Source organism: Homarus americanus, unplaced genomic scaffold (assembly GCF_018991925.1).
Source record: "Homarus americanus isolate GMGI-L3 unplaced genomic scaffold, GMGI_Hamer_2.0 scaffold34494, whole genome shotgun sequence".
NCBI lineage: Eukaryota > Metazoa > Arthropoda > Malacostraca > Decapoda > Nephropidae > Homarus > Homarus americanus.
In genome coordinates this window covers 1-144,179 of record NW_024734042.1, presented here as the reverse complement: position 1 = coordinate 144,179, position 144,179 = coordinate 1, and the positions used below count along the sequence as shown (strand labels likewise).

The window sequence follows — 144,179 nt, the reverse complement described above, 5'->3', positions numbered from 1 at the left end:
TCACCAGCACGGGAGGGAGGTGCTGTAGTGATCACTGTTATCACCAGCACGGGGAGGGAGGTGCTGTAGTGATCACTATCACCACACGGAGGGAGGTGCTGTAGTGATCAGTTATCACCAGCACGGGAGGTGGTGATCCTGTTATCACCAGCACGAGAGGGAGGTGCTAGTGATCACTGTTATCACCAGCACGGGAGGGAGGTGCTGTAGTGATCACTGTTATCACCAGCACGAGAGGAGGTGCCAGAGGATCACTGTTATCACCAGCTAGAGGGAGGTGCTGTAGGATCACTGTTATCACCAGCACGGGAGGAGGTGCTGAGTGATCACTGTTATCACCAGCACGAGAGGGAGGTGCTGTAGTGATCACTGTTATCACCAGCACGGGAGGGAGGTCTGTAGTGATCACTGTTATCACCAGGGTGATCTCACCAGCAGGGAGGGAGGTGCTGTAGTGATCACTGTTATCACCAGCACGAGAGGAGGTGCTGTAGTGATCACTGTTATCACCGAAGACGGAGGGAGGTGCTGTAGTGATCACTGTTATCACCAGCACGGAGGGAGGTGCTGTAGTGATCACTGTTATCACCAGCACGGAGAGGAGGTGCTGTAGTGATCACTGTTATCACCAGCACGAGAGGGAGGGCAGTGATCACTGTTATCACCAGCACGGGGAGGAGTTGTAGTGATCACTGTTATCACCAGCACGGGAGGGAGGTGCTGTAGTGATCACTGTTATCACCAGCACGAGAGGGGAGGTGCTGTAGTGATCACTGTTATCACCAGCACAGGAGGGAGGTGCTGTAGTGATCACTGTTATCACCAGCACGGGAGGGAGGTGCTGTAGTGATCACTGTTATCACCAGCACGGGAGGGAGCTGTAGGATCACTGTTATCACCAGTACGAGAGGAGGTGCTGTAGTGATCACTGTTATCACCAGCACGGGAGGGGAGGTGCTGTAGTGATCACTGTTATCACCAGCACGAGGGAGGTGCTGTAGTGATCACTGTTATCACCAGCACGAGGGAGGTGCTGTAGTGATCACTGTTATCACCAGACGTGGGGAGGGAGGTGCTGTAGTGATCACTGTTATCACCAGCACGGGAGGGAGGTGCTGTAGTGATCACTGTTATCACCAGCACGAGGGAGGTGCTGTAGTGATCACTGTTATCACCAACACGAGGGGGAGGTGCTGTAGTGATCACTGTTATCACCAGCACGGAGGGAGGTGCGAGTGATTACTGTTATCACCAGCACGAGAGAGAGGTGCTGTAGTGATCACTGTTATCACCAACACGAGAGGGAGGTGCTGTAGTGATCACTGTTATCACCAGCACGGAGGAGGTGCTAGTGATCACTGTTATCATAGCACGGAGGAGGTGCTGTAGATCACTGTTATCACAGCACAAGAGGGAGGTGCTGTAGATCACTGTTATCACCAGCACGAGGGAGGTGGTGCGGTGATCACTGTTATCACCAACACGAGGGGAGGTGCTGTAGTGATCACTGTTATCACCAGCACGAGAGGGGAGGTGCTGTAGTGATCACTGTTATCACCAACACGAGAGGGAGGTGCTGTAGTGATCACTGTTATCACCAGCACGGAGGGAGGTGCTGTAGTGATCACTGTTATCACCAGCACGGAGGGAGAGTTGTGTAGTGATCACTGTTATCACCAGCACGAGAGGGAGGTGCTGTAGTGATCACTGTTATCACCAGCACGAGGGGAGGTGCTGTAGTGATCACTGTTATCACCAGCACGGGAGGGAGGTGCTGTAGTGATCACTGTTATCACCAGCACGAGAGGGAGGTGCTGTAGTGATCACTGTTATCACCAACACGAGAGGGGAGGTGTCAGTGATCACTGTTATCACCAGCACGGGAGGAGGTGCTGTAGTGATCACTGTTATCATCAGCACGGGGAGGGAGGTGCTGTAGTGATCACTGTTATCACCAACACGGGGGGGAGGTGCTGTAGTGATCACTGTTATCACCAGCACGAGGGAGGTGCTGTAGTGATCACTGTTATCACCAGCACGGGGAGGGAGGTGCTGTAGTGATCACTGTTATCACCAGCACGGGGAGGGAGGTGCTGTAGTGATCACTGTTATCACCAGCACGGGAGGGAGGTGCTGTAGTGATCACTGTTATCACCAGCACGGGAGGAGTGCGGTAGTGATCACTGTTATCACCAGCATAAGAGGGAGGTGCTAGTGATCACTGTTATCACCAGCACGGAGGGAGGTGCAGTATCGTATCACCAACACGAGGAGGTGCTGTAGTGATCACTGTTATCACCAGCACGGGAGGGAGGTGCTGTAGTGATCACTGTTATCACCAGCACGAGAGGGAGCCGGTGATCACTGTTATCACCAACACGAGGGAGGTGCTGTAGGATCACTGTTATCACCATCACGAGGGAGGCTAGTGATCACTGTTATCACCAGCACGAGAGGGAGGTGCTGTAATGATCACTGTTATCACCAGCACGAGAGGGAGGTGCTGTAGTGATCACTGTTATCACCAGCACGAGAGGGAGGTGCTGTAGTGATCACTGTTATCACCAGCACGAGAGGGAGGTGCTGTAGTGATCACTGTTATCACCAGCACGAGAGGGAGTAGCTGTAGTGATCACTGTATTGCAACGAGAGGGAGGTGCTGTAGTGATCACTGTTATCACCAGCACGAGGGGGAGGTGCTGTAGTGATCGCCTCCCTCCTTCCCTCTCCCATTACACTCATTTGTTCACCTTGAAGAGTTTGTTTTCTCTCTTATTCTCTCTCTCATTTTCTCATTCATTCTCTATCTCCTTTGTTCTCAACTTACCTACCGGTTGTTGTTTTCTCTCTCTCTCTCTCTCTCTTCCTATCTTTATTTCGCCTCTCCCATCTCCTGAATACATAAATAATTGAATAAAACACAAAACATCTTTATAGAATTCCTTCGTAAACATCTGAAGGTTCCCCCAAGTATATTATTACTTGTCCTTCAGTAAGTTTATAATATGGGGGAGGGGAGTGTGGGGGAGGGAAGGAAGGGGTAGAGGAATGCAGACGCGCGGGAGAGGGAGGGGGAGGGAGAGGAGGGGAGAGAGAGGAGAACGGGAGAAGGAAGAGGAGGAAGGCAAGGATATAAAGGATACAGCTATGAGAGGGAATGGTGGAATGGAGGATGGAACAGGAGTGGAAGAGAAGGGAGGAAGGCGAGGAAGGATTCAAGGGGAGGAGATGAGGGAAAGAAAGGAGGGAAAGGGGAAGGAAGGAGTGAAGGATTTAGCTAGGAGAGGGAAGGGGTGGGAGGGGGGGGTCAGGAGGGGTCAGGACTGGAGCTCCCTGGCGATGAAAAACTAGAGCGGTAGGTGGAGGACGAGGAGGAAAAGGAGGAGGAGGAGGAGGAAGGGGAGGAAGGGGAGGGAGGAGGAGAAGGAGGAGGAGGAGGAAGAGGAGGGGAGGAAGGGGAGGAGGAGGAGAGGAGGAGGAGGGAGGAGGAGGAGGAAGGGGGAGGAAGGGGGGAGGAAGGAGGAGGAGGAGAAGGAGGAGGAAGGGGGAGGAAGGGAGGAGGAGGAGGAAGGGGAGGAGGAGGAAGAGGAGGAGGAGGAGAAGAGGAGAGGAGGAGGGAGGAGGAAGGGGGAGGAATGGGAGGAGGTGGAGGAGGAGGAAGAGGAGGAGGAGGAGAAGGAGGAGGAAGGGGAGGAAGGGGAGGAGGAGGAGAAGGAGGAGGAGAAGGAGAAGGAAGGAGAGGAGAAGGGGGAGGAGGGAGGGACGGAGGAGGAGGAGGAGAGGAAGAGGAAGAGGAGGAGGAGAGAGGAGGATGAACAGAAGAGCAGGACAAGGAGAAGGAATGGAGGAAGAAAACAAGAGTAGGATGAGGATGATATGGAAAAGAAGGAAAAACGAAGAAAAAGAAAAAAGAAATAGAAAAAAGAAGAAGAGAGAGAAGGTGATGACAAACCTTGAAAGCTGTTCAGGTAAAACCCAGGTGAGCCTAGATGTGGTAGAGGTGTGGGGTGAGGGGATGTAGGGGTAGAGAGGGGTGATGGGTAGAGGAGAGGGGTGATAGGGGTAGAGGAGAGGGGTGATAGGGGTAGGGGAGAGGGGTGATAGGGGTAGAGGAGAGGGTGATGGGGTTTAGGTGGGGGATGAGGGGTAAATGGGGAGGATGTCATTTATATCCTGGAAAAGAGGCGCAGTGGACGAGTGACCTTGGAGTGATGGTTTTGGGGTGGGAGGGTGAGGGTGGAGGATGGGGTGAGGGTGGGGAGATGGTGGGTGAGGGTGGGGAGGGGGAGGGTGGGGAGGTGGGGAGGGTGGAGGGTGGGGAGGTGGGAGGTGAGGGGTGGGGAGGTGGGAGGTGGGGAGGGAGGTGAGGGGGGAGGGAGGGTGAGGGGTGGAGAGAGGTGGGTGAGGGGTGTGGAGATGGTGGGTGAGGGGTGGAGGTGGGTGGGTGAGGGTGGGGAGGTGGGATGGTGAGGGTGGGGAGATGGGTGGGGAGGTGGGGAGGTGGGAGGGTGGGGAGGTGGAGGGTGAGGAGATGGGTGGGTGAGGGTGGGGAGGTGAGACAGAGGGTAAGATTGAGGAAGTGGGTGTGTGAAGGTGGTAAATATGTAGGGTGTGTGGTGATGATGAGTGTGTGAGGTGTGTTGAATCTGGGGTTTGTGGTGATGATGAGTACGTGGGTTCATACCCCTACTGGTATGTGTAGTCTCTTCCTGTCTGTCTGTCTGTCTGTCTTTGTCTGTCTGTCTCTGTCTGTCTGTCTGTCAGCTCATTTTATTTTTGTGTGTCCGTGTCTCTTTCACTCTTACATACAAAACCTCTCTTCCACCACCCATTCTCTCTACCTTATCACACACGCTTATTCTCTCTCTCTCCCTCTCTCTCTCCCTCTCTCCTCTCCAACATCACTTTCACCATCATTTTACATATTCTTAAAAATCTCCAACGTGTTAACCTTCTGCCCCAGTTAGACCAAGTGACCTTACACCTGTTCACTGATAACATGAGACTCTGTTAAAAAGAACTTTCACCTGTACCCATCGTGATTCTGTTCACTCTTGTGTTGCAAACTTGAACTCGGAAGCTTTGAGAGAGAGAGAGAGAGAGAGAGAGAGGGAGGAGGACCTTGGGGTGTGGGGTGGCCTGGCAGACGTGGACAAGTGAACAACGACATGCGAGTAACCCCCACCCACCCACCCGCCTCACGCTGCTTTGTTTTGTTTTTTTCTTCTTTTTTCTTTCTTCTTCGTCTTTTCCTTTGTTAATAAAATTCTTTGTTGTTGTACTTGCTGTAGTTGTTGTTTTTGTTGTAATTGTTGTGTTGTTTTATATGTTGTGGTTATTATGGTTGTTGCTGTTGTCTTTGTTGTTATTGTTATTGAAACTATTGTTATGTGTTGTTGTTATTATGATTGCTAGTGTACCTGTTGTTTTTGTTGTTATTGCTGTGATTGTTAGTGTACCTGTTGTTTTTGTTGTTATTGTTGTTATACTTCTTCCTCTTCATTCACAAAGACACAACCAAACAACTTTTCCCCCTCCCAGACTCAAATATACACTTCACTAACCCAATTCACTTATAACAGAGGCTAAACTTGGTCAATTTACTCTACCATCAGTTCAGACTTTCCTTAGATGCTGTGTATTATAGGATATAGGGTTCTCATTAGCCGCTAGATGGCAGGATTAAAAAAAAATATATATATAAGAAAAACTAAAGAATTTACCCCAAAACCTTTAAAATTTAATCAAGTTTTCTGTGGATGTGTGTGATGGGAGTTTTAAAAATTGCATTGGTTTAAGTGAAATAGTTTCTGCGTAATTATGCTGACAATGTTAGATGTGACGTAAGTATGGACAGACGCACAAGGTATTGATAGGGGGAAGATAGGGGAAAGATTATAATTATGTGCTGCTGCTGCTGTTAATTATAGGAGGAAACAGCGTAGACAGCACAGTACAGCACTATAATGGTACTATAACAAGACGGTATTGTATTTCCTCACTACACAGCGGTCAGCACGGGACGGCCTGACACACACACAGAGAGCCTCTCAACGCAGCATATCTCCGTACCACATGTGAGTTTATCAATGCACGAAATCAAAGTGCTCTACAATCCTCACACAACCGCATGCAACACAACAAAGCAGAACATAACGCAGTAAAACACAACACAACACAACACAACACAACACAACACAACAGCAAGCGCCAAGGTGATCAAGGTGCTTTTATACCCCAAGTTGAATCTTACTCACACAGTCTTTCGAAATAAACATTCCGGCAAGCATACCAGTTTTTGCTGTTTTCACCCTCCACCCCACCTCTCCCACCTACCCGCTTCCCCCCACCCCACCTCCTCCATTCCGTTCCCACCGCCTCGTACCCCACCTTCAATTACCACCCCCTCATACCCACCATCTCCCAAAAAAAAATGAAAAAAAATGAATTAGAATCTCGGTTTTGTAAATTTGTCAAGAGAACTATACAATTTATTTTCATACCTGGATGTACTTGAGGTAAGTTAATAAAATGATAAATTATATAATAAATTGGATATTTTGGTTAAGTCCGTTTCTGGTTGATCAGGTAAGAGATGAATGTTGATTGAACAGGTGATCATATACGTGTCAACACTTTCACTGATTTGGAGGGGGGGGGGGTGACGAATAGGGGGGGGTGGGTGACATAGGTGAGGAGGGTAGTGAAGCTGGATGAAGTGAGTGAAGTTGACCTGGCCCACTGCCTCACCTGTCAACGTTAACTGCCTGACAGGTGAGAGCCGAGGTGTTTACGCTGTTCGTCGAGTCTCTAGTTGTCTCGAGGACCGTCACATTATAATACCACTTAGAGGACGAACGACTCTTTGAGTAGGAGAGAGTCACACGTTCCTTAACTTTTGTGGGCAGGAGAAATGGAGGGAAAGTCTGTGGTATCGCTGTGGGTATGTTGTTGTCTTGATGCTGTGTGTGTGTGTGTGTCTCCCCACACAGTCTGTCTGTGTGGTAAAATCAAGGTGTAGAAGGTTGGTTCAATAGTGACTGGCCACAATTGTATTAGGAGTGAAACACACACACACACACACACACACACACACACACACACACACACACACACACACTGCTACCTACCACTATTACAATTTTCCTGTCACTCGCAATCGAGTATGACGATAATCCAGCTTATGATACAATGATACGAGTTATTAAGGATGTCACCTAGTTGATGAGTTCTGAGGTGACTAAAGAGGTCGATACGGGATCGGCAGGGTCGATCACTGATGTTGTATATGTGGGGGCTTACATCTAGTGCGGGAGGGGCGGCGGCAGCGTCTTTTCGGCGTTGGCGCTTGTCTGCCCTGTTATGCAGTCGGGCTAACTGAAAGTATTGACACTTTCTTGTGTGGTGCTCCTCCAAGCGTTACGGTGGAGTAATCGTCCCCAGTGAGAGGTTATTTGGCACTTTTCAGGTTCTCCAAAGACTATCCTTATACCTTTTAGTTGTCCGCCAGCGTTACACACACACACACACACACACACACACACACACACACACACACACACACACACACACACACACACACACACACACACACTACTCTTAACTCAATTAACCATTCACTTTCCTACCAGTCAATTTAATATATTTATAACTGCTTATGTAAGACCTCGTCATTATTGTCTGCGGGTAGTATGTTATCTTCCCCACCATCACCTCCCTCCCTCTTCCTTTACATCCCCTCCTCCATCACCTCCTTCCATTTCTCCTTCCCTTTTCAGCTCCGTGCCCACCTTTCTCTTCCTCCTCCTCCCTTCTCATTAAACCTACTTTCCTCTTCCAATCTCAACTCTTCCTTCCCTTTCATTTTTGTACCTTCCTCTTCCCCATTCCCTCCTCCTCCTCTTCATTCTTTATCCTTCTCTTTTTACTTTTTACCTCCCTCTTATTGATCCTTACCCTCCCTCTTCCCTCTCCTCTCCTTCCGTTTCTCCTTTTTTCCCTCTCCACCCTCCTTCCTCCCCCTCTTCTCCCACTCTCCTCCCTCCCCTCTCCTCCCCACTCCTCTCTGTCTGCCAACACAACAGTTTATTCATTCATCTCTTCCTCTCGTGGACGTCTCCCTTAGTAAACTGGAACCAGCCATGGGAGCCGTCCATACCTGTACCACTTACCAGTCTCCAGTCCACGGTGAAGGTGAGTGAGTGAGTGAGTGAGTACAATGCCCCCCTGAGTGCATTCATTGAGTGATAGTTATCTGATCACCTGAACATTAGCCTCCCCCAAACTTATTTTCCACCTTAACTAAGAGGGGTTAGGTTAGGTTACAGGTAATTAAAGTTGACGTTAGTATGTTTAATCATCAGGTGAAAAAAAAAGATAGTTTGTCTAATCTTCAGGTGATATCAGTTAACATTCTCCATTACCCCTCCCCCCTCTCCCCTGGTCTCTGTTACACGACAACCCATCACAAGTTAACCTTTACCATGCAAGAACCAGACCAGACACTGTCACTACAGCTACACGAGAAAGCTTAAGTATCACTAAAACCAAAATATTGAAGACATTTCTAAAAAATCCTGCCTATAAATGTCACTAGTTTATCTGCTATTGGACATAATCTCACTTTTACTATAGCAGAAGTAGTCTTAACGCATTGAGTTGTATGTTCTAAAAGTTCTTTATGTTGTGTTGTGCTGCGTTGTGTTAGGTTGGGAGAGAACTTTTCCTTACAACTGATCTGTGTTAGTCAAGCAGGTGGCGTAATGTACTTAATGTGTACGTGCAGAGCCGGAGGTAGTGAGGAGGAAAGAGCGACTATCACCAGGTATGTCTGTAGCCTTGGCACACCTGAGGGGCATGACCTAAGACGCTCGTGACCTGTTCTGCTTGACCTGTTGCTTCTGCTGGTGGTGGTGGTGGTGGTGGCTCTGGTCGACGCTGCAGCAGCTATGTCGTGAGTTTGTCTTGCTGTGTACTGTGTCCCTATTGTCGTTGCCCTCCCACACATGGCCACTTGCCCCTCCCACACATGGCCACTTGCCCCTCCTGCACATGGCCACTTAGGTTAGGTTAAGTTATTTTGGGTTGGGTATAGGGTGTTTCATCTTCAGGTGATCCAAGGAATTATAAAAAAAAAACCACGCAAACAATTAATGAAGGAAGACAGTGAGAGGGAAGGAAACGCTCAGAAGGGAGCCTGCAGTGGCTCTTGGAGGGTTACAGCACTGCAGATGAACAGGGCGGTGTGTTGCAACAGCTGCGGGGTTGCAACAACTGGAAGGGGAAACAAGAGTTAACCACGGTGGTCCTCAGGGGATGTTGGCAACACTGTATGATGTAACACTGACACGAGGAACAATGACCATGAAACGTGTGATGGAATCTGGTCTTCTCTCTCTCCTCTCTCACTCTTTGTGTTCGCCTCTCACTCCCCCACCCCCACCCCCTCTCTCTCTCTCTGTGCCTCTCTTATTGTCAGTATGTAAGTCTATCTGTCATTCTCTCTGTTCGTCTGTCTATGTCTCTTCAATCATGTATCTCAGAGCCATAGTTACAGTACATACACCCTCTTGACACAGCCACAAGATATAACACACAAAACCATCCTTAGTCTCACACCTTGGCTCTCTTCTCCTCACCTCGGTAACACAACAGCCAATAACAAGGTGTTCAGAGTACCCCCACTACCTACCCAGTATATCGAGAACTGTACGTGCTCTGCCTCACACCTTACATCACCCTGCACACCCGAGCTGCATCAAGACGTGAGCTGAGAGAAGTCGCTTGTTGAGGTTAATGTGTCGTAAGTTCAATACATCAGAGGGAGGTAAATAGGCAGACGGAGATGTATTATGTGTACTATCAGGGCGTAAACTTATCCATGTAATACCCTCAGGGAAAGTAAACATATGCATATTATGAGGGCTGTCCACAGAAGTACACAGGCGCTACTATCAGGAAGCTCCGTTAACACTTGTTCTTTTGTAAATACTAATCTCACATTGTCCACATGAAACACGTTGTCATCGTCTAGCTCATTGTTGTGTTGGAGGCAGTATCACAAGCCATATATGTCGGGGCTGACGCGCGCCTAGTGTGGTAATCTCTTTTCTCTCTCTTAATTCACCACACAACGATATCTTCTGTCTACTTGAACATCAACAATAGTGAAGATAAAGAGACAGTCACGTGTTATAAGAGTCTACCAGCTTCCCATAGCTTGTAACATGTTAGTCAAGATATTAGCTTTTGAACGTGCTCCTGACCTTATTCCTAGATCATCATCATCATCAAACTTACTCACCTTTCGTTCACTCACAAACTCATTAGCCATTCATAATCATTCTTACCTCACATTCTCATTCATTCATCTACTCACTACCCAGTACTGCCTTAACCCACAGGCTCCTCATAGCCTGAGAGGTGAAAACATTGAACAGTTAGTAGTACCCACCATTAGTACTCACCATTAGTACCCACCATTAGTACTCACCATTAGTACCCACCATTAGTACCCACCATTAGTACTCACCATTAGTACCCACCATTAGTACCCACCATTAGTACTCACCATTAGTACCTACCATTATTTACACTGTTCAGCCTCGCTAGTTTTTCCTGTTATAGGTTCTACAAGTAAACCACTGGCCCCTGTTGACCTCTGCTGTTTGGCGTCTTCCACCCTCCCCTGGTTATGTGATGTTATTGTGGTTGTTTTTGTAGTTGTGGTTGTTGTAGTAGTGGTTGTTGTAATTGTTGTTGTTGGTATTATTATTGTTGTTGTTGTTGTATTTTCTGTGGTTAAAATGTGAGTGTGGTTGTTGTTGATGTTATAGTTGTTGTTGGTGATGTTGTGTGTGTGTGTGTGTGTGTGTGTGTGTGTGTGTGTGTGTGTGTGTGTGTGTGTGTGTGTGTGTGTGTGTGTGTGTCCTGGCAGCATCATCCAACATAAGAACAATGACCTCTCTTACGGAAGATGTAAGTCACATAAGAGACCGATGGTGGTGGTGGTGATGGTGGAGTAGTTAATGGTAGTTATGGTGGCACTGATGGTGGAGGTTAATGTGTGTGATGGTCACTGATGGTGGTGAAGTAGTTAAAGTTGGTGGTGGTAGTAATATATCCAAGCAATGAGTCTGCACATTTCTGTAAACTCAGCTACAAGACAGTAAGAGAGAGAGAGAGAGAAACTCAGCTGTGATCAACCTAAGTCAATCTTCACACCCCACTCTTCACCCCAACCCCCACCTTCACCCCAACCCCACCTTCACCCAACCCCACCCCTACCCCAACCTCCCACCTCACCCCAACCCCACCTGCACCCCATCCTCCACCTTCACCCCAACCCCCACCTCACCCCATCCCCACCTTCACCCCAACCTCCACCTTCACCCCAACCCCACTTCACCCAACTCCCACCTTCACCCAACCCCCACCTGCACCCTCCCACATCCTCCCACCACCCCAACCCCCACCTTCACCCTAACCTCCCACCTTCACCCCAACCCCACCTTCACCCCATCCTCCCACCTCACCCCAACCTCCCACCTCCACCTCCCACCTCACCCAACCCCACCTTCACCCCATCCTCCCACCTTCACCCCAACCCCACCTTCACCCAACCCCCACCTCACTCCAACCCCCACCTCACCTCCAACTCCCACCTTCACCCCAACCCCACCTGCACCCCATCCTCCCACCTTCCCCAACACCCACCTGCACCCCAACCCCACCTGCACCTCACCCACACCCCCCACCTTCACCCCAACCCCAACCTTTAACTATCTTCCTTCCTCCTCTCTCCCCACTTCCTCCAACCTTCCCAACACTCTACCCCACCTCTACACACACTCCATCCTTCCTACCCACATGAGCCTCACACCACCCCACAACCCTAGTAACCCAGATCCATGTTAACAGCTTCCCCCTCCCTTCCCTCCTCTCTCTGTACCCCCACCCAGCCTCAACGCCAGTGCACCATCATCAACCTGACTCTCCTCTCAACCCCACCTCAACCTCCTAATCTCTTCTGCCCTCATAACCCCCCAAACCTCCGCCCAGCCTCACAACCTCATCTGGCACTCACCACTACCTTGACACCTCCGTTGTGGTGTAGGTGGTAGTGTGGTGTGTGTTGGTGGGTGAGGTGGTGGTGTAGGTGGAGGTGGACTGGTGTGTCACCTGTTGACACACGTGATGCTACACTCCCTCCCTCCCTCCTCCTCTCTCTCGCTCTCATCTTCTCCATGGGGCCACCAGGGTGTGTTGTGGTCGATTGTGTCTGTCTCAACAACTGTGGGAGGAGACTGTGGCGGTACACCACCTGCAGGTAGCGAGTGACTAGCGTCTGTCTGGTACTCACAGACAAAAACACCCACAAACAGACACAGAAACGAAATAAAAATACAGTCACACACACACACACACACACACACACACACACAGAGTCATTATGAAATTGATAAGTGATGTGTCGGGAAAATTACGGTCATTAGAAAGAAAAACGTGAGGCAGTGTTGGTCAGATATGTTCCTGTCTGTTTGTCTTAATATATTTCTGGCCAGACAAGGGCACAACAAGGTTTCTGTCAGTTTCAGCTAAGGTAGTTCACCAGCTCAGTGGTATTGACGTACAGCACAAGTCGGTGGGCCGCGGTGTAATTTGTTAAAACCCACGTGTTATGCGGGCGTGATGTACGTTGATTGGTCCACTGTCCATCGTGACTTCCAAGACTTGCCGCTCCTCCGCTGCCATATATATCGCATTAATCTAATCAAACTTAAACCTAACCTAACCAAATCTAACCTAACCTAAAATAGTTAAAAGAAGGATATTAACTTTCATAACGGGCCACAACCAATTAGAGCCCACCAAACCCGCATAGACGTGGATTTTGCCTAACCCGTGGCTCTGGGACGGACACTTACCCTCGGTGACATCGACTTGGCAATGAATATATAAATGCTCCAATCCAACCTAATCTAATATAATCTATTCTATTCCCATCCAATCCAATCTATCTATCTATCTATCTATCTATTCATTCATTCATCCATCTACATCCACATCCATCCATCCATCCATCCATCTATCCATCCATCCTTCCATCCATCCATCCATCCATCCATCCTTCCATCCATCCATCCATCCATCTATCCATCCATCCATCCATCCATCCATCCATCCATCCATCCATCCATCCATCCATCCATCCATCCATCTATCCATTCATTCATCTATCCATTCATTCATCTATCTATCTATCTATCTATCTATCTATCTATTTTACCATTCATCCATTCATTCATCTATCTATCTATCTATCTATCTATCTAGCATCTATCTATCTATCTGTCTATCTATCTATCTACCTGGCCCATCTATCTAGCATTCATCTATCTATCTATCTATAAACCTTAAGTAGGGAGGTGTCGCTTGTAGTCGCCAGATGTCAGTGGATAGTTTGAGCTGTGTGTGTGTGTGTGTGTGTGTGTGTGTGTGTGTTCTCATAAGGTAACAGTTTCTTCTTTTGCCTCAACTGTCTCGTGTCTGGGCGTTCCCGTCATCTCTCTCTCTCTCTCTGGCTGTCTGTCTGTCTGTCTGTCTCTCTCTGACTGTCTATCTGTGTGTGTGTGTGTGTGTGTGTGTATGTATGTTTCGTTCCAAGGTCTTCCCGTTTTCTCCTTTCTCCCTCTCTCTCTCTCTCTCTGTCTGTATCTCTATGACTGTCTGTCTCTCTCTGTGTATCTGTCTGTCTGTCTTTCGTTCCAATGTCTTCCCGTTATCTCCTTCTCTCTGTGTCTGTCTCTGTCGCTCTGTCTATGTCTGTCTGTCTGTCTCTATTTCTTTCCAATGTTTTCCCGTTACCTCTCTGTTTTTCCGTCTCTTTTTACGTCTCTGTCTTTTAAGAGAGAGAGAGAGAGAGAGAGAGAGAGAGAGAGAGAGAGAGAGAGAGAGAGAGAGAGAGAGAGAGAGAGACAGGAAAGAAGTTAGGAGCCAAAATGAGATAACACACAAAACTATATTTGGGAACACAGATTTTAAGATTCTCAGAATAATATCCTCCCCACTAAATTATCAGAAACCAGATTACAGTAATTAATTATCAGAACAGCGTAATTAATTATCAGGAAGTGTAAACATTGATGAGACAAGACTAGATGTGGTGTGTGGGGGCTGGTGTGGGGGGTCTGTGTGTGTGGGGTGGGGGTCTGGGTGTGTGTGGGGGGGTCTGTGTGTGTGGGGGAATTGTGTGTGGGGTGGGGTCTGGGTGTGTGTGGGGTGGGGGCCTGGGTGTGTGGGGGTGGGGGGCTCCAGTGGGGGCCCAGGGGGTGGGGGTCTGTGTGTGTGTGTGGGCCCAGGGGGTGGGGGGGTCTGTGTGTGTGTGGGGGTGGGGGGTCTGTGTGGGGGTGGGTCTGGTGTGAGGGTGGGGGGTCTGGGTGTGTGGGGTGGGGCCTGTGTGGGGTGGGGTCTGGTGTGGGGGGGGTCTGGCGGCTACCTCAATACCCTTGTTTATTTACGATGGTGACTCACGTTTCACGCTCGGCTCACTCCTTCATAGCCTGCCTCCCTCATTCCACTCCCTCCTTCCCTCCCTCACACCCCGCAGCCCTCCTTACCTCACAGCCTGCCTCTCTCCCTCTCTCCACTCCCTCTCTTACTCCTTCCCTCACATCCTTCCTCCCTCCTTCCCTATCTCACACCCTTCTTGCCTCCCTCTCTTACTTCTCTCTCCACCCCTCCATCCATTCTTCTCTTCTTCTCATTTCTTTCTCAACCTTCCTCTATACCTCACTTCGTCCATTTTTCTTTCTTCTTCCTTCCTCCCTCATCATCCACCATCACGCCTTTTCCTCCTCTCTCTCTCTCTCTCTCTCTCTCTCCCAGCCCTTCAACCTTGTATCTAATAGACTTAACCTCACCTGACCCAAGAATCTCTCTCGTAGTGTCAGGATTCTCACTAGTTTCTAAGTTGCCATTTCCTCTTAAGTTTACCCTTTCATATTGACTCGCGCACTTTGTAATTTTATTCTGGCAACTGACAGACGATTCTATTCAGCTTAGGGACGCCGTCAGCAGCCAAAAGGTTAAGGTGTAAGAACGTAGTTAAGTGAAGGAATAAATCTCAAGAATATGTGGTCCAAAAGGCATCAAAATTATACTGAGACTCTACCTTAATTTAACCTGTTTACTTAGGTCATCCAGGAGACACAATTCACTGAGTCTCTCTGTAGATTAAATACGTTCACTTAGCACCAACCGGAAGACAAAATTACGAGGACATTTACCTTAACTTGACCTGTTCCCTTAATACTACCTTGTGATGTAACGAGAACATCTTAAAACATTATAGGCCAAGTTGGTCTGTCACTTGGTCTGTGTCAGCCTCAGGGGACCAGCGGTGACCGTCATATACACTACAGACCGAATTATTCCCTCGCCTCCTGGAGTGAGATGCAGACCACCGTATTTGTGTTGTGTGTACACGTGTGTAAATCCTTTAAGAGAAAATGGAAACTCAGTGATGGGTGAAGGTGAGACTAAACCATCATCTCCACATGAGCATCGTGCGTCAGTATTTTTGTTGGTTTATAACATGAGTCATAGAGGAGGATCTACCTGCTGTAGATGTTGACGGTGACAGAGATTCATTATTAAGACAAGATCTAAGTAGGTGGCTGGGCTATGCTTTCTATCGTACCTACAGAGTGAAATTGTGTCAGTTATGAAGTAGTGTCTCGTATAGCACCAAGTGTGTGTGTGTGTGTGTGTGTGTGTGTGTGTGTGTGTGTGTGTGTGTGTGTGTGTGTGTATGCAGGTACTGTACCAGCCGCCGGTCATGATCCATCAGACTTGCCCCGTTAACTAAACAGATCATCCAGGCGGTATGTATGGTCGAGGATGACTGAGCCTCCCCTACCATGACGTCACCTCCTGTAGGTTCATAACTGTTTATTGTGAATAAGACGACTCGAGTACTGTAGGTAGATTAGATCAAGTTACGATTGGTTGGGTTAGCTTAATCCAGGGTTAAGTTGCGTTACACTAAGATAAGTTAGGAGTGGTTAGGTCAGGTTATCTTTAGTCAAGTTGGGTTATATAAGGTAAGGCTAAGTTTATTATGAAGCTACTGCGTCGAGCACCACACAGAAGCACCAGGAGAAGCAACACAATACGTCATGATGGGTCACAGCCAATCACTGCTCGTCATAACCCTCATACGCGTGAATTCTGTCATATTAAATCTCCCCCAAGGCCTGACGCAGTCGCTCACCAGCACAACCGCAGGAGCAAACCTTCATGTGCTCAAAGCCTACTACACGGCCGCCATTAGATCGCTGGTAGATTACAGTGCTCCAGCACTCATTGGACTGAGAGAAGACCAGATAGCTAAGCTAGAAGCCATCTAAAATAATGCTCTCAGGACCATGCTCGGAGCACCCATGTGGACCAGAATTTGCAATTTGCAAATGGAAACTGAACTACCACCCCTGGCAGTACGAGTCAAGCAGGTGACAGTCGGTCTCCTCGCCAAAATCTGTAGATCAGATAAGCCCACAGCTGCCAAAATTCGAATCAGTGCCTCCCTCCACCTCGACCACAGAGTGCGAGGGGCCACCTGGTCGCACGAGGCAAGCGAGGTCATCTGACACCTGCAAGCAGAAACACTCGTCAAGAACAACCAAGACACACGAGACAATGGTTACGTTGTTCCTCCACCATGGAGCCCTCCACCAGCCACATTCAAAATTACCGACCTAGGTGATAGCAAAGCCAACCTCCAGAAGGAGGACCTCAAAAAAATAACTCTGGAAGCCATAGCCACCGAGACACCGGCTGACGCAGCATCATACTTCACAGACGGCTCGGTGGATCCAAAACATCATGCATCCGGAGCGGCCTTCTACACCCAAGGTCAGACCCTCCGATGGAGACTTTCTAATGATTGCTCCACCCTACAAACAGAGTTGGTAGCAATCTCAAAGGCCCTACAACACGCTGCAACACAACACAACAAGTCCATCATAATTCACACGGACTCGAAATCGGTCATGCAGGCGCTGCAACACAGTCAACCAAGAGACAACGTCCACATCATAACCTCGATCCTCGCACAGCTACAGGAATTCCAAAGACAAAACCGCCCAGTCGTCTTACAGTCATGTAGGGATCGGAGGAAACGACGTGGCAGACGAAGCAGCCAAGGCAGCCACACGTTCTAGTAGCGTACACATTCAAGTTCCAGCAAGCATGCAACAGATCAAGAATCACCTCAGAAAGACTACCAAGCTCCACATCAAAAAGAGCTTCCTGCACGCATTCAACGCTGGTTCCCAATCAGCCAAATGGTACCTGGCGGCTACAAAAGGGGAACCACCTTTCGCGGACAAGAAAACACCAAGACAAACCCAAGTCAGCCTTCATCGACTACGACTAGGGTACAAGTGCTCCTGGCAGATGATCGGAAATGACGTCATGGAATGCACCTACTGTCAGGAGCCAGCAGCCAACCCACTTGAACACTATCTCCTCGACTGCGAAGTCACGCAAAGTCTCCGAAACAGAACTCAAAACTTCCAAGAAGAACACACAACACCAGCGGCCACTCTAACCCGAAAGGCCCAAACAAACCACATTCACCACCTACTCCGGGTCATCACACGATACCCACCACCCAGATAGCTTAGAAAGTATCCTCTCCCAGCAAGTGCGGACCCCAGTTCGGGGGGCGCGCCACTCCGAAACTGACCACGTCCAGGAGTGGGGGTTGGTGGTAAGCGTCCACTGATCGGGGTCCGCTCACACTTGCAACCTGCAGTATCCTTCCATATCTGCAGGTAGGACAACCTCCAATCACAATCCGGTCTGGCTGCTCCAGGAGCTCCAGCCGGAACCACCAAACGGGCCGCCTATAGGCAAAGGCCCGTGTCGGACTACGGTCCGACAATCTCTAACAACAACACAATACAACTGGACGCATTGTAGTGGAATAATAAATAAACAGTACACGAGTAGCACAAACACACTAGACAGTCACCACTCAGTCACCACAAGACAACGCAAGAGCAACGGTCAACACGAGTAACACAACACACTAGACAGTCACTCACTCAGTCACTCACAAGACAACACAAGAGTTACACCATCAACACCAGTAACACAACACACTAGACAGTCACTCAATCACTCACAAGACAACACAAGAGTTACACCATCAACACCAGTAACACAACACACTAGACAGTCACTCACAAGACAACACAAGAGTTACACCATCAACACCAGTAACACAACACACTAGACAGTCACTCACAAGACAACACAAGAGTTACACCATCAACACCAATAACACAACACACTAGACAGTCACTCACAAAACAACACAAGAGTTACACCATCAACACCAGTAACACAACACACTAGACAGTCACTCACAAAACAACACAAGAGTTACACCATCAACACCAGTAACACAACACACTAGACAGTCACTAACAAAACAACACAAGAGTTACACCATCAACACCTCACAAACAGAGGATAAAGTTTATAAAGAAGATCAAGTCTTAACTACTGTAGTATATAATTAATAAAAATAAAGTTTCACACTCTGACAAAAAAATTTACATATCATTCATTTGTATTCGTATTATTATTTACATTACTTACGTTCTAACTTTCTATATCTAAAATTTCAAAACATATTTAATTCTTGAGATAAAACTGAATTCCCCCATCATCACTACTGTACTGTGTCGTGGCCTCAATAACTTTCATACCACGATACAATGTGAGTAGGTCGGGCGGGGTGGGGTGGGGAACTATATTTGTGACCAGATGTAAGAGCGCCAGCGGCTATGTCACGGCCTCTCTGCAGTCATCCCTTTATCAACGCAAATCACATCACGATCAAGGAGGTGAAAGTGCACCTCCAGTGAGTCTCTTTTTGCCCCCCCCCCCCACACCCCTCCTCCTTCCTTGGCTTGAGGCTCTTGTGGTGGTGGTGGTGATAGTAGTTGCGATTGTGGTGGTGGTGGTGATAGTAGTTGCGATGGTAGAGGTGGTGGTGGTTTTAGTCGTGGTGATAGTGGTGGTGGCGATAGTGGTGGTGATAATGGTGGTGGTGGATAAAACATGTAAAACTGTTTAAAATATGTTAAGTAATGTCATGAAATACAGCCTAGACCAACCAAACCTTTTTATTTCTTAAACCTCACTAGAAATCTTGTAGTTTATGCAATTAATGACCACGAGACAACAAGTCACCAGCACTTTACTTATATCACGTAACATGAGGCGTCAGAGAGTCAGTCTGTTTTTGAACTGATTTAACATATCATTTAAATAAGTGACAAGAGAGCAAACGTCTTCATGCTTATTATTGAACTGTAACCTGGCCAACATCATGAAGCTGTGTTACGAGATGAAATGTTGGATTCTCATGGGTCTTGGAGTATAGTTTTATATCAACAATAATCACTGAAGGACACACCATTGCGCTGTAAACATGTTGACTCCTCCACTACTATCAGCGTTAACAGCACCCTGAACAGTCCCTAGCACTGGACCGCTGCCAACCATACCAGGACCATGGTTATGTACAGCTCCACCTCCTTCCACCACATGAGCCTCAGCACCCTCCACCTTGTGCAGTCCACCTAACTCCATGATAGTGATGACAGATTCAGCTAGAATGTCCAACTCAGTATAGTTCTTCCACCAAGTCTTCTAGCCCATCGTCTTCACATCCTTTGTCGTCTAAGACCCATAAATTTCCTGCGCCTGAGCTCAGTAATATTTACACAACCTTCAAGCATTACAAACTTACCTAGGCCTCACCTGCCTGGTCTTCTTGCTTAACTGATACACAACAGAACCTCGAGAGAGTTCATAAAAAGGCATACACAATTATTCCTGTCGCCCTTACACGTCCTATCAAGAGGCGCTCAATAGGCTGGTCCTCTCACTCTCTGATCATCATGGTGACAAAGTTGCTCCACCATCCTCGCCACCACCATTTTCTGACACTTGTTGTTCGACGCCTTAGCAGCATCTAACTCACAAAGCCTCGCACAGAGAACAACCTGAACGGCACTGTGTCGACTGTTGTGAAAATCCTCAGCGAATCGTCTATAAAACATGGAGATTCTCTCCACTTTTCCTTTTTATATTAAATTGCAGTACAAACGTTTGTTCAACCATTGTTCTCCCCATTTATTACAATATGTTCTATACAATATGAACCTTTTTAAGCTTTCGCATATCTTCACCTTTGGCTGCTTTATATTCAATAAACCGTTAATTAATTATCATTATTATTACTATTACAACCCTCATCACGCACGCAGGATATTATTCAACAAAGGTTAGACACTACTACAAAGAATCAATATACAGTACAGCCTTGATAACAGAATGCAGGAAGTGGTTAAGCTTCACCCTCCCTCCCTCCTTCCCTCCCTCGTGAGGTACAGTACACAGGAGCGGCGTCGCGGCCAGCCAGCAGAGGCAGCGAAGCGTCGTGCTGTTCAGTACTGTTTACCGACCAAACTACTGGTGATGATGGACGGACGTCTGGTGATCATGGTACGATGATAATATGGTGAACGATGATGATGTGGTGGAGAGATGGTGAAAGATGATGGTGCGATGGCAAAATGATGAAGGATGATGAGGGTTGGAGGAAGAAAACGAAGGAGTGAAAAAAAAATAACTAAACGATAACCAACAGACAGCAGAATCATCGTTCAGGTGATCACGACCTGACACACCTACACACCTCACACCGTAATAACATCCTTACAGCACGCACTGACCTCACCTTCCTCCAACAATAGTGAACTCTGAAATGATAGGGAAATCGTCTCGTCGCTTTAGCATTCAGTTCCCCAGCCAGGCACCCGCTTCTTACCACGAAAGGGTTAGTCCTCTCTAACAGGTGCACTGCGGAGGTGAAAGGTTAATCACACTTGACATGGGTAAGTTACTAGGTTGAGGAAGAGTGGCGACGAGGGTACAAGTCACTCCGTCACAAGATAGTAATTATCTCTGATCGCTCGACAACACGGATTTATTGTCAAATTTGCGCCTCATCGGGAACTCCTGAAGATTTATCGGTGTGTGATCTGGGTTCCCTCCTCCTGCTGATGCGCCATTATGCTGGTGAACTGTAAAGGGAGTTGGTGGGAACTTGCCTCTGTTGAGCGCTGAGCTGTGTAAGGCACTGGCTGAGTTAGTCTGTGTATCGCTGTGTAAAGTTGTGTATGTATCGCTAAGTATTGCTTAATAGAGCTAACTAATTAAGTATTTTGCTGAGTATATTTGTGTGTATCGCTAGATATATCTGTGTATCGCTGAATATATCTGTGGATCGCTGAATATTTATGTGCATCGTTGAGCATCGCATCCACTTCCACTCTCTTTACACAGTGTTACCTTTAAGTGATATCCGAACTGTAGAGACACACCCGTGTTTTGTCTGGTGCCTAGGGAAGGTTGGGGGGAGGGGGGGGGCACGTACAGTACATACAAGCAAGGAGGCAGACAGGCAAGCAAGAAGGCGCTCAGGCATACTGGGTCAGGAGACGGCGGCGAGTACTGTAAGATCACTCTGTAAACATAACACACACCCACCACACACATTGTCTGTCGCTCTGATTAAAATTTGGTGATGGTGATTATGAGGCATTATTAATATTGTAGCTCCCTTCTATATGACGCTGCAGAGACTTCCAGAGTGGTGGTGTGGGGAGCGGTTTCCTTACATTGTCTGGGACTTGTCTCAACCTGTTTCCTGTCTCTGAATTTCCCGTTATATCGACTATTCTGCTCATTCTAACACGTAGATTACCATTCAGATGTAGCGGATTAACTATATACACTGGGAACAGTTTGATATATTTTCTCGCTAGATTTTGGGAGTTTCTTCGTTCATATTTACTACTGGAGACGTCTTCCCGCTAACAGGTGAGGGGCTTCCCTTCCCTATACAGCCAGCGGTTCACACTATCCCCTTGATGTTTATGATCTTACGGGGTAATTTAACCACTTTCCCCCCCTGTGTTTTTCCTGCGTTAAGGGACTACTAATTGGTGGGTCATGGGAGAATAACACACACACATACACACACACTCGCAACTCCCATACATCGGTTTCATGTGAAAAGGAAAGTTGTTTTGTACATTAGGTGAAGGTGGTTAGAAAGTGACAATAATAATAACAATAATAATAATAATAACAACGTAGTGAGGTTACCAACACTTTTAGCGGCTGGCTGTTGAAATAGTAACACATGTCTTGTAACACCAGCAACACTCCTCAGTTACTTTGTTATTATTTTACGTGGTCCAGCTGTATGTATGTGTATATGTATTATGCATGTAAGTATATAAGTATGTAAGTATAATTATGTATGGAAATGTCTTACCATCAGCTAAATAACTCCTATATGTAGTTTAATCTGGCTCCAAAAACCACACGATAATTTTCATGTAAATTTGAATGATTTTTCGACTTTGGAATCAAATTAAATTTTATGTCGAAATATGTGTGTCAGTGTGTAAGTGTGTAAATGTGTGTGTTAATGTGTATGTCTTTAAGTGTGAAAGTGAGATAGTGTGTAAGTAGTTTATCTTGCAAATTCACATCATAGAAAACTTCAGAATTGCCCTTTGAGAAACTTCACTGAGGTATACAGTATTTCTTACCCTTACTAGACTTCATTAATCTTTCTTTTAATCTATATTTTCTCTATCTATTTCTGTCTACACTTATCTATCTATTATTTCTGTCTACACTTATCTATCATATCTGTCTACACTTATCTATCTATCATTTCTGTCTAAACTTATCTATCATATCTGTCTACACTTATCTATCTATCATTTCTGTCTAAACTTATCTATCATATCTGTCTACACTTATCTATCTATCATTTCTGTCTAAAGTTATCTATCTATCATTTCTGTCTACACTTGTGTATCATTTCTGTCTAAACTTATCTATCATATCAGTATTTATCCACGTGTCTGTCTCTTTGTCAATTTATTCACCTGTCTGTCGTTGTCTAACACAGTGTCCTTAAACACCACATTCCACAGTAATGATTTAAATTTACACCTTCCCCTGCTGCCTCGTACACGCCCACAAACGCCCACACTCGCCCGTCTACACCCACACACACCCACTTTCAACTCAAGGTTCTTTGTCAGGTATAACAATATACTCTTTTTATTCTCCAAATACAGGCTGTCACCTTCGTCCGCGACACACGCCCACACCACGCCCATGCCCCCCACGCTATATACCACCATACACTCACTCCTCGACCACCAAATACACCTACAATATACGCCCACAACTAATCACGACACACACGCCCACAACAGCGCACGCCTCCATCATCTAGTCGTTACACACGCCCATTTACTACACACGCCCACAAACACACGCCAACTTAACACTGAATTCCGCTGCACCAAAAAAAAAAAAAAAGTCGTCTACCTAAAAAGAACAGACCATCTCCATTTTCTTTACATCCTTCCCCAAATAATTAAAGTAACAGAAAACGGGAAGCGGTTGTATTATCATGAATTGGGTTGTACTCATTAATAAGCAAAAATTCGAGATCTTATACACTAAGTTCTTCTTGGGGCTCTCTGATGCGCCAATTAGAACCAGAATTTAGAACTTTTTATGACTACAACTATCATACCTACAACTATTGGTATATTGAATTAGAAGTACCACAATTACGTCTAGAACTACTACTATTTGCTGTTATTACAATTATTATATCTATAACTATTATTATTTAGAACTATAACTACCACTATTAGAACTACTACTACTACTAACCAGTATTACCATTACACACATAACAGCTACTACTACAGTATTATTGCTGAGAACACAACTTTTACCACAACAACCATTACCACAACCATAACATAAGAATGGGGGAAACTGTAGCCTATTGGCCTATACTGGGCAGTCCCGTTTACACCTTTGTTTAGTCCTGACTTCCATTTATACACCTCGATCATATCGCCCCTCACTCTACGTCTCTCGAGTGAGTGCAAATTAAGATGCTTTAACTCAAGATTCCTAATGCCCGGGATTAGTCTTGTCATTATCCTCTGAATTCTTTCTAGGGATTATTCTTCATCCATTCTGTAGTACAGTGACCAGAACTGAACCGCACAATCCAAATGAGGTCTCACAAGCGCAAGATATAGTCTTAGGATGACCTCGCTAGTCTTGTAACTAACACCCCTTTGTATGAACCCAAATACTTTGTTAGCCTTGTTTCAAGCAAATACACATTGTTGACTTGGTTCAAGATTTCTAGTTATCATTACTCCTAAATCGTTCTCAGTCGGATTTCTCTATAACAAAGTTGTTCATCTGATATCTGGTTTCTCTGTTTACATCTCCTAGACTAAGTAATTTACATCTGTCCACATTAAATTTCATCTGCCATTTTTAAGACTATGTGAAAATTTGTTTAGATCATCCTGTAGCTTTGCGGAGTCCTCGTCAGATTTAATTACACGCCCTATTTTAGTGTCATCAGCAAATTGACTTATGTTGCTGTCAACGCCGATATCTATGTCGTGTATGCATATAACAAATAGTAATGGTCCAAGTACTGAGCCTTGGGGTACTCCACTAGTGACGTTACCCCAATCGGATTTAGTGCTGTTAATGCTCACTCGCTGTTTACCGTCCTGTAAGCAAGAACTAACCCATTTGAGATGATCACCAATTCCACGAGCCTCCACTTTTCGTATTAGTCTTTCGTGAGGGACTCTGTCGAAGTCTTTGCTATAGTCCAGGTATACCACATCATAATCGTGTCCGTCATCCACTGATTCGAAAACATTTGAAAGACATGTTAAAAGATTAGTCAGACATGAACGCCCACTTGTGAAGCCATGTTGGGAATTATTGATCAACTTGTGCTTCTCTAGGTGATTTCGAATAGAGTTTGAAATTGTTTCTTCCAACAATTTGCCTGCAACTGTTAACACAACCAATACCACAACCGTAACCACCATTACCACAACTTTAACCATTATTGCTACTACTACAACTACAACAAACCAAAGCTATTACCACAATCACAAGTGTAGAATATTTAGTAGCAATGTATAACACCCTTTCCTCTCTCTCTCTCTCTCTCTCTCTCTCTTCCTTCCTCCTTAACTCCCTTCTCCATCCCCTTTTCAATTCATTCCTCCCTTTCTCTTCCATCCATTTCTCTTTTCCTCTCTCCTTCCTCTTTCACTCCTCTCTTCTCCTCGCCTCCATAGTTCCCTTCCTCCTTATTCCTCCTTCTATTCCTCCTCATTCTTCCTTCTATCCCTCCCCCCTCCTTCCGTTTTGGTCCTCCTTCTATCCCTATTCACCATTCTTCCTTCTATCCCTCCTCCTTATTCCTCCTTCCATTCCTCCTCCCTTCCCCCTTCTCCCTCTCCCCCACAATGGCGCCATATTGTAATCGTTATCTCTCATCGGTTTGTTTTGGTTATTTGTGGGCGAAGTGTTGGGGACGACCTTCCACATGTAACCCGCCCAAACACCCGCCACACCCACCCATCCACACACCACATGCGCCTACTACCGCCACCCAACACCCACTACCCCTACACAACACCCGCCCATTACCCACCACACCCAACACCCACCCACCGCGGCACACACACACCTACGAGGAAATGGAAAGTTTTGTGTCGCAGCAGAGAGAATTTTCCCTGCGTATCGCGTACTATAAGTCACCTCATTATCTAGTTCCGCTACGCTAGGTGAGTTATCTCAGGACATCTATAACAGTCTGACAGTATCAAGTTGGTTATTTGGTAACTGTTAACTGGAGTACGGTGGGTGAGTGGTTAGAGTACTCGCCTTCTATCGTAAGTGTTGTTGGTTCGGACCTTGGGAACTCTCAGTCCATTCAGCTGTAAATGGGAGACTAATTTGACTATTTGGGAAGTGAAGGTGATCGAGTGCAGTGTCGGTCATGATGCCTCCCTACTATATGTACCGGAGGTCTGGGAGAAGTGTGATGTATCTATTGTAGACTGTTCCTAACTGGTAGTCATGCTTATGGGACCAACTTTTACTTTCATCCAACTACCTGACAACATCCAACTATCATCTGACAACATCCAACTATCATCTGACAACATCCAACCGTCACCTGAAAACGCCCAGCCCATCACCTGACAACACCCAGCCTATCACCTGACAACACCCAGCCCATCACCTGACAACACCCAGCCCATCACCTGACAACACCCAGCCCATCACCTGACAACAGCCCATCTGGCCTATCACCTGACAACATCCAACCATCACCTGAAAACGCCCAGCCCATCACCTGACAACACCCAGCCGTCACCTGACAACACCCAGCCCATCGCCCGACAACATCCAACCATCCCTGAAAACGCCCAGCCCATCACCTGACAACCAGCCTATCACCTGACAACACCCAGCCCATCACCTGACAACATCAACCATCACCTGAGGCCCAGCCCATCACCTGAAAAGGCCCAGCCCATCACCTGACAACGCCCAGCCCATCACCGACAACACCCAGCCCATCACCTGACAACATCCAACCATCACCTGAAAACACAGCCCATCACCTGAAAAGGCCCAGCCCATCACCTGACAATCACCTGACAACACCCAGCCCATCACCTGACAACACACCCAGCCCATCACCTGACAACATCCAACCATCACCTGAAAACACAGCCCATCACCTGACAACATCCAACCATCACCTGAAAACACCCAGCCCATCACCTGACAACATCAACCATCACCTGAAAACGCCCAGCCCATCACCTGACAACGCCCAGCCCATCACCTGACAACATCCAACCGTCACCTGACAACACCCAGCCCATCACCTGACAACACCCAGCCTGTCACCTGACAACACCCAGCCTATCACCTGACAACACCCAGCTCATCACCTGACAACACCCAGCCTATCACCTGACAACACCCAGCCCATCACCTGACAACACCCAGCCCATCACCTGACAACACCCAGCCCATCACCTGACAACATCCAACCGTCACCTGCAACATCCAGCCCATCACCTGACAACACCCAGCCTATCACCTGACAACACCCAGCCCATCACCTGACAACACCCAGCTTGTCAACATAACCTCTCAACATCAAGTTACTGTCGAGTCAAATATTTTTAGCCCTAAATTATAAACAGAAATTAAATCACATCTTCCTGGAAATGCAAAAGAAAAAACAAAATCTCTGGTAGTAAAAAGTTTTAAGTAAATACAATTTGTTCTTACTTATAAGCCATTAAACTCTATATCTTCGCTGATAAAACTTAAAAAAAAACAAAAAAACAGTATTCTTCTTGATAAAACTATACAACACAACACAAGGTATGCGATAACTCACACCAGGCCAAGGCTCTACCGACGTTCCACCTCACATTGTTGAGGGATAACACGTGTTTTTACCTGTAATTATACGTGTTTATGAGTGTGCTGTATGACAGGCCTGGAGTAATTATGTGGCTCAGGTGTAGTGGTCCAGCGAGGCGAGGGGTCCAGGGAGGAGAGGGGGTAGGACCACTCTTGCGTCATGGCGTAGGACCGTAGGTGAAAACACGACCAGGAGAGCGTAGTAACTCACTCACGGTTTACGCACACTCTGCTCCTCATTAACTTCGTAAACTAATAAGTACTATAGAAAGTGAAGGTTTTTTAATGTAGAAATAAAATTTTTATTAGGTATTGTAGGAGTATATTTATTTCTTATTCGGGAGAGAGAATAAAGTACACAGTAGGTATGTATCCCCTATATAAACCGGATAAATGCGTATGCCGTTTTTGCCTCGGATTGTCTGTTAGGCCGTATGACATATAGGCTGTTAGAAGTTTTGGTCGTTATAAATTTAGACTGAAAGATGCAAGTATAAAACAATACTTGTATTTAATGTCTTTCGTAAACGAATTATACGTAAATTAAAGGAAAGAATTATATTTACAATAACCACAAGTTTTTTTTAACAATATATTAAAATAAATCACTGTTCAGGTTATACATGGTGAATTATAAGAAAAAATATATACCAGATAAACAAAATAATAAAATAAACATTATTAAGATCAGTCGTTACGTCTTCATTTTTGGTCACCTGTTCCCCTAAGGTGAACAGGTGAACAAAATTGCTCTAAACTTTATTACATGACGCACAACTAGCCAATTATCGACAGTGTACCATTGCCATTTAATAATCCCAACCAATAATCATTCGACATTGCACGGCTATGACCAATCACAGGTGATGTAGGGTATGCGTCCCAAGTCTATACCAATCAAGGGCTAAGCAATACCGAGTCACTCCCGTAATCCTCTGTGATTTGCCATGTGCCACATCATTCCAACCAATGAGATGTGACTTACAGATAAATCACTACCAATGAGAAGTAATGCATTCATAGCTCACAGCCAATCAGAGGTAACTTATCTATAGCTTACGATATGTCATAGGTTACGTATCAATGGCCTCCAACCAATCACAAGTAACGTAACAATATGTCTGAGATATTTCCTATATAACTTCAACCAATTTGAATATTAAATCATTAGGCGAAATCAACTGGGTGTGTGATCCTCATGTGATATAAATAATTGTTAGTGGGATTACATCTGAAAGCATATCATTCATCCCAAGATATGAGCTGATGAAAGCAGTTCTCTATAGTGTTAAATATTTTCATTCATATTTTTTTTCACCAACCGGATGACGTATACTGTACTGTACTGTGCACTAATGTTTACAATGTACTGTATATTATAGTAATGACTGTACTCATTACCAGCGGCGATGTTGTTGAGAGAGAGCCACTTACAATACAAACTTGTTCTTGCTGTATAGACCAGTTGTAGCTGCATGGTTCATACTTAATTAGTGTCTTTGTTACCTGTTGTTGTTGTTGTTGTAGGTGATGTTGTTGTTGTTGTTGTTATTTGTTGTTGTTGTTGTTGTTGTTGTTATTTGTTGTTGTTGTTGTTGTAGTAGGTGATGATGTTGTTGTTGTTGTTATTTGTTGTTGTTGTTGTTGTTGTAGGTGATGATGTTGTTGTTGTTGTAGTAGGTGATGATGTTGTTGTTGTTGTTATTTGTTGTTGTTGTTGTTGTAGTAGGTGATGATGTTGTTGTTGTTGTTGTAGGTGATGATGTTGTTGTTGTTGTAGTAGGTGATGATGTTGTTGTTGTTGTTATTTGTTGTTGTTGTTGTTGTAGTAGGTGATGATGTTGTTGTTGTTGTTATTGTTATTGTTGTTGTTATTGTAAGTGATGATATTGTTGTTGTTGTAGTAGAGTGAATGATGTTGTTGTTGTTGTTATTTGTTGTTGTTATTTGTTGTAGTAGGTGATGATGTTGTTGTTGTTGTTATTTGTTGTTATTTGTTGTTGTTGTAGGTGATGATGTTGTTGTTGTTTGTTGTGAGTGATGATGTTGTTGTTGTTGTTACATTTTGTTGTTGTTGTTGTAGGTGATGATGTTTATTTGTTCGGTAGTAGTAAGGTGATGATGTTGTTGTTGTAGTTGTTTGTTGTTGTTGTTGTTGTAGTAGGTGATGATGTTGTTGTTGTTGTTATTTGTTGTTGTTGTTGTTGTTGTAGGTGATGATGTTGTTGTGTTGTTGTTGGTGATGATGTTGTTGTTGTTGTTATTTGTTGTTGTTGTAGTAGGTGATGATGTTGTTGTTGTTGTTATTTGTTGTTGTTGGTAGTAGGTGATGATGTTGTTGTTGTTATTTGTTGTTGTTGTTGTTGTAGTAGATGTTGTTGTTGTTGTTGTTGTTGTTGTTGTAGTAGGTGATGATGTTGTTGTTGTTGTTATTTGTTGTTGTAGTAGGTGATGATGTTGTTGTTGTTATTTGTTGTTGTTGTTGTAGTAGATGATGTTGTTGTTGTTGTTGTAGTCGTTATATTTTCGGTCATTCAACTAGAGAGGTTATTCACACCGTATTTTTTCCACTCTACTGTTTTTTATGAGTGTTTCAAACGCCTCTGTTATTTGCACCGTTGTGTTAACTAATTATTGTTGTTGTTGTTGTGTTAAGTGCTTCAACTGTCAGGGTTATTTGCACCGTTGTTGTTATTATTGTTAAGTGCCTCAACTAAATGTTTGTATACAGACATATTAATTCAAAACCCCCACCATGTGTCATCCCACCATGTGTGTCACCCACCATGTGTGTCACCCCACCATATGTGTCACCCCACCATGTGTGTCACTCCCACCATGTGTGTCACCCCCAGTGTGGTCCCCATCATGTGTCACCCCCACCATGTGTGTCACCCCACACCATGTGTGTCACCCCCATCATGTGTGTCACCCCTCATCATGTATCACCCACCATGTGTTCACCCCCACCATGTGTCACCCCCATCATGTGTGTCACCATCATGTGTACTCCACCATGTGTGTCACCCCACCATGTGTGTCACCCCACACCTAATGTGTCACCCCCATCATGTGTCACCCCCATCATGTGTCACCCCCACACCATGTGTGTCACCCCCACCATGTGTGTCTCCCCACCATGTGTGTCACCCCCATCATGTGTGTGCACCCCCACCATGTGTGTCACCCCCACACCATGTGTGTCACCCCATCATGTGTGTCACCCCCCATCATGTGTCACCCCCACCATGTGTCACCCCCCACCATGTGTGTCACCCCACCATGTGTGTCACCCCCATCATGTGTGTCACCCCACCATGTGTGTCACCCCTAAACAAAGGGACATTACAAAGGTACTCAAACTATCAACCAGGAGCGAACTCGTAACAATGGTTTAAATTAGACACATTTAGATTGGCGTGAAATAGGCAAACACTGGTTTGGAAACAGAGTAGTGGATGATGGAACAAGTTGCAAACATCATCATTAACTCGAATGCGCTGAATAGCTTCAAATATTGGTTGGATGCTTATATGAGCAATAGGGGTTGGGTGTAAATGGAACTGCCCAGCATGGGTCAATAGGCCCTGCAGTTTCCCCCATTCTTATGTGTGTCACCCCCACCATGTGTGTCACCCCCACCATGTGTGTCACCCCCCACCATGTGTCGCCCCCACCATGTGTGTCACCCCACCATGTGTGTCACCCCCCACCATGTGTGTCACCCCCCACCATGTGTGTCACCCATCATGTGTGTCACCCCCCATCATGTGTTCACCCCCATCATGTGTGTCCTCACCATGTGTGTCACCCCACCATGTGTCACCCCCACCATGTGTGTCACCCCCACCATGTGTGTCACCCCATCATGTGTATCACCCCCATCATGTGTGTCACCCCCATCATGTGTGTCACCCCACCATGTGTGTCACCCCCCACAATATGTGTCACCCCCCACCATGTGTGTCACCCCCCATCATGTGTGTCACCCCCACCATGTGTGTCACCCTCACCATGTGATGACTGTCACTCAACACCAATCGATCGACCATCTCCCTCAGTCGACCAGAGTCTGACCTCCATCTTGCCATCACTAGGTACCTCACACTCGACCTCCATCCTACCACTACTCGGTACCTCACACTCGACCTCCATCCAACCACTACTCAGTACCTCATACTCGACCTCCATCCAACCACTACTCGGTACCTCACCTCGACCTCCATCCTACCACTACTCGTACCTCCTCGACCTCCTCACCACAACTCGGTACCTCACACTCGACCTCCATCCACACCTCGGTACCTCACACTCGACCTCCATCCAACCACTACTCGGTACCTCACACTCGACCTGTGTTTGTATTATCTCATTACACGTGAGAGGAAGTCAGGTGATGCAAGTGGAAGAGGCAACAGAGAGGACCCGGCAAATACCGTCATCCGTCCTGTCTGTCTGTCTGTCTGTCTGTCTGTTGCAACAAAGGAATACCTGGTGGTGTGATAACGGTGAGGAGGGAGTGTAGGGAAGGAATCTGCCTTAATATTTCAATCACACCTGGCTCTCTAGTGCTGGCCTTCTATAATATATACAGTATGATGTATATATATCGGTGTGTGTATATTATAATGTGTACGTTTGTATGTCTTGCCGTGGTAAAGGAAGCATTATGGTGTGGATATATGTTTGTTAGTGTATGATGCTTCATGTTTATGTGTAGCGTAATTCAACAACTCTACTGTAGGTGTAACCATTAATTAGCCATGAGAGGACACCTGTGTGATTATGACATCAGGTGTGTGAGATGTGATGTAACTGTACTCTCTCTCTCTCTCTCTCTCTCTCTCTCTCGTACTATACAGTAAATCCGTCGGCCATAATATCTCTCTCCTCTTTCCCTTGTTTTAGTAATATATTTTTTCTCCATCTATCTCTCTCTCTTATCCTCGTGTCTCTCACTTCCTCATTCTCGTCTCATTTTTATTCACCTTGTTGTCTCTTCCACTTAACTCACTGCCACACTTGACGACTCCCAGGTATCATGTGACTGTAGTGATTTTCAGTTGAATTTTTTTTCAACAACTTTATAAAACAATATTCGTAAAGGTTAGGTTATTTAATATATTACTAAGTATATCATCTTGAAGGAAGAAAGTTATATTAAGGAATTGTTTATATTATTTTCTGGTTATAGAATCCTCCCCGACCTAGGTGAGTCTGTTGTGCCCGCCGCCATGATGGTGTCCCCTGATGACGTCACGAACACATTCGAGACTATGATAAATTTTCTTAAAAATCCTTCACACAATGAAGATTTATCAAGAATATTTTCATTCAAAGAATATGTATTTTTACCCGTTAATAACTGAATTATGACTGAAAATTAAAACAGCAGCTGATTAAATAAAGTAAAATGAATAGATTTTCGGCGTCAAGCACAGTCTTATGTTTTTAAGAGCTGACCTTGTTGATGGGTGGCTCCTGCCTCTCCCTGGCCTTCGTCATCCCTCCCACCATTATAATATACAGTATCTTATTTAATCTTCACGACGCTACACCATGACTACACCTTCATGCTACACCACAGCACTACACCATCATGCTACGCCACAGCACTACACCATCACGTTACACCAGACACACCATCACGCCCCATGACACTACGTCATCATGCTACACCACGACACCCAACCATCACGCTACACTATACCATCATGCTACACCAGACTACACCTCACAGGTACACACAATGAGAGGTATACTTTGAGTATGATTATAGTAGACGTTGTAGCATAGAAAACTATATACTGTATTATTAGATTTTCATGACAGGTTTTTACAAAGTTTCTTTTTGTAAAGACGAATATACACGTGTACAGCTGCTCACACCCACACCCACTCACACGTATCAAAGCCTGAGATTACCATAACTATATCAACCCCAAAACTCTGCACCCACAACCCCACACTCTCCCACACATACTCTAACCCACACTCTTCCCACATACTCACAACCCACACTCTCCCCACATACCCACAACCCATTCACACCTACAAAAGCCAACTGCAACACAATCCAAACCATAGTAGGCAATCTCACCCACATCCCAACGACTACCCACCCACTCTCACACCTCCACCTACGGCCACCCTAGCACCTTATACCCCACATTGCTACCACCATCTTCCGTAGCACTACACGGCTCCCTGACCTTTTCCATACGGCTTTACACACCCCACCCTCCCTACCTTACTCCCATCTGATATTTTTTTACCACCCCTTTCTGGCTAGCCCACGACACGACTGGACGCCCAAGCCACGACTGGACGCCTAAACCACGACTGGACGCCTAAACACAGGACACCCTGCAAATGGACGTCAAACCACGACTGGACGCCTAAGCCACGAATGTCTGCCAATGCCCATGATTTCAGCCCACGGTCAGAGGGCTGAAAGGAGTGGGTGGCGGAACGATAACAATAGGACCCGACCCGTTACTGTTAAGGAGTGGGGTGGGGAGGAGCACCACCCACCGTTACCCACAACACAAACCTCTCCTCGCTGGCCACTCACTCAGAGCAAACATTATGATCTTACCCTAACTCGCATTCTCTCTCTCTCTCAGGTTGCAGGTAATGTTGTTTACAGAACCTTACACAATAGGTCCTGAGGTCACTGTGGTTCTGTTAGGTTCTGTCCACTGTGGTTCTGTTAGGTTCTGTCCACTGTGGTTCTGTTAGGTTCTGTCCTGTGATTTTGTTAGGTTCTGTCTACTGTGGTTTTGTTGGGTTCTGTCCACTGTGGTTTTTTAGGTTCTGTCACTGTGGTTTTGTTAAGTTCTTCACTGTGGTTTTGTTGGGTTCTGTCACTGTGGTTTTGTTAGGTTCTGTCCACTGTGGTTTGTTGGGTTCTGTCCTGTGATTCTGTTAGGTTCTGTCTACTGTGATTCTGTTAGGTTCTGTCTACTGTGGTTCTGTTAGGTTCTGTCCACTGTGGTTCTGTTAGGTTCTGTCCACTGTGATTCTGTTGGGTTCTGTCTACTGTGGTTTTGTTAGGTTCTGTCCACTGTGGTTCTGTTAGGTTCTGTCCACTGTGGTTCTGTTAGGCTCTGCTGTGTGATTCTGTTAGGTTCTGTCTACTGTGGTTCTGTTGGGTTCTGTCCACTGTGATTCTGTTAGGCTCTGTCTACTGTGGTTCTGTTAGGTTCTGTCCACTGTGGTTCTGTTGGTTGCTCACTGTGGATTCTGTTAGGCTCTGTCCACTGTGGGTTTCTGTTAGGTTCTGTCCGCTGTGATTCTGTTAGGTTCTGTCCTGTGATTCTGTTAGGTTCTGCTCCTGTGATCTGTTGGTTCTGTCCACTGTGATTCTGTTAGGTTCTGCTCACTGTGATTCTGTGGTTCTGTCCACTGTGATTCTGTTGGTTCTGCTCCTGTGATTCTGTTGGTTCTGTCCACGTGTTCTGTTAGGTTCTGCTCACTGTGATTCTGTTAGGTTCTGTCCATGTGGTTCTGTTAGGTTCTGCTCCTGGATTCTGTTAGGTTCTGTCCACTGTGGTTCTGTTAGGTTCTGTCCACTGTGGTTCTGTTAGGTTCTGCTCACTGTGGTTCTGTTAGGTTCTGCTCACTGTGGTTCTGTTGGGTTCTGTCACTGTGGTTCTGTTAGGTTCTGTCCTGTGGTTCTGTTAGGTTCTGCTCACTGTGATTCTGTTAGGTTCTGTCCACTGTGGTTCTGTTGGGTTCTGCTCCTCTGTGGTTCTGTTAGGTTCTGTCTACTGTGGTTCTGTTAGGTTCTGCTCCTGTGATTCTGTTAGGTTCTGTCCACTGTGGTTCTGTTAGTTTCCACTGTGGTTTTGCTCACTGTGATTCTGTGTTCTGTCCACTGTGGTTCTGTTAGGTTCTGTCTACTGTGGTTCTGTTGGTTCTCTTCTACGCCGCCTTTATTCTTCTTTGAATTGTTGAAAGAATGTTCCTTTTTACAGAACGTTACGGGTGTTGAGCCTCTCTCTCTCTCTCTCTCTCTCTCTCTCTCTCTCATTAGTACTGTTCCATGTTTTCCCTAAAAGGTCAAGGAAGTTTTCAAATCAGCGCTCAGGTCACCAGCATCCAGGTCACCAGTAAGTCACCAGCAGACCACCAGGGCCTAGGTCACCAGCAGGTCACCAGCATCCAGGTCACTAGCAGATCACCAAGACATAGCTGTAAGGTGACCTGCAGGAAGGCCAGGGAACCAGCTAAACGCTCCACCTTTCACTCAGTAATTACCTTAATGAAAGATGAGGAAGACGGTGGCTCAACACACCTGTATACCCACCTGTGTTCTCTGCCTCCCCCCAGCTCTTTAATGCTCGCTTACGTGCACTTAGACTTATACACTCATACTTGCACTTACATGGTTACACCTCTTATACGCTTCAACCTGCGCTTAAATACATACACTTTTACGCTTAAATCTGCACTTGCATGCTTACACACTTTCTTACATCCTTATACACTTAAATTTACACCTACCAGCGTACATGTACACACTTACACGTTTTACACTTACATTATACGCCCAGGTATCATTATGTGTGTATGTGGTGTGTGTGTGTGTGTGTGTGTGTGTGTGTGTGTGTGTAATAATTATACGTGTGAGACTATTCGTAGGTGATAACTTGGAATCTAATACAATGTAATGACTTGTAATTTATTGTACACGTAATATTATGTACTACATAAGAGGTAAAAAAGAGGTAAGGAAGAAGATGAAGAGATAAAGAAGAATAAAAAACTATTACTACTACCACCAACCCTACCACAACTACTACCACTACCACCATCAATACCTCAACTACTACCAACACTATCACCACCACCATTACAGAGTAGTTGTTTACAAGACCTACTCCTCCAACACTTTCCTCTCTCCCTCAGTCATGCAACCCCACTCACCCTCCACCTCTCCCCTCCCCTATCTCCCTCCTCACCCCCAATACACCCCCCTCTACCTCTCCTTCTCCCCTCACCTCCACACCCCCCCCTCCCCCACTATGCTCTGGGCACTAGGTCAGGCAGAAGGTATGTGCATAAGAAAATAATGACAAGTACCACATAACATAAGTCTGTGTTAAGTGTGTTATGTTAAGTGTGTGTTATGTTAAGTGTGATTTATGTTAAGTGTGTGTTAAGTGTGAGTTAAGCGTGTTATGTTAAGTGTGTGTTGTGTTGTGTTGTGTTGACGCTGTTTTTGTAAGTGTGAGTTAAGTTAAGTGTGTTATGATAAGTGTGTGTTGTGTTGAGTGTGTTTTGTTAAGTGTGAGTTAAGTTAAGTGTGTTATGGTAAGTGTGTGTTGTGTTGAGTGTGTTGTAGTGTGTTGTGTTAAAGTGTGTGGTTAAGTATTAAGTGTTTGGGGTAGGGGTGAGGGTGGAGGTGAAGAGGGGTAGGGTGAGGGTAGGGGTGAGGTGTAAGGGATGAGGGGTGGGGTGAGGTGTGGGGTGAGGGTGAGGGGTGGGGTGGTGGGGGTGGTGGGGTGAGGTGGGGATGGGGGTGGGTGGGGTGAGGAATGAGGAGATGAGAGGTGGGTGGGGGGATGCTCACTCGCCTATGTACACCTGACAGGTAAACACGCCGCGATAGAGAACAAATCTTTCCTTCATGCTACTAATTACTTTATTCTAATACCTGTGTAAGTATAAGTATAGCACAGTGGGTGTATTCCTGTGTATCTTACTAATCTGTGTAAGTATAAGTATAGCACAGTGGGTGTATTCCTGTGTATCTTACTAATCTGTGTAAGTATAAGTATAGCACAGTGGGTGTATTCCTGTGTATCTTACTAATCTGTGTAAGTATAAGTATAGCACAGTGGGTGTATTCCTGTGTATCTTACTAATCTGTGTAAGTATAAGTGTAGATGGGTGTATTCCTGTGTATCTTACTAATCTGTGTAAGTATAAGTGTAGCACAGTGGGTGTATTGTGTATTTATGAGTATTTTGTGTATTTCCGAGTGTATCATTACTCAGTATAGTGAAGGTCTATCATACTGGGTGTGGTCGTGAGTGTTATAGAACCTTAGGCACCTTGACGAGTATAATTCCCAGTGTATAATTACTGTGTGTACTCGTCAATATTTATCCAGTAAGTGCACCTCTGCTGTATCTGGTTTACTGTACCTGTACCTGGTTTTACTGTACCTGTACCTGGTTTACTGTACCTGTACCTGGTTTACTGTACCTGTATCTGGTTTACTGTACCTGTATCTGGTTTACTATACCTGTATCTGGTTTATGTACCTTTACCAGTTTTACTGTACCTGTATCTGGTTTACTGTACCTGTATATGGTTTACTGCACCTGTATCTGGTTTACTGTACCTGTATCTGGTTTACTGTACCTGTATCTGGTTTACTGTACCTGTATCTGGTTTACTGTACCTGTATCTGGTTTATTGCTGTATTGTTAACTGTATGTTTATTACCTGTATCTGGTTTACTGTACCTGTATCTGGTTTACTGTACCTGTATCTGGTTTGTATGTATCTATTGCACCTGTATATGGTTTACTGTACCTGTATCTGGTTTACTGTACCTGTATCTGGGTTTCTGGTTTACTGTACCTGTATCTGGTTTACTGTACCTGTCTGGTTTACTGTACCTGTATATGGTTTTACTGTACCTGTATCTGGTTTTACTGTACCTGTATCTGGTTTACTGTACCTGTATCTGTTTATTGTTACCTGTCTTTGTCCTGTATGTTTACTGTACCTGTATCTGGTTTACTGTACCGATCTGTTTTTGACTTTCTGTATCTGGTTTACTGTACCTGTATCTGGTTTATTGTACCTGTATCTGGTTTACTGTACCTGTATCTGGTTTACTGTACCTGTATCTGGTTTACTGTACCTGTATCTGGTTTACTGTACCTGTATCTGGTTTTACTGTACCTGTATCTGGTTTATTGTACCTGTATCTGGTTTCTGTACCTGTATCTGGTTTTATGTACCTGTATCTGGTTTACTGTCTATCTGGTTTACTGTACCTGTATCTGGTTTATTGTTTATGTAGTTTCTGTACCTGTATGGTTTACTGTACCTGTATCTGGTTTACTGTACCTGTATCTGGTTTACTGTACCTGTATCTGTTCGTTTACTGTACCTGTATCTGGTTTACTGTACCTGTATCCTGGTTTATTGTACCTGTATATATGTTTACTGTACCTGTATCTGGTTTACTGTACCTGTATCTGGTTTATTGTACCTGTATCTGGTTTATTGTACCTGTATATGGTTTACTGTACCTGGTTTATTGTACCTGTATATGGTTTACTGACCTGGTTTACTGTACCTGTACCTGGTTTACTGTACCTGTATATGGTTTACTGTACCTGTATCTGGTTTATTGTACCTGTATGGTTTACGTACCTGGTTTACTGTATCTGTATCTGGTTTACTGTACCTGTATCTGGTTTACTGTACCTGTACCTGGTTTACTATGTTTGTACCTGTACTGGTTTACTGTACCTGATGGTTTGGGTTTACTGTACCTGTATCTGGTTTACTTACCTGTACGGTTTCTGTACCTGTCTGGGACCTATTGGTTTATGACCTGTTTGTCACCGTACTGTGGTTTACTGTACCTGTATCTGGTTTACATGGACCTGTATCTGGTTTACTGCACCTGTAACTGGTTTACTGTACCTGTATCTGGTTTACTGTATCTGGTTTACATGGACCTGTATCTGGTTTACTGCACCTGTAACTGGTTTACTGTACCTGTATCTGGTTTACTGTATCTGTATCTGGTTTATTGTATCTGTATCTGGTTTATTGTACCTGTATCTGGTTTATTGTACCTGTATCTGGTTTATTGTACCTGTATCTGGTTTATTGTACCTGTATCTGGTTTATTGTACCTGTATATGGTTTACTGTACCTGTACCTGGTTTACTGTACCTGTATCTGGTTTACTGTACCTGTACCTGGTTTACTGTACCTGTATCTGGTTTATTGTACCTGTACCTGGTTTATTGTACCTGTACCTGGTTTACTGTACCTGTATCTGGTTTACTGTACCTGTATCTGGTTTATTGTACCTGTATCTGGTTTATTGTACCTGTATATGGTTTACTGTACCTGGTTTATTGTACCTGTATATGGTTTACTGTACCTGGTTTACTGTACCTGTACCTGGTTTACTGTACCTGTATATGGTTTACTGTACCTGTATCTGGTTTATTGTACCTGTATATGGTTTACTGTACCTGGTTTACTGTATCTGTATCTGGTTTTACTTGTATCTGGTTTATTGTACCTGGTTTACTGTACCTGGTATCTGGTTTACTGTACCTGGTTTACTGTACTGTACCTGGTTATCTGTGCCTGGTTACTGTACCTGTGCCTGGTGTATCTGGTTTACAATGTACCTGTATCTGGTTTATTGTACCTGGTTTATTGTACCTGTCTGGTTTACTGTACCTGTATCTGGTTTACTGTACCTGGTTTACTGTACCTGGTTTATTGTACCTGTATCTGGTTTACTGTACCTGGTTTATTGCACCTGTATATGGTTTACTGTACCTGGTTTATTGTACCTGGTTGTATCTGGCTTACTGTACCTGTATCTGGTTTACTGTACTGTACCTGGTATGTATATGGTTTACTGTACCTGTATCTGGTTTACTGTTTACTGTACCTGTACCTGGTTTATTGCACCTGTATATGGTTTACTGGTTTACTGTGTACCTGGTTTACTGTACCTGTATCTGGTTTACTGTACCTGTATTCGGTTTACTGTACCTGTATCTGGTTTACTGTACCTGTATCTGGTTTACTGTACCTGTATATGGTTTACTGTACCTGTATCTGGTTTACTGTACCTGTATCTGGTTTACTGTACCTGTATATGGTTTACTGTACCTGTACCTGGTTTACTGTACCTGTACCTGGTTTACTGTACCTGTATCTGGTTTACTGTACCTGGTTTACTGTACCTGTATCTGGTTTACTGTACCTGTATATGGTTTACTGTACCTGTACCTGGTTTATTGTACCTGTATATGGTTTACTGTACCTGGTTTACTGTACCTGTACCTGGTTTACTGTATCTGTATCTGGTTTACTGTACCTGGTTTACTGTATCTGTATATGGTTTACTGTACCTGTATCTGGTTTATTGTACCTGTATATAGGTCGAGATACCTGTCTGTGATACTAATACCTTATGAAATTTGCTGAACCTGTTATTGTAGCTATGTTTATACCTGCACCTGTACATGTACCTGCACTTGTACATATACCTGCACCTGTAATTGTACCTTTGTTTAATCATCAGGTGAAATAAACTGAGGTGCCTAATCTATACGCAGTCCATCTGAAGAGGACACACACACACAACTTGGGAATGAGAGCAACTATCCGTGATCTGGTTAGGTTAGGTTAGGTTAGGGTAGGTTAGGTTATGTTAGGGTAGGTTAGGTTATGTTAGGGTAGGTTAGATTATGTTAGGGTAGGTTAGGTTAAGTTAGGGTAGGTTAGGTTATGTTAGGGTAGGTTAGGTTATGTTAGGGTAGTCAATATTCAGGTGAAATAAACTAAGGCGAACTAATCTTCAGCTGATCCAACTTCTTATTTAACACCTCAAGTAAAAGTTGAGGTCGTTGACACATTTCTCACTTCAACTAGACAAAAACAAAAACAAAAAAAACATCAAGCCCTACTAAGAACTGGAAGCTGACTGAATTAACCTGAACAAGAAAAAAAAAAAATATCCCTCAGGCATAAAAACCCAAACAAGAACATTGATACTCGTACACACACAACCTTTACCAACTGACATTACAAGACAACATGTTATTATAAATGTTAAAGATGTTTATTGTGTATTAATAAAACATTGTCTCTAGTAAAGTAATTTTTTTTACTGTGTTCCTGTATTTTAAGTTATTCTTGTAAGAGGTTTTGGGGTGTTATATATTGTATAGTCTCTTAGAATATGATAGTATGTGTCAAATGATGTTAGTATTATTATTATTATTGGTAGTAGTAGTAGTAGTAGTAGTAGTATTGTTGTTATATTATTATTATTATTGTTGGTGGTAGTAGTAGTAGTATTGTTGTTATCATTATTATTAGTAGTAGTAGTATTGTTATATTATTATTATTATTATTTCTATCAACTTCATCACCACCATTCTTACATGTCTCAGTGGAAGTGACAAAGAGAGAGACACGATAATAACCACATGAGTGTGTGTGTGTGTGTGTGATAATTGTTGGGAACCTGGAGAAAATAGGACTAGCGCCATCTCTCACTATAGAGTTTTCCCCGCGTCGTGAGCCACAGGAGAAGCACTACATCAACTCTGGGTGAAACGTTTGGTACATACAGATAACAGAGGTTAGGGTAGTGATGTGTAGGGACCTTGAGAGAGCCGTGTTTTTAGAGAGAGAGAGAGAGAGAGAGAGAGAGAGAGAGAGAGAGAGAGAGAGAGAGAGAGAGAGAGAGAGAGAGGCCAGCAGTACATATTGCAACAGTGTGACAATCAATAACAAATGACGCGTTACGGCGATAAATGAAATCTCTGAGAGTCTGAGGTCTGAGAGAGAGAGAGACCAGGTAAACGCGAGAGAAAGTGAGACTTGCTTTCCCTGACGATGATGAAGGGCAATGAAAGGATGAGAAAGTGTTTACGTCTTTCAATAATTGTTTTAAGAAATGAAAAAAAAAGTTGTAAAAGGAAGTGAAAGTTTTGCTTCTGGCGATAACTTAATAAAAAAAATATTTTAGTGAAAGCAGTGAGAGTTTATGCAGATCAACAACAATTACAATAAAAAGATAGTGAAAGCTGTAGTACGACACAGTGAAAGAAACCGGAATTCAATCAACAGCAACCACTATTAATATGATGAAAGAAGTCAAAGAAGTCAAAGTTTTAATCCGTCAACAACTACAAAATACAGAGAATATAAGAAGTCAAGAATCCTATAGAAAAAAAATAGTGAAATAAATCCAAATTTTTTCAACAATCATAAAAAAAATAGTGAAAGAAGTCAAAATTCTATCAACAAGAACTACAAAGCACAGAGAATGAAAGAAGTCAAAAGTTCTATCAGCAGCCACGATAACATAATAATGATTTCCCTGTCATAACGCGGCTGTAAGATTCTTTATTCACATACATACAAGGTCACTTACAGCTCTCTTACCTGCACAAGGGCACACCAGGGGAAACCTATGTGTTCTATGCATCATTAACTGGGACGGACGGACGGACGGACGGAGGGACGGACGGACGGACAGACAGACAGACAGACTTAAGGATAATACATATAGCAAAACAAACGAGTGACGAAAGAAGGAATTAAATAGACACAATAAATGTAAGTGAAGAGATATGAGGAAGAAGGACAAAGGGAAAGTACAGGAGGTAGAAAGAATAGAATGAAGAAGTATAAAATAAAAACACTACTACTACTACTACTACTACTAATAATAATAATAATAATAGTAATACCACAGCACTCCCAACACTCTTTAATTAATAAAAAGTGGCAAAAACACGAAATGAAATGAAAAGAGAAACTCAATAACGAAGACAATGAAGAAAACTGTAATTAAAGGAAAAGTTGATAAAGAAGAGACAATAATTGAAGTAATTATTTGTGTTCGAGTCGTGGCCAGCTGTAGCACGTGAGGGAAGTGTGATGTGCAGGGGTGTCTGTGTCGGCTCTACAGTCCAATGTGTTAAGATATGGTGTAGTGATATTTGTTACATACGTTCATGAGCGGTTAATGTACATGGGTCACATACATGAGTGTTGCGTGTACATGGATGATTCGTGTACATGAACGTCTCTCGTACATGAACGGTTCGCGTACGGCTGTTCACGTATACGAGGGGTGTACGTACAGTCAAAGGAAAAAAATTCGTGTGACACCCCCCTAGCGTTATGCGACAGTGGAGGCTTGAAGCTGGAGTGTGAACATAAGGCCCGGTAACTGTAACCCCACCTTTTCTTTGGCTGTATACATCATAGCGCGAAAGGCTGAGGTTAGAGTAACTTCACCTCGACTGCTTCTCACGCTTATGATTCATGGCCGAGGCGTAGAAACTGTGAAATCCGACAAGCACAAAGAGGTGCCAGAACTTATCCAGAACACCAAATCAACGCCAAAGTTACTCGTCTGGAGAATTCGGTAGCCAAGAAGAACGAGCAGAACCAATCCAAACTTTCAACTAGAAATCTCAGGTCATGTTAGATAAATGCCAACGTGTTAATTTGGTGCCACTACAGGCTCAACTGATCTGTGAACCGGGAATAAAAAGCATTTTGATACATGTTGTTGTGTCTGGTTTTCTTACACGCCCATTAGACCAGTTTTATCTCCACATGTTCGTATTTATTACTACGACGCTATGTTTAGGTGCTGTCACACACACACACACACACACACACACACACACACACACACACACACACACACACACACACACACACACACACTAAGCATCAATGAGTGTGGAAAAGGTTCGGGGTTCGGTTAGGTTAAGTAGTGTGGATGGTTACCTGGTGCTGTTACCTGTCTGAACTTATTAATTTTGGCCACACTATGAGATTTTCGCCCACAGGTGCTCAGCTATCCTTGAACATATATACATGCATACATACAGAAGAGGGCCTGCAGAATCATGCACGGCGCAGACTGCTCCGGCTACAACAACGCTCTCTCCACCCTGGAAATGCCATCCCTCAGTGACCTCCACCACCACGCAATAGCAGGGTTTGGCAGTGGACTACTGCACCACCCTCATCACCTACTGCCACCTACAGTCCCCCGCCCACCTCGCGCAGTCCGCCACTGCAACAAAATTCAGCCCATGAGAGCCCGCACCGATAGATATAAGAACAGCACCATCCTATCTATTGTTAAAATAATAAACAGCTTCTGATTTATGTACTGTACAGCCCTGTAAATGTATTGAATGTATAATATTATGTCTAAATCACACGTAAGTTTGTATATTTTCAACCACCGGCTGCAACTCTATTAATAAACCGTTTATTTTTATTATTTTTTATTCATACATACAGTACATACATACATACATACATACATCCCAAGTGACAGGGGTGAAAAAGAGTTCAGTGGAAGGTCAACAGGTGGATGGAAGTGAGAAGTAGTAGAAGAAATAAGTGACGTGGCTTAATGCAGCAGTCTCCCCGACTACTACACACGGGGTCGCAGTTCCAGTGAGTCCGAATTCTAAGAGACAGACCTGACTGGGACTCATTAAGGAAAGGGTGTATTAGAACTGGGCCATGTCCTTGAGGGTATAGGCTAGGTTGGCCACTCACCCTCACACTGTGCCTTAACTGTGAGATTCGTGCTGCAGAGTGTGTGTATTTTGTTAGTTTATTTTCGTCTCTATCTCCCTCTCCTTTCTTTCTTTATTTCTTTCTATGACGACTCTCTCTCTCTCTCTCTCTCTCTCTCTCTCTCTGTTTTATTTACTGTCTGTCTGTCTCCTCACTCTTTCCTTTTCTTCTGTCTGTCTCTCCATTATTTTGGCTCTCTTTCTTTATCTCCTTTTCTACTTTCTGTGCTTATCTGATCAGGACAAACCCTACTCCACAACCCCCCCTGCCTCCCTCCCCCTACCATCTGTAAATATAAGAGCGTAGGCCTACCTCACTAACAGAGCGTAGGCCTACCTCACTAACCTACCCAAGATATCACACAGGAAAGGCCAATTCTCCAAGATTCACTCATTAATTCTCCCCACCAATTGGAAAAATGAGAAAGAATCTAACTGGTTCACTTGAAGGTGCGGTCTATATACAGTAATCCCCACAGACAGTATTACCAATTAAACGAAGCGACCTGTCCCCTCACACACTCCTGGTAATTAAGAAAGAAAGAAGTTTATTCTCTGAGCTGTTAGGTTGGTATATCAGGAGGGACAGAGGCCAGTACCGGTCCAACACTCCACCAGGCAGGGAGGCACACCCGAGGCTATGACAAGACCACTACGTGCTTGTATATTGTATATACTACTGTTACTCCTCCCTCTACTCCTCTACTGTATTACGGGTCATCGCGGACGTCACAGAGTTTGTCTGTAATGGTGGTGGTAGTGATAGTGTTAGAGTATTATGGTGTGGTGACCTTGACAGTGCACACACACACCACAGCTTGTGATCACAAGCTTCCGGTGCTGGTGCGTCATGCTGCCCGCGGTTATAATCCCCCTCACCCCTCTCCCTGGCGGCTGTCACCACCCTCATCCCTCTCCCTGGCAGCTGTCACCACCCTCATCCCTTTCCCCGGCGGCTGTCACCCTCACCTTCTCCCTGGCGGCTATCACCCTACCCCTCTCCTGGCGGCTGTCACCACCCTCATCCCTCTCTCCCGGGCGGCTATCACCCCTCACCCTTCTCCGGCGGCTGTCACCCCTCACCTCTCTCCGGCGGCTGTCACCCCCTCACCTCTCTCCCCGGCGGCTGTCACCACCCCGGCTGTCACCCTCACTTCTCCCCGGCGGCTGTCACCCCTCACCTCTCCCCGGCGGCTGTCACCCCCACCCTTCTCCCCGGCGGCTGTCACCCCTCATCCCTTTCCCCGGCGCGACTGTCACCCCCTCACCTCTCCCCGGCAGCTGTCACCCCTCATCCCCGGCGGCTGTCACCCCTCATCCCTTTGGCGCCACCCCTCCCCGGCGGCTGTCACCCCCTTCACCTTCTCCCCGGCGGCTGTCACCCCCTCACCCCTCTCCCCGGCGGCTGTCACCCCCTCACCCTTCTCCCCGGCGGCTGTCACCCAACACTTCTCCCGGCGGCTGTCACCCCTCACCTCTCCCCAGCTGTCACCCCTCTCTCCCTCGGCGGCTGTCACCCTCACCCATCTCCCCGGCGGCTGTCACCCCTCACCTCTCTCCCCGGCGGCTGTCACCTCACCCCTCTCCCCGGCGGCTGTCACCCCTCACCCTTCTCCCCGGCGGCTGTCACCCCCTCACCCCTCTCCCCGGCGGCTCACCCCTCTCCACGCACCAGTTGAACCACCGGGTTAGATCCTCATATACCATATTATTTAAACTGTTGATTGTTTGTAACCGAGTCACTTCCTGCCTAGACTGACGACAGCTGACAGACACGGGAAGCTCATGACTGTGTGTGTGTGTGTGTGTGACGTCATGGGGTGGTCGCCACCTGGACCATAACAGTGCCGGATGGTTACTTTCCCTTTTAATATGTGACGAAGTGTTTGTGTTGTTGTTGACGTATGTATCTTTAAGTGTATACATGTCTGTCTGCATTTGTGTGTACACTTGTATTATTTCACACAAAGCCTGTTCATTCGTCTTATTTTTAAGCAACAAGAGCCTCCATCGGGGATTGCCTGTGACAACTATGTGGACGTAGTAGCATTTTACCGACTCCAGCTAGGTAACTAAACCCATCCCAAGCTAACCTGGCCCATAAGCCACGCCCCCTCGTCTATAGCTACAAATAACCGATTGGTTCCGCTGAGCATTTTACCTCCCCCTGACTGTGCGTATATAAGCGTGTATTTGTATCGACCTTTTATGATAAATATTTAAAATTTTCCAACATCCTCTTTGAAGTGCTAATGTCTTGAAATCATTTGCATTTTGATAGTTCAGATATTTAGCATTATTTTAGGTCTGCTTACCAACTGTGAACATATTTAGTTAGAATTTTCTATGAACCAATCAGCTATTGGTATAGAAGAGGGGCGTGACTTATAGGCCAGGTTAGCATGGAAATACTATAATTTGACACAGAACAAACTATTCTCATCATTTTCAAGCATCAAGGATATTATGATTCAAGTATTTTTTTTCTTTTTTTCTTACCTCTACATTCTATAGCTTACAAACGTCAGTAACCGGATGACACAACTACCTGTAACATCGGGACACATCATCACGACAACACGCCCAGAGTCACTCAGGCCATCACACACTTTCATCTCCAGGAAGGTGAGAGGGGGCACATACATCACTTTCATTTTACCCATGTGAGGTAAACAATTGGCTGCTGTCTCACTCACAACTGCGATACAGAGTTACAGTTCACAACTACTGGGGAAAATTGACACACAGCATGACCAGCATTACACGACCACCTTCACTTCCCAGGTAAACGTTAAGTATCCATTTACAGTTGGGTAGACTGGGGGGTACTCCACTAGGCCACTGCACCTCTAATGGTAGCGTAAGTGCAGTTAATACTTGAATTATTGTTCCCCGCCTCAGTAGTAATAATGGGCTACTGTTGGCAAGTACTCTATTGTGTCAGAAGCTGTATACTTCACTTCCATTCACTCGCTCCATAATAAAAACTGATTGTTATTCACTCACTCACTGACGGAGTTGAATACCTTGTAGTTTTACTCCTACTTATTTCTTAACTGAAGCTTTTTCGTATTTTTTACACACTAAAGCTCTCCACGGCGTCATTAAAACTGTATAGACGTAAATAATTAATTCAAACCATATTTTGTATTCTTGTGAGGTAGAAATATTAACGGGTAACACCGAGGGCAGGGGAGCTAGGAGGAGGCAGAGGCTGGGGTGGATAGGTGAAAAGATGAGGTCCGATGACACACACACACAACCGCGAGGACTGGTAACAACAGCCGTGGCCGCCAGCCCTCAGACACCTCGATGGATTCCTTGTAAATTCAGGGGAGGGCGAATCCTAACTAGGATTTTTATTTCAGAAAATAAGGATTGTATCAATAATATAACTGTGTATGATGTAACTGTGTATATAATATATCTGTGTATAATATAGAATCTGTAACTCGAATATAACATAATATAGGCTACTACAACTTATATAATTATACACAAGTTTCACTACACTCATCTCAACAGTCACTTTTACGTAATGTGTTTTTAAATTTAGGTAGTTTGTCTGTTTCAGTAAAAGATGACTCAGGATATTGACAATTTTATTTTTGTTGTGTTAAGAAAATTTCGCCTCAATAAGTCGTGAAGTTTTTGGGTCTTTTAATCTTAAAACGTCTTGGTTCTTCCCTACACTCACAAAAAAAAAGACTTTGTCCATCCTATGATAAAAATTCACGTCTTTGTCCATCCTAGGTAAAGAACACACGACTTTGTCCATCCTATGAAATGAACGTCTTTGTCCTTGTTCATCCTGCAGAAAAGATTGCAGGTAGATTTTTTTTCTCCTCGTTTTACCTGGACGTATTTTGTCTATCCTTTGGTCAAAAACATGTCCACACTTCATTAACGCGAAGGAGACAAGGATGCAGAGGGAGGAGGAAGGAAGGAAGGAGAAACTAAAATCCTTATGGAAAAGTTAAGGTTCCTTTACCTGGTCACGCCTCATGACGGTGATGATGACAGGTGTGTGTGTGTGTGTGTGTGTGTGTGTGTGTGTGTGTGTGTGTCCACTTCCCTGAGTGACCACTTACTGTAACCTCACCACTACCCCTCACTAGAACATCCCACCACCACCACCACCTCTTTCCTTCACCACCACTACCACCTTCCTTCACCACCACCCTCTTCATTCACCACCACCAAATTTCTTCACCACCACTACCACCTTCCTTCAACACCACCACCTCCTTTCTTCACCACCACTACCATCTTCCTTCACCACCACTATCATCTCCCTTCAACAACACCACCGCCCTCTTCCTTCACCACCACCACCACCTCCCCTCACCACCACTCTCTTCCTTCATCAATCGTTTCCTTCACCACCACCTCCTTCCGTCACCAACATCACCACCTTCCTTCACTAGCCAGAGTTGATGAGTGGGTCGCTCAGGTGGATGAGTGGGTGGCCTGGGTGGATGAGTGGGTAGCCTGGGTGGATGAGTGGGTAGCCTGGGTGGATGAGTGGGTAGCCTGGGTGGATGAATGGGGAGCCTGGGTGGATGAATGGGTGGCTCAGGTGGATGAGTGGGTGGCCTGGGTGGATAAATGGGTGGCCCAGGTGGATGAGTGGGTGGCCTGGGTGGATGGGGTGGCTCAGGTGGATGAGTGGGTGGCCTGGGTGGATGAGTGGGTGGCCTGGGTGGGTGGTCTGGGTGGATGAGTGGGTGAGGGAGGGACATGTTCAACACGCCAGACGGTTCAACATGTAGTGAGTATGCTAATAAAGCCACCTGGTCCCTGTAGTAGTTACAGTAAGTTTCTACACCACTGATAGGAAAAAAAAATATTCTGTCAACGAGGTAAAAATGCTGATATATTTCTTGAATTTAATCGCTGTAGGTCAATGTATTCGTGAGTATTACCAGAAATAAGAAGACTGTAGCAAAACCGACTCGGGCACACACACACACACACACACACACACACACACACACACACACACACACACACACACACACACACACACACCTCCACCACTAGCGGACAGGAGGATGATATAAATAATGATTGTTGTCACCCTCAAGCCTTCACTACCTGCCAGGTGCACACTGCTGTTTGGGCTCACCTGCCACGTCTCACAATGCTCGTCTTGTAATAGTCCAGAGATGGAGGTGTATTGTGACTTAAGTGTACGTGTGTTACTCAGTCTGTGTGTATGTAAGCCTGCCTTTTCTTCTTCAGTCTTCCTTCAGTCATCATCAGTCTCACGTGACAGTCCCGACCACCCTCCTGTTTACACCAGGTCATACTCTCAAGTTGGTGCCATTCACAAGCTTGTGGTATGACACTCTCTTGACACACTTATTATACAGTGGGTTTATCATCATCGTTAACATACATTTGTGAGAAGTTTAATGACCACTTGTTGCTTTCTGAACAACTATTAAACTTTAACACTGGATTAGGTTAGGTTATTAATTCTGGTTAGGTTATTAATTCACCAGGGAAGTGTGAAGTCCTTCCCTGTTCTCTACGTTACAGGTGAGGGGATGATGGCGCTAAATATGAGTGATATAAACATTAGGTATATTTGAGGCCGTACAAGACAGAAGTAAGCTTTGGAAATAAATTGACAGAAACTAAACCACCACCAGAGAGTATGTATATGAACACTGATAAAAAACCTAAATAAATAAACCTAAATAAACCAATATACCTCATGACCTATAAATTAATGCCAGATATTACCAAGTGTTCAGGGAATTTTGTCAAGAAAGCCTGTCGACGTTTCCTGAGAGACTAGAAGTATCCCCCGTGTTGAAGGTGTGGGGTAAGAGATACCAACATGCTTCTATGACAGCATGAGTATGAGGAAATACCAATGAGTAGTACCAGGTCGCCTTACCGTTACCAGACGAGCGTTGGGTACCTGTCTATGAACGCGCCAAACCTGTATATACCACAATCTTAAATATTGGTGTTTTACGTTCATTATCTTAAAAAAAAAACTATTTGAACTTTTTTTTCTGCAGAGAATGTGTTAGAGAAACTAGCCATAATGTCGAAATTGGAATAATGTATCACACACTAGACGACAGTACCACAGCGTTCAATAATACAATAAAGGTTTTAACAGAAAAGAAGTGACTCAGATACTACACCACGTCCTTCATGTGACTTTACAACATGTCAGTTTAACACAACCAAGAGAGAAACTTTAATTATCAAGACGGTCTATAATTTGCGGGAATTTAATAGTGTAACGATGTGGTCCAAACTCAGGCAGGATTTATTAGGTAGTTACTTAAGAATAGATACTAGACCCCAAAGGAGTGAGTTATTAAGTGGGGCGACTACCAAGGGTCAGGACCCCTGGTTACGTCCACTGTCTCTGAAGCCAGACACAAATATGCCGCACCCTGTTGACCTGAGTGTCAAGATCAAACTGTTGTGGATCCCCTCTCACATAGGCCTCAAAGAACATGACAGAGTTGATGTCCTCGCCAAACTCACGTCTAACAAAGACAGTGTTGAATACAATCTGGGTCTGTCAAAAAGAACCCTTACAACTGTAATTAGGGAGGAACTTATTGATGAATTTGACACAAGTAGACAAGTGCAAACAGGCACTAGTCGATCCATAGTTTACCATGGTGAGATGTATCAAGTGAAACATGTATATGGAGCAAGAAACGAGATCACTAGATTACGAGATGATGTAACCCGTTTGACTAAAGTTAGGTTATAAGTACCACTGGCAGTATGTTCCTCAAGCAGATGTGAACAAAACTAAATGTAAAGTGTGTGGCCAGACATATGGCCACACACTCGAACACCACGTCTTCGACTGTGTGAAGATAGAACCTTTCAGGGACAGGTCCAAGCACACTGTGTGTGCTTGGCACTTAGTAACTATATCAGTTCCCATGTGTAGAACCAAACACACACTGTGCTTGAATACCTCTCACGCAAATGTGAATAACAAAGTGTGCGGCCAGACATACTGCCTCACACTCCTGTACTCACGCAGTTATGAATAAGTTACCTTCTATGAACAGAACTAAACAAAGAATTGATTTGAAAGACTGTAACATTCAATGCCATAATATCCTGACCACGGGGGTTAGTTATACTGACTCTTTGCAAACTCTACTCTGTAATCCTTTGGAGCTACCGCTCACAGGAGGAGTATGGGGTGCACAATAAACTAGCCGCTGGAAGTGGAAAAATTAAAATTGAATGGCTGAGTGGTAGAGATCGATGAATGGTGAACGATGACTGATGATGGTGAACGATGACTGGTGGAGAACGATGACTGATGATGGTGAACGATGACTGGTGGAGAACGATGACTGGTGCAGAGCGATGACTGGTGGAGAACGATGACTGATGATGGTGAACGATGAGTTGATGATGGTGAACGATGACTGGTGGAGAACGATGGCTGATGGAGAACGATGACTGATGGAGAACGATGACTGATGGTGAATGATGACTGATGATGGTGAACGATGACTGGTGGAGAACGATGACTGGTGGAGAACGATGACTGGTGGAGAACGATGACTGATGGTGAATGATAACTGATGAAGAACGATGACTGATGAAGAACGATGACTGATGATGGTGAACGATGACTGATGATGGTGAGCGATGACTGATGATGGTGAACGATGACTGATGGTGAATGATGATTGGTGGAGAACGATGACTGATGGAAACGATGACTGATGATGGTGAACGATGAGTGATGGAAAACGATGACTGATGATGAACGATGACTGATGATGGTGATCGATGACTGATAAAGAACGATGACTGATGGTGAACGATGACTGATGGTGAACGATGACTGATGATGAACGATGACTGATGAAGGTGAACGATGAACCTTCCTCTTGGCTCCAATTTCCATCACAGACGAATTAAAAAATAACACAACTGTATAAGAACCAATAACTAAGAAAATGACATACAGTATAGAGTATAAGAATGAACAAACTACAAAGGAAGAATATATAGAGGGAATACGTAGAGATAAAGTGTAGGAATGATAACGATAAAAAAGTGAAAGAGAAAGGAAGAGATAATGGAGACGAGGAGGAGCCAGAGTGAAAGTAAATGATATAAACACGACTCTTAACACTGAAGGCTAAAGGTTAACTGAGAGTGAGGGGGTGAGGTGGGTGGTAGGTAGGTAGGTAGGTAGGTAGTAGTGGCAGTGGGTCGTGATGGTAGTGGTGGGCGGTGGTAGTGGTAGTAGCGATTGGAGGTGGTAATAGTGGACGAATTGAATATCAATTTTACTGCAGACAACAGCAAATTTATTGTTCACCCCATACTCATCCTGCGAGCGGTAGCGCATAAAAGGATTCCAGAGTAGAGGTCACAAAGGATGCGTATAACAGTCCCTAGTGGTCAGGATATTGTAGCATTGAATGTTATAGAGTATTTCCTGTACATTGTTTAGTTGTGTCCAAAGGAGTTGAACTATCTACTGGGTGTAAAATGTGGGTAAAGTAATTGGGACATTACACACACACACACAGTAAGCTTGGACGTGTCCCTAAAGGTTCTATTTTCTTGGTCTAGGTCACGTAGTGTTGGAGTGTGTGGCCATATGTACTGGGGGTGTCGAGGCTGGGGGTGGTGCTGGAGGTGTCGAGGCTGGGGATGGTGCTGGAGGTGTCGAGGCTGGGGGTGGTGCTGGGGGTGTCGAGGCTGGGGTGGTGCTGGGGGTGAGGCTGGGGGTGGTGCTGGGGTGTCGAGGCTGGGGGTGGTGCTGGAGGTGTCAGAGGCTGGGGTGGTGCTGGGGTGTCGAGGCTGGGGGTGGTGCTGGGTGTCGAGGCTGGGGATGGTGCTGGAGGTGTCGAGGCTGGGGATGGTGCTGGAGGTGTCGAGGCTGGGGGTGGTGCTGGGGGTGTCGAGGCTGGAGATGGTGCTGGAGGTGTCGAGGCTGGGGGATGGTGCTGGAGGTGTCGAGGGCTGGGGATGGTGCTGGAGGTGTGAGGCTGGGGATGGTGCTGGAGGTGTCGAGGCTGGGAGGCTGGGGTGGTGCTGGAGGTGGGCTGGGGATGGTGCTAGGGGTGTCGAGGCTGGGGATGGTGCTGGAGGTGTCGAGGCTGGGGATGGTGTCGGGCTGGGGATGGTGCTGGAGGTGTGAGGCTGGGTGCTGGGTGTCGAGGCTGGGGATGGTGCTGGAGGTGTCGAGGCTGGGGTGGTGCTGGAGGTGTCGTGGGGATGGTGCTGGAGGTGTCGAGGCTGGGGATGGTGCTGGAGGTGTCGAGGCTGGGGATGGTGCTGGGGTGTCGAGGCTGGGGTGGTGCTGGGGTGTCGAGGCTGGGGATGGTGCTGGGGTGTCGAGGCTGTGGTGCTGAGGCTGGGGGGTGCTGGGGGTGTCGAGGCTGGGGATGGTGCTGGAGGTGTCGAGGCTGGGGGGTGGTGCTGGGGTGTCGAGGCTGGGGATGGTGCTAGGGTGTCGAGGCTGGGGATGGTGCTGGAGGTGTCAGGCTGGGGATGGTGCTGAGGTGTCAGGCTGGGGATGGTGCTGAGGTGTCAGGCTGGTGGTGCTGGAGGAGGCTGTCGAGGCTGGAGATGGCTGCTGTGTCGAGGCTGGGGATGCTGCTGGAGGTGTCGAGGCTGGGGATGGTGCTGGAGGTGTCGAGGCTGGTGGTGCTAAGGCTGGAGATGGTGCTAGGGGTGTCGAGGCTGGGGATGGTGCTAGGGTGTCGAGGCTGGGGATGGTGCTGGGGGTGTGAGGCTGGGGATGGTGCTGGAGGTGTTGAGGCTGGGGTGGTGCTGGAGGTGTCGAGGCTGGGGTGGTGCTGGAGGTGTCGAGGCTGGGGATGGTGCTAGGGTGTGGGCTGGGATGGTGCTGGAGGTGTGAGGCTGGGGATGGTGCTGGGGGTGTCGAGGCTGGGGATGGTGCTGGAGGTGTTGAGGCTGGGGATGGTGCTGGAGGTGTCGAGGCTGGGGATGGTGCTGGAGGTGTCGAGGCTGGGGGTGGTGCTGGAGGTGTCGAGGCTGGGGATGGTGGGGGGTGTCAGAGGCTGGGGTGGTGCTGGAGGCTGGGGATGGTGCTGGTGAGGTGGGGATGGTGCTGGGGTGTCGAGGCTGGGGATGGTGCTGGAGGTGTTGAGGCTGGGGATGGTGCTGGGATGGTGAGGGTGTCGAGGCTGGGGGTGGTGCTGGAGGAGGCTGGGGATGGTGCTGGGGTGTCGGGCTGGGATGGTGCTCGAGGCTGGGGATGGTGCTGGAGGTGTTGAGGCTGGGGATGGTGCTGGGGGTGTCGAGGCTGGGGATGGTGCTAGGGGTGTCGAGGCTGGGGTGGTGCTGGAGGTGGGCTGGGAATGGTGCTGGGGTGTCGAGGCTGGGGATGGTGCTAGGGGTGTCGAGGCTGGGGATGGTGCTAGGGGTGGCAGATGAGGACAGGTTGTGGTAGTATCGGAGAAAAAGTCAGATATGATATGATGATGCTGTTGTGGTACTGGTGACGTGGTGTGGTAGAGAGTGTTGTGGTGTGGTAGTGTGGTAGAGAGTGTTGTGATGGTAGTGTGGTAGAGAGTGTTGTGATGGTAGTGTGGTAGAGAGTGTTGTGGTGGTAGTGTGGTAGAGAGTGTTGTGATGGTAGTGTGGTAGAGAGTGTTGTGGTGGTAGTGTTGTGATGGTAGTGTGGTAGAGAGTGTTGTGGTGGTAGTGTGGTAGAGAGTGTTGTGGTGGTAGTGTGGTAGAGAGTGTTGTGGTGGTAGTGTGGTAGAGAGTGTTGTGATGGTTACGGACAATTACGAGAGAGAGAGAGAGAGAGAGAGAGAGAGAGAGAGAGAGAGAGTTTCGTGTCTCTCTCTCTAGTATGTACAGTATGTCTACCTCTGCCTCCAGTGATCTGTGTTGCACTGCACGATGACAATAACTACCAGAACACACCGAGAAATTGCAAGTCACACGTGGTAGAAGTAGTAAACATTATCTGGCTGAGCTGACAGTCATAAGCTTAAGTAACTGTTTACCCATTGAGTACGATGTCAATCCCTGAGTACCATGAATTGCCCTTAACACCATGAGCACTATGACTAAAATCCTTGAGTATAATGAATTAATCCCTTGAGTACAATATTAGTACAATAAATTAACCTCATTTATTAATCTTAATTATTCCAATAAGATTACCCTTGAGTACGAGTTAGTAATCCTCTGAGTACGATGACTATTCTCTCAAGTATTACAATAATCTCCTATGAATACTACAATAATTTAAACCCAGTGAGTCAGATGACTTAATCCCTAGATCACAGTTACTTAATCCCTGAGTAAGATTTCTTAACCCTTTGAATACAATGACCCCTGAGTAAGATTTATTAACCCTTTGAATACAATGACCCCCTGCGTATGGTGACATTATACTCGAAGGGTTAAGAACAGGTAGAGTACGCCACTGAACACTGGTAACTTGAGTTCACTTAATGTTCACAAATCCGGTGTCAGAACTATGGATGAACACTATGTATCCGTCACCCTTAACCATCTCTTAAATTACGTATAACAAAAGAGGTAATCCTAACCTAACCTAAATATCTTGGAATACAGGTAAAACGTATATACCAAGTAAATCTATCTTAATCTCACCTAAATTAACGTAACAAGACTAGATTATTTTTTTATAATTAGGTTAGGTTATATTAAGTCAAGTTAGGTTAAGTTAGGTTAAGTTGATTCGTTTTAATTCAAAGAAAGGCATGATACCACAGCAACTATGACGGTAACCCCTGTCTATGATGATGATGATGATGACGATGATGATGACGATGATGATGGTGATGAAGATGATGACGACAATGATGGTGATGATGATGATGACGACGACGACAATGATGATGATGACGATGATGACAATGATGAAGATGATGATGACAATGATGGTGATGATGATGAAGATGATGATGACAATGATGGTGATGATGATGATGACAATGATGAAGACAATGGTGGTGATGATGATGAAGATGATGACGACGACGGTGATGGTGATGAAGATGACGACGACAATGATGGTGATGATGATGAAGATGATGACAATGATGGTGATGGTGATGACGACGACGACAATGATGGTGATGATGATGATGACAGAATATTCATAGCATGACAATATTATATGAAATACCATATGAATCGATTAAACAAACGTAAACAATCATATATTGTCTATAATGACCCACTTAGGTGTTTTAATGACAATCAACCAGTCAACAGGAGTCATTATGGTCTTAATACACCCTGTTGTTTATTACAGTACAGAGGACAAGACTAGAACAAGTCTCTAGTTATTATAATATATTTACGTGTAATTACCTGTATCACATGACTCCTAATGGTCTAGTGTTATCTTAAGGCCATCTGTATATTTGTTCAGAGGTTCAAACAGCCTGGATGTAGGTCTGTTTACATCTTGTCTATCAGCCATTACACTGTTTACTAATTATATGTTTAAACCATTATGTGCGTGTATGTGTAAATGTCTCTGCCATGTGTACATTACAGGTTAACACTGTTTGGTGCCGTCACAGTGTGTGTTGTCTGTGTGTAGTGTAGTGGGGTAACAGCCTCAGACACTGTGGGGAGGGAAGCAACATACAGTACTACACTAAACAACATTCTTTCCTAGCCACCAGGCACGGTATTTTCCCCAGGATACACACAGTACGGCGTGTGGGTAGAACAAATCTCTCTCTACAACACAGTCAGTTTTCTTCCTAGGATGTACGTAGCATACACTAATGAAGTGAAACATCTGAAGTAATCTGTGAGACTGTTATACTATACAACCTATCTACCTCAGGTGTTTGCCTCCTAAGATACACACATGATAATTATAGATAAAAGCATTTTTGTCTCACACACACACACACACACACACATACACACACACACACACTAGCAGTAAACACAACCTCGTGAACTCGGTCCAGCTGCCCTCTGTCATATTACAACTCCCAGTGGTCTACAGGTGTGCTGACATCATTTAAAGTTTTTCTAGAATTTTATCAGTGGAGAGGTTAGTGAAATTTGTCCTAGTAACTGAGGAGACCATCGGTGATTTTCTAATCCCTGTACATCTTAGTGCACGTTTGTTTACAACTATACTCAAACATTTATAATTCAGATACACTCACCTAGGTCTGCAGTCACTACATCCTAACACCCCCAGTATACACATCAGCTGAGCCCCTGACATAGTGATATAATTCACCATCAACTAAAATGACCCAAGCTCGGGTCACCTCGGCTCTGTGGGTCATGAAAAGAGGCCTCACTGAATACCTTAAAGTTCATTACCATCTAAATCTGTACTCACCTTACGGTCCGTGTCCCAGGAATCTTGCGTACCAGAAATATCCAAACTATCCTGCGTATATGACACACTTAATCCTCATCTGAGCACTTAACACGGGAGTATACACGACTAATATCACTTAATATCTTATTTCACCCGTCATTTGCACTTAAAGCTTCACAAAACCGAGCGAAAACCAGTGTTTATAGAGGGAGTGAGGGAGCGCACTAGCTCACTACGTCAGGCGCGTTGAGATTACCAGTGTTGGCTGTGTGTTTCACCCCGACCCTCACCACCTCACTAAGGTTCTTATTTTAGCGACGGTGTTTCTTACCTACAACTTGTATTTTATAATCATCTCGTGGAAGTAAAACGAAAATTTATAAGTTTCTAGTACTTTTTAGCCAATTAACAAATATAGATTTACAAAAAACAATAATTTAAGCTTTGTATGAATTAAATATCTTTCTAAGCGAGTTACGTTTAGTTTGACGTACAGGAACTGCCAAAACCTATGTAACTAATAAAAGACTAAACCAATCGCAACTCTTGATAACAGTGACGTTTCATCTCAACCAATGACAGCCCGTTTATATGGAAGACGTCATAAAGACGCACCAATAACAGCGCTGGGAAGAAATGATGTCACGGAGTCGGCCCAATCGCACAGTCAGGATCTTGTGACGTCAAAGTTTGTCGACCTGGTAGGGGGTTGGTTGGCGTGCGGGACTCAGGTGCGTCGTGAGCGGCCGTAGGATGAGGGTGGTTACGCTGCTCCATCTAGCTGAGAGAACCTGAATCTGCTCAGCTTTACTTCCTGATCTGCGGCGGTCAACACTACCATACTGAGCCAAAACATTCACAAATAAAGGTAAGGTGATGATGGTTCTCGCAGCAGTAAGGAGGAGGATAACGGAGGGAGGAAGGTGAGGTGGTGTGTGTGTGTGTGTGTCACGGGCGGCCCTCACCTGCTGCCACTCACTAGTGTTAAAGCAAAGCGTAAAACCATGAAGAAAAAACCCGGTGCTGTGAGTGACACTGTGGGGCGGTGTTTAATAGTTTTGATTGACTAAAAGTATAAAGTAGTTTGGGTTATTTTGTGCATTAAATACCAGGGGAGAGATGACTTTCTATTTTTCCCTTAAGTGAACATAATTAATTAAGGAACTCATGTGGGTCTTTAGTGTAATTTAAGAAACAATAGATTTTACTTGAGTTCCTTTCCTCCATAACTAAGAACTTGATGAACTGTTGTGTCAAAAATATCTTGAACTTTTCCTTCATTTTGTCAGTATAATTAATATATATGTCGACGATTCCATATATGTCGACGATTCCATATATGTCGACGATTCCATGTATGTCGACGATTCCATGTATGTCGACGATTCCATGTATGTCGACGATTCCATGTATGTCGACGATTCCATGTATGTTGACGATTCCATATATGTCGACGATTCCATATATGTCGACGATTCCATATATGTCGACGATTCCATATATGTCGACGATTCCATATATGTCGACGATTCCATGTATGTCGACGATTCCATATATGTCGACGATTCCATATATGTCGACGATTCCATAATGTCGACGATTCCACATTTTTCAAGTCGTTAAAATGAAGTTACGTTGTCTTAAAGTAGCCATAAAAGATTAATGTGTGGTTGAGTGGTAATATTGACCATGAAAAATTAGTACGTACAGGTTAACGGAAGGCAATAATGGGAGGGTGAAACGATCATCCGACAACACCTGCTAAAGTTAACAGTTAGTTCATTCTTACCCGCTAGTATTGGTGTCAACAGACGCGGTGTGTTGTGAAGGGAAATACTGCCTTTAGATGTAATATCATAGATTAATTGTTCACTTATGCCTGTGAGAAGCTTTGGTAAGTAAGTTTCTCCTGTTAAAAACTTAATTAATTGGACTTTAAAACCAGAATACTCACAGGAGAAACTGATATGATATGATTTTAATTTTATAATAGTTGTAGTCTTGAACACAGTTTTCTATGATTTCCAAGAAGAATAACTCAACAGCACATTGCTTTTTGTATCTATTAATGACTGGGACAGGAATGATTCTATCTCAGAAAGTTCAAATCGATACCATTATTATTACATATCACGTGTACGAACAAAACTTTCTAATGTACAAACACAACAAGTCAATATGATCGGTTTTTATCTTCTAAAAATTAATCCCACAATTATTTCCCTTGAAGCTACCTGGGAGGGGTTAAGTTAAGGTGTTTAATCATTAGGTTAAGTTAGCTAAAAGACTAATGTTATTATTTACTCCAAAAAAGTAAAAAATATAATTATTTCTCGGTGGTGGGGGTAGGTGAGGGAGAAGTGGTGGAGGGGTAGGTGAGGGAGAAGTAGTGGAGGGGTAGGTGAGGGAGAAGTGGTGGAGGGGTAGGTGAGGGAGAAGTGGTGGAGGGGTGGAGGGGTAGGTGAGGGAGAAGTGGTGGAGGGGTGAGGGAGAAGTGGTGGAGGGGTAGGTGAGGGAGAAGTGGTGGAGGGGTAGGTGAGGGAGGTGGAGGGGTAGGTGGGAGAAGTGGGGAGGGGTAGGTGGGGAGTGGTGGGAGGGGTAGGGTGAGGGAGAAGTGGTGGAGGGGTAGGTGAGGGAGAAGTGGGAGGTAGGTGAGGGAGAAGTGGGGGAGGGAGAAGTGGTGGAGGGGTAGGTGAGGGAGAAGTGGTGGAGGGGTAGGTGAGGGAGAAGTGGTGGAGGGGTAGGTGAGGGAGAAGTAGTGGAGGGGTAGGTGAGGGAGACGTAGTGGAGGGGTAGGTGAGGGAGAAGTGGTGGAGGGGTAGGTGAGGGAGAAGTGGTGGAGGGGTAGGTGAGGGAGAAGTGGTGGGGGTAGATGAGGGAGAAGTGAGTGTGTGGTGGTGGGGACAGATGATGGCGTGTGTGTTAGGTTGGTGCCTGGTGAGGGGTGACTGTGGTGGTATCAGACTTAAACATAATAATGAGAGTGTTATCTAACGTCTATATTATTACTGCTAAAGTTTATTTGTCCTTATAAGTGTTTAGTGATTCAAATTGAGTACAATGAATTATCGCAGTGAGAAAGATATTATTCCTTTGAGTACGACGTCTTAACCCCTTGAGTACGACGTCTTAACCTCTTGAGTACATTATTTTAACCCCTTGAGAACATTGTTTTAGCCACTTAATTATGATAAGTTAACCCGTTGATTACGAAATTTAAACTTCCTTGAGTATGATGATGATATGTGAAGGGGTTAATACGATATCATCGACAAGAGAGATATGAAGTTACCTTCAAAAGTTTTTTATTTGTATTTTTACAGCTCAGTAAACATCATTCTTCTTCACTCATATAAGATATATAGTCGTGTCAGTCGTAAACTTTGGTACAGTTGGTGTAAATCGTCCATTTGATCTACTTGCTGAGTCAGGTAAACTCAGTGTAGTCTCTACTGTACTGTACAGTATCTCAAAAAAGTATCTACCAGGATGGGTCGGATGACTTCCGAAAGGCTACTTGCAACTTGTGATGACCCGGGAGGGTTGGTAAGCGTGGCTCTGTGCCATACTGATCCTACTGGGGGTCTAATATTCAGGTGTTCCTTTAGGCTTGGCTATTCTTTATTAAATAAATCTAGAAAATCTTCTAAAGTCAAATCTATTGTGATGATTTTATAGACGTGTTGTTTGTTTCTTTCTTTGTATAGTAAAGTTATTTAGCTGATCATTAGAATAAACTACAATATACAAAATAAAAGACCCGGACACTGGCTGTATTGAAAGGCTTTAAACAAAAACAGTTAATAACCCATCACTCCCGATAAACACGCATCAGTTAGGTCAGTGAATGAGGCTACTGTGGTGATAAAACGTTGTCAACAAGAACTAGGAACACAATATTTCCTTAAGCCTCTGGGTGATACAAAATTAGCGTGACGACAGGTCGGTCTAACATAACCGATAGTTCATGTACATAAATAGCGGTGGTCAACGCTTGGAACTTTGAGGTAGGCCAGAATTACTACTTGGTAATATAAGACTCGTTTTCTGTGCCAAGAACTGTGACCAATATAGGACTTGTACAGTTAGGTTGTCGTGGCCTGTGGGAGTCAGATGTCCTCGTCATAAAATAAAGATTAACTCATAAAACTGTAATATAATTTTGACATAAAATATTGTATGGCTTAAGAGTAAGGGTTGACCCGAGTGAGTTAGGTGATAAAATACGAATAGTTTTTGTCTGATTTGTAATATCTTGATATGATTAGACGGAAGGAAAAGAGAAATTTGGAAAAAAAATGAGAGGTTAAAAAGAGAGACAAAGACCAGCATAACGAAAGGCGGATAGAGTCAGATGAAGAGACATAAGGAGGAGGAAGTGGGTGCCAAAACATCCCGCTATAATAACAGTGTTAATACAAACTGGAAGGAGACGTGGACCTTCACACGATAAAATGCATATGTCCCACGGGTGAATTGTTATGAACTTATGGCAACACTGTCGGGATGTGCTTGGTGATGCACGATAATTACCGGCATTGACTCAACTTGCTTGGTAAGAAGACGGACCTGAGGCCGTTACGACAGTTTTACAGTCCCGACGACACACGAACACACAAATGAAAGCCCGCATGCTGACGTAACAAAAAACAAACAAACTTATAAAGGTAAAATAATGTACAGTATATAATGACAAAAGTTGGAAACTCGTATAAAAATATAGTCAAATGGCATCTGAGTTTGAATATCCATCTATGGGTTATATACAATCACAGGGATATCTCACCACTTGTACTTTTAAATGGCGAGCTACACCGGCCTACGTGAGCACCTAACAGAGCTTATGGCTTATTTTTTCTGTCAATGCTCCACCTTGCACAACTTACGATAACTAACATTTACTGTTTATGAGTTACGTTTTTTTTTTGCGAAATCGGTTATTTCGCAAAATTACCAGCATGCATATTGGTATGTTTGCAAAATAACTTACAAACTGACAACCTAAACTAACCTTATGATTAGGTTAAATGAAAGGTTAGGTTAGGATGGCTCGTATTTGTAAGTTATTTTGGAAAATTAACAATATGCATGCTGGTAATTTTGCGAAATAACCGATTTCGCATAAAAAACGTAACATATATACCCCGGAAAAACACTGTGTAGAGCTGGCAGCTAGAGTGTTTTATCCTACAACCTCCATCACTTCACAACATCCTGCTACAAACCTCTTTAGTCTCCGTCAAGGGGATGCCTCGGCGCAATAGTCACGACAACAACACCCGCTCATCTCTCCTTACGTTGAAGAAAAACCACGTAAAAATTACCTCACCCAGCTTATATCACCTTAAGATTAACCACCCTAGCACTAACCTAACCCCCTAGGTAGTGTTGGAGTATTACGTTAGATGTTACCATAGAGATATTAAAGAAAAGTCCTAACAGCTTCGTCTAACACCAAGGTCTCTAAGTATATCCAAATCACTTTCTACACCAGACAACCACTTGTAAAAAAATAAAAATAAAAACAAATTCTCGTCGTCCTTGAAGGGGTCATCGTCAGCAGGAACTTAACACTAGTTGGGATGACGGATATTGACACAGGTCTTACTGATAGCTGTTCCAAGATCCACCTCCATCTCTACAGTGCGCTACAGTACAAGTCAGAAGCTTCTCTTTAGACAACACCTACTGAAATGGCCACTTGTGTTCTACGTGGAGTACAAGGGAGGGTAGTGGGGGGTCGTGAGGTACAAGGGAGGGTAGTGGGGGGTCGTGAGGTACAGGGTCGTGGAGGTACAAGGGAGGTAGTGGGGGTCGTGTGAGGGTAGTCAGAGGTACGGGAGGTACGTGGAGGGTGGTAGGGGGAGTCGTGAGGGTACAAGGAGGGTAGTAGGTGAGGTAGTGGAGGTCGTGAGGTACAAGGGAGGGTAGTAGTGGAGGGTCGTGAGGTACAAGGGAGGGTAGTGGAGGGTCGTCAAGGGAGGGTAGTGGGGAGAGGTACAAGGGAGGGTAGTGGGGAGTCGTCGTGGGGGTAGGGGAGGGTAGTGGAGAGGTACAAGGAGGTAGTGGAGGGTCGTGAGGTACAAGGAGGGTAGGGGGTGAGGTACAAGGGAGGTGGTGGGAGTCAAGGAGGGTGAGGTACAAGGGAGGGTGGTGGGGTCGTAGGAGGGGTACAAGGGAGGAGAGGTAGTGGAGGGGTGGGAGTGGGGGTGAGGTACAAGGGAGGGTAGTGGGGGTCGTGAGGTACAAGGAGGGTAGTGGAGGGTCGTGAGGTACAAGGGAGGGTAGTGGGGAGTCGTGAGGTACAAGGAGGGTAAGGTACAAGGAGGGTAGTGGGGGGTCGTGAGGTACACTGAGAAGGGGACGGAATAAGCGAAAAAGGGAGGGATGGAGGGAGTGAATAAGGAAGAGAGGGAATAATTGAGGGATGGAGGAAAGGAATAGGTGAGGGATGGAAGGAGTGAGTGAATAAGGTAGGGAAGAAGGAAGGCAGTGAGTGAATGTAGTAGGGAGGGAGTGAGAGTGAATACGTGAGGGATGGAGGAAGGTCACCCCCAGCTGCCTGCTTACACCTGTCTCTCTTCAACAGGTGATCAATATGATGAACAGCGAATTTGTGCTGGAGCTGATCAGCGTCTTCCACACTGGACCCGTGAGTGTCTCCTGTACTACACGTCGCCTCTGTGTGTGACCATTCATCATGTTTGTAAAGCTTATATGTAGTCAACATTAAACTGTCAGTCTGCCTGTACTACCAAACCAGTCTGTCTGTATCATCTATTATTTGTCTACTTCAAACAGCACAAGTTTATCTGCCTGTTTGTTTTTGCCCTCCCTCAGGTCGAGCCGGGGTCATGTGTACAGAAGCTGTTTGCATCATTGTCTGTGTTTGAGTGTGACCGCCTTGCCCTCCCTCAGGTCGAGCCGGGGTCATGTGTACAGAAGCTGGTCGGCAATGTGCCTACTGGGGTCATCCTCAAGGATGTCTCTCTCGAGATTCACGGAGGAGAGCTCATGGCTATCCTCGGCTCCAAGGGTAAGTTTTAGAGTATTACTTGACCCGAGGTTCACCTCATCATCATCCGTATTGCAGAGTGTAAACGAACTGTTGTGGGTTAAGTACTGTGCATGTTTTTGTATAAATATTGTGATGAATTTGTTCTCTAGATTATTGCTACATATTCCTGTAGATTGTTCTATATTTATTTTATTTGATATTTTGTTTATATACAATTCGATTATTCCTCTTTCATTGGATTGTTTATTTTACACTTGTAGATGGTGTAGTGATCATATCCTTCATGGTCACTGTATCAGTTAACCTCCAGGTGATGGTAGTGTAAGTGACGTTGTCATCTCTCATGGTGGTCAGCATGCTCGCCTAGCAAGACAGTGGTCCCGGGTTCGATATCCGGGCAGGGTGCAACTATGGTCAAACTTCTTTAAGCCATTTGCCTCTGTCTACCCAGAGGTGTTTGGGATGGTAGAAATTACCCAATTAGTGGATCATGTTCCGGGTAATGATTAATCCTTACAGTTGGCGAGTTATTGTTGACACTGGGTCATGCAACTCGTTAACATAGGGTGTGGCTGTTGTGTTGGTAACAGCTTCTACACCTTATTCAAATTCATTCCTAGGTGACTTTAGGGCCGGCTAGTATCTGACATATACCGAGTTATTTCCACTACCTTCAACTGTTACGTAACTCCACCACGCCCTCCACTCCACCACGCCCTCCACTCTCCACCACCACTCCCTCCACTAACTCCACCACGCCCTCCACTAACTCCACCACGGGTAACTCCACCACGTGGGTACCACTCCCTTCATTAACTCCACCACGGCGTAACTCTCCACACTCCACCACATACTCACGAGTTCCGCCTCCACTCCACCACGCACTGCACCACGCACTCCACTAACTCACACCTCTAACTGTAACTCCCTCCACCACGCCCTCCACTAACTCCACCACTCCACCACGCCCTCCACTAACTCCACCACGCCCTCCACTAACTCCACCACTCCCACCACTAACCACTCCACCCTCCATCACGCCCTCCACTAACTCCACCACTCCACCACGCCCTCCACTAACTCCACCACCACGCCCTCCCTCCACTAACTCCGCCACGCCCTCCACTAACTCTACCACCCCTCCACTCACACCTCGCCACGCCTCCACGCCCTCCACTAACCTACGCCACGCCCTCCACTAACTACCACTCCCTCCACTAACTCCACCACGCCCTCCACTAACTCTACCACCCTCCACTAACTCCCTCCACTCCACCCTCACTCCACCACCCTCCACTAACTCCTCCACGCCCTCCACCACGCCCTCCACTAACTACTCCACTAACTCCACCACACCCTCCACTCACCCTCCACCACGCCCCTCTACCACTCCTCCACTAACTCTACCACACCTCCACCAACTCCACCACGCCCTCCACTAACTCCACTCCACCACGCCCTCCACTAACTCCACCACGCCCTCCACTAACTCCACCACGCCCTCCACTAACTCCACCACGCCTCCACTCTCCACCCCTCCACCACTCTCCACCACCCACCGCCCTCCACTAACTCCACCACGCCCCACCACGCCCTCCACTAACTCCACCACGCCCTCCACTAACCCACCACGCCCTCCACTAACCCCCACACCCTCCACTCCACTCCACCACGCCCTCCACCACCCCCTCCACCCTCCACCACGCCCTCCACTAACTCCACCACGCCCTCCACCAACTCCACCACTCCGCCTCCACTAACTCCACCACGCCCTCCACTAACTCTACCACCTCCACCACGCCCTCCACCACCTCCACTAACTCCACCCCTCCACTAACTCCACCACGCCCCTACCACGCCCTCCACTCCTCCACCACGCCTCCACTAACTCCACCACGCCCTCCACCACCCCTCCACACACTCCCCAACCCTCCACCTCCACCACTCCCCACTCCCTCCACTCCACCACGCCTCCACCACTCCCTCCACCACCCTCCACCACGCCCTCCCACTCCACCACTCCCTCCACTAACTCTACCACTCCCTCCACTAACTCCACCACTCCCTCCACTAACTCCACCACGCCCTCCATTAACTCCACCACGCCCTCCACTAACTCTACCACTCCCTCCACCACTCCCTCCACCACTCCCTCCACCACGCCCTCCAATACGTTGATCTGTGTTGTCAGGTAGCGGGAAGCGGGCGCTTCTGGAGGTGATCTCCCGTCGTGCCCAGGGACCTACACGTGGTCAGATCCTGCTCAACCACGTGCCCATGTCGCTCAGGCTCTTCCAGGACTCTTGCGGCTACGTCACCCACAAGACCCAGCTGCTGGAGGGAGTCACGGCCAAGCAGACCCTTGACTACTCCGCCAAGCTCTCCCTCAGCTCTAAGGTCAGTCCCAGCTCACCTCAGTTTCACCTCAGATCTAAATTCAGTCTCAGCTTCACCTCCGTTCTTAGGTCAGGTCAGTATCAACTCACCTTAGGTCAGTACGGAAAGTAATGTCTCGTCCGTTACAATAATGTATGTCTCGAGTTGGCACACTACCTGTTCACTCTCAGACAGCACAAGAAAACGTATCGAGTGAAGATAAGACACCTCACCTTATTTCACCTGGAGATTAAACTCCCCCCAGCTTATTCCATCTGAAGATTAACCACCCTAACGCTTGCTGAAGAAGGGTAGACTAAGTTTGTTTAGGTTAGCAGTAAAATCTTTAATTTTCTGGTAAAATAAGCTGGGGTGTTTAATCGTCATGTGATCAAAGAAAATTCATTGTCTTTTATTTCCACCAACGCCTGTGATCCGGTTGATTAGTTCCAACTTCTCTTTCTCTTCGTCTCCTTTCTTTTAAGGGTAATTATTCGGGAAAACTACCTACTCGATTTCGAAACGAAAATATATTTTCCTGGAGAATTTTCTTCGAATCTGACCTTCATTTCCTTAGGAAAATCATAATTTTCGAAGAAATGAACAAAAAACCCGAAGAGTTTTCACCAATAAGTGACGATTATTCCAATGAAATGAAGGAGAGAATTGAAGGAAACATACCAAAATATACCAGAAAATATGATTTCGTGTCGACATTTTAGGGACCTGTGGGGGAATCCTGTGTTTGGAATGGGAAGGAAAATATTACGTTAATTTTAGTCGACAATTACTAACCTAACCTAACCTGCGTTAGGCCTACAGTAGCTCCGTGCTTCCTAGCCCAGGGGCGGACCCCAGTGAATGTATTTTATGACTTACTTAATGTAGGATCGTTGGGAAGACGGTACAAATCGGCGGCTTTGTGATGGGGAGCGAAATGGACATCGGTAGAAAATAGTTCTACCTGGACGAGTGGGTAGTGATACCGAATAATAACCCTTCGGATCTGCATTAATGCTCTACTTTACTGTTTTTATCTCCTCTGTGTTATCGTGTCTGCAGTTATCATCTGCCATTCCCATGTATCCTTTCCTTATTACGTGTTATTTCCATTTACTCCATCCTCCTTGACTATCATCTTTCCCTCCTCCATCTTTGCAGATTGGAAGTTCGATGAGGTCAGGACGCGTGCGGCAGGTGCTGGCCGACCTGGCGCTGACGCAGGTAGCCAACCGCCCTGTGGAGCAGCTCACGCCCTCTGAGTACCGCAGGCTGGTCATCGGTGTACAGCTCATCAAGGATCCCCGTGAGTGGCTCATAGATCACGTAGGTTGATCATTTATCCCTCATCATCCCGTCACCAGTTTCCTTGTGGGTGACAGCCGCTGGACTTGTATTTGTGTTGTATGTACAGTCACCCAAAAAAGTCCTGTCGCGAACCATGAACCCCGAGATTCAGACTCTTGAATCCGAAGCATTTATGGACAGAATAATGTATCAGTGTCTACTGCTTCGGGTTCACGAGTCTGAATCTCGGGGTTCGTTGTTCGCGACAGGACTTTTTTGGGTGACTGTACATGATGGTTGCAGTTGGTGCTGCTCAAGGTGATTTCAGGGACGAATCCAGGAATATCAAGGGGGGTAGGGGGCAGGTCCAAGAAGTTGTGGATAGGGGAACGGAGCGAGCACAATGAGCCCACTCAGCTGGGCTTTGGCGCTGTAAGCTCCCCCCGGATTTTTTCGTAAATCTGACCAATATCATGGGCATTTTGACGCCATGTGCACTTGATATTAGGAGATATTCTGAGGCCAATAGTTATTACTTTTTACTATACAAAAACGCCTGAGTACAATACTGTATTAAACAAAAGGTATTGGCAGTTTGTTCACAATGTCCCCAAATCAATAGCAAAACAAGTAGTTATTACCACCGTTTAACCATATAATAAACGAACTGATTCAATAAGAGATCTTTTTAACCACTTGTCACTCACCAAGTATTGGTTCATAACAGTGGTGGTGCTGCTGGATGAGCCGGCGTGGGGGCTGGACCCTCTCAATACCTACTTCGTCATCTCCATCCTCAGTAATCACGCCAAGAAGTACAACCGCATCATCATCATCACTATGGAGAAGCCCAGGTTAGACCCCCGAGTGTTGGTATATCTTGCTATCCTTCTCTCTTGTACACTTTTACCTCGTCTCTCACCTATACTTCCCAGACTGCTTCAGAACTTAACTATACTCTCCATATCCAAGTAATTCTTATATCCCAATTTACACTCATATAAACATCCACGTATTGGTCTATTTTCCCCATTTATCCATTATGTGTGTATGTGTGTGTTTACTTTATTTATATTCTCTCACGTACATGTTTGTGTGTGTGTGTAGGTCGGACATCTTGCCGTTCCTGGACCGTGTGAGTTACCTGTGTCTGGGAGATGTGGTTTACACGGGGTCCACGAGGCACATGATCGATTACTTCAGAACCATCGGCTTCCCCTGCCCGGAGCTGGAGAACCCCCTCATGTACTACCGTGAGTACTATTGTGTGCTTCTTGTCTGTGTGTGAACCGTACTAAGTGTTCTACCTTGAGTACTACTGATTCCTTCTTGTGTGAGTGTACAGTATTATTGTACGTGCTCTTACTTTACTACCTTGAGTACTACTGTGTACATTACGTGTGTGAGAGTACCACTGAAGGTATATTTGTGCAATTTATATGCGACTGTACTACTATGAGTACTCCAAGCGTTCTGTTGTGAGTAATGTCAGTGTAATTTACGCATGTCTGCTTTTGTGAGTGTATTCAGAGTTGGTGTATAATGTATGAACACAAATGTATCTTGAGTACTGCTGCTGTATCCTAAGCACTGGTGTTGTTGTGGCACTGGCAGGCGTGAGATGATCAACAGGCAAACGTTTGAGGGAGGTCGGGTACTGTATGTGTTATCCTGTCCTGTGCTTCTCACAGGTATCGGTCACCTGAAACCGTTTAATTAAATTCTTACTATTCTAGCAGTTAGTGGAGTGTAATTACGATAACAAAGGAGAGATTCATGCACTACAAAATAATTTAACAATTGGAGTTTAATAACAATACCAAACATTCTTGAGTTATTTTAAAGAGCGTGTCAATGTGTTCCTCTCCGGCAGTGTGTTTGTCCACGGTGGATCGCCGCTCCAGAGAACGCTTTATAGACTCCAATAACCAGATCGCCGCCCTGGTGGAGAAGTTCAAGGTGGAGGGTGGACCTTACCGTAAATATTCGGGTGGACCGCCGGACCTGGACCAGTTGGAGCACAAGGTGCCTCTCTCCGCCTACGGCAGACCGGGAATTTTCTCTACCATGCTGGCCCTCTTGTTGTGAGTAGTTTATATTGTAGACTGTAGTGTTAATTTGTGGCCAAGATGGGCTTGTTAACTCACACCAGAAAGCATATGACACCTTCTTGTACCCTGGTAACTTAGCTCACTGGCCGCTCGTACAACACTAAAGAAGTGTACTGGAGCGTGAAGCAGAAGTTCAGGGCGTTTGATGAGCACAAGGATGTTAGGGAGATCTATGAAACTGTAGAAGAAATTTATGTCAAGAACTGGTTTATTTCTTTCCAAATTCATGCTCTAGTTTATGTTGTAGTTTGGTCAGGATCTTCCTCGAGTGCTACCCCAGCCAGGTATTTGCTAACTTATATTCATCCTCAAGTCCCCCATCTTTGCTTGGTCAGTGGTTAAATCTGTGTTTCCTCGGGTCACTGTACAGATCTCTGCTTAGGTCTTTTGTGAGTCAGGTTCCTCCTCACGTCCCCTTGTTTAGCTGCGTCTTCTCTACGCTCCCTTGCCCTATGGTCCCTTCTAAGGTCACCTCTTCTCTAGGTTCTTTCATCATTAACAATCTGGCTCAGTTTTAACCATCCACAGGTTTAAAATATCTTTAATTTCAGAACTCTGTTTAGTTTAGTCCAATTATAAGGTGTTGCTCAGCTTATGTTTAGCGAGGGTCTGTTATGTCGTTCTGGATCATTGTTTGACTCCATCCCTGTCTGTCTTTAGTTCCTGTTACTCCACGTGTTGGCTCAAGAGTCACATGAACTGTCTGTATAATTTAGACTTTTTTCTCTTAGCAACATTACTTGCATCATCAGTAAGACTCAACTGTGTCATCCTGCAGGCGAGCGTTCACCATGATGTCCCCCTGCAGCTACGTGGGACTCCAGCAGCTCTTCTTCAGGCTGTTCCTCCTGCCAGCCTTCTTCTTCCTCCTCTGGAACTTTTACTGGCAACTCGAGGTACGAGACTCAACTGTATTACATCCTTCACCGTCCTGTGCTAACTGTAAACATGTTATCACTCAGTACATTGGTTGTGTGTTTACGCTTTAACGTAGACTCAGAAGATCTAATATTCAAGTATAAAAGACGTGACTTTCTCGCTTTATCTCTGAGCCTTTGTTTGCATAGATGTAGCTCCTGTCTTCCCCTTCCACCCTCGCCCTTCACCACTCACCCCCGCTCCTCATCCACCCATCCCCGCCCCTCACCAACTCATCCCCGCTCCTCATCCACCCATCCCCGCTCCTCATCCAACCATCCCCGCTCCTCATCCACCCATCCCCGCCCCTCACCCACTCATCACCCACACTCCCCCCAAACCTTCACCCTCACCCACACTCCCTCCCACCTTCACCCACACTCCCTCCCACCTTCACCCCCTCCCACTTTCACCCACATCCTCCCATCTTCACCCTTCACCCATATTCCCTCTCACTTCACTCATCCACCCTCTTACTAAACACACTTTAATCCCCCGTTCCAGCCGTATCAGAGGTCGTTCCAGAGTCGTGGTGGTCTGCTGTTCAATTGCTTGGCGGGAACAGCTTTCCTCGCTACCGCAGCTACCTCCAAAACATGTCCGTACACCTATATTATGATTTCGTTTTCTTGTCTAAACCATATTCATTTATACTGTAAATACTACTAATGACAAACATGAGCGTATTAGTGTGTTAAGAATCTCATTTGACTTACTAATGACAAATATGATCGTATTTGTGTGTTAAGAGTCTCATTTGACTGTTTGCATCTGAGCGACTGAGAGCAATAACATGTTGACGCTATAATGTATTACTTCACATAACAAATAATATCTTTAAATATAGCGACCATAAGGTGAAAATATGCAAAAGACATAATTGGTACATAATATATAATATAATGTCAAAGGGGAGAGGGTAGCGCAACAAGGACTTTGAGCACAGTTACAGTACAAACGGGAGACTATCAGGGAGTGAACACAAGTTACCTACGAGTTGTTGACAATCTTTATAATGGTTGGAATTGGGATGTTCTTGTAGTGATCAGTATATGGTAGTATGGGCTGGATGCGGTATGTCTGTGTGCGTGTCTGTATGTATGTGTGTGTTCGTATATGTGTAGACAGATATTAAAATATACATTGCAGTTACTTGATAAGACAATTACACAATGGTAATGACCGCCGGGCCCTCAAGGTCACCTGGTCAAGCCCACACAACACGATTTAATTTTGTTACCTGCGACAATACCAAGACCAATGGCATGTGTTGTTAATTCTCAGACTGAAGAGGAATGATATGCGCCTCTGTAAAATAAAAAAAAAAAAATCACCAAGATATCGCCAAGCATAATAATATTTACACTTTATATAAATCTGTTGTTTCTACTGGTAAACAAGACTGTCTTGATATTAGTGCACGTAACAAAATTCATTCCGCACTGTGATGTTAAAACTTGGAGGGAACATTAGTTATTATATGCTGCTGGTGTGACTGTGCCGCAACACCTATGGTCATTCAGTCCATATTCTAGGTTGGTATATTCAGTATAAATCAGCAGTTAATAATAAGACTAATTAGACTATACACATGTTGATAATGAAGTGTTACCCCTGACAGTCGCTCAGCACAGGACACGTTACTACCACGAGGCGCGGGAGGGGCTGTACCGCGGACCGCTCTTCATCTTGACCTATTGCCTCTACACCCTCCCTGTGTCCTACCTCAGTGTCATGCTCGCCTCGGCCATCGTCTACTTGTGAGTCCCGGGTACACACGAGAGAGAAGAGAGACACTGTTTTCTACTTATAAGTTTTAATTAATCAGTATATTCTAATCCTGTGTAACACCCAAAATATCGCCCTAAAAGTACTTTATTCACTTTTCTCTTCAACGAAAATAAAATCTCTGCTTCACTCCCGGCAGTGGACTGTCTCTGGGTGACTCAGGGGTGGATGGCCCTGACTGGCTGGGGTGGGCGGTGTTTGGGTCGGTGTTGTGGGCCGTATGGGCGTTCGTGGAACAGCAGACCATCGCCCTCATGATGATCGTCAAGTCCTCGTACTCTGCAGGTGCCACCTCCGTCGCCCTCACCACCTTCTACCTACTCGTGGCTTCTGCCTCCCTCAGGTCAGTGACACGTCACTTATGGACAGGAGTGATTCAGGCCTCTTGGTGCCAGTGACATGCCACCGTCAATTGGGATTAGCGTTAATGTACCATGCTAAGTTACCAGGTCAATTAGAATGTGACACTGCTGGTCAGAACGAGTTAGTTGAAGGGTGCACAGTCGTGCGGTCAAGAGGCAGTACTAGTAAAGTGTTCTCAGTTAGTGCCAGGGTCAGTGATATGACGTCACTGGACGTAATTATGTGGTTTTATACTACACACTCCTGTAACCTGCCTCATACATTTCTTCGTCACAGGTCGCTGGTACACCTACCTGACTGGCTCTACTACTTGGGTCACGTGATCGTGTTCAGGTACGCCTCAGCGGTGTTGCACGAGCAAGCTTTCCTGGACAAGCTTCCCCAACTACCAGTGAACGCCAGCGCTGACTGCCCGGACAACAACGCCGAGTATGGCTGCCGCTACAGGAACGGCACCTACTACCTCCTCGAGCGTTACCACTTCTCTGAGAACGGCCTCGATCTCGGTCGCCAAGATCTTGATCTTTGGTTCAACTTTGCTCTTTCTTTTGCATTTTTCGGGGGAATGTTTGTATTGAACCTGGTGCTGTACCTGGTGCCGCTCCCTTCCTTCATTAAGTCAAAGTTCAGAGACTGACGACGTGTATGACAAACTCAGCGATGACCCAAAAATATATTAGTTGTATTTACTCATGTGCATATTATATTGTTTAGTTGCATTTATTTAGTACTAATAAGTTATTTATTCTTTAGTAATTATGAACTTGTGTATAGATTCTTCTATCTGTGACCATGTCAGGCACTGTAAAGGTGTTCTTACTGTAAGATAAAATTTTCGTTGGTGTCCAGAGTCACAAGTTGTCGTGAGGTGAATTATTCCTCGTAACTTACTATGTTATAATGCACCTAACTGGCTGAATTAAGCTAATGAGAAATGTAACGTGAAAAAATAAGATCAATAACACTAAGTGACTGTAACTTAACCAGGTATGTTCATCGTCGGCTCCAGATATGTGCTACGTGAATTACTGTACCTGTGTGTACGTTATTTTGGTTCATTAGCTCGAGTCAAATTATTTACATGAGTACATCTTCAATCACGTGGAATATTTATTCTACGAACCTTTGTGAGTTAATCTACAGTATCCAGGTACCGCTAATTGTATCTCCCATAAACTGTCATTGAATATTTAATAATTTATCTGAAAGATTTGTTGGGAGTTTTTCTATAATTTTTGGAGAACTTTTGTAATGAGGAAAATAGTTAAAGGACGTTGTGTTACATAAGCAGTGTTACCAACTAGTAGAAGTTGTGTTACATACCCAGTGCTACCAACGAGGAGAGAAAAGGTTGTCTTTGTGAAGCTGTGTGTTTAGTTTTATCCTTTATCATTAATAATAAAATATAAAACAAATTTGTGACCAATTCTTCATCCATTATGATAAATGAACATTGATGCTAAGAGATGATTACTATGATGGTGACCCTCAACCCCGGCGTGACCCTGCCAGTCTTCCCTCCTCTCACTGGCAAGCTTCTCCTTTTGTTATACATATATTTGTTTGGTGACATTTCGACAAAAACTCATCTAATCAGAAGACTTAAGCTCTTGTAATAAGAACCCCCCCCCAAAAATAAAGGAAAATGTAGCGGGCGTATTGGCTCATACCAGCCAGCCCTCTTTATACTCATCCCATATCGTTAATAATAATAATAATAGCATTAATTAAAAAAAAAACTCGATACGACTCCAACTACACATCCAGCTAGCTAATGTTAGCCAATCAATGGTGTTCAGATCAGAACGTATAGCAAAGGTGGTTTAGACAAAAGTCAAGTCCCTGATGAACTGCAATCCTTAGTTGTTTATATAATAAAATGTAGTCGCTGTAATTTGGCGGCTGCTGGTCAAAGCAAACACCACCTGAGGGTCAGAAATGCCGAACACAGCGGCCCGAGGTATATACAGTATACACAATTACGTACTGTGCAGTGATTTGTGTCTCATACCTTTAGTGAGAATCATTATAATTTCAGCGGTAACTATACGCATTCAGTGTGTGATAGTCACAATTGCACGGTTAGTATGTTCACCACTTAATTATTCATATTATGCTCCACCGTCCACAGAACATGTGTGAAACTAATGAGTTACCCCTAAAGAGAGACTTGTTTACTCTAGCGAGAGGTGCTATCCAATTTTTCTTTCTGCCTGAAGTGTCCTTCTGTAATGTAAATTTAAAGTTATGCTATAACCTGTATGAGTAGCCACAAGTCAGATATGCCTAGCGTGAGCTGAAGCATTCAAGGTGTATTGAGTGTATGTTAAAAGCTTCATCTATCTTTGAGTGCAGTGTAAATAGTGTTAAGACGATGTGTTTTGAGGGCCAAGCAAGCAGCTGATCTACGCTGGCGGTTCCTTCGTGTGAAGCTATGAGTCGACTGCTCAAAACTGAAATTGTATTTCCTTAATTTGCAGACCTCAGAGAATCCGATGAGTGTATTAATATTATTGTCAGTTTTGTATTTTAAATTCTCATGTGTGTGTATGTTCTGGTAAGGTGTCAGGTATTCAACTTCATTTTTAATAAATTATCTTTAGTGTATGTTTGGGGTATCATTCTCCAACAGTAGTTACCTTTGTTTCATCCCCATACCTTGGTACCAGTAAACACAAATGAATCCACGTGCACCAGACCTCGCCATCCTACCACCCGCGTAAGAGGTTATTGGCTATCTGTATAAGAAGTAAAATAACTAAGAAATAGATAACAGACGAAATATAAATACTTTGAGAAGTTTAATTAGAAACCATAGGAACGAGTAATAAGAATAAAACAAAAAATAAGAAACAAAGAAGCAATTTTCAGCCCCTACAAAATGGTTAACAGTAGTGGGAAGGACCCTACAAAATAATGAATAGCAATACCCCTCCCCCCCTACAAGTACACCATGTCTAAGTAAGGCAGTGTATCATAGCCATCATACTAACACCCGTCGTAGCTGTGTGTCAGTAAGGGATCTAAGCGGCACATAATATTCATTTTGGTTTGGCTAGTATCTTTATTTTCACTGAATAGCGTAATGATCAAACAGATGCCGCAGTTACTGACCGTAGTGTGACTGGGTATAAGTGGTTGCATGAAGAAGGTTCGGTCATGTCAAGTCACAAAGGTGTATCACGGGTAAAGATTCGGAAAAGGTCTACCATGTTCGGAAAGAGAAAATGCGAAAGTGGAACGATTTTAACCTGACAGTGGGTAGCTGGTGGGATTCAGCGTGGTACTAAAAATCTGTTTCTCGTATTTGTTGAAACGAGAGACAGACAAATAATGTTGAATATTATTCCGTAATGGGTACTTCTAGGTACCCATACTATTACTGACTGTTGGAAGGGGTGCCTGGACATGGAGAACCACGGTACCAGCATCAGTAGTTAACCACAGTCATAAATTTGTTGACCCGGTTTTTGGTGTTCACACACAAAATATATGACAGTGGCGAGATATCAGAGCACGTATAATCACGTTTTGGTCGCCATGGTCAACACTTTGTTGGGTACCTTGCTGAATCCTTCTTCAAGAGACGTTTCCGTCAAGGAGACAGATTTCACCACTTCTACGAAGATCAAAACACTTTATCCACCTCAATTTGTGACTAATATGGAGGGGGGGGGGTCGGGGGGGCTAGGATGATAGATAGGTTAGGTTAGGTTAGGTTAGGTTCACGCTCGTTTCCATTTTCGTGTTTAGTAACATGCAAATAGTATCTCTAGGAATTCTGGTTCAATTCCATAATTATTTCTACTGCTAACCATGTTCTCCAACTTTACCGAGGAAGTGCGCTACCGCCTTACTACCAGCACCCCATATACGGCTTTCTAATACAACTAATGATGTAATTCATGATGGGAGAAGATGAATCTACAATGAAAAGTATTGTGAGTATGTACCATAATAACCGTTTTCTTTCAACTCAACCCTTTTGAGAGAGCCGAACAGAGACTGAAGGATAACTAAACGAAACAGGAACGCCAGACTACCATCAATTGATATATATTGGATAGCTCTAATAGTTATAACTATCCAGTTCCTCAAGTGAGATCCATTGTCCATGGTCCAATGTTAGGCCGGGTGGAAGATACAGTGCTCGGGGACAACTGTCACGGGATGTAACTTCAGACTTCTTTGAAATAAATGTACAGTATATATATATGAGGTACCTTCAAGAGAGCTCAGGCTCTCAACTGGCTCAGCCACGTCAATATTGTTATTACTATCAACTCTGTATCTGTATTTTTCTTGCTAAATAAACTGTTTCAATATCACTATTAATATCAAGTGATCATATTATCTGTGGTGGTGATCTACCACTCAAGAGTTAAGCAGGAACTAGAGGGGTACTGCTGACACTCACTCACTGGCCATAAAGTGTTCATAAAAAAAATCCCCCCAATATAAATCGGTCATACCGTTTAACGCACTAATGAGGTAATCAATTGATACGTATAAACAAACCTACACAATTTCCTGGGTTTTTTTTTTACGTGATTCTACCAGCTAACTTGAGTGAGAGGAACGACGTACGGACGGATGGAGAGACAGGAACCAGTACCTTCTGTGCGCTAAAGACATGAAAAATACCTTGGAAAATTTGTATTTTTTCTCAAAGTGAAATGTAATTAGCTTTCAGTTTTAAATGTCAGTGCTTAACATTTCCGCAACTGTGCAAATTAAAACGATCGTTAAGAAGCGACCTTTGTGTAATTATAATTATAATTTTTTCTCTCTCATGCTTCCTACTGGAGGGAGTGAGTCATCTTTGTTGGTGTGTAGTGTTGTGGATATCTACTACTACTACTACTACTACTACTACTACTACTACTACTTTTTTTATAACGTGGCCTCCAGCCTACTACTACCACTACTACAGTTTCTGTTATGATTATCCCTATGATCGGATCTAAATATAGACAAATATATATATATATATATATATATATATATATATATATATATATATATATATATATATATATATATATACACACAAGGAAGAATTCAATTTACAAGCAGTAATACTAACGGTGGACACCGTCCCCCACGCCATGCGATATACAATATAATGATAAAAGTAGAAAATATCAGGTAAAATCAAACACAGTAACCGTGTTTACCAACACACTTGTTCAATATTGTGTCAATTTCAGCTTCGTGGGTCAAAAAGTGCCTAAGATATCACCCGGACAACCAACCAAGACTCATGACAACTAGGTGGAGTAACGGTAGCACCTGGAGACGGCCTGTGAGAGTGAGGAGGGTACAATAAGTAATTAAGTTGCTCGTGGCTCACAAAGCGAAATCAATCAAACAAAAATGTTAGTTCAGGTCACTAAATTAAATGACGAGACGCAGATCTATCACTAGCATGTCTACGGACTTGGCGCACCCACATTCAACCACATTAAATGACGGGAGGGCGGGGAGGAGTCACTTGTGTGAGGGACACCTCTCATGCCACTATGACTGTCGCCGCCACCATGAACACTGCCGCCACCGTGACTGCTGCCGTGGCCATCGTCGCCATAGGCATGACCGCCGGTGCCACCGACATAACCGCCGCCACTACGGGCATGACCGCTGATCCCACCAACTCGTCTCCTTGTCTAAAAATTTGCGGCGTGCTAGTAAGTGATCCACCAAGTTACTTAGGTCATATCGAGTGTTGATGTAAAGTGACCACCGTGTGTGTGTGAGAGAGATAGCGTGATAATTATGGTCTTCATATGATATTTCTCCCCAACAGAACTACCCACACCTGGACGTAGACAACACCACAATTCCTTACACCATGAGGGGCTCCATCATCAAGGTCCTGGATATAGTAACAACTAAACTTAACATGTGGTAAGACTTAGTTTATGATCAGTTTACTTCACATGACTCACCAAGTAAAAAGTTTATGTTTGTATTTAACGAACTTTTAAAATTAAAAACTAAACATTATTGGAATCATTTTCATGATCAAATTATTTTTTATATCATCTTTACTGACCAAAGAGATACACTTCCTCGTAGTTTGTTACTGCAGTGTGGTACTGGAATGTGGTACTGCAGTTGGCGAGTTGTCCGGTCTTGGACTATTCCTTGACATTGGGTCATGCAACTAGTTAACTTGGGCCGGCCATCCTCGTTACACGAGGGGCAACCATTATTATTATTTAGTTTGTGGTACTGTAGTGTGTAGTACTGTAGTGTGTGGTACTGAAGTGTGTGGTACTGAAGTGTGTAGTACTGTAGTGTGAGTTACTGTAGTGTGTAGTACTGTAGTGTGTGGTACTGTAGTGTGTAGTACTGTAGTGTATGGTACTGTAGTGTGTAGTACTGTAGAGTTGTCTTACTGTAGTGTGTAGTACTGTAGTGTGTGGTACTGTAGTGTGTGGTACTGAAGTGTGTGGTACTGAAGCGTGTAGTACTGTAGTGTGTGGTACTGTAGTGTGTAGTATTGTAGAGCTGTCTTACTGTGGTGGGTGGTACTGTAGTGTGTGGTACTGTAGTGTGTAATACTGTAGTGTGTGGTACTGTAGAGTTGTCTTACCGTGGTGTGTGGTACTGTAGTGTGTAATACTGTAGTGTGTGGTACTGTGGAGTTGTCTTACCGTGGTGTGTGGTACTGTAGTGTGTAATACTGTAGTGTGTGGTACTATGAGTTGTCTTACCGTGGTGTGTGGTACTGTAGTGTGTGGTACTGTGGAGTTGTCTTACCGAGGGTGTGTGGTACTGTAGTGTGTGGTGTGGGTTGTCTTACCGTGGTGTGTGGTACTGTGGTGTGTAGTACTGAAGTGTGTGGTACTGTAGTGTGTGGTACTGTAGATCTGTCTTACTGTGGTGTGTGGTACTGTGTGAGTTGTCTTACCGTGGTGTGTGGTACTGTAGTGTGTGGTACTGTAGTGTGTGGTACTGTAGTGTGTGGTACTGTAGAGAGCTGTCTTACTGTAGTGTGTGGTACTGTAGTGTGTGGTACTGTAGTGTTGTCTGTACTGTGGTGTGTGGTACTGTGGTGTGTAGTACTGTAGTGTGTGTGGTACTGTAGTGTGTGTACTGTAGAGTTGTCTTACCGTGGTGTGTGGTACTGTAGTGTGTAGTACTGTAGTGTGTGTGGCTGTGGTGTGTGGTACTGTAATGTGGTACTGTAATGTGTGGTACTGTGGTGTGTGTGGTACTGTAGTGTGTGGTACTGTAGAGCTGTCTTACTGTGGTGTGGCACTGTAGTGTGTGGTACTGTGGTGTGTGCTGTGGTGTGTGGTACTGTGGTGTGTGCTGTGGTGTGTGGTACTGTGGTGTGTGGTACTGTAGTGTGTGGTACTGTGGTGTGTGGTGCTGTAGATCTGTCTTACTGTGGTGTGTGGTACTGTAGTGTGTAGTACTGTGGTGTGTGGTACTGTGGTGTGTGGTACTGTGGTGTGTGGTACTGTAGTGTGTGGTACTGCAGAATTGTCTTACTGTGGTGTGTGGTGCTATAGTGTGTAATACTGTAGTGTGTGGTACTGTAGTGTGTGGTACTGTAGATTTGTCTTACCGTGGTGTGTGGTACTGTAGTGTGTAGTACTGTGGTGTGTGGTACTGTGGTGTGTGGTACTGTAGTGTGTAGTACTGTAGTGTGTGGTACTGTAGTGTGTGGTACTGTAGAGCTGTCTAACTGTGGTGTGTGGTACTGTAGTGTATGGTACTATTGCCGTTATCCCTAATGAACTTCAACCGTAACTCCTGGTCGAATCAAGACGCTTCTCAAGAAAGCCGCTCTTCAAATTATAAACGAAAAACAAATTGAACAGCGATGTGTCACTGTTAGTGTTTGCCTCTATGATAAATATTGTGACAGAAAATATTAATACGGCCGGAATAAATGTCTGACTCTGCTCAGTGGTGTAGTTGCCGCCTGAATCTGACTTGTAGTTACTCACTGTCGAATTTGTTTCTCGTTGAAAATACAGCCTTCAGCATTACATCTCAGAACGCATACCAGCTCGCTCCTTGTTGCCACCTAACAAAACCTTTGACGAACTCTGTAAATTAATCTTAACTACCAATGTCTTGGAAATTTATGTTACTGTTGTATCCAAAATTTTGTACCACATAAAATACCTGCTCTAGAAAAACACTATTTCACTCACTTGTTTTAGCACACTCTGAGGTACGAGTTCCACTGTTTTATTCCTTACACCCACTAGCAGTCAACTTTGACTAAAACTTGGGATGCAGATTCCCTACGAGACAAGAGTCTATGTAATTAAGTTTGGCGTTCTTTTGCCCTGTGTATAGGACTGCCGTCCCTTGTAGGGGGGGGGGGGCGTAAATAAAGATCTAAAACCTAAAAAATAAAAATAAACATAAACATTAACTATTCTCGGAGTACTTGTAAATATAAGTAACCCGTAGAGTCCCGATCTGAATGTCTTTAAGACCCTCTTGTGGGTAGGAATTGCTGTTTTTACACACACTGCCATGACACATTGTAAACCTGGAAGAACGCTAATCATTATAATCAGGTGTGTTTAAAAGTGGCGAGAATTTATAAGAATATTACAGTTTTTAGAGAGATATATGCAGTTTCTCATTATCTACTACAGCTACGAGTGGGTTCTTCCAGACTTACTCAGCTCAGGATATAAACTACCAAACGGGTCTTGGGATGGAGCGATGGGCTTGCTCACCCGCCAGGTGAGTCTCGTGCTGTGCTGCGCTGTGCTCAGGTAAACAATGTTAAGTATTTTATGTAAATATCCTATAGTTTTCTCACCATATAGATCCAGTAAGATTATGTCTTCCAATTTCAGAACATGTAGGGAGTATTTGATAACCGTGGACCATAGGGGTACAATTTGTCATAACATGCATCATAGAAACGCTATTATGAACCACAAGATTTCATGCATTAGTACAGTAGAAAATGTGCCGTGAATCATTTAGAATAAAATAATTGAATACGAGAGATAATTTAAAAATACTACTAATTACAGACGTACTTAAAAATGAAAACCTAAACAAAAAATTCAGAGAGAGAGAGAAATGCTTGGGGTCCGCACTAGCTCACCGCTGTCCGTCAATTGAGGCAGATAAGAAAAAATAAATAAATAGGAACACCACGCCCACTCTCACTTAAATATGCTTCTGTTATACTTCCATCAACCCGTATCTTATATTTCTTCACTATTTTATCTTATTTTTTTTGTACTATGGGAGATAAAACATAGATCGTATTGTTTAACTTAAACATGTCCACTTAACAGAAGTGTGAAATGATAGGCACTGCAGTTCCTGTGAATCATGTGCGGTTTCAAGCTGCCGACTTCAGCACACCTCTCTACATGGAATACATCGTGATAGCTCATCAACGTCCAGTGATTGCGGCGGACCTCGCTGGTTTCGTGAGACCTTTTACCACTTTCGTAAGAGTTGTTTTATGTTGTGAAGATATGGATTATTATTATTGAATTAAAAAACGAAATATAATTTTGACTATCGGTAACTAGTTATGAGCCTTTATTTCCATACCATGTTGCAGATATGGCTCTTCATCCTCCTAACAATGATTGCAGTCGGCGTGGTGATATTCTTTATTGAGTGGGAAGAGAGCCTCCTCTATCCACAACAAAGGTAAAGAAACTGATATTGAAATTTATAGATTTTTTTGGGCGAGATAACTGTAGATATAAATCATAAGATATTAATACAGAGTACAATAATGTACTTTCCCAGTACGGTAGTATAGAAAGCTTAAATCTTCTCATGTTTCTTTCCTTGTGGTTGTCAGGGAGCTAAACCATTGGGCCACGATGAGTTTAAAAAGCTACTCCACCGTAACTACTAACTTGTAACTCAAGTACAGTACGTGTTAAAAATGAGATGTGAAGTAGCAATAAAATCAATTGAAGACGAGTGTAAATACTGTACTGTACAGTACATGTTATATGCGACAGATGAAGGTCCTAGGAGAATGGCTGGAAGTAAAGGAAGAATATAATATGTGTTTGCATTTGGTCTTGATTCTGATGACTTACAAAATATCAGGAAAAGTCTTAAAATGTGTAAAAAAATCACTATTTGTTAAACGAATTTGGCTTTATTTACATACCAAAGTATTCACATGGATAGGGCTTATTTCCCAGTGTTTGAAAACGATGTTCAACTTGCAGTGACGAGATATTACAGCCATTTGCATCATTAACATCTAATTTTTTATGAATTGAAATACTAAAATATTTCTTAATGACCAAATTTCACTACATTTCAAATGACCTACACTTAACATTTTTCAATTATGATAAAAATAACGTCATTAACAATAAGATGATAAACACCTTGATTCAGCTTGAAATACTTTAAACCGGAGAGAGAAAACAAAATAGTGCAACATCTCATACTGTATGGCAGTAGAGTAAAAACTTGTACTTTACAGTGATAGTGAGAGTGATGGCGGAAAGTCGTATGGGAGTGTGGGTCCCCTCACCGTGGCCTGGACCTCCTGCCTCTGGACGTTGGGCGCTGCTATTGCTCACTGTGAGTGTTGTGTGTCCTTAGTACAGTACACGGGAGGTTACTGTTACTACATGGTATATGGGTGGTCAAGGTGAGTGTTGTGTGTCCTTAGTACAGTACACGGGAGGTTACTGTTACTACACGGTATACGGGTGGTCAAGGTGAGTGTTGTGTGTCCTTAGTACAGTACACGGGAGGTTACTGTTACTACACGGTATATGGGTGGTCAAGGTGAGTGTTGTGTGTCCTTAGTACAGTACACGGGAGGTTACTGTTACTACACGGTATATGGGTGGTCAAGGTGAGTGTTGTGTGTCCTTAGTACAGTACACGGGAGGTTACTGTTACTACATGGTATATGGGTGGTCAAGGTGAGTGTTGTGTGTCCTTAGTACAGTACACGGGAGGTTACTGTTACTACACGGTATATGGGTGGTCAAGGTGAGTGTTGTGTGTCCTTAGTACAGTACACGGGAGGTTACTGTTACTACACGGTATATGGGTGGTCAAGGTGAGTGTTGTGTGTCCTTAGTACAGTACACGGGAGGTTACTGTTACTACACGGTATATGGGTGGTCAAGGTGAGTGTTGTGTGTCCTTAGTACAGTACACGGGAGGTTACTGTTACTACACGGTATATGGGTGGTCAAGGTGAGTGTTGTGTGTCCTTAGTACAGTACACGGGAGGTTACTGTTACTACACGGTATATGGGTGGTCAAGGTGAGTGTTGTGTGTCCTTAGTACAGTACACGGGAGGTTACTGTTACTACATGGTATATGGGTGGTCAAGGTGAGTGTTATGTGTCCTTGAGTACAGTACACAGGGAGGTTACTGTTACCATATTATACAGGTGGTCAAGGTGAGTGTTGTGTCCTTAGTACAGTACACGGGGAGGTTACTATTACTACATGGTATATGGGTGGTCAAGGTGAGTGTTGTGTGTCCTTAGTACAGTACACGGGAGGTTACTGTTACTACATGGTATATGGGTGGTCAAGGTGAGTGTTGTGTGTCCTTAGTACAGTACACGGGAGGTTACTGTTACTACATGGTATATGGGTGGTCAAGGTGAGTGTTGTGTGTCCTTAGTACAGTACACGGGAGGTTACTGTTGCTACACGGTATACGGGTGGTCAAGGTGAGTGTTGTGTGTCCTTAGTACAGTACACGGGAGGTTACTGTTACTACATGGTATATGGGTGGTCAAGGTGAGTGTTGTGTGTCCTTAGTACAGTACACGGGAGGTTACTGTTACTACCACTGGTATATGGTGGTCAAGGTAAAGGTGTTGTGTCCTTAGTACAGTACGGGAGTTACTACTACACACGGTATATAAAATTGAATCAAGGTGTGTTGTGTGTCCTTAGTACAGTACAGGAGGTTACTGTTACCATGGTATATGGGTGGTCAAGGTAGCGTTGTGTCCTTAGTACAGTACGGGGAGGTTACTGTTGTTACTACATGATGCAGGTGGTTAAGGTGAGTGTTGTATTGTCCTTAGGCACATTGCACAGGAGGTTACTGTTACTACACAGTATATAGATTGGTCAAGGTGAGTGTTGTGTCCTTAGTACAGTACACGGAGTTCTGTTACTATGTGGTATACGAATTGGTCAAGGTGAGTGTTGTGTGTCCTTAGTACATTACACAGGAGGTTACTATTACTACATGGTATATGGGTGGTCAGGTGTGTGTTGTGTGTCCTTAGTACAGTGCAGGAGGTTACTGTTACCATGGTATATGGGTGGTCAAATTAAGCGTTGTGTCCTTAGTACAGTGATACACAGGAGGTTACTGTTACTACCACATGGCCCTATACGGGTGGTCAGGTAGTGTTGTGTGTCCTTGGTACAGTACACGGGAGGTTACTGTTACTACACGGTATATGGGTGGTGGAGTGAGTGTTGTGCTGTGTCCTTGGATAGTACACAGGAGGTTACTGCTACTACATATGGTATATATCTCAGGTGGGTAAGGTGAGTGTTGTGTGTCCTTAGTACAGTACACGGAGTTACTATTACTACACGGTATATGGGTGGTCAAGGCTGGTGTGTGTGTCCTTGGTACAGTACGGGAGGTTACTGTTACTACATGGTATATGGGTGGTCAGGTGGTGTTGTGTGTCCTTAGTACAGTACAGAGGAGGTTGCCCTTTTCCATGGTATATGGTGGTCAAGGTAGTGTTGTGTGTCCTTAAGTACAGTACACAGGAGGTTACTGTTACTACGGTATATATGGGTGAGTCAAGGTGAGTGTTGTGTGTCCTTAGTACAGTACACGGGAGGTTACTGTTACTACACGGTATACGGGTGGTCAAGGTGAGTGTTGTGTGTCCTTAGTACAGTACACGGGAGGTTACTGTTACTACATGGTATACGGGTGGTCAAGGTGAGTGTTGTGTGTCCTTAGTACAGTACACGGGAGGTTACTGTTGCTACACGGTATATGGGTGGTCAAGGTGAGTGTTGTGTGTCCTTAGTACAGTACACGGGAGGTTACTGTTACTACATGGTATATGGGTGGTCAAGGTGAGTGTTGTGTGTCCTTAGTACAGTACACGGGAGGTTACTGTTACTACATGGTATATGGGTGGTCAAGGTGAGTGTTGTGTGTCCTTAGTACAGTACACGTGTGAGTGTTAGGTGTCCTTAGTACAGCACGGAGGTTACTGTTACTACACGGTATACGGGTGGTCAAGGTGAGTGTTAGGTGGGTCCTAGTACAGCACACACGGGAGGTTACTGTTACTACACGTATGCGGGTGGCTGGGTCAAGGTGAGTGTTGTGTGTCCTTAGTACAGCACACGGGAGGCTACTGTTACTACATGGTATATGGGTGGTCAAGGTGAGTGTTGTGTGTCCTTAGTACAGTACAGGAGGTTACTGTTACTACACGGTATACAAGGTGAGTGTTACCTTATGTTACTGTTACTACATGGTATACGGGTGGTCAAGGTGAGTGTTGTGTGTCCTTAGTACAGTACACGGGAGGTTACTGTTACTACATGGTATATGGGTGGTCAAGGTAAGTGTTGTGTCCTTAGTACAGTACACGGGAGGTTACTGTTACTACATGGTATACGGGTGGTCAAGGTGAGTGTTGTGTGTCCTTAGTACAGTACACGGGAGGTTACTGTTACTACGGTATATGGGTGGTCAAGGTGAGTGTTGTGTGTCCTTAGTACAGTACACGGGAGGTTACTGTTACTACACGGTATATGGGTGGTCAAGGTGAGTGTTGTGTGTCCTTAGTACAGTACACGGGAGGTTACTGTTACTACACGGTATATGGGTGGTCAAGGTGAGTGTTGTGTGTCCTTAGTACAGTACACGGGAGGTTACTGTTACTACACGGTATATGGGTGGTCAAGGTGAGTGTTGTGTGTCCTTAGTACAGTACACGGGAGGTTACTGTTACTACACGGTATATGGGTGGTCAAGGTGAGTGTTGTGTGTCCTTAGTACAGTACACGGGAGGTTACTGTTACTACACGGTATATGCATTCAGGAGAAAGATTTTCCGGGGTAAATAAAAGTGTCAAAGGAATGATGATGATAAAGGTCACATAACTGCTGGAAAATGAACAAAATGATAAAATAAATTTATCAGAGAAGATGTCACAAAAATATGGGACTATAAAAAAGGAAATCTCGTAAGATCTTGTTGGAGACAGAAACTAAGTGAAAGATAGGCAGAGTTTGTAGGAGAACTGTACCGTGGTAATGATAGCTTGATGATAAGAAATAAAGTTGGAGTTACCAACTATGGAAGCAAAAATTGAGACACATGAGAGCAAAATGTGGTTGATTGGTTTCCAGTAAATATTTCAAAATAAATGGGCAAGAATGAGACCTTCCAGTCCTTTAATAAACTCAGTGTTTGTGTTCTTAACTATAACACCAAGAGCCCTAGAGTGACCCAGTTAAATTTAGGGCAATTACTTTGATAAGCATTATGTACACTCTTATTATTTGTAATATTAAATATAATAAACAATAGAATAAACAATGAATTATACAAATATCAAAAAGATTTGTGAGGATGACACTAAATGACACTTTAATAGCTTCAATGCACAGAGACTTCGTACTGTACCTTTAGCTAAGTGGGGTGCATCCAACCTGGTGTCCTGCAGTACTACTAAAACAAAATAATTAATATTCACTAAGAGGCACGATACTGCACAATTCACCATAAATGTTGACATCATCATCATCATCATCACCTCATAAATCAAAGACATTGAACTTTTGGGCATCACGCTTTACAAACTTTGCTTTTATGCAGTTTGTACTCATGTACAGAACCAGGCATTACTTTACCTATTAACAGTTGCCAACAATCATGTTAAGTAATGTGTGCACCCAGATGGGATACTTGTGTCATCTAAGGTCTGGGAGTGGTGATGAGGCACTTCCCAGCGATTCAGTGCAGAAGAATATCTATCATAACAGCCATGATAAATGACTTTACTAAAATAGGTCCAGCATTGTATATTCTATGACACTTCCACAGTCAGTGGTCTAACGAGCTAAACTAGTACCCGCGGGGCATCTGGGAGGGCCCATAACTTTTCCGTTAATATTTCATTTCGCTGACCCTCTGCCGACCAAAACTCATTTATACCAGGACTAATATTGTGTGAAACTCCTTGCAACAAATTATTTATCCTATGTCATACAGCGTACACCAGTTTAAAATATCCTACTTCGAATATATTCAAACTTTGACAAGGGGACGCCTCGACATCATCACTTGTTTGATCTTTATCTGCTGTTTTATGCAGGAAGATTTTAATCTTACTCTGTGTTATTATCTGTTATTGACATAATTATGTAATTTATGATAACTGTCATCTAACTGATATTGTCACTGGTTGCTGAACATACTATACTGAGTGTTTAAGGTCGAGTGTTTTAAGTAATGTGTCAGAAAGTTATCACAAGTTTCACTATAATCTTATTGGTATAACTTCTATCTCTCAACAGCGTCAACTTGGTCGCCACAGAGGGACTCTGTCCGGGTTCTTTCTGGCCTGTGGCTGTTGATGTCAGTCATCTTGGGCATAGTTTACCGCTGTAACCTGAAGGCGATGCTCATCATGCCCAAGATAACTTATCCCTTCAACAGCCTCGAGGAGTTGATGCAGACGGACATACCTGTGTATATACCTGAAGGCAACTTGATTCATCAGTTTGTAATAGTATGTACTGTATATCTTCAGTATCTACCTGACCAAAGGCGACAGAAACCAAAAAGAGGAAGAATAGGGATGAGTAATGCAAGAAGAGTAACGAACACAACTAGTGGAGCAGGGTGAAAAAATAATCATCGTGTTTGTGGTAAAAGCACCAAAATTGGCATAGATCATGTTTAATATGTTTACTAAATGGTTTCAGATATAGTTCCAAGCTAAATATCCCCAGAAAGCCCGCGAATGGGTCAAATCTTCTTATAATTTTTGATAATTCATGGACTTTAAACAACTGGAATATAAACCAGTATTATTTTATATTATGCTTGGACCTGTAGGAGATACAATATTATCAAACACGCTCTTCTGGTTTGATATTGTTTCCGGTGCAAATCTGCAGGAACAATTGTGTTGGGTAGTGTTGTGGCCATAACAATCGAGTAGTGTAATAAAAATCCTTACGGTTTACCATAGATAATTAAGGCTACTTTATACATCAACAAAAGGTTAGAACAGTAGTATGAGGCTATGAGACGTAACTTAAAAACTCGTAGACCGTTTTAGTCCAGTGAATTAGTACATAGACTACTCACGATTAGTATTTTTATCGAAAGTGTATCTTAATCTTCAAGAATTTAGAAGTGTGTCGGTGGTGAAAATATTAAAGAAACAACGGTAAAGTAGGACCTAGTCTTTTTACCTTGCGTATATATATAAGGGTTGCAGTTCTTTCACTAATAACTACTGTATTTTTTTTTTTGACAACCAAATCCTTTTTTATAACTTCCTTAATATCATCGCAGTCCCTTTATCCATCTTGATATTACGACAGAAAATGAAAACACAGACTTATTAAGTTCCATTTTTTGTTCAGAATTCAACCCTTGATCCAAGTATTGACGTCCTGACTCCCTTCTCCCTCACCTCACAAGCACATCAGTTTCACATACTCCTCCAGCTTTTTTTCAGTCGGATCAATTAAAATATTTAATCATTATGTATAAAGTGAACGACACAAGTTTGAGATAATTTGTGAGAAAATAACTTAACATGTAATAAGGTATTCATAAACTGAGTCACTTATTTTATGTGTTCAGATACTTTAAAACGTTTATATATTGATTTACCGAATGAAGCCAAACTACATAATATTATATCCTTGTTATGGTAAGACTGTCTTGAGTATCGTATTGGTTAACAAAATGTTCGTATCATCACAAATAGAATGATAGAGAAGGAGAGAGTTAGATGTGATAAGTTAACAAGTCACCGCTGGAGAGAGACAGGTGAGGGGAAGTTTGGCTGGACCAGAGACTAACAGTAGGTTGACAGTGTTTACTGATGGAGAGAGAGGCAGCAAATATACTTCACTAAAATACCGAGAACATAAGTAGAAAGGTGAGAGAGAGAGAGAGAGAGAGAGAGAGAGAGAGAGAGAGAGAGAGACATGAGGAAAATAACTAGAAAATATGGAGAACAGTATAGCTAGATAGATACTTTGAGAGAGGAATATGAAAAGGAAGAGAACGAGAAAGAAAGAAAAAGAAAAAACTTATAGGAAGAGTAGAGAGGAGAGAGAGAGAGCGAGAATGAGAAATAAATAGACAGTCAAATGGATAATATATTTCTCTCCGTGTACAGTTCGCTCCTCCAGGTTCACTGCTCCACAAGATCAACGACCGACTCATCACTCACTTCGATGAGCCCCGAGCAGTACGGGACACCTCTGGCGGGATACAAGCAGCCATCACCACTAACTCAATCATGGCTCATATTCTGCATACGTTATTCTCAATGGTAAGATTATGTTTGTATTAAAAAAAAAAACTAACCAATCAACTTATGCACAATGAACTGATATGAAGCAGAGACTATCAACGCCTACTGTACTTGCATACTGTGTTTGTTAGTTGAGGACATGATTATGGGTAGGTCTGTGTGTGAAGTTTTTATAATTTTCTTAAACATGGTTGCGCCTTGAACCCACTCCACACAAAATGAGAAAAAACCGTTAAAATAACATATATCCTGTAGGTAGACAGGCAGAGAAACTAATTTAAATCTTATCCAAATACATTTTTCTAAGAAATTTGATTAAAATGTAGAAAACCAGACCAAGAATAGTAGATATGTTCATAACAGATATTCCTTGACGGTAATGTTGTACTCACCACTTTTAGTAAGATTCACTTAACTACACAAAAGGTAATTTCATTAACACTCTTTAAGAAAAATTAAAAAGGATTTACATAAGGTTCTTGTGGGGGTGTTGTCACGCGTGTACACTTGTTTAATCTCTCCCACAAAGTAGTAAGTCTTCTTAAAAAAACGTCTTAATTTAGACCAGGCGTGGCCAGACATTCATGTGACTACTCTGATTTTATTAAATTATATTCTTGTTTGATTTATTCTTGTTTAAGTTCTGTTGCCTGCCATAATTTTAATATTTTTTTTTTCTGATTTGGAAATTATATTGGAAACAGGAAAAAGGTTATGAATAAGCCATGGGTTAGAGGTAGCTCCTACCTCGTTCTAGTTAACGACCAGTCAACATGAGGTAGTTCTTAACACTACCAAAATACATTTCTATCTCTTCTGTAAACTTTCTAAATTTGTTATTATCATTTTCTACATAATGGTGATATTGTTACATCAATATTTGTAGGATGTTTTTGTAACTGTTATGTATGTTACAGACAAATTCATGTCCCATGTATATTGCGTCTGAGCCTGTCTTCACGGCAGTCTCCACGGGCTTCGCTTATGCCAAGGGATCACCTCTCAGAGAAACGTTCGACCCCATGTAAGTTTAAGTTGCTTTTGGAAAATTTATTATGCAAAGTGATAAGGCAGCACTTACACGGGTAAGATATGGGTTGTTGGTGTAATAATGTTATTACTGCGCTTCAACATCAAAGGTCTTTCAAAACCAAGGATGGCGTTTTTCTTGAAGTTTACAAAACGGGGAGCGTGTACCTCCAGTAACTCAAACGCCAGACGACCGCAAAGACGGTGTAAGGATAAGGTGTAGGTTCGACTACCGCGTGAACGAGTGGGGGCATCACGTTGACTCATTGATATGGAAGAGACACCAATGTCCTTAATGATGGAGAGGAAAAGCGTAACGTTCCCTTAAAACTGTTGTGGGATGCGGAGGACACCTGGACTTAACTGATGAATACAACGATAATCAATAGATATGATAACTTGGACGTACTTGAGATCTGGTGCGTTAATGCCCCACAAAGAGCTGTTTTAACTCACACTTACAGCTATCCCATACACACACACCATTTGTGATTATTCACAATTCACTGACAGGAACAACTAAGGTAGAACCAATGATCTTAAGCATTAGTTAATGCCAAATGGACGATTAAAAGAACTTGTTCAATATGTCAAGAACATAACAGTAGTATTATGAGTAATTACCTTGTGCTGGTGGTAGAGGAAGCTCTGGCGCCGTACAGGCTCACCTTCTGGCACCGTCTTGACACTTTTATGACACCGCAGGACACTTGACAACACCCTGCTGTACCTCATGACACACTTTACACCTTGCGATAGTTCAAGACACTTTGCAACACTTGACGACTTTAATGACTCTTTACGACACTTTGCTAGACATTAAAACATTAACGTCGCTTTATTGACACTTTGCATCACTGGCACTTTGAGAGACTTCACAGCCCCATACGACACTTTTTGACACCATATGACACTGTTGTACCGTATGTTGCTTGGACACTTTATAACTAATCGATAACTTTGACACTTTATGGCACTTTTTGGCACTATGAAACTGTGGTAATTATTGACGACTGACCCGCCGGCGATTTAGTATGGTAAATGATTATAAAAACGCTGCACTTCACTGTGTTCTATAGAGGACAGGGTCATAGTTTCTTCAATTTTTGTAACCCAACCCAACCCAACCCAACCCAAGCTTAATATAAAACCACCGCATTACCGTCGAGACGACTAGGTAGTACTCACTGATGACAATAGAGTAAGAAAATAAATAACTCGTCGGCAGGTTAGTCGTCAATATTAACCCTCTTACATTATACGACACTTGTTAGACTTAATAGCACTTTATCAGACCAAATGGCACTTAAAACCACTTACAAAAACTTTTGGATATTACATGAATATTTGTGACATAACGTGACACTTTATGGCACTCTAAAACCTTATGCCACTTTACGACACTTTATGCCACTCTTATGACATGTATAGGTGTTTTTGGCGTCCACAATTACTTTGTGACACTTATAAGTTTTCGCATCACTTATAAAACTTCATAAAACAAACACTTTACAACATGGCTAAAGGTGTAGATAACGGCTACCACCAAAGTTGTTTGATGACTTTCTTTATTTACTCTATCCCGCTTCACAATTCTGCTCCCGGCGCCATTTTTGTTGTTTACCTCGCTGAATCCCTCTTCAAGAAACGTTTCCTATAAATGATGGTAAACGCTTCCATGTATTCCTCCTCGCCATTGCTGATTTATATCAACCTCAATATTAAGGTACGTTGTTTAACAAATAAATTAACTCTTTAATACATAGAATCTGACCTAACATACCCAACCTAGGGGTATGTTAGGTCAGGTTCTATGTATTGTCGTTTCCATATTTGTGTTTAATATCATGATATTAGTGTGTAGAAAAAAATTCAACCAATTCGGACAATTCCTTCTGGTGGTAGCCGTTATCTACACCTTTACACGAACATGTTATTATACGTGTGATCACCACAATATTTATGAAAACTTTGTAGTACTTCAAAGCACATTTTGAAACTTAAATTAATACCACTTTGAAATATTTATAATAACGTTACGACACTTATAAACACTTTGTGACACATGCAAACACTTCATGACATTTACAAACACTTTACTACACTGACGAACACTTGACTGCTTTGTAGACCTTGCCAATTTTAGTCTCTTCACCGGCTATTTGTTTGTCTATAAGCTACGCGCACGTCTTTCCGGCACTAAGGCAATGACAACACTGCGTATGTCGTCTTGTAAATGCAAAGGCCTTTGTTGACATTCTCTATAAATCCCAAACCGCGAAACGATGCAGATTCAAGACTTGGGTGAACCGGCCAAACCTCGTCTCAGTGCTATAACGGACTGAGTTTGGTCGTGTTTTACTCATTCGTTTCTCCACACATGTAGCTTTAGAGATCTTTGTATTTATCTGCTGTAATTATAAAGTATAGGGCAACGTATTACACAAGATTATATGCCTTTTTATTAGTTCGTATAATCGCTCGTTTTTGGATGAATGAGTCTGATGTATCGAAATGCTGTTCCGGAACCCTTAAAACCCCTACGTCATCGATGTCTCACAGTGATGTCAGTCAACTGTAAACAAAAAATATCCAGAATTATTTCTATTGTTTATCCCGCTTCATTTGCACTTAAATAACAAAAAACAAATGAGAAACAAACAGAAATAAGATACAACTGTATTAAACCTAACAAATTACGATAGAACACATTTTTAATTATTTTCTTATTCCGAAAGTCAACGGTTTCGAAGACGTGTGTGCTGTCTCACGAACAACCCAGACCACGACTAAACCAAAGCTACCAACAGTCTCCACGCTTCTGTCTGGTATATTGTGTGGTTTAATATTTTAGACAGACTACAGACAAACCAAAGAAAGTTAATTACCTTAAACTTAACCATGAAAGGTGTTAAAAAGCAAGATGTTAGGCGTTTCTTAGGTTACCTGCGTAATTAAGCAAACTATTAACTACAGTATGGTAGTTTGCAGCAGTAGTTTCCCTTGTGGTTGTCAGTAGTAGCAATATTATATTGTCGTTATCATAATCATTAGTTATTATTAATATTATTTACGTTACTGTTAATCCAATATCACTACTGTACAATTATCAATATTAATATTAATATTAATATTATTATTATTAATATTTTTATTATCATTTCTACTGATTCTCATTATTATGAACATTCTCAACAGCAATTATAATCACCAATGCCATTATTATTATTATCATCACCATCCATGTTATTACTATCAATATTATCATCGTCATCATCAGTGCAATCATCATCATCAATGCAATCATCATCATCATCATCATTATCATTATTATTATAATCAGACTCGTACTCAAGAAGTTTGGACAGTCACCGCGATAAACCTGCACCCAGACACTGCGGCACCAAAAACGTGGTCGAAACCTCCCCCACATCCTCATTCCTCCCAGTCTATTCTCTCTTCTCACTTAAATATTGTATACTGGAGTAAGTAAAGTGTATTTATCTTAGGGTTACCTTCCGTTAGATTAGGTAAAGTATGTTTATCTGACCGCAAGTAATTTAAGTACAGTACAGTCTTGGCGGTGCCCTTGCATTAAAACAATGATAAATAAAACTTGCACAGAAGAGTGATGTGTACAGGAGAAGCCAGTACAGTAACCTTATGAAGCACTGAGTGTAAGACGAGTACTTAGTGAATTGACACGTTGTTTTTGTATTACAGACTAAGAAGACTTGTGGAATTTGGCATCGTCCAACATGCATATGATAATGCAGTACGGAACGGAACAGTTTGTTTTAAGCCTGAGTCCTTCACCAGACCCAACAACAGCCTTCGGCCACTGGAACTGGGAGACTTCTACGGTGTCTTCGCTGTTTATGCCGGAGGTGAGGAACCGCTGAGCCCTGTCGCTAAGGTCATCCTATATTTATCTCTTTATTGAATTCATTTTATGAAATAAGAGAACTGAGTATGAGGAAGATGACAAAGGTCTTCTATAATCGGGTAGATGTAGTGCTATAATGATGGGTTGGTTACTCTTGTACTCTTGATGTAATTGGGCTCCATTTAGTACAGGTATTATGACAATCTGATTATTTACCAGACACAAATATGTCAGGTTGTGGACAGTATGGTTGCCGGCGATGGATCTTACCTTCTCCTCCATAATGAAATACATTGTTATTGTGAACTGTCTTCACTTATATTATGGTGTTCCTGCTCCATTAAGTCAAGTGTATTGTAATTGATTTAACTGTTATGTTAGAACAAGGAGTTATGTTACTGCCCTTCATTGTAACGTTTTGTTTAAGGATTTATTCCTTTAGAATAATGGTGTTATGTTGTGTCTATGAGTACATTTTCATTCTCAGCAGATCTCAAGTTTTTGTTATCTCGTCATTATCGTTTGTACGAGTATTGTAAATAGTTTAACCTAATCATATTAAGTTGTTTTACTCTTTGGTTTTGCTTTACCTGTATTTGAGATTAATTAACATTTAGATAAGTTTCATGATAAATAGTTATTTTAGTTATGAACCCAAAAGAAGGAAGAGTTAATGAAACACCAAAATACTGACTAAAAAAATTCAAACAAGTCAATGCAATATAAACCAACTAATGAATGTGATGATGAACAAACAAATCAGTTATATGATATCCTTCAAGATGCTATACTGTAGGTGATAAAGCGCATAGACACGTCTTCGTTTCCAGGATCTTTTGTATGTCTGTTCCATGTAAGCGACGAGGATGAGGTCATCTACTACTGAAGTTCAATGATGCAGGCGGCTGATATTTTCTTCTTTTCCTGTAGTCATCTTATGTTAAAAAGTCCCTTTTCCTAATACTGGATGTTCAACCTGCTGGCTAGACTGGCATTGGCGTGGGTAAGGAAAGCAGCCAAGATAATGGAGGGTTAGCGCCATATTTTTCTCCCTTTTGGATAGAGAAATATTCTGACTGGGTGCCACTATGAAGGACTACACTTCTCAGTTCTTAATGGAATTATCTGACAGTAGTGATAACTGTGCTGGACAGCCAAAGCCACTGAGGATCCCCATAGGTCTTCCATGTTGACAAGGGAAAACACCTTAGTAAGATTGACTAAAGCCTTGTAAGGTAATACTACTGTTTGATATTCTGTCTGGCGATCATCATAGATTACGTCAGTGGTGCAACAATATGGTGTAAAGTCGCATTGCAACTGTGGGAGGAAATTCATCATGGGTGGAAATAAAAATTCTGTCACGTTCATTGATTTACGATTTTGTATCAAACTGATGGTATTAGATTCCTCGTCATAAGATGGATCGGTTGTCGAGGTGCGCCAAACCCGGGTGCTGAGAGACCTGTTGAGTAATCTGGACATCCACGTCACAGTTTCGGTTGAGAGGAGGAATGTAATGCGTTTTCCAGCAGTGAAGGATGCCTTTTTGGCCTTTACTGTCAAATGAGCCAAGGGGGGTCCACGCTGTTGGTAGTTGGGCCACAGATACTATAACTTTGGTGATATTGAAGAGTTCGTGCACCTGATGTTGATCCACTGTGTGTGTGTGTGTGTTAATAATATCCTAAAATAATAGGTGATATTGGATCTATAGTTATCCTTAAGGCTCCACAATAAATGATCAGGCAGACTTAATGTTTGTGTGTTGTCGTGTATGTAAATTATGTACTGGTTATTTCCGTAAGATAAATTTTCTCCCTTTCTTTTCAGGATTATGATCTATATTATTAGTGTTTTATATATTTGTCCCATACCGCTTCTAGATGTTCTAAATTACTTAATATCATCACCTTTAATTCTGAGTATAATTAGTTTTACCTCTTTCGTCACATTTCCAGTGTTCTAATATTCCAAATTGCTGCTGTTATTAAAATTATATACTGCACGTACTGCACTAGTAAACAACAATATTTTTGTCACTGCCTTTACGATATCATTAAGATATTTAAGCTATGAAGCTGGACAATATTTCATAACTAAGAAGTGATCATCTCCACCAGGAATGTTGTTGGCGTCTGTGGTGCTGCTGGTGGAAGTGACTCTCAAGGGTCGCCAGAGACTCCAAGGTAATCGTGGTGTCTAAGGTCATACAGTACTACAACACTGACCTGAGGGTCGGTGGTGGTGGTGGTGCTGCTGCTGGAAACATTAAAGGTTATCTGCATTAACGCCTCAAGTTAACACCCAACATGAGGTAAAATACTTTCATGTTGTAAGTGAATTGGAGTGAAGCAACACATCTTCTTGGAGTATTTTTGTAGTTCATAATTAACGAGGTAGAATGCTGTTCTTTAAGAACCTTAAGTAATGTTTCACAACATAGTGTCATGAACCTTACAAGAGTGATGGCATTATGTAAGTTATAAGGATGATTCACACATTTTAGATTCTCATATGATGTTAACAGCAGAAGCTTTTCAGTGTTGTATTAGAAAGCGATGTGTCTTTAATTTTTATTAATCGGGATATCACTAAAATTCTGCATGACAAAAACTGAGTGGAATTAGAATTTAAAATCCGAATGAAACTATTAGTCAGAACATCAAATCTAAAAAAAATACCAATTTAAATTACATTTCTGAATATAATTACCTAAAATTAATTCAAATTTCCTGGAAGTGTGAATAACATTATTTTTGTTATTATATATTCATAATTCTGAGGGAGAACTGAAAGGTGAATTATAATCGACTGACTTCGTATCTCAGCAGTGTTAGTGAATCTGGACCCAGGACTTTTAAACTTTTATTACAAATTATATACAGTATACCACATCACTCTACGAACGTGGCAGAGAGTATTTTTTGTGTTTACCCAGAACCGTTATCTCGTCCATTCTGATTATAATGAATTTGAGTTCTGAATTAACTTATAATGAATATATCTTAGCGAGAATCACTATTTTAACACACCTGTCACTAATGACTACCTGTCTCTGTACTCAATCACGTGAAATAAAAAAATCAACTAACTCTCGTGTTTCTATCCTTACCTTTTCTGATAATCAACTTACTATGTTATGATTGGTCGTAATTATGATCAATTGCTTCAACCTATATATAATCACCTTGTGTTTGGTAATGCTACTTAAAATTATCAAGAAAAGAGAGAATAAAAATGTGTAGTTCTATATGTACTAATACACTAACTGTTATATATCTTGATACATATTCATCTGAAATACCAAATCAAACCTCAGAGAAAGAACTGACAAGAATGTGTGAGTGAGTGTTCGGGGGTGGTGGGTGTGTTAATGGTGAAGGCAGTACAGTATTAGAGAGTGAGACGAGTAGCTCCAGCTAAACTTAACCATTATGGATTGAGAGTCCCAGTCGTTGTAGCAAGAATTAGGTTAGGTTAGGTTAGGACTGTTCCATATTACCGACAACGTGAGAGTGACCCGCTACACGCATCATAACGGGCTTTTCAGTAAGCTTCAAAGCCCCTATTATTTCCCTCAACAAGATCATAAAACGAAGCAGTCAATTAATAGCTCAAGTCACTCAGACACTTATTTCAGTTCACCATGACCCCCTAAATATGTTCAAAATTCTGATCTACAACATCGAGAGATAAAATACATCAGTAATGTGATATCAGTTTTATAATGATGATCCCTTCATTGGTTGGATCAGTGCAGAATTTTACTATATTGGATCTTTTGTGTAAGTCCCTTGATTCATTCCTTCGATTTTTCCGATGCTTTTAATTAGGAATGTTCGTATTCAATAGGAAACATTACCAAACACTTAATAAATATATTGCATATCTTGAAACTTATTAAATGGAAAATCAAACTCAGATGACTTGCTCTAAGATTATTATGTACTGTATAGGAGTTTTCTCAAGTAAAGTATAGTTTTATTTCATGTCGAGTGTCAAAATAAGGTGATGATCAGTGATCAAGTGTAGACGACCTTTGATACTGTCAGTAGCAACATCACAGACGCCAACATCATCTGTGGTGACGGTCACTGCTGTATTTGGGTGACTTCTGAGTTTAGAATGACCTCCGAGTCCAGGGTGACCTTTGAGTCAAGGTCGATCTTTCAGTTCAGGCCGACCTTTGATTCTCTGGTGACCCTTGAGAGCCACTTCCACCAGCAGCACCACAGACGCCAACACCATTCCTGGTGGAGATGATCACTTCTTAGTTATGAAATATTGTCCAGCGTCACATATTAATGATATCCTAAAGGCTGCTCCGCTTCTGTCGACGTGTAACTTCAGCTGAAAGTTATTTATCATCATCAATTTAATCTTTACATGAGGTTATTTGCAGGGTTCATCGACAGGCAGATTCTATCATAACATACTGTAGGACAGTTTACATTCTATGTTGACGAAAACCTTAGCAAGAGTACAGCCTATACTCGAGCAAGATACCGTATTAAAGTTCTTTTAGTAATAGATTTTCTGCAACTGAATTAAAAAATAATTTTTATTTAAAATAACATGCGAGTATATTGATAATTTTAGATATTTTGTTTTGAGTATCGCTACAGAGAGGACTTACAACTTCAAGGGTCGAGTTACAGTCAACTGGGAGATACAATACCGTATATACTTTTGAGTAACCAGGGCCAGATGACTCGAGGCCTTCGTAGTGTGGTGGTGCAGGTGAATGCTAATAATTGAAAGTGGCAGAAAAGCAAAAGAAGCACGAATGTTAGCTAGAGGAACGAGATAATCTTGCCAAATAAGTATGGATGAAAGGATTATGGAATCATTTGGTAGAAGTTAATTGAGAAGGTCCAGGCAAAAAAAAATGATAGGCCTGCGGGATTAAAAATCGGGGAAATTGAGAAAGACAGCCCGGGGACGTTCCGACTGGACTGCCGTGGTCTTTCGTCCTCAGATATGACGATGGCACCTTGATTGACTTCCTAGTTAGGTGTGGCAGAAACTTTTATCAAGTGGTTCACGACACATGACGACGGGATATAAATATAAATGGAATAAATTCTCAGAAGTTGTGTTTTTGTTGCATGGTGACCCAACTTAGAGTAATGTATGTACAACGGCTTAAATTTCAACTTTTTCTCAACGTCAAAAAATTATAGCAATATCAGCGTTATTCAATATACTGGCGTCCCACAGGGCTGCTCCCTTACATTTTGCCTCTCAACATCTACCTTCGACCTCTGCTGTGATCAAAACTCCTTACAACTCCTTAGTTGCCAGTTTTTATTTTGTTATTTCATGACATTCATACACTGAAGACTATAATTATATGGATCGTACTTTGATATTTAACCTTTATTATCACATCAAGTGAAGTTCTCGTTGTCATTTTATATACTGAACTACAGTTTGTTTATTCCCCTTCTTGATGTTTGGTTCCTCACCTCCGGCATAAACAGCGAATACACCATAGAAGTCCTCCAGTTCCAGTGGCCGGAGGCTGTTGTTGGTTCTGGTGAACGACTCAGGCTTCAAACAAATTGTTCCGTTCCGTATTGCAGAGAGAAATACATGTTGGAGGATGCCAAATTCCACAAGTCTTCTTAGACTGTAATACAAAAACAACATATTAGTTTACTTTTGTTTGTACTCGTCTTAGACTCAGTACTTCACCAGGTTACAGTGGACTGGCTTCTCCTGTACACCCCTCCCCCTTCACTATAAGTTTGAGTCATCTCGTACCAAGACTGTAAAAGAGTTATACAAGAATCATTATCAATTATTTACTGTATTTTTTCCATAGGTGACAGGTATTTTTTGTTCATTTTTTTATTTTTTTTTGTATCAATGTGAACTACCACTATAGTGTGTTTTTTGTCCGCTGAGAAAAGATGCCCCGCCCCCTTCTCAAGAATTACAGCTGATTGGCAGTTTCAAATCCTTCCGATTTCGTCCTGAAGTAATGATGTATTTCTAAATGAGTCTATTCATAATCGTTGGGATGACCGCTTCTGACGAGAAAGATATTTAGCTAAATTATATAAAGATGCATACAGTACATTCATTATTTCAAACATAAGTACATAGGAAGTTTATCAGAAGTATTATACATGAATAAACTTTTATACTCTGGTACAAAAACTAACATTTTAAAAGATTAGAATTACATTGAAATGTTCAATGTAATGTACTGTATGTATCTTTATATAATTTAGCTAAATATCTTTCTCGTCAGAAACGGTCATCCCAACGATTATAAATAAACTGTTACGAGTTGGGATTTAGAAACTGGTTTAGAATATAGTTAAAAGTCTACCCAGATCCCAACAGGCAACAACAAAAAAAACTAAACAAACAAAGACAATCGGACTATAAAAGGGTAGACAAAGGATGCGAGTTTTTGTTGTGTATAATAAAGTACAATAAATTCCTTAACAAAATATCCAGCTTTCTATAGTTTACCCTTAACCATACTTAACTTAAACATACGCAACTTTGGCTTAACAGTATATACATATTTATACAACATACAACAATCTGAAGCAAGTGGAGGTGGGAGGTAATATAGGGTTACAATACTCAAGTGCGGTGCTGAAGTGTCTGACGAGTAGGGCTGAGTATTGAAGAAGATGGTAGGTAGTCACTGTGCCGTAGGTTTCCAGGATAGGTAATCCAAGTGTGGTCACTTCCCAGAGTGAACTGAACTCTCCTCTATCAGGAGCTGATGAGGAAGAGTTGGAGGAGGTGACGCAACAACCAGGATATGGAGAAAGGAAACCCGGAGTGGTGACTAAGACTAGTCATACTCGGGTTTCGTCCCTAGATGGCCTTGCTCGGTAGTGCTGGGTAGTTAGATCATGACACAATAGATGGCGTGGTTCGTAATAAAACTCATTTAGAAATACATCATTACTTCAGGACGAAATCGGACAGGTTTGAAACCACCAATCATCTATAATCCTTGAGAAGGGGGCGGGGCATCTTTTCTCAGATGAGAAAAATCGCTCTATCGGAGACTGTCTTCCACTCCCAACAGAGTGGGAACGTACAGTTAATCTCTGTAACTCACCCCGGCGCAAAATTTCGCCCTTCTTCTTATCGACTCTGCTATTTATAATTATTATTTTTTCACTTTCTCCTAAATACTTTCCTCTTCGTCATAAGCGTCATAACATTCCCTGTTTACTGCAAGTGTGGCTGTTCCGTCTCCCAGTCTCTTTCCTGCACATCCCTTTTACCTCACTTATAAACACACACACACACACACACACACACACATACACACACACACACACACTCTGAAAATATATATTAAACTTTTTTAGAACAGTTTAAACTTACATGGGGTCTACCGCGTGTTTGAGAGGCGAGCCCTTGGGGTATGCGAAGCCAGAAGAGACCCCGGTGAAGACAGGCTCAGACGCAATATACATGGGGCAGGAATTTGTCTGTAACATACGAGTATATCAACATGGAAGGCATAAAGAAACATCTGCAAATATTGTTGTAAGAATTTAGAAATTGTGTAAAACGTAATTATCGAAAAGTTGGAATGATAACAATAAACAAAATTATATTTTGGTCTTTTTAATGTATTTCTTTAATATGACGTTCAGCAAAACATCGAATCTGAAAAGTGTTGTAAAATAGAATCAATCATACTTGTCTTAACTACTGCCAGGGTCAATATTTACATGTACTCAAGATGTCCGCGAGATCTACTATAAGGGCTCATAATATCAAGTGAAGGTTCTTGACCTTTATAGTTCTATGCCACATGTTTGTTTACTGTGCAGTCTACGTTGATTTCTTTATTATATAAACAAGTCTTACCAGTGAGAATATATCGTGAAATATTTGAGCCATTACAAAATTAGTGGTGATGGCAGCATACTTCCCATCAATGGTATCTTGTATTGCGCGAGGTGGATCATAGTGGACTATGAGCCGCTCGTTGACTCGGTGGAGCAAGGTGCCGGGTGGAGCGACCTGTACACGAGGAGATGCATGATAAGCAAGAAAACATCTGACCTTTCGCGAGATAATCTTCGTTCAATATTTTCAAAGCATTTTGAATCCAATAATATACTTTAGCCTTAGCTTGTTGCGGTTGACTACTGATGTCTGCAGCAATGATTTCAGGCACAGAAGTATCTAATGTTTCCATTCACTTACACAGCAGGTATTATGGCAAAGAATCTGAAGGTGTTAGATTTGGATTTTCAATGTGAAAGTCATCTGGTTCTCTCTTAACTTTATGATTCTGTTGGGTTGGGTTAGGTTAGGTTCGGGAATATAGACATGATTGAGCCATGGAAGGAACATCTGTCTGTCGTTGGTGAGGAGATATAATCAAGATTATCCAAAGTACCCACTGTGAAGAGTCCCTTTGGCGTAGTCATTTGCTTTAGTGTTGTTACTACAGACTGTTGACAGGTGCACTTAACAAAACAATTCCTCATTAGTAGATGGTGTTTCTTCGGAGTCCTGCTTCCTCTTCCACTTTATTTCCGACTCTTATTTTGATTGGTTAAATTTCTGACGGCAGGAACAATGCAAAGAAACTTCATTTACCGTAACGTATTCTGGCGTACCTTACCCAACTGAGTCATCATCCACTAGTAAGACATACATTTTCTTAAAATGAACCACATTTTCCAGAGTTTTTGTTCACAGGGTAGGTAGTCAAACTATTACGTCTCTGAGGACATGATAACTCTGATGATTCTAATGTTTCTTGACAAATAACACAACTGATCCAACCCATAACCAATAAATTATCAAACTGTTGTTGTCTATCATGGAGATTACCAAGAGGAGACAGAGCACAAGTTTATACATATAATACTTGAAGGTTTAGGTTTAATTTCTAGTGGACACTGATAATAATAAATCCAATTTGCTCTCAAAAAGAATAAAATTGCAACGTCGTATCCTAACATTGCATCATACGCATACCTTGTCAACCGTCAGTGAGACAAGACGTGCCCCGAAGGCGCTCCCGGTTTTAGCAGCCAGGCCGAGTCTGTTTGGCCCTGCCCCCTCTCCCTGCTATATCCCAACGCCCTATCAGCCTTACTACACCGGGATCTATTCAGCAAAACATTCTAGTGATTAGTGAACGATTGATTACCGAGCAGTGTTCCTATAGTGCACTTAAGGAAAAGCACTAAAGCACAGCAGTGTAATACTGAGTGTGACTGGACCCGACCTAACTTGACCGGGACTTTCTCAGCAAAACATTCAAGTCCTCAGTGCAATAAGTGATTATCATCCAGTGCCCCGATAGTGCACCCCAAGGAAAAGTCAGACAGTGGGCACTTTATCGGTCACCTTTAAAGTGCCAGTGACAAGGACCACCGCGGTGTTTACATATATCGTGAAAACTGTGTCGGCGACCCCAAGCACCAGGGACAAAGACCCACGGTCTTTACGACTGACAAATATTAACAGATGTCTACCAGTGTCAGTGGCCCTCAAAGTGCCGTCAGTGACAAACCCTTCCGTCCGCCCACAACAGATATCAACAGATGGCCGCCAATCACTTACTCCCGACACACTCTGTACCATCTAAAGCGTGGGAACGGTTATCCTGATGGCAGTGTTATAGCGCGACTCAAGTCACTGAACATATTCCACGCCCGTAGCCATAAACAAGGCCGTCATACACATAAGCCCATTAGGACCGTATCCTCCGCTAGGAAACCGGAGAAACCCACCCCTGACAGACCGTACCATTACACTGAAGTTCCACGGATATGGTATGATCTCCCGTCTCTACTGCTATCCAACGTCACTTCCCGAGCGAACAAGTTTGACGAGCTGGCAACTACAGTCAGGTCAGCCGCCGCGAGCGTCGTTGCCATATGTGAGGCTTGGCAAATTGTGCCTGAAACGTGTCATATTGAGGGATATCAACTCTTTCATCACCTTCGTTCACATAGATGCGGAGGGGGCGTTGCCCTCTTCTGTCAAGATGACCTACGCCCGTCACGCCTAGATGTTCAAGTCCCAGCAGATGTGGAAGCATTATGGGTACGTGTTGTGCCACATTCCCACCCGCGCCACACTGCTTCCATCATAATCTGTGTGGCATACCATTCGCCTCGCTCACCCACCAGAGACACTCTTATCAATCATCTCATTATCACCTCAGACCACCTCAGAGTTAGGTACCCATGTGCCAAGTTAGTATTATGTGGGGATTATAATGAAATTGACACCACTGATATCCAGGACCAGCTATCACTATCACAAGTTGTGACCTTCCCCACACACACGGTCAAAATACCCTTGACCTTATCTTAACTGACTTAGCGGACCAGTACCAACCACCTCAACCATTGCCTCCTAACGGGTTTAGCACACACTTATCAGTGCTCTGGTCCCCAGCTGCCACTCCCACTCAAGTACAGAGACCCTACATCAAGACCTACAGGCCGATTACTGACTCTGCAGTGCGCCTCTTCGGGTAGTGGATAGTTCACCATAACTGGACTGAGGTACTTAGCGTGGATGACGTGGAAACCAAATGGATAAATTATACCAACACCACCACGGAAGCTCACCACCACTTCTTCCCCGAGAAGTCCGTCAGATCTCACCCAGCTGACTTGCCCTGGATCACACCTCGGATCAAAAGACTTATGCAACAGAGAGACAGAGCCTTTCATCTCAATGACCACATCCGCTACAGGTCCCTTCGCAACCGAGTCATCCGCGAAATACGCACTGCAAAGAAGTCCCACTACCCAACCAAATTACAACACCTGAAGCAGACCAACATCAGTCAATGGTATGGTAAGCTTAAAGAACTCTGTGGACTAAACAATAAGACACACCCCCTCCCCTTCCTTAGCCATCTCACTAATGTTGACGCAGCTGAACAAACAAATAACCATTTCGCTACTATATGCCAGACGCTCCCCCGGCTTGACACAACCACTCTCCCTGCTTACCTACCAGCCCCCCTTCCCACTGACCTAGTAGAAGAATTTGAAGTAGCAAAACGCCTGGACAAACTAAAATTAAAACGCTCTACCACCCCCATTGACTTACCAATGAAACTCTTCAAGGAGTTCTCCCCGGAGCTTGCTAAACCCCTATGCTCCATCATCAATGCTTCTCTCAGTCAAGCCAGATGCCCAGCTGACTGGAAGACCTCTTATGTATCACCAGTGCCCAAGTCAACCAGCCCACTATCCTTAAATCAGCTACGACCTATTGCAATCACCCCAATACCCAGCCTAATCTGTGAAAGTTTTGTGTTCGACTGGGCTTATGCTGATATTGCAGGAGTCGTAGACCCTCAGCAATTTGGCAACATGAAAACTTCCTCCACCACTCACTGTCTTGTCAGCTTTCTCGATTACATATACCGCCATCTCGAGAAACGAAAAACGTCTGTAGCTGCCGCCTTCATTGATTTCACTAAAGCATTCGACCTAGTCGACCACAATATAATCATCAACAAAGCTATTGACCTCCGGGCTTCGGAGAAGTCTTATACCATGGCTTACAGACTTCCTCAGTGACCGACCAAGCTGTACGCTTCCGAGGGGCTGTCTCCACCTTTCAGTCACTCACCTGTGGCGTCCCCCAAGGCATCAAGATGGGACCACTCTGCTTCCTTATGCTCATCAATGATGCCCTAAGAGAAACCCCTGCTCGCTGGAAATATGTCGACGACTCCACCATTGGGATCAGCGTCAACAATTCTACTCCCAACTATACCGCCCTTCAGGATTTATTGAACAGTCTCCAAAACTGGGCCACCAACAACCATGTCACCATCAACCATACCAAGACCATGGTTATGCACATCAACCTCTCCTCCGACATTGTCCCACCTCCTTCCATTACTTTAGGTCCGAACACACTCCAGGTTGTAGATTCCACGAAGATTCCACGAAGCTCCTCGGCGTCACCATAGACAACAAACTAAATTGGAAACCACACGTCAGTGAAGATGTCAAATCCTCCAGTTTCCGTCTCCACCTCCTCTGCCGACTCAAGTCCCTCGGAGTTCCTGCACCCGAGTGTCTACTCAACATTCATACTTCCTAAGCTCACCTATGCCTCCCCCACCGGGTCTTCCTCCCTAAATGCCACACAACGTAAACACATAGAAAAGGTGCAAAGGAGGGCATGCAAGACTATTCTCTCCCCTTCCTACTCCACATATCAAGAAGCGCTCAACACACTGACCCTTTCGACTCTCACTGACCATCACCACGACCTCATCTGCAAATTTGGTAAGAATCCTCACACCATTCCCACACCACCTGAGATCCCTAGCTCGAGAATCATGTTCACGCACACAAATCGCATCCAGCCCATACGTGCACGAACTGATCGCTATAAGAACAGCCCAGTCCCAACCATTGTAAAAATTATCAATAACTTGTAATAAACCAGTGTATTCACTCCCAGTAAATACTACTTCTTGCACTGTCATTATGTTGAAATGCACTGTAGTTTGAGCTTTTCCCCATCTAGTTATTATATATCTTATTTGTATCACTTATGTTACTTGTATATTATTTATAATTCGAAACCCATTCCCCAAATATGTAACTGTATATGTTCAGCCTTCTGGCTGCCAAGCTCTTTCAATAAACCGTTAATTATTATTATTATTATTATTATTATACCTAGGACCTTCATACACGAATATTGCACTACAATTAGTGTACTTAAATACTCTCTTCATGATATAATCTATTAGCCCAGTGTTAGTTTATGTGATACTTGGAGACATTAAAATGCAGTAACATTATCGTCAGTGTGAGCGGCAGTTTCAGATATACAGGTAGCTTTATTTTTTATCGTTAGTGTTTTGAGCCCCATACCAATAGGATTTATTTTTCAGTTGTGTAATAATTTAAATGCCAAACCATCACACTAATTACTTAACTTTATATTCTCTACTCGTCATTGTCTTCCTCCCTGTATATTTGCTTCGTCTCTCTCTCTCTCTCACCTTTCTACTTATGTTCTCGGTATTTTAGTGAAGTATATTTGCTGCCTCTCTCTCCATCAGTAAACACTGTCAACCTACTGTTTGTCTCTGGTCCAGCCAAACTTCCCCTCACCTGTCTCTCTCCAGCGGTGACTTGCTAACTTATCACATCTAACTCTCTCCTTCTCTATCATTCTATTTATGATGATACGAAGATTTTGTTAATAAATATGATACTCAAGACAGTTGTACCGCAATCTCAAAATTAATCGTATTACACGTGCCTCGGTTGTCTGAAACTTCCACATTACTACTATTCTGATTCACTTTATCTATCCAAAGCAGAGTAGGGAGAGAAGAAAAGGGTTCATTGGATTAGGTACATATAAAGATCTACATACTATTACAAATTCATGAGCCAGCGTCCCTTCAGGTATATAAACTGGTATGTCCGTCTCCATCAACTCCTCGAGGCTGTTGAAGGGGACTTGAATCTTGGGCATGATGAGCATCGCCTTCAGGTTACAGCGGTAAACTAGGCTCAAGATGACTGATGTCAACAGCCACAGGCCAGAAAGAAGTCGGACAGAGTCCCTCTGTGGCGACCAAGTTGACGCTGTTGATAGATAGAAGTTATACCAATAAGATTATAGTGAAACTTGTGATAACCTTTTCACACTTTACTTAAAACAGTCGACCTTAAACACTTAAGTGTCAGCATCGATTAGGTAACTGTTATTATGTATTACACTTGCAAGTAACAATACAGTAACGCTGTGATAATATGAGTCAAAACTTTCAATATATAAAAAGTGCAAGTAGAGCTCAGACAAGTGTCGATGTCGAGACGTCGCCTTACCGAAGACTGAAGATATTTGAAGCACAATGTTTTGAACTATTGAGGTTATTATAGCATAGAAAAACATTTAAGTCCGCGAGCTTCACTTAGTGTTAGTCTAAGATATAAAATGTACACGAATAAATCATGCTCTCATAATCAGGCCACTTGCTATGGAAATATCACAGAAAATATAATGCTGGAAATTTTCTGTACTAAGGACACACAACACTCACCTTGACCACCCGTATACCATGTAGTAACAGTAACCTCCCGTGTACTGTACTAAGGACACACAACACTCACCTTGACCACCCGTATACCATGTAGTAACAGTAACCTCCCGTGTACTGTACTAAGGACACACAACACTCACCTTGACCACCCGTATACCATGTAGTAACAGTAACCTCCCGTGTACTGTACTAAGGACACACAACACTCACCTTGACCACCCATATACCGTGTAGTAACAGTAACCTCCCGTGTACTGTACTAAGGACACACAACACTCACCTTGACCACCCATATACCGTGTAGTAACAGTAACCTCCCGTGTACTGTACTAAGGACACATCACCCTGACCACCCTGTATACCATGTGTAACAGTAACCTCCCGTGTACTGTACTAAGGACACACAACACTCACCTTGACCACCCATATACCATGTAGTAACAGTAACCTCCCGTGTACTGTACTAAGGACACACAACACTCACCTTGACCACCCATATACCATGTAGTAACAGTAACCTCCTGTGTACTGTACTAAGGACACACAACACTCACCTTGACCACCCATATACCATGTAGTAACAGTAACCTCCCGTGTACCAAAGGACACACAACACTCACCTTGACCACCCATATACCGTGTAGCAACAGTAACCTCCCGTGTACTGTACTAAGGACACACAACACTCACCTTGACCACCTATCCATGTAGTAACAGTAACTCCCGTGTACTGTACTTCATGACACATAACACTCACCTTGACCACCCGTATACCGTGTAGCAACAGTAACCTCCCCCGTGTAATTGTGTACTGCTGACACACAACACTCACCTTGAGAAACAGCAGCGCCCAACGTCCAGAGGCAGGAGGTCCAGTGGCCACGGTGAGAGGACCCACACCCCACATGACTTAAATATCTCTGTCATATATGTTCTTACATTACCGCTATACAGAATGACACATTATTTTGAAATCTCTCTCTCTCATACACGCGGTGCCAAAGTTTTCCTGATAATTGACGATGCTTACAATTATATTAATGTATCTTTATTGTATCAATGTCATCATAATTGTATAACCAGTTTAAAATTATCAAGAGTAAGTCATGTGTTCTAGATGGTGAACTTACTAACACTTGTTTAATTGTTTTCACATTTGGAATACAATGTTCAGAACAGTATGTGATTTAATAGCATTATTCTTTAACAGTGTAATATTTCCAACAGAATTATAATGAGAGCCTCAGGCACTACACAGATGAAAAAGCGGGTTACTCTCCATTGATTTATTTCTGGACAAAAAAATCTAAGAAAATATACCACATACTTCAACTATCTACTGACTTAAAGTTATTACTCTCTAGTGAATTAATATTTGTTGTTCGCTTATGTGTTTTACAAATCTGGTGATCACTGAAAAATTACGCCCTCGTAAATTATCTAAAGTTATGCGTAACAATATTTCAAAGATTTGTGAAATGTGAATGTGAGAATCGTACATATGTGGGAGTGCACGGTATCTTTGTATGCATCAGATTTAGCTTCTTCATGATATCGAAATAAAGAAATCTAAAAGCCTTTTTCAGATGCCTCGTCAAGAGAGTTACAAGTCTCAAAAGGCTCTGCTATGACACTCTCAGAAATATTTTACTATCTAAAATAATTGCAGTTAATTTCTTTCAAGTTATCAGCTTGTGTTTACCTTTGTTGTTGACGGAGGAGGAAGCTCTCTCCCGACTCAATGAAGAAAATCCCAACCACGACCGCAACGATTGATGCAAGGATGAGGAGCCATATCTGTAAATATTATATACAGCATTAATATATATATATATATATATATATATATATATATATATATATATATATATATATATATATATATATATATATATATATATATATATATATATATATGAGAGAGAGAGTTCTATCTCGTCAATTTAAATGTTAAGTCCATTGACCTGGCAATAATGCAGTTTAATTCACTAACAAATGAAAATTGAGGATGAAGTTTAAGAAAAGTTGCATGATGATTTAAGGAGAACAAAAGGCGCCGTAAAGTTTAAGGAATGTCTAACTATAATCGGTCATTTTAATGTAAATTTAGGGAAGAGGAAAGTTGTACCACAAGTACTGTAGGAACACATGGGTTAGATGCTAGAAATAACAGAGGAGAAAGATTAATTGACTTTGTAACGCAAGCAATATGTAATGAGGGCGAACTAAGTAGAAATAATAGGAAGAATTTATTAGTTGTATGATAAAGTGAGGAAAGTTTGTTAGTGTGGCCGATTAGTTATTTAACCGTTAATATATATTCTTAGGGGCTATTTATTAGTTAACTGAATGGAATGGACACATTAATAAATCATTATATCGAAGTTACTAGACAATGACTCCTGGACACAAACATGAAATGGATACACTTCCCACAGCAAGTAACTAACCCTAATGGATCGCTCTGACAATTACTCGCTGTGACCTGAGGGAGGCCCAGCAGATGCTGCTGGACTATGTCTCATATGGGAGACTCGGTGCTCGGGAGGGAAGTGTCGCTCCGGACATTGACTTGTGTTGACTTGTGACGAGTGTGATTCCGTGTGCCTCTGAGTTCTGTCTCTCCCTGTGTGTTTGACAGAAGGAGCTGTCGGCCCCTTATATTGGCGGTGTCAGGCCGGCAGATGTCGTCACTAATTAACACTAATTGCGTTAATATGGTCATGATGCCGGTTTGACTAATCACGCGGCGGTGAGAACTTCTTCATTGTGACCGTGACCTCTGCTGGGTCAGGTCTTAACCTCAGTTTAATTACGAAGGGTGGGTCAACTTATATGGGTGTACACCTGCACTTCCGGTCACTGCTATATGTGTTGCTTTTCTCTTGGCTGTAAGCTAGGGTCTGATAAACAATCATTACAAATATGATAATCGCAAATACATGGTTTCACCATCACCCTCGGTACCTTTATACAGGCTTATCACCCCAGAATAGTTTATACAATATTATCAGGAAGCAATTAGATTGCACTTTAATTCAGAAAAGATTCATAAAGTTCGGTAACCTAAATCAAGACCTATCCAGAGCCAGAGTGTGGATCAGACCATGTTCCAGTGATGAGTTTAGTGAAGCTTACACTTCAAAATATATATAAAAAGTAAAACAATGGATACGATCAATTGGAATTTGAGGAAACAAATAACAGAGTTAGTGGCAAAAAATTAAATTGAAACCCAAAACAGATTATAATAATTATCATTACTGCTAAAGGAAGGACTTGGACAAAAAACTGAAGCACAGTGAAACAATTTAAAATAAAAGTTATCAAAGGAGGAACCAGGCTAAAAGTGATAGTATCAAAAATGGAATTATAGTGAAAACTGATAAGACGAAGTAAGGCTTACAAAGAATTTCACAAAGAAATCAAAGATGGTGTTGACAAACTAAATGATTTTGTAAGCATGAAATTCTTGGTGATATAATATGATAATAGAAGAAATTATTGGAGGGAAATGTACAGAACGATCAAAGAAACAAACCAGATTGTTTTTACTAAAGCTGACGAAAAGATCCCGTTCGGGGCAGAAGAAAGAGATGAACAGAGTGCAGAGGAACTATACAGTGATAATGGTAGAGTACATGTAAGAGACGAAAAGGAAAGGAATTTCAAAATACAAGTTCAGGAAACAATAATTGAGGCTCCTGTGAACAAAATGAAAATTGAAAAGACTTGTTGGGTTGATCAACTTCCAGCAGAATTTATAAAACAAATAGTCAGGAATGAAATTAAATGTTGAAATAAATTATAGAACTCCTTAGACTCCAAGAAGAGAAATTAAAGAATATCACTATCAGAAAAGACGATGTTCTTAAGAGGATAAATAAACTAAAGAAGACAAAATTCCCAGGGCCGGACGAAATTTTTCCTCGAGTCTTGAAAGAGTGTAGGGAACAGATTAGCGGACCCCTCGTAAATTTATTTACAAAATCATTAGACACCGGAGTTGTGCCAGACTTGTGGAAACAGGCAAATGTAGTACCCATATTCAAAAAGGGAGACAGAGCATCAGCGTCAAATCACCGGCCGATCAGTTTGACGTCAGTAGTGGGGAAATTTCTTGAATCAATTATAGCAGATAGCATCCGATCGCATCTAGAGAAAAGTAAATTAATCTACGACTCTCAACATGTGTTTACAAAGGGAAAATCTTGTCAAACAAATCTGCTCACTTTTTTTAGGAAAGTCTTTGAGGTAGTAGATAATGACGAAAATTACGATGTTATTTACTTAGACTTTAGCAAAGCATTTGACAGAGTACCGCATCAGAGATTTCTGAGAAAAATTAAGGCTCATGGTATCGAGGGGAAAGTTTTAAATTGGATAAAATCATGGCTCACCGATAGAACGCAGAGGGTTAGCGTAGATGGTGTTAAATCTGATTGGGGCCGTGTAACCAGTGGGGTTCTCCAGGGGTCAGTACTAGGCCCACTCTTGTTCATAATCTACATAAACGATCTAGATGCTGGGATCAGCAGTGACATAAGCAAGTTTGCGAATGACACCAAAATAGGGCGGCAAATTAATTCAGGGCAGGATGCAAATGCATTACAGGAGGATCTAAATAAACTGCAGGGGTGGTCTGAAAAATGGCAAATGAAATTCAACACCAGCAAGTGCAGCGTACTTAATATTGGAAGAACAAATACTTATAAATTATACATTATAAGTTATAATGTATACAGCCTTAACAACATCAACCTAGAGAAATCGACTTGTGAAAGAGACCTCGGGGTACTTGTAAGCCAGGACCTACGGCCTAGAAAACAGTGCGTTAATGTTCGAAATAAGGCGAACAGAGTATTGGGTTTTATATCTAGAAGTATAAGTAACAAGAGTGCAGAGGTCTTATTGCAACTATATCTTGCGCTAGTCAGGCCGCACCTCGATTATGCGGTTCAGTTCTGGTGCCCTTACTGCAGACTCCTTATTTTCTTATGTTCTTATGTTCTTATGTACATATAAGTTAATTAAATCATTCGTAAGTTTCTCAGGAAAGCGCCAGATACATTATTAATAACTACATAGGATATTGATGAATAATGTTCAGCAAACGGACTTACGTTTTACGGGTCCAAAGCAATACCTGTACTTGTTCCCTGTACGGCGAGAGAGTGTATTCTGAATCCCATAGCGAACAGAGCTAGCCAGCCTCAGGGCGCCACCTGTCTCTCATTTAACACCTCAGCGAATTTCGTTGTAAACACACTCTCTCTCTCTCTCTCTCTCTAGTTCATCCTACTGTGGCGGTAAAAAATATCTTCAACCTCAAATACCCTAAATAATTATAAGTAGAATAAAAACTTGAAGACAGTAAACAGGAAACGTGGGAAGATGTAAGAGTTTTCGCAAAAATTCACAGCTTCAGGAGGTACAGTATGAGTGAGCTGCCAGAGATCTAGATACAGGTACCGGGAGAGATGACCACAGACAAGCAACAACTTCCTAATGGTCACATAAAGTCTGGAAGGACTACGATGCAGTACTCACCATAGACTTGTGACAAAGTCGTTAATGATGGAAGGACCTAATTTATATAACCAAAAATACGGTTAACATTATTTTTTTACAGTATTTCCAATAATTACTGTTTCAATATTGTTAATATCAACAATTGTTTTACACGAAACAAAATACATTAATAAATAAAATATCACTAAATGTGTAAGACTAAAAAGTCATAGAGAGGTTACCTGATACAGTGTGAATCGCATTGCCCATCATTATATCAAAATTTACCAATGTATTTTCAATTATATTTAAATTTACAATCCTTGACGCACAGTTTGATGAGTTAAGTTATTGTCAACACACTGAAAAATAGATTATGTTGAGGAACCTCCTCTGCCAGACAGGCCAGTAAGGTCGTCCACAGCAACTTTAGTGGACAAAGATGTGTCATCAAAATTCGCTCATTTTAATCTTTTGTAAGACGTGTTTATAGTAAGTATCAGAATTATAGAGTAGATCGTGGAACTTTTTGTGTTCCTGTTTCTTTGTGGTTATCTGTATATTGTCACTAAAAATCACGGGTAATAACGTATTTTCTTCCTTGCTGTTGATACAGTGATAACATAAACCCGTGAATATCACCTAAAACAACAAAGGCTAAACTTACAAAACCTGTAAATGGCTTCGCAAAGCCAGCGAGGTCCGCCTCAAGCACTGGACTTTCAAATGCAATCACATAAGACTCTATATACATTGGTATACTGAAGTCGACGACTTCAAATCGCAGATGATTCATGGGAAATGGAGCGCCGACCATCTCACATTCCTGAAAAATACGTATTATCTTTATTACCATGTTGAGTTTGTAAAAGTGAAACAAAATTCTGCCCTCAATACCTTTATCCTTTTTGGAGGTATTTACCCCGTGATGTTGGTCAGGGCTTCACCTTCCACCCCCACCACCCCAGGCCAGGCTCACAACCTCCCACACCCTCATCTACTAACCTCCTGCTCACTCACTGTTACGTGATATAATACATTACATCAGTCCTTAGAGTTAAAATATCCCTCCTAGGCCGTCACGTCCACCATACAAGAAATATGTACAGGATCTCCCAGCCTTCCTGTCTCCATCGCAGTCCCCTCGAGACCACAACATGGCTACAGCCAACCAAGACAACCAGAATGATCCCAAAATGGCTACAGCCAACCAAGACAAAGAAAGATCCCCTGGTCCTTCATGCTGGAATAAGTCTTCATAGTGTAGCTCGTATGTACACTGCATGTCTACAAGTATATCTTTTGGAACAGGTGGAGAGACCAACATGGGAGCCACGCCCTCGCCTGTACGGTCTCTGAATGTTGGTGTGTGAGATATAAGTGAGTTAAAGGTAACGTCAAAACAAGTCTGACTATTGCGAGCTGCCTAAGATCCATAGATCCAACAGTATGCACTCTGACTGAATCAAAATATTCACCCGGAAGGTTGGTAAACAGTAGAAGTAGAAACACGCGTCTGCTTCCACCTTGGTGCCTACATATATCTCCCTCAGTGGAGCTGGAATGAGTAGGGTAGCAAGTGTGAGAGAAGACCAGAGGTAACCCGAGCTACGAATAGGGTCAGAGACTCTGGGAGCATGGGGCACCAATGTACTGTAGTTTATAAATGAACTGGATTATTGAAACCAACTCAGAGCATTAACTTACTTGTTCCAGAGCGTTAGCATAGTGAACCAGGGATGGCATGCTTGCTGTACACTTGACTCTCGACACTCATCAGAGCAGCTCGAATGAATCTTCTAATAATGATATTTAAACCTATAGGAAATTAAAATTAAGAGAAAATTACATCATCTACTCTGATTTAAGAGAAATTGGTCGAGTTCTCCTTGAATAATCTAGGTTCTTCTCTCTGAGGTGAGGTGATTTTTAATCAAAACCAAATACAGGTATCAATCAGGGAGGTACTACCGCCTGGGAAGATATTGGAAGCATAATGTGTTGTCTAATGGTAGACCCTGCTGCCATATGGCATCACAAAAATTGTGACCAAGTCCCAGGTTGCTCATCTGACTTTCTGCCTCATTTACACACAATTGCAGGGTCTCAATTGTTTCTCTTACTTTGACAACACAACATACATATATTGTTTCTTACTATTGATTTTTTCTTTTTTGTATTTCTTTATTATTATTATTATTATTATTATTATTATTATTATTATTATTATTATTATTATTATTATTATTATTATTATTATTATTATTATTATTATTATTATTATTATTATTATTATTATTATTATTATTATTATTATTATTATTATTATTATTATCAGTGTTTTTATTCTTATTCTTATTGTTATTTTTATTACATTTTCGCCCTCAGTCCCCAATGTGAGTCAGTGACTTGTGCCCCGGTGGGGTAAACCCTGTAAGAAAATCGTATATATATATATATATATATATATATATATATATATATATATATATATATATATATATATATATATATATATATATATATATATATATATATATATATATATATATATATATATATATATATATATATATATATATATATATATATATATATATATATATATATATATATATATATTGCTCTAAATAGGGACAATCATACATTAAGTTCAAAAAGTAATTGAAGTGTTGGCAAATTAGGGTAACGTTTTCTTTTTATCGCTACACTGTAATGGAAATTAATGTACTTTAGTTAAAATTTACTCTGCTTCACTTAGGACGTCGTTTGTCATTATGAGACAACCAAGTTGGTTATATAAGCTCAGGTTAATAATAATAATATCAATAATATATTTAGTCACAATGAATGTGCAGTACATAGAGTATGTTACAGGGAATCAGTTTAACCAGGTATTTCACATAATCCATAATATGCGGAGGTTCAAAATCAACCATATTGACATTTCAAAAAAGCTAGAAACATTTTCTTCTCGAATTCATATCAGAGATAAATATAAAATGGTTTCCTGTGATGTGTCACCATTGTTTGCTAGAGCATAAAACAGCAGTGATATACTTACGTGACAGGAAACTAAACCCATCGCGCCCAGCCACGTGCCATTAGCCAGTTTATATCCCGGACTTGGTAAGTCTGAGAACACAAACTCGTAGCTGTTATAAAAAAAGAGATACAAATAATAGCAATAGACCAGACTACAGTAAGACAATCCTACAGTACCACATACAACAGTAAGACAATCCTACAGTACCACATACTACAGTAAGACAATCCTACAGTACCACATACAACAGTAAGACAACTCTTCGGTACCACATACAACAGTAAGGCAACTTTACAGCACTACACACTACAGTACCACACACTACAGTACCACACACTACAGTAAGACAACTCTACAGTACCACACCTTACAGTAAAACAACTCTACAGTACCACACTACAGTAAGACAACACTACAGTACCACATACAACAGTAAGACAATCCTACAGTACCACATACAACAGTAAGACAATCCTACAGTACCACATACAACAGTAAGACAATCCTACAGTACCACATACAACAGTAAGACAACTCTACAGTACCACATACAACAGTAAGACAATCCTACAGTACCACATACAACAGTAAGACAATCCTACAGTACCACATACAACAGTAAGACAACTCTTCGGTACCACATACAACAGTAAGACAATCCTACAGTACCACATACAACAGTAAGACAATCCTACAGTACCACATACAACAGTAAGACAACTCTTCGGTACCACATACAACAGTAAGGCAACTTTACAGCACTACACACTACAGTACCACACACTACAGTACCACACACTACAGTAAGACAACTCTACAGTACAACACCTTACAGTAAAACAACTCTACAGTACCACACTACAGTAAGACAACACTACAGTACCACACACTACATTAAGACAACACTACAGTACCACACACTACAGTAAGACAACACTACAGTACCACACAGTACAGTACCACAACACTACAGTACCACACACTACAGTAAGACAACTCTACAGTACCACACACTACAGTAAGACAACTCTACAGTACCACACAGTACAGTACCACACACTACAGTACCACACACTACAGTACCACAACACTACAGTACCACACAGTACAGTAAGACAACACTATAGTACCACACACTACAGTACCACACACTACAGTAAGACAACTCTACAGTACCACACACTACAGTACCACACAGTACAGTAAGACAACTCTACAGTACTACACACTACAGTACCACACACTACAGTACCACACACTACAGTAAGACAACTCTACAGTACCACACACTACAGTAAGACAACACTACAGTAGAACAACTCTACAGTACCACACACTACAGTAAGACAACGCTACAGTACCACCTTACAGTAAGACAACGCTACAGTACCACACACTACAGTAAGACAACACAGTACCACACCACAGTAAGACAACTCTACAGCACCACACACTAGTACACACTACAGTGAGAACAACTCTACAGTACCACACACTACAGTAAGACAACACTACAGTACACACTACAGTAAGACAACGCTACAGTACCACACACTACAGTAAACAACGCTACAGTACCACACACTACAGTACCACACACTACAGTAGAACAACTCTACAGTACCACACACTACAGTAAACAACACTACAGTACCACACACAACAGTAAGACAAAACTACAGTACCACACACACTACAGTACCACACACTACAGTAGACAACACTACAGTACCACACTACAGTAAGACAACACTACAGTACCACACACTACAGTACCACACTACAGTAAAGACAACACTACAGTACCACACTACAGTAAGACAACGCTACAGTACACACCTTGAACAACCAACTCTACAGTACCACACACTACAGTAGAACAACTCTACAGAAACACATACTACAGTAGAACAACTCTACAGTACCACACCTTACAGTAAGACAACACTACAGTACCACACCTTACAGTAAGACAACACTACAGTACCACACACTACAGTAAGACAACTCTACAGCACCACACACTACAGTACCACACACTACAGTACAACAACTCTACAGAAACATACTACAGTAGAACAACTCTACAGTACCACACTACAGTAAGACAACGCTACAGTACCACACATACAGTAAACAACACTACAGTACCACACACAACAGTAGACAACACTACAGTACCACACACTACAGTACCACACACTACAGTAGAACAACTCTACAGAAACACATACTACAGTAGAACAACTCTACAGTACCACACACTACAGTAAGACAACGCTACAGTACCACACCTTACAGTAAGACAACACTACAGTACCACACACTACAGTACCACACACTACAGTAAGACAACACTACAGTACCACACACTACAGTACCACACACTACAGTAAGACAACGCTACAGTACCACACCTTACAGTAAGACAACACTACAGTACCACACACTACAGTACCACACACTACAGTAAGACAACACTACAGTACCACACACTACAGTAAGACAACACTACAGTACCACACTACAGTACCACACACTACAGTAAGACAACACTACAGTGCCACACTACAGTACCACACACTACAGTAAACAACACTACAGTACCACACACACTACAGTACCACACACACAGTAAGACAACACTACAGTACTACACACAACAGTAAGACAACACTACAGTACCACACACTACAGTAAGACAACACTACAGTACCACACACTACAGTAAAACACTACAGTACCAAACACACAGTACCACACACTACAGTAAGACAACACTACAGTACCACACACTACAGTACCACACACTACAGTAAGACAACACTACAGTACCACACACTACAGTACCACACACTACAGTAAGACAACACTACAGTACCACACACTGCAGTACTACACACAACAGTAAGACAACACTACAGTACCACACACACTACAGTACCACACACTACAGTAAGACAACACTACAGTACCACACACTACAGTACCACACTACAGTAAGACAACACTACAGTACCACTACAGTACCACACACTACAGTAAGACAACACTACAGTACCACACTACAGTAAGACAACACTACAGTACCACACACTACAGTAAGACAACACTACAGTACTACACACTACAGTACCACACACTACAGTAAGACAACACTACAGTACCACACACTACAGTAAGACAACACTACAGTACCACACACTACAGTAAGACAACACTACAGTACCACACACTACAGTAAGACAACACTAAGTACCACACACACACTACAGTAAGACAACACTACAGTACCACACACTACAGTACCACACACTACAGTAAGACAACACTACAGTACCACACACTACAGTACCACACACTACAGTAAGACAACACTACAGTACCACACACTACAGTACCACACACTACAGTACCACACTACAGTAAGACAACACTACAGTACCACACACTACAGTAAGACAACACTACAGTACCACACTACAGTAAGACAACACTACAGTACCACACACTACAGTACCACACACTACAGTACTACGTACCACTACAGTAAGACAACACTACAGTACTACACACTACAGTACCACACACTACAGTAAGACAACACTACAGTACACACACTACAGTACTACACTGTTACCACACTACAGTACCACACACTACAGTAAGACAACACTACATGCCACACTACAGTAAGACAACACTACAGTACCACACACTACAGTAAACATCACTACAGTACCACACACTACAGTAGGACAACACTACAGTACCACACTACAGTACCACACACTACAGTAAAGACAACACTGTACCACACTACAGTAAGACAACACTACAGTACCACACTACAGTCAAGACACACTACAGTACCACACACCTGTGAACATCACTACAGTACCACACACTACAGTACCACACTACAGTAAGACAACACTACAGTACCACACACTACAGTACCACACTACAGTAAGACAACACTACAGAACACACTACAGTAAGACATCACTACAGTACCACACACTACAGTAAGACAACACTACAGTACCACACACTACAGTAAGACAACACTACAGTACCACACACACTACAGTAGACAACACTGGTACCACACACTACAGTAAGACAACACTACAGTACCACACACTACAGTAAGACAACACTACAGTACCACACACTACAGTAAGACAGTACCACACACTACAGTAAGACATCACTACAGTACCACACACACTACAGTAAGACAACACTACAGTACCACACACTTCAGTAAGACAACACTACAGTACCACACACTACAGTAGACAACACTACAGTACCACACACTACAGTACACACTACAGTATGACAACACTACAGTACCACACACTACAGTAACACAACACTACAGTACCACACACACTACAGTAAGACAACACTACAGTACCACACACTACAGTACCACACACTACAGTACCACACACTACAGTAAGACAACACTACAGTACTACACACTTCAATAAGACAACACTACAGTACCACACACTACAGTAAGACAACACTACAGTACCACACACTACAGTAAGACAGCACTACAGTACCACACACTACAGTACCACACACACTACAGTACCACACACTACAGTAAGACAACACTACAGTACTACACACTACAGTAAGACAACACACTACAGTACTACACACACTACAGTAAGACAACACTACAGTACACACACACTTCAGTAAGACAACACTACAGTACCACACACACTACAGTAAGACAACACTACAGTACCACACACTACAGTACCACACACTACAGTCACACACACTACAGTAAGACAACACTACAGTACGACACACTACAGTACCACACACTACAGTACCACACACTACAGTACCACACACCACAGTACCACTCACAACAGTAAGACAACACTACAGTACCACACACTACAGTACCACACACTACAGTACCACACACTACAGTAAGACAACACTACAGTACGACACACTACAGTACCACACACTACAGTAAGACAACACTACAGTACCACACACCACAGTACCACTCACAACAGTAAGACAACACTACAGTACACCACACTACAGTAAGACAACACTACAGTACGACACACTACAGTACCACACACTACAGTACCACACACTACATTACCACACACTACAGTACTACACACTACAGTAAGACAACACTACAGTACCACACACTACAGTAAGACAACACTACAGTACCACACACTAAGTACCACACACTACAGTAAGACAACACTACAGTACCACACACTACAGTAAGACAACACTACAGTACCACACACTACAGTAAGACAACACTACAGTACCACACTACAGTAAGACAACACTACAGTACCACACACACTACAGTAAACAACACTACAGTAAGACAACACTACAGTACCACACACTAGTAAAGACAACACTACAGTACCACACACTACAGTACACACACTACAGTACCACACACTACAGTAAGACAACACTACAGTACCACACACTACAGTAAGACAACACTACAGTACTACACACAGTACCACACACACTACAGTAAGACAACTCTACAGTACCACACACTACAGTAAGACAACACTACAGTACCACACACTACAGTAAGACAACACTACAGTACCACACTACAGTACCACACACACTACAGTAAGACAACACTACAGTACACACACTACAGTAAGACAACACTACAGTACCACACACTACAGTACCACACACTACAGTAAAACAACACTACAGTACCACACACTACAGTACCACACACACTACAGTAAGACAACACTACAGTACCACTCACAACACTAAGACAACACTACAGTACCACACACTACAGTAAGACAACACTACAGTACCACACACTACAGTAAGACAACACTACAGTACCACACACACTACAGTAAGACAACACTACAGTACCACACACTACAGTAAGACAGCACTACAGTACCACTCACAACAGTAAGACAACACTACAGTACCACACACTACAGTAAGACAACACTACAGTACCACACACACTACATTTCCACACACAAGAATAAGATAACACTACGGTACCAAACACTACAGTAAGACAACACTACAGTACCACACACTACAGTAAGACAACACTACAGTAAGACCACCTCTACAGTAACACATCACTACAGTACCACAACACTATAGTACCACACACTACAGTAAGACAACACTACGGTACCACACACTTCAGTACCACACTGTACAGTAAGACAACACTACAGTACCACACACTACAGTAAGACAACACTACAGTAAGACAACACTACAGTAACACATCACTACATTACCACAACACTATAGTACCACCCACTACAGTAAGACAACACTACAGTACCATACATTGTAGTACCACACACTACAGTACCACTCAGTACAGTAAGACAGCACTACAGTACCACACACTACAGTACCACACACTATAGTACTGCACACTACAGTACTACACACTACAGTACCACAACACTACAGTACCACACACTACAGTAAGACAATACTACAGTACTACACACTTCAATACCAATACACTACAGTGCCACACATTTTAATAAGACAAAACTACAGAACCACACACTACAGTACCACACACTACAGTACCACACACTACAGTAAGACAACACTGCAGTACTACACACAACATAACCACACACTACAGTATCACAACACTACAGTACCACACACTACAGTAAGACAACACTACAGTACCACACACTACAGTACCACACACTACAGTACCACACACTACAGTACAACCTACAGTACCACACACTACAGTACAACACACACTACAGTACCACACACTACAGTACCACACACTACAGTACCACACACTACAGTAAGACAACACTACAGTACCACACACTACAGTAAGACAACACTACAGTACCACACACTACAGCACCACACACTACAGTACCACACAATACAGTACCACACACTACAGTACCACACACTACAGTACCACACACTTCAATAAAGAAAATGCATTAAATATGTCACTACAGTTGGGTTTTTCTTCTGTCACTTGTTTCTCGTTTTATTGGACACAGGAAGCCGTTGACTCTGGTCGTTTTGCCTTCAGTGAACCAAGAAGATGTTAGTGGTATAAAGTTTTCTTTCTCAGATTAATGATACTAAGGGGTTCCTATACTCGGATCCGTAAGATGAATCCAAGATGGCTAAATCCAATATGGCTGCCCTGACGTCCGGCCAATATAGGGAATCGAATATAACTTTTGATTGGAGTATATTAGAACCATTGATGCTCGGTGGCTCAACTCCGTCCTTCGTGAAGATGGTCCTATCGAGTTGTCAAGTTATTATGTTATGCTGGAAAGAAATATAGGATCTCCAAATTTGTCCAATATCACCCAGTCTTTATGTTTGGCCCTCTGATTGATGACCCACCTCACATCCAGACACTGTCCTCACAAATTGTAAGAAAAGACTTTTGTATAAACATAAAATTAATGAAAACTTTGTTACATTAATTACGTAATAGAGCCCAGTCATCAAATCTTTATGTTGCTCTTCATGGACAACGTCTAGTAGGTAGTAGGCAGCTATCAAACAGGGAGGTACTACCGCCTGGAAAGATATTGGAAGCATAATGCATTGTCTAATGGTAGACCCTGCTGCCATATGGCATCACGAAAATTGTGACCAAGTCTCAGGTTGCTGGTCTGACTTTCTGCCTCATTTACACACAATTGTAGGGTCTCAATTGGTTTTACTTACTTACTGACAACACAACTTACATACGAGTATATCGTTTCTTACTATTGATCTTTTTTTTTCATTGTTGTATGTCTCTATGGTTCTTTATTATTATTATTACTTGTATTATTATTATTATTATTATTATTATTATTATTATTATTATTATTATTATTATTATTATTATTATTATTATTAATATTATTATTATTATTATTATTATTATTATTATTATTATTATTATTATTATTATTATTATTATTATTATTATTATTATTATTATTATTATTATTATATTATTATTATTATTATTATTATTATTATTATTGTTATTATTATTATTATTATTATTATTATTATTATTATTATTATTATTATTATTATTATTATTATTATTATTATTATTATTATTATTTGTATTATTATTATTATTTTTATTTGTGTGCCTCCAGTCCCCAATGTGGGTCAGTGACCTGTGCCAGGGTGGTCTAATCCCCATTAAAAAATAAATGTCTTTGTCGGCCCGTCACACTGGAGTTTGACATCGATCATGAGCAGCGAGTCATGGGTTCGATCAATATGTGTGTTTCGGATGGTGTCAGCAGAAGCTCGGCTACTTCGCTGCGGGCACACTGGCAATATACAAAATACATCACCTGGCACGTGCTGAAGGTGGACCATCGTCTGCCCGAAGATGCCAAGGTTGACCTTCTTCCTAGTGATAACATTTGCCGTCACAATAAGGGGTCATGGAACTCAGTTTCCACCGACCAGTTCGGTGAGCAGAATGACATTAAAAGGGGGAAGCTACCTGGAGGGCCCAAAGTCTTATCGCTGTCGGCTGATTAGGTGGCTATCTGGGTTGAGACCAACTACCTCTATGCTCACCCTGCCCATGGACTCAATGTCCTCAACTGAAGACAGTGCAAAGACGGAGGGGAAGAACAAATAGGAGAGTCAAGGGAGGAAGAAGCTTACCAGAGAAGACAGAAGGCGGATACAAGATGAGTTGGCAAAGCACTCCCATCATCACAAAAAATGTTAGTTCCAACCTTAGCAACATTGTAAATGGTAAGGTTGCGAGTACTGACGTTAATGTCCACGACGCTGTGCATATTAGCGAAGAAGTGGCTGAAGCTTTTCGTTCCTCAATGACAGATGGAATCCATCAAGCGACAAGTCCGTGTAAAACATGGGTGCCATCTGTTTACGTCTCCTGGTTGTTGGGCAGCAGCGTCAACTTCATCTCTCCCCACCTCCCACGTACTCCAGCACGAACTATGCACAGTCCCACCGTCCCTCATTGACGAGTATGGTTGTCTGCGGAAAGGAAACAAGGCGGTGCTGGTCGATAGGTTGGTGGGACATCAGCTTGTGGATCCTGATGTGTTGATCGTCGATGCACAGCACTGCTGTATTATGTAAGCTGGCCGTGTGAGGGATTTGCCCCTGGCCTTGCCCCAAGCATGAAGACCCGCTTCAGCTTTTACCCTTCTGAGGTTCAATTTGTCTTCGACCGGTATGACGATCAGTCTGCGAAAGACCATGAGCAGATGCGTGGTTCCGGCGAAGACTCTATCGAGTACAATGTCACCATATCAAGCCCGCTACCGAATCGTGACAGCATCATGCAAAACAAGGTGAACACGAAAGCCTTAGCTCATGTACTGTGTACATTCAGCCATGGGCAAAATGTCACGATGGTGGGAAGAGAAAAGCCCGTCTTCACTCACGACGAAGCATATGTAACTATGGTCAGCTATTTGCTGCAAGCAGTTGATAGCGCGAAAAAGACCATCCAAATGCTGAATGACGACATCGATATCTTTATGCTGCTCGTATACTGGTGTTGGAAGATCCAGTTGCAGACCAATGTGCAGTTGGAGCGGTGAGACTGACACGATCTGGATATCAGTGCAAGCAGACCTGGACCAAAGTGCCTTCAGATTTTGGGCATACTTGCACTATCTGGATGTGATAACGTGTCCTATTCATTCAGCTGTGGAAAGGTTAGTGCCCTGAAGACCCTGGTGTCAGGAGACATCCCTGGCCTGTATACTGCTCTTGGAGAGGAGGGTGCCACTCCTAAGGAAATAATGAAAAAGGAGCAGGAATTCTTCGCTGCACTGCATGGTGTAGCTGATAGCACATGCATGAATACAGCCAGGTATGAGATTGATTCGAGGAAATCAAAGGGTAAACGTCCATCGATAAAGTCACTTCCTCCAACAGACACCAACGTGTCGTATCAAATTCAAATTCAAATTCAGAACATTTATTGACAACGTGTCGTATCTGTAGGTAGTAGGTATTAGGCAGCTATCATACAGGGAGGTACTACCGCCTGGGAAGATATTGGAAGCATAATGTGTTGTCTATGGTAGACCCTGCTGTCATATGGCATTACGAAAATTGTGACCAAGTCCCAGGTTGCTGATCTGACTTTCTGCCTCATTTACACACAATTGCAGGGTCTCAATTGTTTCTCTTACTATTGACAACACAACATATATACTGTATATTGTTTCTCACTATTTTTTTTTTCAATTTGTATTTCTTTATTATTATTATTATTATTATTATTATTATTATTATTATTATTATTAGTAGTAGTAGTAGTGGTAGTATTAGTAGTATTAGTAGTAGTATTAGTAGTATTATTAGTATTATTAGTATTATTAGTATTATTAATATCAGTATTAGTATTAGTATTAGTATTAGTATTATTATTACATTTTCGCCCCCTAGGCCCCGATGTGGGTCAGTGACCTGTGCCTGGGTGGGCTAATCCCCGTAAAAAAAAAAAAAAAAATGCGCTGCGCACTCATCTCCAGGTGATGCCGTGGAAGGCGGCGAATAAGCAGAACCCACCAACTGTTGATATCACCAATTATGATTGGGAGATTGTGGACAACGTTCTGTCACCGTGTACAGCACCCGGACCTATTTCTCCAACCGAACTCATTAATGTTATCAGCTGCCAATGCGAAGCTGAGGGGAAAGCATGCAGTAGCCATAATATGCAACTGTCAATCGGTTGGATTATCCTGCGCGTATTATTGTCTGTGTTGGCGGAACTCATTGCGGTAACCCTCGAATTAAGCAGATCGTTGCAATGATTTGCCCATGGATGAGAAATTGTCATCTCGCGGATCCGAGTTTACGAACCCCAAAGCATCATTATTCTGAAGATTTTTTTTTATACGTCTAACAATTTCTAGGTAACCATAAATACAAATGGACTACTAAGTTCCAATAATGAAATACAAAATCTAATATATCATACTTGGCATTACAACAATAATGAACTTTACTGTATAAACATAGAATCAGCGTGTGGTGAGTTAAGTGCAGTAAACAGAACAAACTCTTACCACGTGTTGAGTTTGGTTGTTATTATATCCAGCACCTCTATCATGGGCCCGTCGACCGTGTAGGGGGTCGTGGTGTAGTCAATAAACATGTGCCCCAAGTACTGTTGAGGATAACAAGATGAACGCGTTAATACCTAAACCAAGACATTCTTTGCATGATTAAAGTCAAATATGACTTCTTAATGTCTCATGAGAGTTTCATAGAGGTATAATGTGGCTCACTTTACTGCCATAATTATATCATCATAGCCTAATATATGTTGAACACAAATGCTTTTGCTTTTAATTTAAAAATGAAAAATAAAAAAAAATATTCATCTCTAAAACACGAGACGTTGGTAATATATCTGTCTTAACATGAGACTTCAATCAATCAGAGTACCGTCCTCATAACTCAGGGTTGGCGACCACAGTCCTCCACTCTAGACGTTCTCGGGCTGTTTTCACCAATCCTCCAAGGTTTTGTATCTCTCTGGGAACCCAGTTTTTAATTTCATTCGTTCACCTCAGTCTCTGCCTCCCTCTGGCCCTCGTACCCTCAACTTTGCTCATTAATTTTTGTCATTATCCCATCATCCCTTATTATATGACCAAAGTTCTCATTTTTATTTTTCTGTACATTTCAAGTACTTCTCTTGATTGTTTGCTAATCTTAGAATTTTTTCATTTGCTTTCCTGTCAGTGTAGCTTATTCTTTGCATCCTCCTATAACAGCGGTTCCCAATTAAGGCTAAACTACTCCTAAGGGGGTAATTTGACGTTTTCAGGGGTCACGACAGCCCATGAGATATAACCATATTTTTCCTGTTTCTTGATTCCATACACTGCCACTGGTCATTCATGTGTCAGACACGTCCTGGACACGGTAGATACCTCCCAAAGCGGGGGTAATGAGTAGTGTTATCAGACTTGTCTTGGGGTAATGGCTGACCTATACTACCACATATCAAAGGTCTCCAACATCTTTCTGGTGTCTGCTGAAAGTATCCGCTCTTCTGACCCATACGTCAATCCTAGCCTTTCAGCAGCCTCTTTTTCTCGATTTGAAGCTAATGTCCCTTTTCATTAGGTCTTTTAAATTATTAAATGTTGTTATCGCTTGCCCTATTTTTGTTTTTATTTCTTCCATAACAAATGCGGTAATGTTACTTCCTAGATACACAAAATTTTCCACCTGTTTAAGTTTCATATTTCCAATTTGGAAACAACCATTATTTTTTCCTTTACAACATTAACTCTTTAACCATGTTTTTTCACGTTTTTCCACTCATCTATTAAAAAAATTTTGTAACGCCTCTTCATTATCTGTGGTAAGAGCAGTCTCGTCTACATAGGGTTCATTTTTAAACTATTTTTCGTGTTTAATGTCAAAGGCTTTGTTTTGCTCAGAGAGTACTTGCTAGCTCTCGATGACACACTGCCCACAAGTACGGGAGGCAATGTGGTTGGACCTTTTGGTGATGATCCAACAGTAACGCCCGAGAATAGTTTATTTTGTCTTTCCATGATTTTTCAAGGGCAAGAGACTTTAGATACTTTTATTCAGAGGACAATCGAATGACTGGGAGACATTGTTGTTAACACACACGCGATGAGCTGTGTTCATGAGCTGACGTACACGTGAAGAGCTGTAATCATGAGCTGACACACGCGCGATGAGCTATGAACGTAAGCTGACACACTCGAACTGAGCTGGTGTTGTAGTAGTAGTAGTAGCAGCGTAAAGTGTGACTTTATTATGTAACTAACTGGGGTGTCCGGCATCGCCCAGTTTGTTTTTGAAGACGTAAAGTTAACCTCCTAGAATTACAAGGTTGGAGGGCCGACCACTGGAGTCAATCCCACACAATTTCACTTTCGTCTAGTCAAACCGTCTGCTGGATTTTTTGGGTACTTGCGTAGTGCAATCTTACATCTGGCAACTCCTTGAGGATTTCAGCCATCCGATTTCGTACAAAGATTTTATTAGATTTGTTATTAGCGACCCATTGTAAGGCGCCTTCTCTATCTGTCTCGATACGGATCCCAATAACCGTGACATGACTTAGGGTAGTTTTCAGATAACTAGCTAGCCTGCTACCAATAACAATTGCCAATAATAATTAATTAGGGTCAAGACTTTGACTGAATAGGTGCCAATATAGAAGTGACGATCATTGGGGCTCTCATTTTATCAACTAAGTACTCGACAGCACCATAGGCTCTCGGGCTGGTGTCACAGAAGACACGAAGGTTACAGTCAACCTGTTCTCTACAGCCGTTTAACTTCCATACCTCCCACTTGTCTAATATCGGGCGGTGGTCACTTAACAACACTTTATTACACTACAGTAGCCAGGCGGTGGTCACTTAACAACACTTTATTACACTACAGTAGCCAGGCGGTGGTCACTTAACAACACTTTATTACACTACAGTAGCCAGGCGGTGGTCACTTAACAACACTTTATTACACTACAGTAGCCAGGCGGTGGTCACTTAACAACACTTAATTACACTACAGTAGCCAGGCGGTGGTCACTTAACAACACTTTATTGCACTACAGTAACCAGGCGGTGGTCACTTAACAACACTTTATTACACTACAGTAGCCAGGCGGTGGTCACTTAACAACACTTTATTGCACTACAGTAGCCAGGCGGTGGTCACTTAACAACACTTAATTACACTACAGTAGCCAGGCGGTGGTCACTTAACAACACTTTATTGCACTACAGTAACCAGGCGGTGGTCACTTAACAACACTTTATTACACTACAGTAGCCAGGCGGTGGTCACTTTACATCAACACTCTACAAAACAACAACAACGTGTGAAACACTTACTATCATGGCGCAAACTTTGAGACAAAGAGACGAGTTGGCTGCTCTAGCGGTCATTCCTGTAGCGGCGGCAGTCATTCCTGTAGCGGCGGCAGTCATTCCTGTAGCGGCTGCTGTCATTCCTGTAGCGGCGGCAGTCATTCCTGTAGCGGCGTCGGTCATGCCCGTATCGGCGTCGGTCATGCCCGTAGCGGCGTCGGTCATGCCTATGGCGACGATGGCCACGGCAGCAGTCACGGCAGTGTTCATGGTGGCGACGGCAGTCAGAGTGGCAGGAGAAGCGTCCCTCACACAGTGACTCCTCCCCGCCCTCCCGTCATTGAAGGTCTGCGTCTCATGATTTAATTTAGTGACCTGATTAATTTCATTTCGTGATCCACGAGGAGATTAATTAATTTTAAATGTAATTTTTCCATTTTTTTCATTTGCATCACACACCCACACATTAAATACAATATATATATATATATATATATATATATATATATATATATATATATATATATATATATATATATATATATATATATATATATATATATATATATATATATATATATATATATATATATTGCTTAAAGGTGGTAAATAATACACTTTCTATGCTGTATACCTGATACCTGACGGACTTGCTGGTGGAACGGTTCGTGACCAGGGTTTGGGTGTTATTGGTCTTAGCTACTAGTTCACATTATTAAGTGTTATTTGTAATAAACGTAATTTCACTTAAATTCTGAATGTTTTAATTGTACCTTATACTACTTCTCTCAATATTCTATGGTTGATTCAAGTTGATATGAGTCTGCACACGCGATACCGTTACCAGATAATGGATTATATTATCAAACAAATAAGATTTTATTAAGTTCATGGCCGTTTCTAGAAATACTGAGTATCACTTGTATTTGTATTCTCATCATAACTGCCTCATGGTAATGAGAGGACACAATATTATTTTACTCTATAAATTGTCTGAAATGATTCCACTACCAGCAACCCAGAGTATGAGCTGGGTGGCGAGTACGTGGTGTTATCGTTTTGCATCATAAATTGCACATTTGATAATAATAATAATAATAATAATAATAATAATAATAATAATAATAATAATAATAATAATAATAATAATAATAATAATAATAATAATAATAACAGCAGCAGCAGCAGCTATGCTATGTGGTTTGTTGATTTCAAACTGAGCAGCTGCCAACTCAACTATTTTTGTTCACTTCACATCAACCAGGAAGTCCTGGTTGTTTTAATTGATAATTAATCCCTTCACTACGAGTCTTCTTATCTATTTTATTTTGGCTACCGCCAGACGATTTTATTCAGCCATGGAAGTTCCATCTAAAAGCCAGGGAGTAAGACAAAACTTCGCTGCTTCTACAAGATATAGATTCAAACATATCCATAACCCATTTGTAAATAAATGTGCCCTTTTGCAAAGAAAGACCTTACTTACAACATAATTTCACCCCTTCTCATCCGATTGAAAATTTAATATTTTTACCTAGCTATCACTAGACGATTACACTTAGCTAAGGAGACCCCGTCGGTATTGTCAAAGCTTATTTTTATTTAAAATCTCCCAATTGATATCCTGTGAACTTTCCTTCCTCAACCCTAGCACCCCGTCTCTCCTCCACAGAAAAACACCTACCCGACCTCTCCCCTCTCCCTCCCTGTCACTAGTTAATGCTTCGAATTCATATTTCAGAGTTCAGGGTTTACACGTCAAAGGCAGAGAGAGAGAGAGAGAGAGAGAGAGAGAGAGAGAGAGAGAGAGAGAGAGAGAGAGAGAGAAAATTAGTTTCTTTAGGAGTATTGAAGAATATGGAAGAGACAATGGAGGCAGCAAGATTTAATGTTCGAAAGGTTAAAGTAAAAATTTTAAACTAAAACAGTGAAGCTTGAACATGAGAATTTAGAAATAGGGACAAGGAACAGTAAATTCAGGCATATAAGAGAATAGAATTGAAACAGGTTGAAGCAGAGACACAAACAGGTGTAAGGCAGGATAGTCAAGAAATAGATGCTAGATTTGTACAGCTGTCGGAATTTGTGGAGGAAAGGGCAGAGTATTAGGCACTCCTGGTCCTCACGTGATTTCAAGGAGAGGCGAGGGTAACCTATGCTTGTTTAAGTATAACAAAGTCGGCTTATTATGAGGCTATACAACAGGTTGTTTTGCACAACTTCTGTCACGTTAACCTAAGATTGTTTTTGGGAGTGAACCTGATTGTTGTATCTAAGGTGTGGAGAGCGCTGCCATGTGAAGGTATCGGTGGAGGTGTGTAATAATAACTTGCTTTTTGCTGTAGTTTTCGTAGTGTTTTCGTGATATAAGTATAAGATCGGTAGATCACATGTAATCGCCTGACTTAGAATTTTCGTTATATTAGAAATTGTATTTACAATTTTTCAGAACTTTTTTTTTAACTAGCTAGCTGACATTTGTGCTACCCCTATGTTACTCAGAATTCCATTGCTACTCGGATATCTGGGATATCTGATGTATCAAAAATCATTTCTCATTGAGAATCCGAGTTTTATTTAAAATCAATGGCATGTTCAGAAATCCAATGCCAGTTAGAATTTTTAGTGTAAAAGGAATTTTCATCTTATTCATAAATTAACATTAACTGAAACATTTAATTGCATGAGTAACTATTTACATTATGAGAAAGAAAGGGGTAAGAAGCCAATCTGTTTAATGTGTAAATATTATACAAGAACAATAAAATAAGTTCGAAAGCAGTATTACTTTGAGGTGCTGAAGGAGCTTAACACCGCCACCTAAAATGTTTTGTGATTTGACAGAAAAAAAATACTTAAAGCCTTCAAAGCGTTTTATTTTGCTCATAAATGTTAAACACAAATAAATCTATCTAAGATAATTTACTAATATACTTCATAACTTTTCCAGTAACAAAAAAGGATTTTATTTCTTCACTTAATGTGATGATCGCACATGCCCTTTGATGTTTCCAGCAGTAACGCCACTGACCGACCCCAAGTCAGTGTTGTAGTTCAGGCCGACCTTTGAGTGCCTGGTGACCCTTGAGAGCCACTTCCACCAGCAGCACCACAGACGCCAACAACATTCCTGGTGGAAATGATCACTTCTTAGTTATGAAATATTGTCCAGCGTCACATCTTAATGATATCCTAACGGCTGCTCCTCTTCTGTCTACGTGTAACTTCAGTTGAAAGTTTATTTATCATCATTAATTTAATCTTTACATGAGGTTATTTACAGGGTTCATCGACAGGCAGATTCTATCATAACATACTGTAGGACAGTTTACATTCTATGTTGACGAAAACCTTAGTTATAGTGTACTATAATAAATGTACCGTAAATTTTACGGTGGAATACCGGTAGCCCAGTTGCCAGTGCTCCACCGTAAAATTTACAGTGCCTAAATTACGGCGTCCGTAAATGTCATAGCAGACGACGACCATGTAACTGTAAAAAGAGGAACTAATAGAAAATCACCGTCAAACAAAATACAGTGGCCAACTGTAGATTTTTTTATAGTGAACCACTGTAATATTCGCGGGAATTTTTTACAGTGTACATCGTATACTCGAGCAAGATACTTTTAATAATATTTGTTTAAAAAATAAATATAAAATTTATGCTTAGAAAGACCTGCGATGATATTAAGAATATAAAATCATTCAACATATTTATGGCTTCAGACAGAAATATAAGACAAAAATAATACAGACACTACTTCTGTTCTGCAAAAAAGAGAAAAAATACAAATAAGAGTAACATCTGTGGATAACATACGTGTTTACAGCATAACACAAACCATTATTACATATACGCGATCATTTTAATAGTGGAACTTTATGGATCACTGGATCAAGGATAGTCTAAAATATTGTTAACACCAATAATGATATATTTCCTCTTTGTCATATCTTGGTCATGGTTTTAACACATTCTACATTTAGTTTAACATTATTTAAGTGGAAGTAGTACATCATTCCATAGACAAATGCCAGTATTGTAAACAAGAAAATACTCTTATCAAAGCTATCTACTCTTGAGACATCACAGGATAACTCACTACTTTCTCATGTTCTATAACCGAGGTGATTATGAATAATCCAAGTCTTAGCTCTTCTACTATGTACTCAACAGAAGAGCATTCAGCATTTAATTTACTATGTTGTTTTGCCTAACCTACAAAATACCTTCGTCCTCTGTTGTGATCAAAACTCCTCATCTCCTCCAACATATATTAAACAACATTTACGAATCCTTAGTTGCCGTTTTTAGAAACTTAACGTGAATGACCTTAGCGGTAAGTCTCGGGGTTCCTTACCTCCGGCATAAACAGCGAAGACGCCATAAAAGTCCTCCAGTTCCAGTGGCCGGAGGCTGTTTTTGGGTCTGGTGAAGGACTCAGGTGTAAAACAAACGGTTCCATTACGTACTGCAGAAAGATACAAATGTTCGATGATGCCAAATTCCAGAAGTCTTCTGAGACTGTAAATAAAAGAAACATATATATTATTTTTATCTCGTTTGTACTCGTCTTAAGTGCCTGGCAGGGAGGTAGAAAACACGTGGTTTAATAGATATAAAGCTTAGAAACCAATCACTTGCCCATCATTCTTATTAAGTTCTTTAATACCTTTTATCACATGATAAACTTAGACTTACATTGGGTCCAGCACGTGTTTGAGAGGCGAGCCCTTGGGAAATGCGAAGCCAGAAGATATTCCAGTGTAGATAGGCTCAGACGCAATATACATGGGACAGGAATTTGCCTGTAACATATATCAACATGTAAGACGCAAATACAAATCTTCACATATTATTGTAACAATATCAAAATAAACTATAAAGTGATCATCGAGAATTTGGAATGTTAACAGCAGATACAAAATATATAATTTGATCTTCTTAAGTGTTATGTGCAGTTACAACAGTTATCTTGTGTTGTTCTTAGGGTGGTAACTCTCACGCATTAAGTGCAATCTCTGCTATTTTTCCCTTTTTTCTCTTTTGGTTGTAGTGTGGTGGATTAATGCAATACTACACGCAAATCGTTGAGATCTGACAGAGAGTGTGAAATTTGGCATGAAGTTATCTTTTGCCACGTGGAAATATTTCCAGGGTGAGGACACGCTGGGACTTCACTCTGGCGGCCATTCTGAGCAAATTTAAAATGGCCGCCTCGATCCCACAGCCCAAATCATAAAATACCATATCTCAGGTTAGTTTCATATTGTTTTGAGGATACCTGATCAATCTAACTGTTTCGAGGTCAAGTTTACATGATAAGTTAAGGTCAAGGTCAATATTTACCCTAAAACACCACACCGGCTTTTGCAGACAGGCTCAATATATGAATTAATGAGTGGTGTAATAAAATGTGACACAAGTACTTTCATTACTACCCTTGGCACTAAATTGGTCATGGGTGAATGTGTGACCAACTCGTTAAGATATATTCATGTGATCGGATCTGCCATGTACTATGATTTCGTCAAGACACGCTTCAATTATGCCTCAAAGGCCATCACTGAAACTATCCATCGTAATGGACTGTACACGTTCAAAAACGTACCTGACAAACAAAGATGCAAAAGTTCAAGCACTCAAACACAACTCAGCCTTGGTCACTCAGTTCTTAATTCTGCCATCACAACCAGATGCATATGTTGATGAGTTTTTCATGTATGAAAATAAAAGCACCCACGCCATTAGCTGTTGCTGGTCGTTTGCAAATTGGTATGAAGTCCGATCCCCTGAAATGTTTGGAAAAGGTGAACGAAAAACCAGCTGGAGATGCAACAGTTGTCCATTTTATCCAACCCACCCAACCCATGAGCACGATCAGTGGATATACGGAGAAGCACTTGGTGACATTTGCAAGATCTCAAGCCTCTGGTTGTGTTGATCGTATGGACTGGATACGGCATATCTAACCTGAGAGAAGACTGAAAGACCAAGCTCATGCGAATCAAGGGGATGGTCCAAGAAAAACAATTACTCCAACAATCCTATCAACCAAAAAGAGTGTAGAGAATAAAACAGAACTCTTCACACTCACCAGTAAGCGGTTAGCTGAGGAAGACCTGGGTGTGCAACTTATCACAACACAAGAAAAAGTTCTTACTCAACCACCCTGTGGCACGGAGGGTCTGGGACCGTGTAACCATCAAGAAACTGACACGGGGAAGATCCTCCACCTCAAACATGCAGGTCAGCACGACCGTGACAAAGCATACCTCCGCAAAGTGGACACTGATGTCGTGGTTGTCGCAATCTCATTGTTCCCTGAACTGTCATTGTCTAAGCTATGGGTGGCTTTTGGGATTGGAAAACACTTCCAATATAACCCCATTCACATGCTAGCATCATAGCTCGGCCTTGAGTTAGGAATTGTGCTTCCCTTTTTCCATGCACTGACAGGCTGAGAGACTACATCGCAATTTGTAGGAGGTGGCAAGAAGACAGCTTGGGAAGTGTGGAAGCTCTTTCCAGAATTCACGGCTAGCTTGCTCGCAATATTGCGTGATCCCGACTACTTCACCATGAAATCTGTACTTATTTAAGTCACCGAACGTTTCATTGTCCTACTTTACAGTAAGTATTGTGAATCTGCTCCAGTGAATCAAGCCCGGATGGAGATGTTCTCACGAAGGAGTAGAACCCTCGACAATATCCCACCTACCCAGATAGACCTATTTCAGCATGTGAGACGAGCCATTCTTGAGGCAGCTTTCATTTGGGGTCAGGTGCTGCAACTTCATCAAAACATCCCTGAGCCTACCGATTGGGATGGATGATCTCAGATAAGGATTTGGTGCTATTCTGGACTACACTTGCAGATGTGAGTAAAGCTTGCTCGATCCTACTACACTGTGGGTACAAGAAATCATTCACTGGCAAGTGCATATACAACAAAGCCCACTTACACTGCCCCTCCTTATGTCACTGCCAAGGTGCTTATTGTAAAAAAATGATCTTACCTAATGTTCTCATTGGCTAAAACACATTAATTTTTTTATTTGTCTATATTACTTTTATTCTCAATAAGTTCACACAGGTTTCAGTGATAATTCAACTTTAAACAGCAACTACAGCCGCTCGATTGTAACTTCTTGACAACCGCAACCCCGTAACTATGAACTTTGACAACCGTGACATCCATAATACATAGGCGTTTTAGAGCCATGTATGACATTGACCTTGAATATTCATGTGACGGTGACCTTGAATCATTCCGAAACATAGTTATGTCGATCAGATAATCTCAAAACTATAAGAAACGAGCCCAAGGTCATCAAATTTGAGCCAGCGGTTGTAGAGATAGAAAGATGCAGGTGTTTTAGGTTAAAATATGACCTTGACCTAAACTTACCATGTGAACTTTACATCGAAACATTCCGAAACATAGTTAGATTGATCAGGCATCCTCAAATTTATAAGAAACGTGCCTGAGATATGGCATTTTATGATTTGGGCTGTGGAATTGAGACGGTCAATTTGAATTTGCTAAAAATGGCCGCCAGAGTGAATTCCCAGCGTGTCCCTACGCATGAAATGATTCTATGTAGTAAGAGGTAACTTCATGCCAAGTTTCACACTTTCTGCCGGATCTGAACGACTTTTGCATTAATCCACCCCACTATTGGTGTGAATTAAGGGAAAGAGAAACCTAAAAAAAAGGGAGAAAAGAAAATGAGGATAAGATTTTACGGAAGGTGTAAGAAGTGACAGGATATAAGGGAAGTGACAAGTAGGAACTTCACACACAGACACTTCCTCGTGTTCTTAACTTACCCTTAACCTACAGTGCTTTATGTTAATTAACTGTGCGTAATACTTTAGTTTCTACCTACGACACATTAGCCCCCAAAAAGAGTCTTACCATTGAGAACATATCGTGAAAAAGAGATCTCATTACGTAATCAGTGGCGACGATAACATATTTTCCAGCACTGCTTTCCTTCATTGCCAGAGGCGGGCTAGTGTGGAGTGTGAGCCGGTCGTTGACTCGGTGGAGCAGGGAGCCGGGTGGAGCGACCTGTACGCAGAGGACATTGTGTTATTATCTTCAATTTATTTTGGAATTTCTATCCTCGTTAAGTGTCTACCTCCAGGACTGTTTCTTCCCATTTCATTTCTGTCGGCTTTTGTATCTCTCTCTCACCTTTCTACTTATGTTCTCGGTATTTTAGTGAAGTATATTTGCTGCCTCTCTCTCCATCAGTAAACACTGTCAACCTACTGTTAGTCTCTGGTCCAGCCAAACTTCACCTGTCTCTCTCCAGCGGTGACTTGTTAACTTATCACATCTAACTCTCTTCTATCATTCTATTTGTGATGATACGAGATTTTGTTAACAAATATGATACTCAAGACAGTCTTACCATTAGAAGGATATAATATAATATATTTAATTTTAGTCAGTACATCAGTAAATAAGTTTATAATGGTCTTTCAGCACACATAATTTGTGACTAAGTTCATAAACACCTTAGTATATGTTGTGTGACATTCTCAGATTACCTAAGACTCTTGTCGTTCAGTTTATCATAAGAAGGTTACTATGTGTCACTTAGTAGCGTTAAATGTCCCGTTTTACATGTCATAAGTCAGCTGTGTTCTTTACTTTACGCCAAACTCTGTAAAAATCTGTTGTTGTTCTGTAGATGTTGGCAAGTTATCTATCATGTTAGTCCAAGAAGGCTGTGAAATATTGGATTAACGTTCAGATAGACTGTTTCCTCGGTAACCTGTCAGATTGTTTTTCCTCGGTAACCTGTCAGATTGTTTCTCCTCGGTAACCTGTCAAACTGTTTCTCCCTCGGTAGCCTGACAGACTGTTTCTCCCTCGGTAACCTGTCAGGCTGTTTCCTTCGGTAATCTGTCAGGGTGTTTTCTCCTCGGTAGCCTGTCAAACTGTTTCTCCGGTAACCTGTCAGGCTGTTTCTCCCTCGGTAACCTGTCAAATTGTTTCTCCTCGTAACCCTGACAGACTGTTTCTCCTCGGTAACCTGTCAGGCTGTTTCTGTAAGCTGTCAGACTGTTTCTCCTCGGTAACCTGTCATACTGTTTCTCCCTCGGTAACCTGTCAGGCTGTTTCTTTAGGCAACCTGTCAGACTGTTTTCTCTCCTCGGTAACCCGTCAGACTGTTTCTCCCTCGACAATGGAGTTAAACAAGGTGCAGTTTTTAGTGCAAGGTTTCCATCTAGTCTTAATTAATTGCCGAGTGTTGCATTCAGTGAAGATGGCAGCTATAAAGGAACACCTGTAAAGATAGCAGCCAAAGGAACACCTGTAAAGATGGCAGCTATAAAAGAACACCTGTAGATAGCAGCCATAAAGGAACACCTGTAAAGATGGCAGCTATAAAGGAACACCTGTAAAGATAGCAGCCATAAAGGAACACCTGTAAAGATGGCAGCTATAGGAACACCTGTAAAGATAGCAGCCATAAAAGAACACCTGTAAAGATGGCAGCTATAAAGGAACACCTGTAAAGATGGCAGCTATAAAGGAACACCTGTAAAGATGGCAGCTATAAAGGAACACCTGTAAAGATGGCAGCTATAAAGGAACACCTGTAAAGATAGCAGCTATAAAGGAACACCTGTAAAGATGGCAGCTATAAAGGAACACCTGTAAAGATGGCAGCTATAAAGGAACACCTGTAAAGATAGCAGCCATAAAGGAACACCTGTAAAGATGGCAGGCATAAAGGAACACCTGTAAAGATGGCAGCTATAAAGGAACACCTGTAAAGATGGCAGCTATTATAAACACCGTAAAGATAGCAGCCATAAAGGAACACCTGTAAAGATGGCAGGCATAAAGGAACACCTGTAAAGATGGCAGCTATAAAGAACACCTGTAAAGATAGCAGCCATAAAGGAACACCTAAAGATAGCAGTCATAAAGGAACATCCGTAAGGATGGCAGCCATAAAGGAAAATCTGTTTATAGTGTTAAGTCTTTACTCACCACGTCTGATTTGAACAAAATTATCAGAATGTGTCAAAATATCTTGTTAAGTATATCCTTATAAATGATCCTATTATGTATACCTCGGTTATTTGTAACTACACCACTGTTAATAATTTCGTACCAAATTTTCAGATTCTCTTCATCCATCCGAAGCAAAAACTAGAGAACAGTAGAAATGATTACGAGATTTGGTAGATATCAAGGTTTACATACCGTTACAAGATAATGAATCAGCGTCCCTTCAGGTAAAAACACGTGGATGTCCGTCTCCATCAACTCCTCGAGGCTGTTGAAGGGACTTGAACCTTGGGCATGATGAGCATCGCCTTCAGGTTACAACGAACTAGAACCAAGATGACTGATATCAGCAGCCACAGGCCAGAAAGAAGTCGAACAGAGTCCCTCTGTGGCGACCAAGTTGACGCTGTTGAGAGATAAAATACATATGAGATTTTAGTGAAACATATGATAATTTTTCTTGCATTACTTAAAACTTTAACCTTAAACAGATAATGAATTTAAGACAATAGGACTCAGTATCGTATGTTCAGTGACCAGTGGTAACTGCTATGAAGTATTACACAAGTCCATAACACAACAGCAACGCTCCGAGAGTAAGGTGTAGCATGCAGACGTGCTGTGCCTAGTTCAAAAAAAACAACATTTGTCGTTCGAAACATTTTGCGCAAGGAACTCTACGGGATACAGGTGAAGTCGGCCCTGGTGTTTTCGGCCCAGTAATCTCGGCCCATTTCGGTAATCTTGGCTCACATAGGATGTGGGCCAACGTCCACAATGATATTAACAGTCAGGATTCATATATGAGGCTTTTTTTCCAGTTATAAGGAAAGATAATCTATTTGTTTTATAAGTCCCTTAATATACCATTATTGCTTTTTTCCGATTCACAAAATTCAAGTTTACGTGTTTAAATATTTCATGTAGATCCACAGTGGAAACGGGGACAGGATAAATCTCGATAAAATCCACACAATACAGATGGCAGCACCAGCTTGAAGAGTCCTAGTTTAACATCCATTACACAAAAGGAAAATTGCGTTTTAACCTTTCACCGCGTGTCACGCACTTTTCATTTTAATCTGGCTACCGCCAGATGATTTTATTCAACTTAGGGTAACGTCCCGCAGT

General features: G+C 42.7%; 4 protein-coding genes across 5 annotated transcripts; 2 read left to right on the top strand and 2 right to left on the bottom strand.

Moving 5' to 3' along the window:
* The first annotated feature begins 58,901 nt into the window (after window positions 1-58,901).
* LOC121870136 (ATP-binding cassette sub-family G member 5-like) lies at window positions 58,902-75,437 on the top strand. Its single transcript, XM_042371912.1, has 13 exons — window positions 58,902-59,029; window positions 64,751-64,813; window positions 65,080-65,197; window positions 67,371-67,576; window positions 68,717-68,861; window positions 69,570-69,696; window positions 69,950-70,095; window positions 70,716-70,926; window positions 71,732-71,849; window positions 72,376-72,469; window positions 73,493-73,631; window positions 73,799-74,002; window positions 74,299-75,437. Exons 2-13 carry the CDS (start codon window positions 64,760-64,762, stop codon window positions 74,657-74,659), a joined length of 1,923 nt encoding a protein of 640 aa, XP_042227846.1. The 5' UTR covers window positions 58,902-59,029; window positions 64,751-64,759; the 3' UTR covers window positions 74,660-75,437.
* Window positions 75,438-79,505: 4,068 nt separating this feature from the next.
* LOC121870134 (glutamate [NMDA] receptor subunit 1-like) lies at window positions 79,506-99,547 on the top strand. 2 transcript variants are annotated; one of them, XM_042371909.1, is made up of 11 exons: window positions 79,506-79,709; window positions 79,829-79,929; window positions 82,653-82,743; window positions 83,313-83,450; window positions 83,588-83,679; window positions 84,482-84,582; window positions 89,553-89,767; window positions 91,400-91,555; window positions 92,455-92,561; window positions 96,290-96,453; window positions 98,576-99,547. In XM_042371909.1, exons 1-11 carry the CDS (start codon window positions 79,545-79,547, stop codon window positions 98,656-98,658), a joined length of 1,413 nt encoding a protein of 470 aa, XP_042227843.1. In that variant the 5' UTR covers window positions 79,506-79,544; the 3' UTR covers window positions 98,659-99,547. The 2 variants fall into 2 exon arrangements, with proteins under 2 accessions (XP_042227843.1, XP_042227842.1); XM_042371908.1 differs by having other exon boundaries at window positions 83,313-83,471.
* Window positions 99,548-100,378: 831 nt separating this feature from the next.
* On the bottom strand, window positions 100,379-133,281 carry LOC121870135 (glutamate [NMDA] receptor subunit 1-like). The gene is made up of 11 exons (XM_042371910.1): window positions 133,030-133,281; window positions 130,204-130,304; window positions 119,090-119,180; window positions 116,693-116,851; window positions 112,217-112,311; window positions 111,347-111,432; window positions 109,842-110,056; window positions 104,313-104,468; window positions 103,821-103,927; window positions 101,924-102,087; window positions 100,379-100,705 (listed from the first exon to the last, which is right to left on the bottom strand). Exons 1-11 carry the CDS (start codon window positions 133,273-133,275, stop codon window positions 100,611-100,613), a joined length of 1,515 nt encoding a protein of 504 aa, XP_042227844.1. The 5' UTR covers window positions 133,276-133,281; the 3' UTR covers window positions 100,379-100,610.
* Window positions 133,282-135,860: 2,579 nt separating this feature from the next.
* On the bottom strand, window positions 135,861-143,454 carry LOC121870132 (the record flags this gene model as incomplete). The annotated part of the gene is made up of 5 exons (XM_042371907.1): window positions 135,861-136,135; window positions 137,370-137,533; window positions 137,711-137,817; window positions 140,931-141,086; window positions 143,336-143,454. Coding segments are annotated over 5 exons (635 nt in total), but the record flags the coding sequence as incomplete, so codon positions are not given.
* Between the last annotated feature and the right edge of the window lie 725 nt (window positions 143,455-144,179).

Excerpts from the sequence above, each read along its gene's own strand:
- LOC121870136 (XM_042371912.1), top strand. The coding sequence starts at position 64,760 with ATGATGAACAGCGAATTTGTGCTGGAGCTGATCAGCGTCTTCCACACT. Across the intron at positions 68,862-69,569 it reads ACAGCTCATCAAGGATCCCC|TGGTGGTGCTGCTGGATGAG; the intron begins GTGAGTGGCTCA and ends GGTTCATAACAG. Across the intron at positions 74,003-74,298 it reads GTGGCTTCTGCCTCCCTCAG|GTCGCTGGTACACCTACCTG; the intron begins GTCAGTGACACG and ends TCTTCGTCACAG.
- LOC121870134 (XM_042371908.1), top strand. The coding sequence starts at position 79,545 with ATGACTGTCGCCGCCACCATGAACACTGCCGCCACCGTGACTGCTGCC. Across the intron at positions 83,472-83,587 it reads TGAGACCTTTTACCACTTTC|ATATGGCTCTTCATCCTCCT; the intron begins GTAAGAGTTGTT and ends ACCATGTTGCAG. Across the intron at positions 84,583-89,552 it reads GGGCGCTGCTATTGCTCACT|CGTCAACTTGGTCGCCACAG; the intron begins GTGAGTGTTGTG and ends ATCTCTCAACAG.
- LOC121870135 (XM_042371910.1), bottom strand. The coding sequence starts at position 133,275 with ATGAACACTGCCGTGACTGCTGCCGTGGCCATCGTCGCCATAGGCATG. Across the intron at positions 112,312-116,692 it reads CGAAGCCATTTACAGGTTTT|ATATGGCTCCTCATCCTTGC; the intron begins GTAAGTTTAGCC and ends TAATATTTACAG. Across the intron at positions 110,057-111,346 it reads GGGCGCTGCTGTTTCTCAAG|CGTCAACTTGGTCGCCACAG; the intron begins GTGAGTGTTGTG and ends ATCTATCAACAG.